General features: G+C 44.6%; 4 protein-coding genes and 1 long non-coding RNA gene across 12 annotated transcripts in view; 3 read left to right on the plus strand and 2 right to left on the minus strand.

Annotated features, from left to right (window-relative positions):
• The window catches only part of REL (REL proto-oncogene, NF-kB subunit), a 57,827-nt gene extending 39,232 nt beyond the window's left edge, over window positions 1–18,595 (plus strand). Inside the window, exons 5-10 of one of the 2 annotated variants that reach the window (XM_081000998.1) lie at window positions 2,679–2,819; window positions 5,625–5,729; window positions 8,737–8,949; window positions 10,165–10,233; window positions 11,785–11,853; window positions 13,216–18,595. In XM_081000998.1, coding sequence (XP_080857124.1) covers window positions 2,679–2,819; window positions 5,625–5,729; window positions 8,737–8,949; window positions 10,165–10,233; window positions 11,785–11,853; window positions 13,216–14,024 — 1,406 coding nt within the window. In that variant the 3' untranslated portion in view covers window positions 14,025–18,595. The remainder of the gene's footprint in view (window positions 1–2,678; window positions 2,820–5,624; window positions 5,730–8,736; window positions 8,950–10,164; window positions 10,234–11,784; window positions 11,854–13,215) is intronic. The other variant, XM_081000999.1, reaches the window with a different exon arrangement.
• A 10,582-nt stretch (window positions 18,596–29,177) lies between these two features.
• PUS10 (pseudouridine synthase 10) lies at window positions 29,178–55,469 on the minus strand. 4 transcript variants are annotated; one of them, XM_081001029.1, is made up of 18 exons: window positions 55,448–55,469; window positions 52,384–52,532; window positions 51,108–51,371; window positions 50,442–50,528; window positions 49,957–49,991; window positions 49,106–49,217; window positions 48,710–48,771; window positions 48,150–48,195; window positions 47,539–47,603; window positions 46,612–46,697; window positions 45,460–45,585; window positions 42,607–42,663; window positions 42,055–42,131; window positions 39,479–39,534; window positions 37,880–37,997; window positions 32,848–32,990; window positions 31,816–31,915; window positions 29,178–31,017 (listed from the first exon to the last, which is right to left on the minus strand). In XM_081001029.1, the coding sequence occupies exons 2-18, from the start codon at window positions 52,519–52,521 to the stop codon at window positions 30,976–30,978; spliced, it is 1,614 nt and encodes a 537-aa protein (XP_080857155.1). In that variant the 5' UTR covers window positions 52,522–52,532; window positions 55,448–55,469; the 3' UTR covers window positions 29,178–30,975. The 4 variants fall into 4 exon arrangements, with proteins under 4 accessions (XP_080857155.1, XP_080857153.1, XP_080857154.1 ...); XM_081001027.1 differs by lacking the exon at window positions 55,448–55,469 and adding an exon at window positions 54,162–54,301; XM_081001028.1 differs by lacking the exon at window positions 55,448–55,469 and adding an exon at window positions 53,998–54,086.
• Window positions 55,470–55,725: 256 nt separating this feature from the next.
• Window positions 55,726–72,738, plus strand: PEX13 (peroxisomal biogenesis factor 13). Of its 2 annotated transcripts, XR_013984782.1 has the most exons (5): window positions 55,726–55,885; window positions 64,935–65,632; window positions 68,710–68,835; window positions 69,417–69,796; window positions 69,836–72,738. XR_013984782.1 is itself a non-coding variant. In XM_081001122.1 (4 exons), exons 1-4 carry the CDS (start codon window positions 55,836–55,838, stop codon window positions 69,713–69,715), a joined length of 1,173 nt encoding a protein of 390 aa, XP_080857248.1. In that variant the 5' UTR covers window positions 55,726–55,835; the 3' UTR covers window positions 69,716–72,738. The 2 variants fall into 2 exon arrangements, 1 of the variants encoding a protein (XP_080857248.1); XM_081001122.1 differs by having other exon boundaries at window positions 69,417–72,738.
• Window positions 71,185–82,944, minus strand: LOC308474679. Its single transcript, XR_013984821.1, has 7 exons — window positions 82,501–82,944; window positions 81,634–81,857; window positions 79,520–79,651; window positions 74,408–74,566; window positions 74,106–74,221; window positions 73,340–73,445; window positions 71,185–71,626 (listed from the first exon to the last, which is right to left on the minus strand). It is a non-coding gene; the product is annotated as an uncharacterized lncRNA (long non-coding RNA).
• Window positions 82,945–82,986: 42 nt separating this feature from the next.
• On the plus strand, window positions 82,987–121,692 carry SANBR (SANT and BTB domain regulator of CSR). Of its 3 annotated transcripts, none has more exons than XM_081000975.1 (24): window positions 82,987–83,130; window positions 84,081–84,207; window positions 84,688–84,803; window positions 85,996–86,092; window positions 91,987–92,145; window positions 94,827–95,013; window positions 97,094–97,187; window positions 100,755–100,993; window positions 105,493–105,551; window positions 105,865–106,025; window positions 106,806–106,892; window positions 106,991–107,101; window positions 107,969–108,092; window positions 109,269–109,421; window positions 109,835–109,980; window positions 110,098–110,197; window positions 111,317–111,349; window positions 111,889–111,988; window positions 113,048–113,139; window positions 113,859–113,887; window positions 117,212–117,285; window positions 118,236–118,324; window positions 118,470–118,561; window positions 119,278–121,692. In XM_081000975.1, exons 5-24 carry the CDS (start codon window positions 91,996–91,998, stop codon window positions 119,312–119,314), a joined length of 2,157 nt encoding a protein of 718 aa, XP_080857101.1. In that variant the 5' UTR covers window positions 82,987–83,130; window positions 84,081–84,207; window positions 84,688–84,803; window positions 85,996–86,092; window positions 91,987–91,995; the 3' UTR covers window positions 119,315–121,692. The 3 variants fall into 3 exon arrangements, with proteins under 3 accessions (XP_080857101.1, XP_080857100.1, XP_080857102.1); XM_081000974.1 differs by having other exon boundaries at window positions 82,988–83,130; window positions 113,045–113,139; XM_081000976.1 differs by lacking the exons at window positions 82,987–83,130; window positions 84,081–84,207; window positions 84,688–84,803; ... (1 more) ...; window positions 91,987–92,145; window positions 97,094–97,187 and having other exon boundaries at window positions 94,878–95,013; window positions 113,045–113,139.
• Window positions 121,693–121,896: the final 204 nt, after the last annotated feature.

Genomic DNA, 121,896 nt, shown 5'->3' on the forward strand with positions numbered 1-121,896 from the left:
GGTGTGGTGTGTGTGTGTGTGTGTGTGTGTGAGAGAGAGAGAGAGAGAGAGAGAGCGCCTTGGCCACAGCAGACAGAAGTTTTTACTAGAGTAATGAGAGTGACCTTGTGTTGCATCTCGCTTGCTCGCGGTTGACCTCCTTAGACGCTGGAGTGGTTGGGCCATTGACAAACACAGAGTATGTACAGCCAAGAAACAGAAGCTCCCCCTCTTCTGTGAGCAATAGGCAATATAAATACTTCTCTCCTGCAGAGTATCTCTTGACAGATGAGATGACCCTGTCCCTCCTGAGAACCCAGCGTAGCACAGTGGCTGTGACTCTGAGCCAAACAATTTGCTGTTCAAATGTCACCTCCCTATGGCCAGCCCTACTGTTAATGCTGGCAACCAGCAAATTGCACAAAATATTCACTGAGTGATAGTTGCCGGAAATGGAGAGGTTGTTGTTGTCGAAGGTTACCGTATTTTTCGCTCTATTGGACACAGTTTTCCCCCTCCAAAAATTGAGGGGAAATGTGTGTGCGTCCTATGGAGTGAATGCAGGCTTGTTCCATAGCCGCGCGCAACCCCTCCAGCAGGGAGAGGTTGCGTGGGGCTAAAGAGGAAGCCAAAGCAGCGAGCGGGATCTGGCAGGGAGAGGTTGTGTGCAGCCTGTACGCTGCTCTTTGGGGCTGGGGGGGGAGGTTTTTTTTATTGATTTCCCCGTCTAAAAACTAGGTGCGCCCTATGGTCCGGTGTGCCCTATGGTGCGAAAAATACGGTAATTCATAACAGTAAGACTGGTTTGTGAAGGTCATCGGTCGTTCTTTGAGAGCATGCTTTGCCTGCACATCCATGGCGATTCCTTACAGTGCCCACATGCTCAGAATCTGGTCCTCTGCTACTTTCTGCTGATGGCCAACTGCTTCACTTACCCATAGGTTGGGCTGGCTCTTTCTTGTTCCAGGGTAGAATTTTCTGGTGGAGGTGGCAGTACAGGAACTGCTGTAGTGTTGAAAAAGATGATGTTGCAGTTTAGTGGTTAAGAAGTGTGAGCTGAGGCTCCGGAAACACCTGGTTCAAGTCTCACCTTTGGAGGAAGCACCTTTTAAAGGCAGGTGAAAGTGCAACTATCACCCCTGAGGAAGACATTGTGTGGAAACACAATGGGCGGTTTGGGGCAGGCTTCCGTTCCTCTTTACTTCACAGCTCACTGAGGAGGCCTTAAACCAGCCACATGCCTTGTCCACGCACACAGATATCCCTGTTTGCACCATGGCAGTGATAAGACTGGCCTATGTTACTGGTTCTTGTACAGATTACTGAGATCATGCACATATAGTGCTTCAGCAAAAGTTCTGCATGAACACTAGGTATTGTTATCATAGTACCTTTAAGGGGTGTGTGTGGGACACAGAAGTGTTTACCATGCTCTCTTTCATTCTTGCAGTAGGAAGTAGAATTTAAAAATAGCCCAAGAGAAACCTTCTTCCTCTTTTTCTCAGCTGCAAATTAGAGAAAGGCAAAAGAAAGAGTAATAATCGTAAGGATGTGATGAGTAGCAATCATAGATTTGTGGTGGTGTTGTTGTTGTTTAGCTGTTTAGTCATGTCCGACTCTTCGTGACCCCATGGACCAGAGCACGCCAGGCACTCCTGTCTTCCACTGCCTCCCGCAGTTTGGTCAAACTCATGTTAGTAGCTTCAAGAACAGTGTCCAACTATCTCGTCCTCTGTCGTCCCCTTCTCCTTGTGCCCTCCATCTTTCCCAACATCAGGGTCTTTTCCAGAGAGTCTTCTCTTCCCATGAGGTGGCCAAAGTATTGGAGCCTCAGCTTCAGGATCTGTCCTTCCAGTGAGCACTCAGGGCTGATTTCCTTCAGAATGGAGAGGTTTGATCTTCTTGCAGGCCATCTTCGGCAGCACATATACTAAAATTGGAACGGCAAGAGTCTCCTCCAGCACCATAATTCAAAAGCATCAATTTTTCGGCGATCAGCCTTCTTTATGGTCCAGCTCTCACTTCCATACATCACTACTGGGAAAACCATAGCTTTAACTATACAGACCTTTGTCGGCAAGGTGATGTCTCTGCTTTTTAAGATGCTGTCTAGGTCTGTCATTGCTTTTCTCCCAAGAAGCAGGCGTCTTTTAATTTCGTGACTGCTGTCACCATCTGCAGTGATCATGGAGCCCAAGAAAGTAAAATCTCTCACTGCCTCCATTTCTTCCCCTTCTATTTGCCAGGAGGTGATGGGCCCAGTGGCCACAGTCTTAGTTTTTTTGATGTTGAGCTTCAGACCATATTTTGCGCTCTCCTCTTTCACCCTCATTAAAAGGTTCTTTAATTCCTCCTCACTTTCTGCCATCAAGGTTGTGTCATCTGCTTATCTGAGGTTGTTGATATTTCTTCCGGCAATCTTGATTCCAGCTTGGGATCATCTAGCCCAGCCTTTTGCATGGTGAATTCTGCATATAAGTTAAATACAGCCTTGCATAGAGGACTGTAAAATCGACATGAAAATAGGTGATGTGAACTTATTAGAATTAAGATCTGCGGATGATAGGCTAGAATGTATGGACTGCAATGTGAAACATGACGAGCCAGCTCACCCAGACCCCTGGACCTCAGCAGGTGCCACTGTGATGCAATTGTCCTACAGCCCTGTCCTCACTTCTGGACTGTCTTTGTTTCCCCAGTATCTGAAGAGGAGCTGATGGCCATTGAAGAGTACAACCTCAACGTGGTGAGGCTCTGCTTCCAAGCTTTCCTCCCTGATGAACACGGCAACTGCACGCTACCCCTTGCCCCAGTCATCTCCAACCCGATTTATGACAACCGTAAGTATCTGCGAATCAGATTGCAATTCATCTCTCTGTCTCTCTTTTTGCTGCTGGGCTCCCTGCCTGATTGTTGGGATACTGCCGGGGAGACGGGGGCATCAGGCAGGGAAGAGGCAGACAGAGAAATGTGTAAGCATAACGTACAGCATTTTATTCAGCATAGTTCAGGAACAAGAAAACATGTCTGCTTCCCTTCGTCTCCAGCAAAACAGCAGCAACACAAAAGCTATATACAAACGGAAGTTCCCAGCAGACTGTGCTGGAAGTAAACAGGCATGTGACACAATACAATCATGCCCGTACCCTTTTAAGGTGGAATGGAACTATATCGTAACACTGATGACCCCTTGGCCCAAGCCATTCTCTCTGGGTTAGGGCTGATCCACACGTACATTGCTCAATATCTCTCGTGATTGGGTCACACACTCAGCCATTTCCTCATTCCCCATCTCCTCCAGAAGCCCACTTACCACAATATCCTGTAATTATCCAGCACAGCCCTAATGGAGAGGGAGGTTGAAAATGAAGGAACACAACCGGGAGGGGGCTGGTGCATTAGGGTGAATGAGGCCCCCCCCTCACCAACCTCAGCATGTCTTTGGCTAGTCTCCACTTGTCTGCCTTTTTTCTTTCAACCAGTCCAGGGATACCACCACATTTGCTTAATGTGTCATGTACCAGACAAAAATCAATATTTGCAGGTCTTGGTTAAAAATGGAATACGCTTATACGTGACCAAGACATGTTCAAACAATAGACTAGTGACAGGAAGTACTAGGTAAATTTCAGCTGAATAGGTTGATATAGCCAGTTCTGACAAACGCCGTGGTCTAATGTTGTCAGTGCCATTTTGATAGACTGAAAGAGTGTGAAGATACCCTCTTCTCCCTCAGTATCTGAAGATGAAATCACAAGACTCCTTCGGGTAGTGATAAAGCGGGATATCAAATCCAAACTCTTCTTCTTCAGTGTTTGGCAATAGACCTTTCTGCTACGAGTGGATTGGAGATCATCTATCATTTTACACACACACACACACACACACACACACACACAGACAATACTATACTTTTTATTCAATTTTAACATTATCACAGTCTTAACAGTGTAGAACATTTATACAGTTGTACCTCGGAAGTCAAACGGAATCTGTCCTGGAAGTCCATTTGACTTCCAAAAAGTTCAGAACCAAGGTGCGGCTTCCGATTGGCTGCCGGAAGCTCCTGCAGCCAATTGGAAGCCGCGGAAGCTGTGACAGATGTTCAGGTTCTGCGGAAGCCTCCATGGATGTTCAGTTTCGCAAACCGGTATGCTCATTTCCGGGATTACAGCATTCAGGAGCCAAAGTGTTCAACTGGCAAGGCGTTTGTCAACCAAGGTACGACTGTACACTCTTGAATCTATGGAATACAAAAACCAGTAATAAACATTTCTGAGACATCTTAATATTATAACTATTAAGAATCAGGTGTTGACTAAAGAAGAAAGCAAAGAGATTGCATGAGATGAAATCTATAAATAGAACATAATACAGTATTTATTAAGTGCATTCATCAGCATTATTTGAGTGGCAGTTGTCTAGTAATAGAAAATTAGATATTCCAGTGAGTCTGGAGCAGGATCTGTCATTGTTTTTCATTCTTCTTTTGTCTTCTTTAGAATATCTAATTTAGGTCTGAAATTTCCACCCTTTAGATGTCCATGCATGTGTCACTTGACCTTTAAGATACTTCTGAGGAAACATCTGCAGGGCCATGTTAGATCACTGGGGCTTCTTCCTGGTTACAAATATGTAGAGTAAGGAACTGCAGACTGTTAAGCTGAGTGGTGGTTTAGTCAGTGATGGCAGCTGTCCAACAGAATGGGTGGGGCAGATGACTGAGCAGTTCACAGTAGGTGCACCCAGAGTAGCTGGTCAACCCACAAGGTAGGTGTCATGGTTGCCATCCATAGGATTAACACAAAAAGTGCACGCCTTATTGAAGCAGTTGGTTTCCATCCATATTTTCTTGGAATTTGCTGCAAATATGTCTTTGATTTTGAGGGTGGGATTCAGTTCCATACTTTCAGTCATGTTATGTAATTGAAGTAAGTTTGGCACTTTTGTGCAACAAACTACTACTACTACTACTACTACTACTACTACTAATAATAATAATTTATTATTTCTACCCCACCCAGCTGGCTGGGTTTCCCCAGCCACTCTGGGTGGCTTCCAACAGAACACTAAAATACAATAATAATAATAATGATAATAATACAATAATAATAATAAAATACAATAATAATAATAATAATAATAATAATAATAATAAACAACTTTTTTGTAGCAAGGAAGATAGGAAAGCACACTGAAAAGTATGGGATGACAATTGCTTCACATAACATCATCTAACTTCCCTACACATCAGTCAGAAAGATTGCTCTGTAAATAGTAAATGTTGTTTAACCTTGGTACAAATATTATTCAAGCAAATCGGGTTGGATGCTCAATAAACAGGTGATCTGGAGGTGACCTGTGACTTTACATGGCTAACAGGGACATTTGGTGAATATGCATTTGGCGTGTTTGCAAACTGCCCTGGAGCTCTATTGCTCCAGAGGAGTGTTAAGTTTTTCCTCCCAATTGTATTTCAGCACAGTACTACGGCAGAGTTTTGTGGCAGATAGTTGCTCACCGAACAACACGCTTGCCTGCAGAGCTTCCTTTCCCACCTCTCTATTTTTAAGCACGAGTTACCGTAAACATCCTCACCGACTCTCCTTCTCTCCTCTAACGATTGTTTCCTTTTTTCTGCTTAGGGGCTCCCAATTCAGCAGAACTGAGAATCTGTCGTGTGAACAAAAATTGCGGAAGTGTGAAAGGAGGGGACGAAATCTTCCTACTGTGCGACAAAGTTCAGAAAGGTAACTGGCTTCCTCCAGACTTCCTCCTGTGTCTGCAGAGAAAGGGAAATGTGCAAGAGTCTTATGGTCCGTAAACTGGGTCTTCTGGAGTCAGGCAGGCTAGGATCCAGAGTCAGGCATGAAACAACAGGCAAACCGCTGGAAATCGTTGTTGGGCAGCCTCAGTGTGATCTCCTGATCAGCATCTGACCTGAGATCCTCTTCTGGAGGCTCAGAAGAAGAAGAAATTTGGCAAGAGCTGAAGTTGTTTTCTTGTTTGGAATCACCTGATCTTCAGGGCAGCTTCCAACATGACAACTTCCCTTTACAGATCAGCAATAACAGTGTTAGGGTTCGGTGTACAAGGTCAGCAGGTGATTCAGGGCTGGCAAAAGAATGCCTTTTCCACACACTGTGCGTCATTAATTTATTAAATTTGCTGGTTGGCTGCTGTCTTAGATGCCTTTCAAAGAGGAATAGACAAATTCATGGAGGGGAGAGTGAATCATGATTTGGCCATGATTTCATTTCACTTTTAATTAGTATACCGCCTTTCTATATTGCTATGCAGAAGGTGATGGACAAGCTGAAGAAACAACAAAATAGACAACAAAGGCCACACACATAATAGCAATCTGATCCAGTACAGATAAGGCACAATAACTTTAAAATAAACAACATATCAAATAAAGCAATGTTCGGCGACCCATTAGAATATAATAGTAATCAGTAAAATTAAGTATCAGCAAATAATAATTAAGCAGCTTACACTTACCAGTTACAATGAAGAATTACTAAACTACAGTCATACCTCGGGTTACAGACACTTCAGGTTGCGTTTTTTCAGGTTACAGACTGCCGAAACCCGGAAGTACTGGAACGGGTTACGTCTGGGTTTTGGCGGTCGCGCATGCACAGAAGCGCTAAATCGCAACCCGCGCGTGTGCAGATGCGCCACTGCAGGTTGCGAACGTTGCAGGTTGCGAACATGCATCCCGCTCGGATCACGTTCGCAACCCGAGCGTCCACTGTATAATCAATAAAAAATAATGGCACAGCACAATGCGTGAAATACCAGAAAACAAACAAAACCATGTAAAAGGATCAAAGTGAGAAACAAGGACACACAACCTATAAAATCATTTTTTTAAAATATCCCTGAACTCCTCTTCTCTCTTCCCAGCTGCTTCTGCTGTTCACAGAGAGTGTGGTGTAGTGGTTAAGAGCGGTGGACTCGTAATCTGGTGAACTGGGTTCGCGTCTCCGCTCCTCCACATGCAGCTGCTGGGTGACCTTGGGCCAGTCACACTTCTCTGAAGTCTCTCAGCTCCACTCACCTCACAGAGTGTTTGTTGTGGGGGAGGAAGGGAAAGGAGAATGTTAGCCGCTTTGAGACTCCTTAAGGGGAGTGATAAAGCGGGATATCAAATCCAAAATCTTTGCTTCTTCTTCAGAGTCATGGCCTGGGAAAGGCTTCTAGGGCTGGAAGGTGGGGCAAGGCAGGTGGGAAAAGCCATTGCCTGGTGGCCACAAGTTGATGGCTAAGTGGAACCTTGATAATAATCATAATTAATAATAATTTTTATTTATACCCCGCCCTCCCCAGCCAAGGCCGGGCTCAGGGCGGCTAACAAGCAATAATAAAAAGAAATTGAATGAATACAACTTTAAAACAAGATTAAAATACAACATTAAAATATTGAAACATTAAAATATTAAAATACAGCCTCATCACAGGAGGAGAAGGAAAAAGAAAGAGGGGGAGGGAATCAAATTGGCTCCAAGCCAAAGGCCAGGTGGAACAACTCTGTCTTACAGGCCCTGTGGAAAGAAATCAGATCCCGCAGGGCCCTGGTCTCATGAGACAGAGCGTTCCACCAAGCCGGAGCCAGTGTTGAAAAGGCCCTGGCTCTGGTTGAAGCTAATCTAACTCCCTTAGGGCCCGGGACCACTAGGGTGTTGCTATTTATGGACCTTAAGGTCCTCCGTGGGGCATATCAGGAGAGGTGGTCCCGTAGGTACGAGGGTCCTAGGCCAAGGGTGATAGGCAGTACCCCAGATATAAGGGCCATTGCCATCACTCCTTCCTTGTGGTTGGCATCCTAGAGGCATCTGGTTGGCCACTGTGTGAAGAAGGATGCTGAGCTTAATGGACCTTCTGACCTGAGCCTGCAAAAGGCTCCTCTCCTTTGCTCACCTAATCATTCAAAACTGATAATAGTGTGCGAGACCAGGGAGAAGGGTCGATGGAAGAAGATTGGAAAAAATTTAAAATATATCTTCAAAAATATTGTAATATAAAAGACTGTTAGAAAGTTGTTGGAAAAAGAAAATCAGGTCGTTTTGGTAGATATGATATAAAGGATTAAGCAAAAATGAGCTGATGAAATTGATGAAACAGAGGATGTTTAACTATACTATTTTAAATTAAAATACGTAAATGAAAACAAGGTTAGAAGGATTTGCTGGAAATACGATCTGAACTAGAATACAAAATTGGGAGGTGAGAGGAGGTCATGGAAATAAGTAAAGGAAAAAGGTTATGTAAAGGTTTAATCTGTTTTTGTTCTATTTCAACTCAATGGATTTTTATATCTTTTGTTTTGTTTTCTTTTTTACTCTATTTTATTGTTCACTTTTTTCTTGTTACTTTTTGCTTTGTTATGGTTAAATTTTTCTTTGTATTTTGTATTGTTTTTTTCCCTCTCTTTTTGTAATTTTAAACTTGGAATAAATATCATTTTTTAAAAAAACAAAAAAAACTGATAATAGTGTGATGCCACGGATTGAGTTTGGGATTAGGCATGGGGGGGTCCTTACTCCTTCACAGCGCTCGCTGGACAGCCTCGAGCAAAGCCAATTTCGCGTGACCTAAGTTAACCTCATAGGGTTGCCGTAAGATAAACGGCAAGAGCAGAAAGCAGAACTTGGGCGGCGATGCTAAGAAGTGCTTGACTCTCTTCCTCTTCTTTTTCTTCTTCAAATCGTTGCGCTAACTCCAACGCTTTGTTGTTTTTCTGGCAACCAGATGACATTGAAGTCCGATTCGTCATGAACGAATGGGAAGCCAAGGGGATTTTCTCGCAAGCTGACGTGCATCGGCAAGTGGCCATTGTCTTTAGGACACCTCCCTTTTACAAAGACATCGGCGAGCCCGTGACTGTGAAGATGCAGTTGCGCAGGCCTTCGGATCAAGAGGTCAGCGACCCCATGGACTTCAGATACCTGCCGGAGGAGAAAGGTACTGCACTGGCTGGAGGAAGCAAGCCCCCTTGGGGTTAATAGCAGAGCTTTCTGAACTTTTCATGCTGGTGAACACACTTTTTAGACATGAATCATTTCGTGGCACAGTAATTCAGTTTTACTAGCAAACCAGAGGTTAAACAAACGCCTTTCCATTCGCTTGAGCGTTCACACGACACACTGACACACTGCAGCCAACACACTAATGTTTCACATCACTCAGTTTGGAAAGCTCTGTGTTAATGAAATACACGGTGGGAGGCAAGTTTTCCTCCCCATGTCATCGTTCTCACCATCCTATACTTCATGGGGGGCAACTGGCCAAGGAGCCTTCTGTATTCACGATTGTATCCGCATGTGTCGGAAGTCTGATTTCCCAGGATTTTAAGACATGCAGGGACCCAAAGCTCTCCGATTCAGTCACCCTCCATGAGTTGTAGAACAACGAGAAGGTTGATGGGGTAGTGGAAGTAGCAAGCCATTATGTATGTCCTCACCTGACCTTCATGTACTTAGACAGTGTTAAATGTGTAATTCTGAAGAGGACTCATTTCGCACACATTGGATAACTAATGCAGGGTTTTCTAGTGCTGCTGAATCAAATCTCGGAAGAAGTTGCACAGGAACCAGATTGGTCACTGATCTTACAAGAACCTATTTTCAGAACCACTTCCTCTTCCGTTTCCACTACAGCGTTGCTGCCGCCAGTGAGATATTTTTAAGACTGAAGTCAAAGACTGCTTAACTTTTAATGCTGGGCAGCTTCCTCTTCTGCCCTAATAAAAAGTTACTCTCTCAAAGGAGGAGAAGGAGGAGCCACAACCTTTAAAACTCAACACATGAAAGTCCTTTCAGAACAGAGCCTTATATTTAGTCTTGCAGGAATGTTCTGACCCCTGCCCTCCCTATTTAAGTGTAAATAGGAAGGAGTGGTAGAACACTTGCTTGGCATGCAGAAGGTCCCAGGTTCAATCCCTAACATCTCCAGCTTATATATGGGGGGGGGGGGGCGGGTCAAGCAGCAAATGATGGGAAAGAGATAGGCCTAGGACTCTGCTGGTCCAGTTAGTGGCCTGGAAGACCAAATAGCCCAATTCTCCCATATAAGACAATTTCCTATATTCCACTAAAAATCTGAACAGAACTCAAAACTGGGCCTCTCTTCCTCTGGAAACATCGCTAACTGCAATCCCATTTTCTCCTCGACTTTTAGATCCTTACGGTCATAAGGCAAAAAAACAGAGATCACCGATTGCTTTGCAGAAGCTAATGCAAGACTATGGTAAGGATACTCCCCCCCCCCTCCAGGGATGTGGGTGGCGCTGTGGTCTAAACCATGGAGCCTCTTGGGCTTGCCGATCAGAAGGTTGGCAGTTCAGATCCTGGAATGGGGTGAGCTCCCGTTGCTCTGTCCCAGCTCCTGCCAACCTAGCAGTTCGAAAGCAGGCCAGTGCAAGTAGACAAATAGGTACCACTGTAGCGGGAAGGTAAACGGCGTTTCTGTGCGCTCTGGCTTCTGTCACAGTGTCCCGTTGCACCAGAAGCGGTTTAGTCCTGCTGGCTACGTGACCTGGAAAACTGTCTGTGGACAAACGCCGGCTCCCTCGGCCTGAAACCAGAGATTAGTGCTGCACCCTATAGTCAAATTTGACTGGACTTAACTGTCCAGGGGTCCTTTTTACATTTTCCTTTTACTCCCCGCTCCAATTCCCCTTGTTTTGATGTTCTGTAGTAACAGCCAAAATATTTTTTTAAGCTTCCATCACAAGATGCTTATCCTTTTGATGGATGGGCTGTGTTGGGAGGGGGGCCCTGTGCACCTCAAATACCTCTGTGGCATCGCATCCTACCCCCCCCCATTAGGGTCCCTACCAGTGAGAGTCAGGCTGCATGGACAATACCACGGGCAAAGGGGGTCAGGTTTTGCCTTCAGCGCAAACAAGTGCCTCTAGGTCGTATTTTTCCTACAGAGGAATAAATACCATGCACTCACTTCTGTAGGGGGGTGCAGAAAGGTTCCAGACTCCACTGGGCAGCGCCTGAAGGTTCTTTCAGATGTCCCTGATGATCCCAGTCATCAACAATTATTATTATTATTATTATTATTATTATTATTATTATTATTATTTACTTTTGCTACTTGCTTTCTGCAGAAGAAAAGTCTCAAAACGACTAAACGAAATGAAATACAAACAGATACATGTTTGGCTTATACTTTATTTTAACCAAGAATGTTCAGCGGAGAGTTCCTAAAATGATTGTCCAAAACACAATGGATGGATTAGGCCGCTCCCCCACTCTGCTAAAAGATTAGCACCACAATGGAGCCTAACTTACCGTATTTTTTGCACCATAACACTCACTTTTTTCCTCCTAGAAAGTAAGGGGAAATGTCTGTGCGTGTTATGGAGGGAATGCCTACGGGTGGCATGCCTACAGATTTTCCTCCTCTAAAACCTACGTAAGTGTTATGGTCGGGTGCGTGTTATAGAGCGAAAAATACGGTAATTACCAAAGGCCTGGGTAAATTGAATACCTTGGCCTGGTGTCGGCACAGGTGCTACCAGGTGTGCTTCCTTGGGGAGATCATTCCAGAAATAGGGACCCACCACTGAAAAGGCCTGTTATTGTGCAGCCAACCTCCATAACTCCCTCAGTATTAGGCACACAGAGAAGGGCCTCTCATGAAGTTTAATTTTGCCCTCAAGACCCCCTTCTTAACTGTCTTCCACCTTGCATCTGTTTGGCAGCACTCACCACCTAAGAGGGCTGATATATGATTATTATTTTTTAGAAGAAAATGCACAGCCTAACCACCTTTTCCCCCTGGCAGGTCCATACGAGAGGCCTAAACCTTCTGTGTTCCAGAATACTGCTGGTGAGGCAAAGATAATTAAGAAAGGTTGGTTACCCCATGTTCTTCCTTTGTCTTTCTTCCTTCCCATATCTGCTTTCATTTATTTAATTTGTTTGCTAAATTTGCATGCCGCCCTTCACCCGTAGATCTCTCGGTGCCTCACAACGTAATCTCTACCATGACCATGAACATTGTGTGAGGATGTAGTAGATCGCAATGGGGGCATCTGCCACACTATGCCTCTCCCAGTGAGGAGGTCCTGTACACTGTACAGCATTAATTTCCCCCTTTGTCTTCCCATATATGGGCAGTGACATCATCTTGAGGCAGGCAGCGAGAATGCATTGAGATTCCATTATGGATTAAGTTCCACAGCTGAGTTCAGGGGAATCCTGGGAGCATTCACTGGAATAATGGGACAACCCAAGTTACTTATGAACTGACATGCCTAAGGGGGCACCGGCTCTCCTGAGCAAAGGTTGGGGGTTCACAGGACGCTGCAGGTGGGCAAGGAGAGAAAAGAGAAGTTGAGTTGAGGAGTGGAAGTCCATTCCACATGCCAACAAACACTATTGAATTCAAGAATCGCTGCCTCTCCTGGTATGCCCCACGGAGGACGTTAAGGTCCACAAATGACAACATTTTGGAGGTCCCAGGTCGCAAGGTGGTTAGATTGGTCTCAACTGTCACAAGAGACTAGGGCCCTGCGGGACTTGACATCTTTCTGCAGGGCCTGCAAGACAGAGCTGTTCCGCCTGGCCTTTGGTTTGGACTCAGTCTGACCCTTTTGTTTCCCTCCCCTTATAGTTTTGATCTATGGGCTACTTTTAAAATGAGGCTGCATTTTAAATTGCATTTTCACCTGTATTTTAAATTGGGTTTTTTTCCTATTATGTTTTTACTGTAATTGTACTGGTGTTAGCCGCCCTGAGCCTGGCTCTGGCCAGGAAGGGTGGGGTATAAATAACTATTATTATTATTATTATTATTATTATTATTATTATTATTATAAATTTTATTTATATCCCGCCCTCCCCAGCCGAAGCCGGGCTCAGAGTGGCTAACAACAGTAAAATGATAAAACATTCTAAAATCATTTCATTATAAAATTAATTCCAATCAAATTAATGGCAACCATTGGGCTAGAAGTTCTGTGAGGATTGCCAAAGGAGGGAGTCAGGCTGTGTCCTGGCCAAAGGCCTGGTGGAACAGCTCTGTCTTGCAGGCCCTGCGGAAAGATGTCAAGTCCCGCAGGGCCCTAGTCTCTTGTGACAGAGCGTTCCACCAGATTGGAGCTACAGCTGAAAAACCCCTGGCTTTTTTATATCATCATCATCATCATCATCATCATCATCTATGGTTATACATGACTTGCACTATCTCACCTGTGTTGATTCTTTCTCACAGAACTGAATATGTATCACTCTCCAGGGGATGTCCTCCTCCCGCCGCAGAGAACACCTGCACAGACCTTTCCAATCCAGTCCTACTATTCCCCTCCGATGAGCAACCACAGTTCCAATGGATGCGCTGACCCATCTCTGCAGATGGCAGGGCCCGTTAAGCAGGACGGAGCTCCTCTGCCATGCTGGCGTTCCTCCGGTTCATCTCTCAGCTCTTTCCTGCAGCAAGGCAACTTTTCAGGAGAAGCGCCCCACACCAGCGCGCAGAACGGCGGCTCTCCGTCGCTGGGACAGGAAGGCAGCCTGCACTGGGCCAACGAAAAGGATGGGAACCTCTACAGAGCGCTCTTTGGAGCCACGAATGGCCAAACGTCATCAGCATCATCCATGTATCAGCAAGACATGTTGAGTGTCTCCAGCGCTTCCGGCAACCAGCCTCTTCGCCCTGTAAATGTTGCAACGCCCAATGGCAACGGCATGGAGATGGATGACGCCCGGTGCTCAAGCGTAATGTTGGAGAAGGCATCCTTCACCCAAGTTTTGAATCCGAGCGATCACAGGAGGCAAGTCCAGTCAGCGTCGCATCCTGGCATGTCAGTAGCAGTTTCAGGTAGCGCATCTTCAAGTACCATCTCCAGCACCTTTGAGACGATGCCCTTCGCTTACCTGGATAGCCTCAATGAATCAAGACCGCCCAGCAACCTTGCTGTGCAGAATCCGATGAATTTATCCAATAACCAGTACTTTCCATACAGCACCCAAGACGAAGAGTTCCTTAGCTCTTTTGGGGGCAATTTTGATGCCATTATTTAAAGCTCTGAATAGCGATCAGATCAAGTTGTTGCTCCGGTAGACAGGCAATGGTTTCTTTCAACAGGGTAATTAGATTTTACATGACTTTTGCGGGAAAGTAATCTTCCTTTTCAATGCACTAGTATATGCTGGAATTTAAACAATGCCATTTTAGGATTAGTGATGGAGGGGCAATCAGGTGAGGTTTGATAGTTTTGTTTTGTTGTTTTTACTTTGCTTTGTACAAAGCACTCTGTGGTTATATTCTTGTGCTGCTGAAAAAAGTTGATTGAGAGGGTTTATTTAATTTTTTTAAATTATATTTTGGTGCATTTGTTGTAGCCAGACTCTTGGTTAAACCATGTTCAGCTGAACCAATGAGTTCTGCAACTCCCAACCCCTTATTTTTGTATTCTGGCCTTGACGGGTCTTATCTAGGGGTGCTGTACAGGGTACAGTCACATTGTTGGTTGACTGGGCACTGATGTATTAAGTTTTCCAGCAATTCTTTTAAAATGTTAAAAAAAGAAAAAAGCTTTAATGCAACATTGACTATGCCAGTGTTGGTAGCTTCGCAAGTGGAGATGAAACTGCGCTATTTTTGTTTCATTTCTTCAGAGAATAGTTGAGTAGAGAGCCTTTGCCCAATGCCTCCCATAGCCAGTGCCCAGCCTGTAGCCTGGGTCTTCTACCCTTGTCCTCCCACGATGTTGTCTTTTGGAGGGGCAGCGCTTGCCACACCATGGCCCCTTCTCTGCCTTCAAATTGCAGTTGCGCAGGGCCTAGCTCAGTGGAAGATCACCTGCCAAGTTCAGTTCTAGGCGTCTCCAGATAGGGCTGGGGAACACTCCCAGGCTGAAACCAGAACTAGTGTGCAGGCCATGCGAAGCAAGATGGACCATTGGTCTGAGTTACTATAAAGCAGCTTCATGTGATCTTATGGCTCCCAATTCAGCTCTAGTTGCACACAACTATAGACACCCAAAAGGAATGAACCACACCCCCAGCAAAGATGTATCTAAAACAATCTGCGTGCAGATGCGAGTTTCCACCTGTCTCAGCTTGGTTTGAAGAGGCCTTCTGTGCTCAGATCTCCATTGCAGAATTTGGGCGGTACCCTTTGGCCTACACACAAACCGCTGAACGATGTTCCTGTGTACTGGCATTTGAGAGAAAAACAGCCAAGCTCTGCCTTGCCTCTCTTTCGTGGGATTGGAAATGCAATGCTTTCATTTGTTAAGAAGGAACATTTGACGTTCCTTTCACCCTCTCTTTTTAATGCAACTTGGACCTGTGTGTTTTCTGAAAAAAGAGGGGCGTGCGTTTCGTTTTGTGGAAAAACTAGCGCTCTGCAGCGATGCAGAGTTCTTTTTCGGACGAGAAGCATGCCGTGTGGAAATCTTGTTTCCACAACCCTTTCAAATGTTACTGCTGAAATCAACGTCTTCTTGACTTGCTGCCCATATGGTCTCTTCATTCAGAAGCCATTGTGTTGGCAAAGGTACTTTGACTAAGCTCTTCAAGGTGTGGATTCATCTCTGGCCCAAAAGAAACCTAGGGCTGTTAGATGTGCTACCTATGTCAATCTGCCATATACCTGGAATCTCATCAACTGCAGCAGGGGCCAGAGGCAAATTAGGACATACATGGAAGCAACGCAGGAAAGATGGGACTCTTCCTTCCCTTTCACTGAGGCCACCTCTGCACCTGAACAAATTTGATCTTGGACCTGTGCACCCATACTTGTGATAGAACACATCTATTTTTTTAATAAGATGGTCCAGTGTCCCATATGACACAGCCTTCAGTTCCAAAGTTCTTGTGGGATGGGGAGAAACATATTCTGAGCAGTAGCAAAGGGGAGGAGTGAGGTCAGTTGGGCTGGGCGATATATCGATCGGTATATCATCCCAAACCAGTTTGAAGTCCATATTGTGATACAGTGGTGCCTCGCAAGACGAAATTAATCCGTTCCGCGAGTCTCTTCGTCTTGCAGTTTTTTCGTCTTGCGAAGCACGGCTATTAGCGGCTTAGCGGATTAGCGGCTATTAACGGCTTAGTGGCTTTAAGAAAAAGGAAACAAACTCGCAAGAACTCGCAAGATGTTTCGTCTTGCGAAGCAAGCCCATAGGGAAATTCGTCTTGCGGAACAACTCAAAAAACGGAAAACTCTTTCGTCTAGCGGGTTTTTCGTCTTGTGAGGCATTCGTCTTGCGGGGCCCCACTGTATTGGTTTCATAATTTTTGACCTGGCAATATATTGCAAATTGTGTGTGTGTGCGCACACGCGCGCTATGCAAAAATCATGATACAGTGGTACCTCGGGTTACAGACGCTTCAGGTTACAGACACCGCTAACCCAGAAATAGTACCTCAGTTTAAGAACTTTGCTTCAGGATGAGAACACAAATCGTTCTCTGGTGGTGCGGCAGCAGCGGGAGGCCTCATAAGCTAAAGTGGTACCTCAGGTTAAAACAGTTTCAGGTTAAGAATGGATCTACAGAACAAATTAAGTTCTTAACCTGAGGTACCACTGTATGGGAAAAACCGTTAAGCCAGCCAGTGGCCTCCATCCTTATTTCAGACATGGTGATATATTGGTATATCACAATGTTTAGCTGGTGATATACTGCGATGTTGAAAACCAGATATCGCCCAGCTCTACTGTTCGCCTCTGCATACTTCCAGCCTTATTTCAGACATAGTGCTATATCGATATATCACAATGTTTAGCTGGTGATTTATCGTGATGTTGAAAATAAGGTATTTCCGAGTCCTGGAGGTCAGCATTCTGCAAATGCGGCAGCGGGAGCACTGAATTGGCTCGATGGCAGGTTTGCACTGTACTGACCTCACAATGCCTTGCCACTCCCCCTCTCTATCACGATATGTAGCCCAACTCTGCCAGAGGGAAGCCAGGTAAGCGGCGCAGCCCCAGCATGCCATTTACCATGGGTCGTGGATAGGTGCCAAGCTAGACTGTGTATTGAAACCCCAGCAACCCATCTGCAGTACAGATACGCTACTTGTGCTACGGGTACTTCTGCCTTATGGGTCCAGCCGCTTTATCCCATACGCACTGGTGTTTCTTCCATCGTCAGTCACCGGATAAGCAGGTTTTACAAAAGCAAGGACTCCCATTTGATAAGAATTGCAGGCAACTGAACTTTCGAATACTCTCGATTCCTAGCCTTTTCCTAGGCAGGGTAATGTGCTTTTACCATGTAAGGGCTGTTAACTGATATTGCAATCTTATTGGAGTTGAACATTTAGGCTGCGCTTCTCTGCACACTTAGTTTGGAGCAAGGCACTTTTAATTCACTGGGACGTCCTTAAAAATACAGTGGTACCTTGGGTTACAGACACCTCGGGTTACAGACACTTCAGGTTACAGACTCCGCTAACCCGGAGGTAGTACCTCAGGTTAAGTACTTTACCTCAGGATGAGAACAGAAATTGCATGCTGGCGGCACGGCGGCAGCTGGGGGCTCCATAAGCTAAATGGTACCTCAGGTTAAGAACAGTTTCAGGTTAAGAAAGGACCTCCGGAACGAATTAAGTTCTTAACCTGAGGTACCACTGTAGGTATGAATAGGATATTAGAGTTAACTTGGTTAATTAATTGGCCAGGATTTACTTAATTAGCTGACAACCCGACATGTAACCACGTGACTATTGAAAGAAATTGGTCACTCTTTTTGTGAACTGTCTCTGACTCAAAATAGCTACCCTTAATTTACTCCATATTAGCTCGTCAGGTTCCTTTTCAGCTCCCTGCTGTTCTTGAGATTGACACTGAGCACTGATATTTTTGTTTGTTTGCATTTAGGCAAATCTACATTTAGATGATAGTAATGACTGTGTCATTGTGAATTCTTTTTTGGGGGGAAAAAATCAAAAGATGCCTTTGAAACGTGTTGGCGTATATATATATATATATATATATATATATATATATATCTTTAACTGAAACTTCCAGAATTCTCACATTGAGGAGACCACTCTTGCACAGATATGAGGATGCTGTTGTTGTTGCTTTTCCTTTTTCGTTTCTGCTTGGTTTCTAAATGAGTGCAGTCAGTATTCAAAAAATACAGTGACGAAAAGGTTTTAACACTCCCTTTGGGTTTTCCTTGCACTGTGAAAAGTAATTTGTTTTTTCTGTCCTTGTGAATAGATTGTAAGGGTGGAGGGATGTTAGTTTGATCCTCAGCTTCTTAGGATACTATACCCCCCCCTCCATTTTTAGTGGTGCTTCCAAAGCAGCGAAAGTGTTAGTAAAACCTCTGAGGGTTGGGGTGTTTTTTTATGAACAAGTGGTATATAAATTTTATGATGTCAATATAAAAAATTCTATTTTTGTAATACTCAAAATGGGAGGGGGGGGAGAGTATTCCTTCTAGCCAGTAGCAATATTTGGCGCAAGAATTTCTGGCAGCTCAATGAGCATGTCAACATGAAAAAGTTTTATGTAGTTCGAAACGTAAAAGTTCTCAGGTTCTAACTTGCTGTTACTGTGGTATGACATTTTTATTTTGCATTTTCTTAACTGGTTGTGTGTGCGTAAATAAACCTTTTTTTGACAAAACCTGTTCAAGTGTACATTGTCGGCGTCATCATTAACCCTCCTGCATTGTTCTTTCTAAATACACAGTGAGTGTAAGCTAGAAAATCATATAATAAAATTCCCATTAAAAGCGTAAGATAAAAATCAAATAATGTCACAAATACATAAAACAATGGTGGGCTGGCAGGAGCCACCAATGGGGAGAGATGCCCTGTTGTTCTCGGGTTCTGGTTGGCCACTGTGAGAACAGGAAGTTGGGCTAGATGGGGTTCTGGCTTGATCCAGTAGGGCTCTTCTTGGTCGCAGCCAAAAGCCTCGCAGTGAAATGGTGAGCCCAACCCACACTGCTGGCCAGCTGGAGAATAATAATAATAATAATAATAATAATAATAATAATATCTTTATTGTCATTGCCCCCTTCGGGGACAACGAAATTACTTGACTGCTCCATAAAAACTCTAATTAATCAATACAGTATAATACAGCAAGGGAGATTAGATGACTTTCAAAGTCCGGGCTTCCCATTCAGGGCCGAGATCGCTCTGGAGAAGAAGCGGTTCTTAAGACGGCTCGTTCTTGTCTTCATCGTCCTGTATCTCCGTCCCGACGGCAAGAGCTCGAAGAGACAGTGACCAGGATGTGATGGATCTTTTACTATGTCCAGTGCCTTCCTATGGCACCTTGTGGCATAAATCTGCTCTAAGGTGGAGAGTGGGCAGCCAACAATGCTCTCTGCTGCCTTAACAACCCTGCACAACCCCATCCTGTCCTGGGTAGTACAGCTTCCGTACCACACACATAAGCCATATGTGAGCACGCTCTCAATGGCACAGTGATAGAAGGCAAGCAGCAGTTTCTGCGGAAGATGGTTTTCCCTTAGTATTCTCAAAAAGTACAGTCTCTGCTGCACCTTCTTCACAAGCCCCCTTGTGTTGACACTCCAGGACAGATCCTCTTGTAATTCAATGCCCAAAAATCTGAACGTTGTTACCCTCTCCACACAGACCCCATCAATCAAAAGTGGCTGGACGTTGCTCTTCTGTCTCCTGAAGTCCACCACAAGCTCCTTTGTCTTCCTTGTATTTATGAGCAAGTTGTTAGCTCTGTACCACTCTGTCAGCCGCTCCACCTCATCTCTATAATCCGTTTCACCCTCCCTTTCAGGGCTGAGCCCAATCAAGGTTGTGTCATCTGCAAATTTGACAACCCTATTACTAGGGTGAGTAAGGCAAGGCAAGTAGGGGCTACTATCCTTTCTTCATGGTCTGATTATTGCTCACTTGCTTGGGTGAGAAGAGGTGAGGTTGTTGTAAACAAAAATTGCTCTTTTCCCTTATGGGGTATCCAAGAGCCCATATAGAGTCCTTGCATATGTTCCCTATTGGTAGGAGAGAATAACAGAGGCCAACCAGAGAATATTGAGAAGCAAAGCAGCTAGTAAGCTTGATCTTTATTGATCTGTTGCAACAGGGTGCTCCCCTCACCCACAGGAGAGGAAGAGGAACCCAGAAAAATGGCACGCAGGGCCTTATAAAGACTTTTGAAATTGCCACCCTGTAGATCAAGACCACCCCCAGAAAGATCATACACACATCACAGAAGGGGTGTAACCTAAGACCACCCCTCAGATACATCACACTTACATCACAGAAAAGGCGGTCTAAAACAGAAATTTGAATATTGTTTCTCTCCTGTTGTTGTTTATCTCCTGTTTGGCAGGTTACTTGATTGGATTGCCTGGGGAGCCTGGCCATTCTATTGTAGTGATAAATACTTAGTTCCTGGGCCAGGTCACAGGCTCACACCCTATTTATATCTTAAATGTGTCCTTAAGAAAGGATTTGTGAGGAAAGAGATAATGGGGAGGTTTCCCACTTTGACCTTGCAGAGAAAATATTGGGTCAGTTTAGGAATCAAAATGGTTCCAGGTTGGCCTTCCTGTGCTGATCTATGTATGTGCTTGGTTGGTACACTTATGAACATTACCATATATCTAAGGCCATAAAATTCCTATCACAAGGTACAGGGCCAGGGGACTGGCAAGAGGATCAACTACTGGGAATTGGGCTTCAGCAGATGCTCAGCAGTGCCGATCTGATGTGCGCCAATCCAAAATTCACAATCTGCTTGAGCACCACACACAGAGAAGCTGCAGCAAAACTGTTGTCCAAAGCTAGGCACTTGCATCAGATAACAGCTCAGCAGTGACATCTGCAGGCTTCCTGATCAGACGCAATCTACAGCCAACCATGCAACGACATGACCTGCAGTCTAACTCTGGCATTGCTTTAATAATAAAAAATAATAAAATTTTTGTCAGGGGTTCAGGAGCAGAGGCAAGGGCAAGGGAGGAAACAGAGAGCGAGGGAGAGGAGGCAGAAGAAAAGATGAGTGATGACGACGACCCGAGATCTCCGAGTCTTTCCAGTGAATCAGAAGATTCACAGAAAGGAGCACCAGTGGCCAGGGCAAGGGGGGAGCCTAGGGGGACACCCCAGGAAGATAGAGCCAGAGGGGACTCAGAGGGGAGCAGTTGGAAATCAGGACCAGCGTCACCGCCAGAGAGCAGGGAAGAGGAAGGGCGCCAGGGATCAAGCGCTGGCAGCTCACAACAGGGGGGAGGGCACGAGTCAGGAGTGGCCACACCTCCATCGGGGAGCGAAGAAACGGTCAGACGGAAGGTGGAAGGTTGGGCGCGCGTGCCAAGTTCAAATGCACAGGAAGGTGGCGCAGTAGGCAGCCCGGAAAGGGAGCCAGGTCCTAAAGCCCGCCGAAAGGAGGGAGAAGAGTCAGGGGGGTCAGCGTCAGCGTCAGAGGAATCCCGGAAGGAAGAGACCCCGGGGGGCAGAGGGACCCAGAGAAGAACAGTCAGGCGGAAAAGGTGGAGCAAGGCTAGGATATTAAGTTGGTGTACAAGGGGCGGAGACTCAGATGGGGCTTCGCCGATCTAACCATTAGACGTAGGGTTGCACGCAGCAGCTTGAGAATGGAAACTGTAACTCAATAAAGACTTTTATTTAATGATCGCTGGCTAGCGTGATCCTCTGTGAGCTAGGATCTGGAAGCAACTCTGACAGTAAGCCCCATCTGCTAAATTGTGGGCATCTACAGCCTCGCGGAGAGGAGAGAAAGCGGGTGCCTACTAGCGAGCTCACGAACGGCAGACAACATGACGGCCGAACAGCAGATAGTGGAACTCAGAGAAGCAGTGACACGACTGAATGCCGAGGCTCTTGCATCCAGGAAGAGAGAGGAGGACGCAGCTGCCGCCTACAGGGATCTCCAGGTCAGGTTGGAAGTGCTTACGAAGCAAGGGCAACTGACACCCAAACCGGAGGGGATTGGGTTGGGGAGACGAACAGGCGGTTTGGTCTCTCACTTCGATGGGAATTTGCAACAGTACCCCAACTTTAGAGCAGATGTAATGTGTGCACTGCAACTGCTGAACAAAGACTTTAGAGATGAGCAAGAGAAGGTGGGATTCATCATGTCCCATTTGCATGGAGATGCTAAAGCATGGCTGCGCAATTTGTGGAGAGATAAGGATCCGGCGCTCCAAAACGCGGATGCCTTTATTAAAGCGATGGATGGGTGCTTTTTGTCAAGCATTGACGTGGATCTTGCTCGGCAGCAGATACATGGACTGAAGCAAGGGAGGGCCAGCGTAAGGCAGTACCATGCCCGCTTTTTCGCTTTGGTCAGTGCTCTGGAATGGGACAGAGATTCGGCTCCTGTAAGAGACCTGTTTTGGGAGGGATTGCACGGCTCGGTTAAAGATGAAATTGCGAGGGGGGAGAGACCCCGGACCACGCAGGAGATCGTTCAGAGGGCGCTGGCGGTGGGGGTGCGGCTGGAAGGACGTCCGTGGAGCAGTGGCGAAGGGCGTGGAGGGCGCGAACCAGCCAGGGGCTCCTCCTTCCTTCCCAGAGAAGCAGCGCGTGCGCAATCCACGCCTCCGCCAGGAGGAGGAGCGGAACCTATGGAGGTTGGAGGTGCAAGGGCTCAGTCAGCAGCCAGAGCCCTAGCACCGGCAGCAGTGAAAGCGAAGCCTCCTAGAGGGAACAGGAAGTGTTACATCTGCGATGATCCACAGCATATGGCGAAAGAGTGTCCCCAGAGGCTCCACAAGCACACTGCAGCCTCAGCAATGGTAACTGCAGCAACGCAGCAAGGACAACCACAGCAGGGAAACGACGGAGTCTGGTTGGAAGAGGCACTGGGGCCCAGCCAGACGTGTCAGTGAAGCAGTCCCCAGAGATTTTACAGCCCATGGACCCCCTCCCGCCCAAACCGGTAGTGAGGCTCACCGCGTCGCTCCAGCTGCCCAATGGAATCACCATGGACGTGCCAATCACCATTGACTCCGGAAGCAATGCGGACTTTATAGGGCAGGACTTTGTCGACCGGCACGCTATACAGTTGCTGCCTGCCACGCTGCCCCTGCAGGTTGTCACGGTGGATGGCAGGGAGCTGCTAGGGGGGCAAGTGGTGAAGCAGACGCCACCAATGGTGATGCGACTTGGGAATCACAGGGAAATCATCAGCTTCAATGTCACTCAACTATCGGACACGCCCATTGTATTGGGCATGAGTTGGCTGGACAAGCACAGCCCGACGCTGGCTTGGTACCAGAGGCAGCTGACCTTCGGCTCTTCCTTTTGCGCTGAACACTGCATCGTGCCCAGGCAGGAAGGAGAGGAAGAGGAGTCACAGCTGCAGCTAGGCACGCTGCAAGCGGTTCCCCACAAGTACGCAGAATTTTTGGAGGTTTTCTGCGAGAAGGAGGCAGACAGGCTACCCCCCCACAGACCATATGACTGCAAAATTGACCTGCTGCCGGGGGCGGCGCTGCCCAAAGGGAAGCTGTATTCCATGTCTGAGGACGAACTGCAGGAACTCAAAGAGTTCATAGATCATAATTTGGAGCGCGGTTTCATCCGAGAGTCCAAGGCAGTGGGGGGCAGTCCGGTATTCTTTGTTAAGAAGCGGGACACGCCCCAAAAAAGACTTGTAGTGGACTTTCGCATCTTGAACAGTGTGACCAAGCCATCGGACTTCCCCATGCCCCGAATCGACGACCTCCTCGCAAAGGTACGGAAGGGCAGAGTGTTCACCAAGTTGGACCTGCGAGGGGCATACAACCTCATTCGCATGCGGGAGGGAGATGAGTGGAAGACAGCCATGTTCACGCCCCTGGGCACCTACGAATATAGAGTTATGCCTTTTGGATTGCAAAATGGCTCCCACGTTTTTCAAGCTTTCATGCATCACGTGTTGGCGGGGCTCCTCTACAAGACGTGCGTCTGTTTCTTGGATGACATCCTGATCTTTTCGGAATCGCAGCAGGAGCATGACAGACACGTCAAGGAAGTGCTGAGCAGGCTACAGCAACATAGGCTTTACGCCAAGCTGGAGAAGTGCCAATTCGACGTGACGGAGGTGGATTTCCTGGGCTACAAGTTGTCTGATAAAGGGCTCGCCATGGACAGCGCCAAGGTCCGAGCAGTGTTGGATTGGAAAAGCCCACGCAACCGGAAGGAGGTCCAACGGTTTGTCGGCTTCGCGAACTTCTATCGCAAGTTTATCAAAGGCTTTGCGATGCAGACAGCGGCCATCACGGACACGCTCAGCTCCAAGAAAAAGAAGTTCATCTGGACAGAGCAGGCGGAGCAGTCCTTTCAGGCACTCAAGCGTCTCTTCGCGTCGGAAGAGCAGCTGCTTCATGTCAACCCCAGCAGGCCGATGAGGGTGGAGACAGACGCTTCAGACAGAGCCGTGGGAGCAGTCCTGCTGCAGAAAGACCCGCAGGGGGTTTGGAGGCCGGGAGCGTTTTACTCAAGGAAGCTCAGCAAGTCCGAACAGAACTACACCATCTGGGACAGGGAGTTGCTGGCCATTCATGCAGCGTTCAAAGCGTGGAGGCACTTCCTGATCGGCGCCAAGCACACGGTGCAGGTCTGCACGGACCACAAGAATCTAGAGCACTGGCGCACGGCACAGTTCCTGAACCAGAGGCAGATACGTTGGGCTGAGTTCTTTGCGAATTTCGACTTCCGAATAGAATATGTCCCGGGGGACACCAACATCATGGCGGATGCTCTCTCCCGTAAGCCACAGTATCTGGAGGAGGCAAAGCCAGCGGCCGCCATGCACATCTTCGCACCGACAGTGTGGGCGTGCGCGGCGGCGACAGTTGACCTGGATGCGGTGCGACGAGCGTTGCAGGATGACTCCTTCGCGCAAGCAAAGATGGCAGAGGTGCACAGGGGCACGGCAGCGACCGACGAGTTCCAGCTGCGAGATGGTTTGCTCATCCGTAAAGGGGCCATCTACGTGCCGGGAGACGAACTTCGCGCCAAGGTACTGCAGCAGCTGCACGACGCGCCCACTGCCGGGCACTTTGGCAAGGAGAAGACGGTGGAATTAGTAGCCAGAGACTTCTGGTGGCCCGGAATGAGAGGGGAAGTCGCGGACTACGTGGCGAGGTGCGACACCTGCCAGAGGTCCAAACCAGTGCACAGACCGCCGGCCGGACTGCTGGAACCGCTGCAAACTCCGTTCGAGCCATGGGAGAGAGTGGCCCTGGACTTTGTCACGGATCTGCCCAGCTCGAGGGGCAAGACGGCTGTGCTGGTGGTGGTGGATTTGTTCTCCAAGATGGCACATTTCATTCCGTGTGCGAAGGTGGCCACGGCGGAACAAACCGCCAAACTGTTCATAGACCACGTGTTCAAGGTTCACGGTCTGCCGCGGTCTATTCTGTCCGACCGAGGGCGACAGTTCATCTCGAACTTCTGGCAGAGGCTGATGGGCTTCCTGAACGTCAAGATCAACCTGGCGTCGGCTAGACACCCGCAGACCAACGGGCAAGCGGAGCGGGTCAATGCCATAATGCAGCAGTACCTGAGATGTTATGCGAATCAACAGCCTGCGACGTGGGTGGATTACCTGCCTCTCGCCGAGTTCGCCTACAACAACACGAAGCACGTGTCCACGGGGGTCACGCCGTTCTTCGCCAACAACGGGAGGCACCCTAGAACCTTCCCGGGACTGGAAAGAATGGGGGAGGGGGAGCCGCAGACAGCAGATGCGTTCGCGTCGGAGTTGCAGGAGGTCCACGATCAGCTGCGGCGGCACCTGGAGCTGGCTAAACACGCATACAAGGTACAAGCGGACAAACACAGAAGGGTTGGCGAAGAGATCCATGTGGGAGACTGGGTCTGGTTAGCAGCCCACGCAGTGCCGGCCAGGTCGTTGGCGAAGAAGAAACTAGGGCATAAACAACTGGGGCCCTACCAAGTCGACGAACAGGTCAACCCGGTGGCTTTCCGGCTGGCTCTTCCGGAGGGTTCCAGAATGCATCCGGTGTTCCACAGATCGGTGCTCACTCCCTACAAGGCACCTCACAGGTTTCAGGAACCAGGAACGGCACCGGGTCCGCTCCGAGAGAGAACCGGGCAAGGGGGAGTGGCACAGGAGGAGCGCATCAACGAAGTCACGGAGATTTTGGACTCCAGATGGGGGGAAGAGGGGGTAGAATACCTTCTCGCCAAGGAGGGCACCCCGGCCAGTGCCAACAGCTGGGTGCCGGGCTACGCTTTAGACGAACCTCTGCTCAAAGAAGAGTTTCATGCCCTCTTCCCACATAGGCCAATGCCAGCAGACTTTTTCGACGACTGGCTTTTCACGCCCACGCTTTCAGCCAGCACGTTCCGGGGGTTCGACTCGGACGAGGAACCGACACGAGACGCCCGTTCCCCAGAGGGGTCACCCTCGGGATCTGCTTCAGAACCCTCGTATTGGTGGGATGATCGACCAGAGGAGCAGTTCCGCAGAAGGTGGCTGGAGGGTCCAGGACGAGCAACGTCTCCAGAAGGCAACGAGGGAGAGACGGACATGGACGTTTTCGGGGACGACCCGGGTTTCGAGCACGGCGGCACAGAGATGGAAGCGGAGGTGACCGTCGTCAACGAGAGCAGGGAGGAAGAACCGGAAGACTTCGGATGGCGGCCCGCCACGGGAAGCGAACTGTATCCGACATTCGTCCCCCTGACACGGCAGCACCCAGATCCCGCACCGGAAGGAGGGGAGGGGGGAAGAGGGGGCTTCGAGGGGGGGATGGATGTCAGGGGTTCAGGAGCAGAGGCAAGGGCAAGGGAGGAAACAGAGAGCGAGGGAGAGGAGGCAGAAGAAAAGATGAGTGATGACGACGACCCGAGATCTCCGAGTCTTTCCAGTGAATCAGAAGATTCACAGAAAGGAGCACCAGTGGCCAGGGCAAGGGGGGAGCCTAGGGGGACACCCCAGGAAGATAGAGCCAGAGGGGACTCAGAGGGGAGCAGTTGGAAATCAGGACCAGCGTCACCGCCAGAGAGCAGGGAAGAGGAAGGGCGCCAGGGATCAAGCGCTGGCAGCTCACAACAGGGGGGAGGGCACGAGTCAGGAGTGGCCACACCTCCATCGGGGAGCGAAGAAACGGTCAGACGGAAGGTGGAAGGTTGGGCGCGCGTGCCAAGTTCAAATGCACAGGAAGGTGGCGCAGTAGGCAGCCCGGAAAGGGAGCCAGGTCCTAAAGCCCGCCGAAAGGAGGGAGAAGAGTCAGGGGGGTCAGCGTCAGCGTCAGAGGAATCCCGGAAGGAAGAGACCCCGGGGGGCAGAGGGACCCAGAGAAGAACAGTCAGGCGGAAAAGGTGGAGCAAGGCTAGGATATTAAGTTGGTGTACAAGGGGCGGAGACTCAGATGGGGCTTCGCCGATCTAACCATTAGACGTAGGGTTGCACGCAGCAGCTTGAGAATGGAAACTGTAACTCAATAAAGACTTTTATTTAATGATCGCTGGCTAGCGTGATCCTCTGTGAGCTAGGATCTGGAAGCAACTCTGACAATTTTATTTATATCCCACCCTCCCCAGCCGAAGCCGGGCTCAGAGCGGCTAACAACAGTAAAATAATACAGCATTCTAAAATCAATTCATTATAAAATCAGTTCATATCAAATTAATGGCAACCATTGGGCTAGAGTTCTGTGAGGATTGCCAAAGGAGGGGGTCAGGCTGTGCCTTGGCCAAAGGTCTGGTGGAACAGCTCTGTCTTGCAGGCCCTGCGGAAAGATGTCAAGTCCCGCAGGGCCCTAGTCTCTTGTGACAGAGCGTTCCACCAGATCGGAGCCATAGCCGAAAAACCCCTGGCTCTGGTTGAGGCCAGCCTAACCTCCCTGTGGCCCGGGACCTCCAAGATGTTTTTGTTTGAAGACCGTAAGGTCCTCCGTGGGACATACCAGGAGAGGCGGTCACGTAGGTATGAGGGTCCTAGGCCATATAGGGCTTTAAAAGTTAAAACCATCACATTAAACCTGATCCTGTACTCCACTGGGAGCCAGTACAGCTGGTACAGCACTGGGTGAATGTGATTTACTGGCAAAGATGAGGTGTTGTTCAGAGTTGACCCTACCATTCAGCAAAGCAAGGGGCAGCAGGGGCAGTTCCTCCTGATCACCTTTGTGTGCCAGAGCTGGGGATGGGTAAAACTGTCAGTTTTGGTTTCTGTGTTCCTGATTTTTACCCCCGTCTTAAATTCAGCTCTCTACATCTCTACATCATAGCACTGTAGAGCTGGAAAGAATCTCAACTAAAACTTCCTGGACAGATGGCCATCCAACTTCTGCTTATAAACCTCCAAGGAAGGAGAGTCCACCATCATCCGAGGGAATCAATCACTCTGTTGAACAGCTCTTACTGTTAGAGAGTTCTTCCTGATGTTTAGTCGGAATCTTCTTCCTTGTAAGTTGAAGCCATTGGTTTAGGTCCTACCCTCTGGAGCAAGAGAAAACAAGCTTGCTCCATCTTCCCTCTCGGCAATCTGAGAGAGCGCTGCCAGTCAATGTAGGCAATACTAAGTAGACAGATAAGGCAGACCCCAATGTTCCTTTTTTCTATGTGGAAGAGGAACCTTTCATCATGTGAGACTGTTGCCCAACACACATATTTCAGTCATTTTGAAGCTAGCGATGCAGCCATTTTGCTTTGGTGTGAGGAAATACAGTGGTACCTCAGGTTACAGACGCTTCAGGTTACAGACTCCGCTAACCCAGAAATAGTACCTCGGGTTAAGAACTTTGTTTCAGGATGAGAACAGAAATTGTGCGGCAGCGGAGGCGCAGTGGCAGCGGGAGGCCTCATTAGCTAAAGTGGTAACTCAGGTTAAGAACAGTTTCAGGTTAAGAACGGACCTCCAGAACAAATTAAGTTCTTAACCTGAGGTACCACTGTATCTAAGGTCTAAGAGAGTGGCTTGTCCAACGCTGGAAAGATTTATTCTTCGTGTACTTTCAGAAGACAAAATGGCTCTTCATCGGAGGAGAAACCATTTCAGATGTCAACCGAAGGTCCACATCCGGCTTACTGCCACATTGCCCAAAATTTGAGCGAAACTGATACTTCATTGGTGTTTGTGAAACACCAAGTGTGAGGCAGAAATGATGAGTTCTGCCAGAGGCGTCCATCTGAGAGGCAAAGTGATCCTTGCCCGCAGACCAGAAAAGAAGCAAAGCAAAATTTACCACCAGTTATGGAAACAGCTGCAAATTTCAACAAAGACTGGAACACTTGAGAGAGAGAATTTTTTTATAAAAGTTTATTTTCTTAGTAAAAATAAAACTCGGAACTTTTTGGGGGGTACAGTTGCCTCTCACATTAAAACATCATTCATTATTATGTCACACTATCCTTTCTTCCCCATTACACAATTCTGGCCAAATACCACTTTCTGAAGAGAAAGGGGTGGCTCTGGATTGATTTAGAATTATGGCATGTCCTTGCAAAAGAGTAAGCAAATCTTCCTCTACTATTAATAGGAGATGCAGTTATTCAGGGCTGCCTTTACATTGGTACAGATCCAAGACTGATGCTGCAATCCCATGCGTACTAAAATATCTGAACTCAGTGGGACTTACTTCCAAGTAAACATGCACAGGATTATCCCCTTGTGCAATCTGCGCTGAATGGCATCAGCTCACCCAGAAGTATCAGAATCCTGGCAATCATTGCACTCTGACTGGAATTGTATTGTGAACAAACACAAACCCCTGTGTTGCAAAATGTAACTATCTACAAAAATGCAAACGCAACACACTGGCTAATATCTGTTAGTGAATATATAACTGGTTATGATATCATTCAAAATAGACAAATAAGCCATTTCAAAATGATGTATGTATCATACAACACATCTCACAAAATACACAAGTAACTACAAGTTGCTAATTGCAGCAGAGTCAAAGAAAGAATCAATATAATCGGTTATGATCTCACAAAATATACAAGTAACTACAAGTTGTTAAGCAGCTACTCTATCCAGTGAGCACTGATCCAATAGCATAATCCCTACTAGTATGAATATTTCATTGATAATTATTCGCTGATGAAGACTTTATTCCGAAACAGTTGAACGATTCCGGCTATACTGTCCTTTTGAGACTTCGGACGTCTTCCTTTGAGATACAGCTTGGCATTCCTTGCCGTTCATTGATCTGTTTGATTCTTTGTTTGACTCTGATACAATTAACAACTTGTAGTTACTTGTATATTTTGTGAGATGTGTTGTATAATATATACAGTGGTACCTCGGGTTAAGTACTTAATTCGTTCCGGAGGTCTGTACTTAACCTGAAACTGTTCTTAACCTGAAGCACCACTTTAGCTAATGGGGCCTCCTGCTGCCGCCGCGCCACCGGAGCATGATTTCTGTTCTCATCCTGAACCAAACTTCTTAACCTGAAGCACTATTTCTGGGTTAGCGGAGTCTGTAACCTGAAGCGTATGTAACCTGAAGTGTCTGTAACCCGAGGTACCACTGTACATCATTTTGAAATGGCTTATTTGTATATTTTGAATGACATCATAACCAATTATATATTCACTAACAGTTATTAGCCAGCGTGTTGTGTTTGCATTTTTGCAATTATATTGTGACAGGCCTCAGATGATCAGAGGACAGATGGCAACTCATTTTTAGCTATTTAATAGAGAACCAAAGCCTGCAGAAAGAGCCAGAGGAACGCCATTTGGCAACCCAGTGAGACCAGAGTTCGCAGGCTGTGGGAACAGAGAACTCTGCTCTATTTTCAAAGATATGTTTTGAGAGACCATGTTATCTTAGAAGCGCAACCAATTCCGCTGGCTGGGCGTTGGATATATATGCATTTACAAAGTGGTTGAAGTACCAGATGTTCTTCATTATAACATAGGTTTTTTTTAGTTTTTTTTAAAAAAATAGATCAACATGATCTAAAAAAGGGTAACAATTTTTTTGGAAAGCCAACCAGCTTACAAAAAACCCTGGTGCTGTAACCAGTCACTGACAAGACTGTCGCCCCTTCATTCTCCACATCTTGAAAGTTAAAACTTCTCATTTATCATCCAGAGCTGGAGGCCAGTCAACATCCACCGACTGCAGAGGGAAGGAAACAAAATGCAAGCATTAAATCACAAATGGGAGACTCCCACTTGTTAATATAGCATATATGGATCTCTAGCCAGAAAACGGGTGGCGCTGTGGGTTAAACGAAAGAACCTAGGACTTGCCAATCAGAAGGTCGGCGGTTCGAATCCCCGTGACGGGGTGAGCTCCTGTTGCTCGGTCCCTGCTCCTGCCCACCTAGCAGTTCGAAAGCACGTCAAAGTGCAAGTAGACAAATAGGTACCGCTCCAGGCGGGAAGGTAAACGGCGTTTCCATGCGCTGCTCTGGTTCGCCAGAAGTGGCTTAGTCATGCTGGCCACATGACCCGGAAGTTGTACGCCGGCTCCCTCAGCCAATAAAGCGAGATGAGCGCCAGAGTCGGTCACGACTGGACCTAATGGTCAGGGGTCCCTTTACCTTTAGCCAGAAAATGGCTGAAATGGCATATGAAGAAGAGAAGAAGAAGAGTTTGGATTTGATATCCCGCTTTATCACTACCCGAAGGAGTCTCAAAGCGGCTAACATTCTCCTTTCCCTTCCTCCCCCACAACAAACACTCTGTGAGGTGAGTGAGGCTGAGAGTGTGACTAGCCCAAGGTCACCCAGCAGCTGCATGTGGAGGAGCAGAGACGCGAACCCGGTTCCCCAGATTACGAGACTACTGCTCTTAACCACTACACCACACTGGCTCTCTATGAGGGCATGGATGCGTCATAACTTTATACCTGGAAGTATCACGACAATTCTATGATTGTTACTACAAAGAGGAACAAGGAAGTAGCACTCACTTCTACATCCAGCTCCAAGATGTCAGCGGTTGTGCCCAAGAGCGTACCAATGTTCGGCTTGGTTCTTCCAAAGTCTCCATGAACAAACTCTTTAATGTAACTAGATTGCCATTAAGGACAAAATGAGAAGGGTCAGACGACCCCACAAATCTTGAACGGTGGGGGGCGGGCAAAGGAAGGGCTGACGCTCAGTGAGCATCTGCTTTGCACGCACAAGGCGCCAAGTTCATTCCCCAGCATCATCACACAGGGCTAGCAAAGGCTCCTGCTGGAGAGCGCCTGCCACTCTGTGTTGGCACTATTGGGCTGGAGAGTGGCTGCCAGTCAGTGTTGGCACTATTGAGCTGGATGGACCCATGGGATGACTTTGCATAAGGCAGCTTCCGAAAGGGCACAGTGTGTGGAGCCCAGAAAGGGAGTGTGGCTTGTTCATTAACATTCACCACTGGTCCTGCAGCATTAGACCAAGTGGGTGGGCTGTACCCCAAACTGGGGTTGTGTGTACGCTGTGTGTTTCACTAATCACTCTGCAAAATCTTGCCCCAAGAAACACTGGATTATGCAGCCTGCACACGTCATGGAAATTCAGAAAGCTTGTTATCCTGACCTTCCTCCAAGGAGTTCAGGGTGGTGTATATGGTGCGGGTTTTTTTTGGGGGGGCATTGTGATGTGGGTGGTGCTGTGGGTTAAACCGCTGAGCCTAGGACTTGCCGATCAGAAGGTCGACGGTTCGAATCCCCGCAACGGGGTGAGCTCCTGTTGCTCGGTCCCTGCTCCTGCCAACCTGGCAGTTCAAAAGCACGTCAAAGTGCAAGTAGATAAATAGGTACCGCTCCAGCGGGAAGGTAAACGGCGTTTCCGTGCACTGCCAGAAGCGGTTTAGTCATGCTGGCCACACAACCTGGAAGCTGCATGCCGGCTCCCTCGGCCAGTAAAACAAGATGAGTGCCGCAACCCCAGAGTCGGTCACGACTGGACCTAATGGTCAGGGGTCCCTTTACCTTTACCTTACTGTGGCTCAAAAAGGATACGTCCCGGCCTGCGTCTTCAGATGGAGACGGAAATGATGCTCATCTATGTACTCCGACTGCATGGTGTATATGACACGAACCCTGACGGCTAGCGGTCGCCGGTGGAGGACGCGCAGTGGAGTTTTTTGATCGAGCTTTAATTCCTGTCCAAGAAATAAAAAAACAAACAAGCAGAAATGCAGAGCATTAAGTACAGCAGATACACGAGGAAATATATAATTGTTTCTGTGCTGCAAAAACCCGCTGAGTTATAGGGCACATAGCTGCGCTATATAACTCTTACCAGTTATGACGGCAGACTTCTTGCCCTCGCCCTCCCAGTCCAAATACCAAACCGATGGAAGCGATAACTTCAGTGTTTGGAAGGTGATATTGCAATTAAGCACATCTCTGTATGCTAACGTAAGTGGATCAGGAATCCACAGACCTCACTCAGAAGCAACCGTGGGTGTCAACAGTAAGTCCAAATCTGCAAACACGAGCATGGCCGAAACTAGAGATGTCAGATAAATTCGATTCAGTTTGCCTTTACGGTTAACCTATCTAAATCACACTTCTGTAAACAGTAAGTTACCCGAAGCACCGCCAAATCTTCAAAATTCACACTTCTCTGAATTCTGCAGGGCAGTTCTCTAGCCAAAGCAATGCATACTTTGTGCACATAAACTAGGTATGTAAATGAAAGCAACATGCAAAAAAGTATTGCTTTTTCGGGGAACTGCTTCGCAAAAATGTCTGTATCAGGCAAAACTACATACGAATATGTGTATTTTAGGAGAAATTTGGACTAAAGCACTGGTGAATTTTCATTCATGGGGGGGGGGGGAAATGCAAACTGAACTTTAAATTGGAAAAAGAAGAAACTAAAATTGACAAATACATCCATCCCTAGCCAACAATGAACATACATCTTATTTTAATGAACTGACTTTTGCACAACTTTGGAAATCCACTTCCGAGCTAGGGAGGAGGTAGGGTTGCGGGCTTCACGCCCCTCCCCACACTCGCGGGGGCTGCCTCCAGCCCCACACGTTAGCAGGGAATCCTCGGACCTTGTCATACCCTGTGCCAGCCAATCGGCTGGTGCGGGGGGCGTGGCCTCGCCTATTTAGGTCTGGCTCAGCCGAGGACCACCCTCTTTCCAGCGCAGCAGCTGACCTGGTTTTCCCTCTCCTCCCACCCATTAGGCTAGGTTCTCTGACGCTGCTATGAACTTCGGTGGGTCGCCGTCAAGGGGCCTGGTAGGAATTTTTCCATCTGGCAGATTGGCTCCAGCCATTTGGTTTTCGCCTACCTTGTAGCAAACTGTCACAACTTCATGGTATGGGCGGTAGGCATTGGTCGGGGTACAGTCTATTGTTATGCAGATGAAGGGGAGAGAAGGAGCGCCATCACCTTCCCCCAAAGCGAAGGCTAGTCCGGTAAAGGATTCCGGGGGGCGTGGCCTTGTCCTAAGCCTATGGAGGTGTGGGCCCACGGCACGCCCCCAAAAGGTGACCCCAGGGGAGGGCCTAGTTGACGTGCCTCAGCAGGACTCCTCCCACTGGTGGTTAACCCTCACCGGCCAGGCCGGTTAGTGGTAGGACCAATGCCTAAGCCAATACTGCTCAATTCCTGTAATCAATAAAGTTGTGGCCTAATTCGACCCATTAACCTGAATTCTTGTGTCCTGTGTCTTTATTTCCATGGGGGGAGGCAGGAACTCGCCACACAAAGCTTTTACAGAGTTACAACTAAATACAATAAACTCTGCTTATAGAGATGGGAGACACAGAGGCATACCAACAAACGAACGTGTTTGCATTAGGGGATGTCCTGAAGTAGAGGACCTTATGCATTATATCTTGCACTGCCCCTTATATAATGAAGCAAGAGAAAGATTTTTAGCACCTATAATGACAAGCTCCCCTGGCCAGAACCCCTCTGGCATGATTTTATATCTCCCCGCAGACACAGATAAGTACGTGACCTGGCGTGTAGCACTCTTTGCAACTGCTGCTAGGAAAATTAGAGCAAATTATATAGCCAAGGTAGCCACCAACTGCAAAGGAGATGAATTTATTTGACCCTATCTACATCAAGCTATATTCTATCTTTATCACCAAACTCTGAATATAATTGAACACTGTATTAATTAACATCATTTTTTAATATATTAGTGGCCATTTATTAATTTTAGCTTATAAATTTTATTGTTTAATGTTTTAATTTGTATATTAAGATACTTTTATAGCTCTGTTTAGAGTAGGTAATGTCTTGATAACATAAATGTTTTAAGTTTTTTGTATCAATCCAGTATATTTTCTTTTAATTGTGGAATGATTCTGTGTGCATTGTGGCAGCGTCTGGCTATGTGCAATAAAACTGACTGGCCATCCCTAGCCAAGACACTAACAAATCCGTGCAGCAACCCTGAAAGGTGGGTTAAGCGGAAAGAGTGTGTGCCTAGACCACGGCCACCAAGGGAACTTCTTAAATCAGGCAGGTCTTTAATTGGGGAGTCCTATGGCCACCAAGAGGAACATGGGTGGCGCTGTGGGTTAAACCACAGAGCCTAGGGCTTGCTGATCAGAAGGTCGGCGGTTCGAATCCCCGCGACAGGGTGAGCTCCCGTCGCTCAGTCCCTGCTCCTGCCAACCTAGCAGTTCGAAAGCACAAAGTGCAAGTAGATAAATAGGTACCAATCCAGCGGGAAGGTAAACGATGTTTCCATGTGCTGCTCTAGTTCGCCAGAAGTGGCTTAGTCATGCTGGCCACATGACCCGGAAGCTGTACACTGGCTCCCTCGGCCAATAAAGCGAGATGAGCGCCGCAACCCCAGAGTCGGCCACGACTGGACCTAATGGTCAGGGGTCCTTTTACCTTTATGGCCACCAAGGGAACTTCTTAAGTTGGGCAGGTCTTTAACTGGGGAGTCCTAAATTCCAAGTGTATAGTTAAAGCTATGGTTTCCCCGGTAGTGATGGAAGTGAGAGCTGGACCATAAAGAAGGCTGATCGCCAAAGAATTGATGCTTTTGAATTATGGTGCTGGAGGAGACTCTTGAAAGTCCCATGGACTGCAAGAAGATCAAACCTATCCATTCTGAAGGAAATCAGCCCTGAGTGCTCACTGGAAGGACAGATCCTGAAGCTGAGGCTCCAATACTTTGGCCACTTCATGAGAAGAGACAACTCCCTAGAAAAGACCCTAGTGCTGGGAAAGATGGAGGGCAGAAGGAGAAGGGGACGACAGAGAATGAGATGGTTGGACAGTGTTCTCAAAGCTATGAACATGAGTTTGACCAAACTGCGGGAGGCAGTGGAAGACAGGAGTGCCTGGCGTGCTCTGGTCCACGGGGTCACGAAGAGTCGGACATGACTAAACGACTAAACAACAACAACAAATTCCAAGTCCAACATTTGGCCCACTATACTCTGTTGTCTCCCTTGCCACAATGTGCAGGCTGCAATGGCCTGGCTGCCTGTGTCTTCCTGTCAAATGGGAGGAATTTTGCCACATTAACAAGAGCACACAGGGAGCAAAACAGGCACCTTGCAGGAAGGAAGGCGCTTCTGTAGGCAGAACCCTCACAGAGATTGTACTCTGTTGTGCAACTGCAGCGTGAGTAAGACAGGGCCTGCACAGAGATGTGAGCCCAAGGGTCACGCAGAGGCCATGGAAAATCTGAGTGGGAGTAGAATTCAGTTTCCCTTCTTCTGAAGAATAAAAATACAGAGGAAAAAATGAGATTACTGTGTAGCCCTTACTGGTTGTGAAGCTATGCTTAAAACTGGGCTGGACAATTTCTAGTGAAATCTCAAAAAGGCTGGTTATGGGGGCCGAAGAAGAGGTTTCTCATGGCTGGGCCTGCGGCATAATTAGCAAAGCCAGAATAAGTTTTGAAAACTTAGAAGGCAAATCAAGACGTGTTCAATGTGCAACGTGAATTGATATGGGTTTTGCACTCCCTGGGTGCCTAGTTTGAAATTTAGACTTATTTATTCTCCTGAATCAGGAATGTATACGCCCGCAGAGCAACGAGAAGAATTGAGATAGTATACCGTATATTGCCGATACAGTCAACTCTGGTTTCCCCGTGTTATGATTTTAGATTCTGGAGAAACATGCAGATGGACATTCCCACCACACAATGCCCATCTTTCGCACATTAGCGGAGAATGGCATATCTCAGATATTACGGGCATTATAGTAAGATCTGTTAACAGCACACACAGTCAGAGCACGCAAAAATCTCATCCCTGGTTACTCCAAAGTTCTCTGTGTCTCAGCAAAAGGGCGTTTGTTTCTGCTACTGTTATACAACTGCCAGTCAAAGTCTTTGCTCATCTGTTGTTGTTGTTTAGTCGTTTAGTCGTGTCCGACTCTTCGTGACCCCATGGACCAGAGCATGCCAGGCTCATCTACTGGTAATTAACAAAGAAAGAAAGAAAGAAAGGAAGGAAGGAAGGAAGGAAGGAAGGAGGGAAGGAGGATCTCTGGCGTCTTTTAATTTCGTGACTGCTGTATGGAAGTGAGAGCTGGACCATAAACAAGGCTGATTGCCAAAGAATTGATGCTTTTGAATTATGGTGCTGGAGGAGACTCTTGAGAGTCCCATGGACTGCAAGAAGATCAAAGCTATCCATTCTGAAGGAAATCAGCCCTGAGCGCTCACTGGAAGGACAGATCCTGTAGCTGAGGCTCCAATACTTTCCTCATGATAAGAGAAGACTCCCTGAAAAACCCTGATGTTGGGAAAGATGGAGGGCACAAGGAGAAGGGGACAACAGAGGACAAGATGGTTGGACAGTGTTCTCGAAGCTACCAGCATGTGTTTGACCAAACTGCAGGAGGCAGTGGAGGACAGGAGTGCCTGGCGTGCTCTGGTCCATGGGGTCACGAAGAGTCGGACACGACTAAACGACTAAACAACAACAACAGATCTCTGGCTGATTTGCTGTAGAGCCTGATCTACTTTCTGCTGCCCACCCGGGTCGTGCACAATGAAAACAACAAACAAATGTGATAAGTACCACCCCAGACACGCAACCTTCATGTTGTCTAGAAGCTCAATGTCTTCATTCCGGATGGCTTTTTCTGTCCATATTAAGGCACTGTAAGTTTTGGTCTTTGCTTCCTCGCCTTCTTTCATGTGCCCAATGGCCTCTCTGAAAGACAAGCAAATAAATGGGCAACGGCCACAGGAATCTGAAAGGTGAAAGGACTCAACAGTTCCGGTATATCTTTATGAATGGCTTGGGGTGTGTGTGTGTGTGTGTGTGTGTGTGTGTGTGTGAACCTTCTCTCTTTCCCCCATCCTGCAGGGTACAGTGATACCTCGGGTTACGTACGCTTCAGGTTACAGACTCCGCTAACCCAGAAATAGTACCTCGGGTTAAGAACTTTGCTTCAGGATGAGAACAGAAATCATGTGGTGGCAGCGGGAGGCCCCATTAGCTAAAGTGGTGCTTTAGGTTAAGAACAGTTTCAGGTTAAGAACGGACCTCCAGAACGAATTAAGTTCTTAACCCGAGGTACCACTGTAGTGTAATGCCTGTAGGCAGGGCTGTGGCTACCTAGACATTCTGCACCCAGAGATTCCTGGTTCTGCAACCAGAATAAATTAGGGAAGTAAAGTAGGGCTGCACTGTTTAAAACAATTAATTGGTTCACAAAATGACTTTATAAACACACACACATTTTTTTATCAAAAAAAAAAGTGGCCAGGTTAATTGGTTAGTATACTTCCTTTTAAAAAGTAAAATAAAAATAAAAATACAAGTGCTAATAAAAACCGCAGGGTTTAAAAAGACAGAACAGAGGGGAATGCCTGTAAGACAATGCCTCCTACGGCATATGTTTATCTTTTTTGCTCATATGCACATTTGATTAATGAATTGCAGAATCCACTGAAATCATATAATTAATAATAATGAATGTTTTCTTTAATGGAGTGAGAGCCCTAAACCAAGGCAAATTCCCCTACACTTGTTTTTCTGTGTGCGTAATTTGAGTCTCACTCCACCCTCCACCAACAGGAGGACTGCTTAGCACCCTCCTCTTCTGGCTTCTGAAATTTCGCTAGGGGCTAGGAACTTGCTTTTTTTAATAAAAAAAAAAGATCTCCATAATGTGTGTGACTATGCAACACGTTCACAGCTATGAAAAAGCAGTATGCTGGACGTGCCTTGCTTTAATTAGGACAGCTGAGCTATACTAAGGGCTCAATTTCTGTTACAGATCACAAAGGCCCAGCTCTGGAATCCATTTACAATCTCGGCTTCGAAATATGTGAAATGAAATCCTGCAATGTAATGGAAGCTCTGCCTTCTGCCTCTTATCTCCCTCTAAGGGCAACTGTTGAGGGCAGAGAATTGAACTGCGATTGCATTATACCATTTCTGGACAGGTGACTAGAAGGATACTGTTGAAGGAAACAGTTTAGTTTGTTTTGCCTGTCCCAAAACCCTCCCAAATCAGAGCTTTCTTTGGGCGCGCTTCAAGGGCGGCAGAATCCCCCTGTTGTTGCTGCTGCTTCTTCTACTGCCATTTTGAAAGAGCTTCACAGAGATGGCACAAGGTTACGGCCTCAAATTCCCTGCTTTTCCACACACCAAAATAAGCTTTATTCAAGTACCAAAACACTGACCTGGTGACGAGCTGTAGATCACGAACTTGGACTTTGTCTGAAGAGTTATTTATTATCTATAAACAAACAAACAAAGATTACCTCAGCCTCATCTGACTGTTTAAAAATTTAAAAAGATTCCAGGGTTTTGCAGTTAAAAAACAGAAAGGCAATGGCAGTTCCCTCATACAATGGTTTGAGAAGAAACTGCCTTTTTCTCTGGGAGGAAGAAATAGCCAGAACCAGTGAAAGTGCCCAATTTTTGTTCTGCTTTTTAAAAAAAGCTCTAATCTAAATACAAAGTGCTGCTGGCCGCAGTGTGTAGAGCACAGCTTTCCAAACTTCTCATGTTGGTGACACACTTGTTAGACGTGCATCATTTCATGACACAGTAATTAATTTTTACTAGCTAACCAGAGGTTAAACTAACCCCTTTCTGGTTTTGGGAGGAGTGCGGGGAGCGTTCGCACGACACACCGACACACTAACATTTCGTGACACACAGTTTGGAAAGCCCTGGCGCAGAGTGTTGGGCTAGGAGTGAGAAGACTTGGGTTCAAATCGCCCACGTTCCACTACCTTCCGACCCAATCTACTTCACAGAGTTACGGCAAGGATAACACTTGCGGGAACTGTGCAAACTGCCTTGAGCTCCCTGACAGAAGACCTGACTTCTTTAACCAAAAATAAATCAGATGAAGTTATAAAATAGCAAACAGTAAGCATGAATCAAATCACAACACTGAACAGCTCTTACTCCTTAAAATATTTTGACTGCATCTTGATACAAGGCAGCCAACAGCTCAGTGTATTGTTTGCCATCTCTAACCTGTGCGTATCTGAAGCCAGCGCTGCTAACCTCTACCTTTCTCATTGATAACCCTTTCATTAATCGGCAGCCGTGGGAGTGTCTGAAGGAGCATTTCCACCCCCATCATTCAGCCTGAGGTCCAGCTCCAAGGGCCTTCTGGCAATTCCCTCCCTGTGAGAAGTGAGGTTGCAGGGAACCAGACAGAGGGCCTTCTTGGTGGTGGCACCAGCCCTGTGGAACGCCCTCCCATCAGATGTCAAGGAAATAAACAATTATCTGACTTTTAGAAGACATCTGAAGGCAGCCCTGTTTGGGGAAGTTTTTAATGTTTGATGTTTTATCGTGTTTTTAATATTCAGTTGGGAGCCACCCAGTATGGCTAGGGAAACCCAGCCAGATGGACAGGGTTTGTATGTACGTATAAATATTATGCCATTCATTCACTGGACATCTAGACGTTTAGCAAATTCTGTATCCTACCAACTTTTTCTCCCTTGAAACTATGCCATCGAAATGCCCACGTAATCCTTCATTATTAGGCTGGTTTTGTGTAGCATTTGTATATCCCTCTAACTTGCTATTGGACTCAGAACTTTCTCAGGAGGTCTCCCACCCAGGGACTGTTTAGCTTCAAAAAAGTGGTCGCATCCTATGCTTCCAGATCATGTCCTGGGAATCATTGGAAGGTGAACAAATGTTATCAAAGGAGAAAGGTTTTACTACAGAATTGTATTTTAAAAAAACTGCCTGGAAAAAAAACTTCAACGAATAATCCTCTAAATCCCAAAATAGTAAAAACAAAAAAAAAAAACCAGTTTGTATTAAGGGTAGTTTTGGGAAAACCTGTAGAGTAATGTACCGTATTGGCCTGAATATAAGCCGCATCTTTAAAATTGGAGGGGAAACAAGAAAAAATACCCAAATGTAAGCTGCTTCATTCCTTGCGGCTCCTGGTTGCATCCTGGGGGGGTGGGGGAGCCGCGCTGTGTTGCCAACGGCCTTCCCCCTTCCTCACTCTCTCCCTTCCTGGCCTTGGGGGAGAGGACGGGGGATTACGCACGGGGCGGACGCCACTTTGCCGCACTCCTGGCTGCATACCGTAAGGTTGCGAATATAAGCCACACTTTAACTTTTCACGGTCGGAATTTGGGGAAGAAGTGAGGTTTCAGGCCAATATGGTATTAAAAATTGTAATCCGATTCCCTGAGCGTGACTGGGTAAATTCCACAGAACCCTGAGTATAGTGGTACCTCAGGTTACAGACGCTTCAGGTTACAGACTCCGCTAACCCAGAAATAGCACCTTGGGTTAAGAACTTTGCTTCAGGATGAGAACAGAAATTGCATGGCGGCGGCGCACCAGGAGGCCCCATTAGCTAAAGTGGTACCTCAGGTTAAGAACGGACCTTTAGAATGAATTAAGTTATTAACCCGAGGTACCACTGTATCAGGGAGGCTAACTTTCCACTTTTCTTACTACTCTTTTATAAGAGGGGTTGGGATGTGCAAGGCACTGGTCTTAATGGATTGGCAGGATCCGTAAGAAGGGACAGCCCCTTAGGTATCCTGACCCCAAGGTGGTTAGGGCCTCAAAAGGAAACAGCCAGGACCTTGGGAGGAAAGGGTCAAGTCTTGTGTCTTGATGCCCTAAAAAAGGTTTCAATCACAGACGGGTAGCCGTGTTCGTTTCTTGCAACAAACACCACAAAGAGTTTTGTGGCAGCTTAAAGGTGGCTTTGCAGACCGCCTGCCAGTGTACCATTTCCAACACCTTGAAAGCCATTTACCTGTTGAAGCTCCTTCATTTCCTCTGCAGCCAAGTGGACTTTCCGAGGATTCACGAGCTCAATCGCGAAGGGCCTTCCTGTCAAGGTTGGAGCGACCATGAGGTGCAGTGGGGGGAAATGAGGACAGGGAGTTGCAAGTGACTGCATAATATGATATCCACAGATATTTTTGGTGGAGTAAAAGGGGGGGGGGAGTAAAGGAAAACACTCTATTCGCAGGGCCTTGAAATGCTTTTACTTTGTAAACAGCTCTGGGAGCCCATTTGGGGTGCAAAAGCCATAAATAATAAGGCATTTCTAAATCTGTGAATTTATGCTGCCAGCACAAAAACTGTATGAAACTTTTAGAACGTGAAATCTAATTGCTACACAGATATTTGAATGCAAGGTGCAGGCACTATTCTGACCCACCACCAGAGGGCACTGTCTGCTTAAGGGGCTCCAAACATACCAGCTTGTGCCATTGCCAGGACAATCCTTCTGAATCCAATGGGGCTTATTCCCGGGTAAGTGTGTTTAGGATTGCAGACTTAGGCTGCGAGCCAAGCTTACCGTTGCCCAGTGTTCTCACATCCACATCTTCTCTTCCGGAGGATGAAAAATTAAAACCTTCGAAACAGGAAGGAAAAGGTCGGCTGAGCTTGCTAACTCACCAATGCCAGTATCCTTTCCACACAACCCTGAGCCCGTTGCTGGACTCCACGGCTTGGGGTCAAACAGAAAAAGTGCTCTTAGCTCCATTCTATAGTTTCCAAGCACAAATCAAAGTGTTGGTGTTGACCTTTAAAGCCCTAAACGGCGTTGGCCCAGTATACCTGAAGGAGCGTCTCCACCCCCATCATTCTGCCCGGACGCTGAGGTCCAGTGCCGAGGGCCTTCTGGCAAGAAGCAAAGCTACAGGGAACCAGGCAGAGGGCCTTCTCGGTGGTGGCACCCGCCCTGTGGAATGCCCTCCCATCAGATGTCAAAGAGATAAACAACTACCTGACATTTAGAAAACATCTGAAGGCAGCCCAGTTCAGGGAAGTTTTTAATATGTGGCATTTTATTGTTATTTTTCATCTTTGTTGGAAGCAGCCCAGAGTGGCTGGGGAAACCCAGCCAGATGGGTGGGGTACAAATAATAAATAATAAATAATTAATTATTAATTATTAAGCCCCTGTAAGAGCAACACTAATGGGGAACCCATCTATGGTGCGGACAGGGAACAGTACGGATATGAAAAACACTGGACACATTTGGGGTCCGTGCTGAAGAAGCCCACAGGGCACCCCCCAGCCCCAGCCAGCAAGGCCACGAATTTCATAGGGGACCTTTCAGTCTGGAGTGAAGACAAGTAAGAGGGGGCCATGTATAAAAAATGCATGGTGTGGAGAAAGTGTGCAGGGTGACATTTCTCTCCCTCTCTCATAATAAAATAAAAACTTGGAGCCACCCAATAAGGCCGGATATTGGGAAGATTCAGTACTGAGAACAGGAAGGAGTTCTTCACAATGTCAGTTTGCATTTCTTAGTACAGAAAGTATTGATCTGGTGTGTAAAGATCTTTCCTATTCTACCAACTTCAAGAGGGTTCTGGAAGCTTCTCTGTGTGAAAGAAGCAAGCAGAAGGTTCATGATGTTTGGGTTATTCCTTCAGAGAAGCTGAGTAAAGCTGGTTTGAACTGGTTCTCTTATCTCTTCTGTCAAGAGGCCAAAAGGAGCCCGGGTTTCACTTTCTCTTTCTATCTCTTTTCCTTCCGTTGTGGTGTTCTGTACACAGTATGCTTAGTGTTAAGGTTTAGACTTATTGTAAGTTATTGTAAGTTTAAGTTAAGTCTGCTGCAGCTGGATTTCCTGACTATATTAGATTTGTGACCATTACAGTGGTACCGCAGGTTACATACGCTTTAGGTTACATACGCTTCAGGTTACAGATTCCGCTAACCCAGAAATAGTGCTTCAGGATGAGAACAGAAATTGTGCTCCGATGGCGTGGCAGCAACAGGAGGCCCCATTAGCTAAAGTGGTGCTTCAGGTTAAGAACAGTTTCAGGTTAAGAACGGACCTCCGGAACGAATTAAGTACTTAACCCGAGGTACCACTGTATGCTCATTTGCCTTCAGTAGCAGTAAAGCTCTGCTGGATGAAATAGAATTGCCTCTGGTCTATTTTTTGGAAATCCTGCAACATGTTTAAGTCTTTACTCTGCTGACTGTACGCTGGAATCTGCTCTGGATCAATATTGAGTGGAATTCCATGACAAGTTAAACTATGGAATGAATTCCCACAATGGGTAGTGATGGCCACCAGTCTGGCTGGCTTCAAAGGAAGATTGGAAGATAAAGTTATGAATGGCTCCTAGCCACAGTGGTTGCGATCTACCTTCAATGCCAGAGGCACTATGTCTCTGAATACCAGCTGCTAGGAAACAGATTCTGCTTGTGGACTTCCCACAAACCCCTCACTGGCTTCGTTGAGAGCGGGATGTTAGACCAGGTGGGCCTCTGCCCTGAACCAGCAGCCAGGCTCTGTTTATGTTGTTATGAGGGGAGCTGCAGCCCAGAAACACCCGGAGAGCAGCAGGTTCCCCACCCTTGCTGTGTGGGCAAATGCTTTTCCTCTGGAAGCAAGAAGAATTACCGATGAAAGAAGAATGGCGGATGAAATTAATGCACTATGCAGAATTAGATAAATTAACAGGAAGGATTCGAAACCTGCGGGACCAGAGATTCTTAGAAGACTGGAGTAAATATATGAACTATTTGAAAAGCAATTGTAATGAACAGATTACGCTAGTAGGACTGCAAGAAGTTCTGTAAGGAGGACTATTTGAAATATTACAAGAAAATGAAGAGAATTATTAGTTAATGACAATTAAGAATAAGAGAGAAAATAAGAAATGTAGAATAAGTGATAAAGAACAGAAAATCATCAGAGGTTGTTGACGGAAGTCTAAAATATTGTATAAGATAAGAAGTTATGTTAAATGATTGTTGAAAATGATATGTAAAAAAACCCAATAAAAATGTATTTTTAAAAATGCTTTTCCTCCACCACTGAGGTTTCATCGAGAGGACTAACGGCAAGGAGATGTTCTCTTGGGCAAGTGAGCCACCCTGTTGCATGGGGACAGGTGGTCCAAAAACGAGCCATTAGATTTTTCTACAGGTAGGTTTTTACCCAAAAAGAAAGGCTTCTCCAGAACAAAAATGGCACCCAACCTCTTGGCAAAAGTAGGTTAAGGTGGGAGTACAAACAGGTGATTCTAAGAAGGGTGTTCCAGGATGTGGGCACTACCACTAAAAAGGCCACGCCCTGAATGTAACTTTCCATCCAATAGATTTTGGGTGGCTTGATTAAGTTATGCATGGGAGACATGCAGGTATAGGGACGCACACTCAGTGCCTACAGAAAGCACTCACTGTCTGCTTTGAAGGCAGCCATGAGATGTTCTGAGATCAGTTCTTCGACGGAAGACTCCATCTTCCTCTCTCCATCTATAATCCAGGGAGTCTGGGGTAACGTTCTTGAATATTTGTTATATCTCCCTGTAAAGGAAACAGAGGGTATTTAGTACCCTGTAAGTTTCGCAAAAGTAGCAAAGATTTATTTATTTTTACTTGAAGCAGGTGAAACAAACAGCACAGCACTATTTATTAATTTATGCACCCACATAATGCCCAAATAGGCTTCTAGGTTTTTTACAAGTATATCAAGAGATGACTGCAAGGGGTGGGGGGAAGACCCACTATATATTTATGTACTGTATTTTTCGCTCCATAAGACGCACTTTTCCCGTCCTAAAAAGTAAGGGGAAATGTGTGTGCATCTTATGGAGCGAATGCAGGGGGGAGGCAGGCAGGAAAAGCCCCCAAGAGCCACACACAAGCTCCGGGCGGCTCTTGCGGGCTTTTCCCCAGGAGGAAGAAGGGACTAACGCGGCCAGTCAGTCCCTTCTCCCTCCTCGTAGAAAAGCCCGCAGGAGCCGCGTGCTCCTTAAAGGGTGCGCGGCTCCTGTGGGCATTTGCGGGAGGTGGGGGTATTGCCATAGCCGCGCGCAGCCTCTCCCTGCCAGAGAGGTTGCGCGTGGCTAAAGAGGAAGCCAAGACAGCGAGCGGGATGGAAAGGCTGCGCGCCTGTCCACTGCTCCCCGACCTGCTCTTTGGGGCTGGTGGCGGGCTTCCCCCCCACCAGCCCCAAAGAGCAGGTCGAAAGGAACCCGAAGCCTCTGGAGCGCAGCGGGAGTTCCCACTGTGCTCCAGAGGCTTCAGGTTCCCTTCACTGAAGCCTGGAGAGTGAGAGGGGTCGGTGCGCACCGACCCCTCTCACTCTCCAAAGTAGCTGCCTAAAGGCGACTGAACGCACCTTGAACTGCACCTTGTTTTAGAGGGGGAGAACAAGAAAAAAAAATCTCCCCCTCTCTGCGCAGCTCCTCCTGCCGCTTCGCTTAAGGGACGCTGGGCAGAGAGGGGGAGAGTTTCTTTTTCTTGTTCTCCCCCTCTAAAACAAGGTGCGTCCTATGGTCGGGTGCGTCCTATAGAGGTGCGTCCTATAGTGAAAAATACGGTATTTACCGGCAATGAAGATGGCCCCATTGGTACACTGAATGTCGACAGCTGTGCAAGGCTCCTTGGGTGAAGTCAGAGGGCATTGAAAGTTTCTGTATAGGAGAAAATAAAGGAGCGAGCCATTAAAAGCACACGACAAGACCCTGGCAGGTTGAAAGAGAGAGAAAATGGCCTCAGATGTATATTACAGTAAGCCATAAAGCTACCTCAGAGGTTAAAAGCCTAGGAAAACAGGAGAGATATTTGCCTGGTGCCTAACTGCCATGACTTAAGCACAGGTATGGGCCCCTGGGGTGAGAGTTGACAAGCAAGGTGTTGTAGCTGAAAAGGCCCTCACCCCCGTATGGTGGAGCCACTTGGAGGAAGAGGAACAAGACATTAGACCCCTTGGTTTTCTGAAATTCAGTATGTCCTGCATAAGATTCGACTGAATCAGTATCAGAGTGGCTTGTGCAGAACTTCAGAAAGCAGAAGGATCTAACGCCTTGTTTCTTCCAGTAATTTGATGTCCTTATCAGAGTTCAAGCTATTCCCATGTTGAAGAATTGGAAATGAAGTGTTAGCTGTTTTCCAAGACTACCTTTCTCTAAAGCCAGAGATTGAAATACTGAATTTGTTTCATTCTCAGTTGCCCCAGAATGCATTCAACTGCAATTACTGTCAGAGAGAGAGAGAGACCTGTCAGAAATCACACAACTGAGACACACAGTGGCCAAGAGAGACATACATGCAGATCTGAAATCACAGTGAATTTTGGGGTATGGGGAACCAAATGCAGACGCCACACCCATTTAGACTCAGAATGTATTAACCCATTTACTTATTACTTCCAGGTTTATATGACATTTTCACCTGTAACATTTCACTTTGCTCTTTGATTTTCCTGATAAATTCCCATACACCAAGGTTAAAATAGGTTCAGAGCTCACTTACTTAAGAAAATCTTCTTCGCTGATCATATCCAAAGCCTTAACCACAGCCATTCTGGTGAAGACAGACTGCAAATGAATAAAGTATCAGGTATTTCGAAAACAATTCCTCTGTTTAATTCACTTCAGCTGAGTCAATGAAATGTCGTTTCTCAGAAACTGTTTCTCTGATACTGTTATTTTAATTAATACTTAATTGTTATTTTGGGTTGCAACACTTAGCTGCCACAATGTCCCACTGAATCCCGCAGGACTTACTTCTGAACATATATTGGATTGCACTGTTAATCAGAATCTTGTACATCACCTTGGGAAGCTTTGTTACAGAAAGATGTTAATACATTTTGTTGTAATTTTTTTGGATTCTAACTGTAAGGTGCTTTGGAAACCAAACTTGGCTGGGGAATAAGTTTTAGAACTCACACACAGTAAGGATGTAATCCAAATCCAGGACGTAAATCCCACAAGAACAGAAAAAATGAAGAGTAACTTTACTACACAGTATAAGGAGGGAGGAAGGAAGAACAGTAACAAGTTTGTGATGGCTTGTGACCCTACTAAATTCTGATCTTGCAAAAAAATGGGAAAGAGAATAATTTCCCAGAAATTGCTTACCTGCTTGTTCTTTTCTTGTTTGAAGCAACTTGGACATGCTGAGGCTCTAAATGGAAAAACAAACAGCATTTAATTGTTTGAAAACTTTTTTTAGACATGGAGTCAGAACAGATTCAGTGAGGACAAGGTTGCAAAGGCCTATGCACCTGGTGTCTAAGTCAGAGAGCATCCACCAAGAAGATCTTTCCTCTCCTTCCTGACATCAAAACATTGGCTGCTTCTTGGGTACAGATACCCCTCTCTGGATATTGTGTCTAATGTTAATCGAAGGTGCTGCCTACTCTGGGTGGATGCCTGACAGTGTGTATGGAGGTCCTGGGCTACCCAGACGACAAGACCCAACCCCTTTGGCTTGGCTGATGTGGTCCAGAGGAAAGCAGAGCCATACATTTGGCACCAGCCTGGCTGCAGGAGTTGCCGAAAGGAGGCGTACAAGGCGCCATCCAACCGTCTTAGGGAATCCACTCTGGATTTGTGCAGGAGTTACTCCTTAGCCTGTTCTCCTCCCAAAGATGTCCCTGTGAATGTACAACGCCATTATTCATCACATCCCAACTTACAGGAAATGGCAGTCCTCGTCTGTTTCTGGATGAGCGAAGACCACACTGACTTCAAACAGGCTCTGAGTCGCAATTTAAAAGACAGTGGAAAGTTATTGTTTAATTCGGTAGTGGAAATGTAACATTCTCCCATTCCCTTCTGTAGCCTTGAACTCTGTTTGGGTACCTGCCTGAAACTCTCTCCCTCGTTTTAGCTCTGCACAAAGAAAACGAGCTTGTCAGGAGGAAAGGTTCTTCCCTCGCTCTGAAATTTTCCATGTGCAGGGATAATTAAACTTTTTTTTTATTATTTAGAGGAGGATTCAACCACCCATGCACCATTCTGAAGTGGCGCAGACCAGGCACAGAAGGCCCATGACAATAAAACACTGTTGAAGTTATATAGTTATACAATACCTTTCCATCAGCAGGGACCCCCAATTGCTCCAGGAACAGGGGGTGAATAATCCATTTGTATGCTTCCTTTAGCTGAACAAGGTCTTCTTTTTCTGCTAAAAAATCCTGTTTCCTAAATGATTTTTAAAAGTAAGACTCAGCATCTTAAATCAAGCGGGAGGAGTGGGAGGGGGAGAGAATTCAATCAATTCTGTTTAGTTTCAAAATACTCATTTCAATCGATAGTTTTGAAATTGTACCTCTACTCTCAAGAATTTTATAACCCAAAGTACTAACAGCAACTAGAATACATGTTGTAACATTTGCTAATGGAAGGACCTGCCAGCAAGAAAGAGGAAATGACTAATTAAAAAGGGCAGTTCAGTAATGCTGTGACTGGAGCAAAAAACCCACAACTGATTAGAAGTTTAAAAAGAAAGGGGCAAGGATGAAACGCCTAATTAAAGTATCAGCTGGTGTGAGAAGCAAGGCCTCTACTGAATGGGACTTGCTTTTCATTAAATATTATGTTAGGACCTTGCCTGCAAAGATGCGCTTTTGTGGGATTGTTGTGGGGGAATTTAGCACTATGTGAAACAACCGTGATGCTTCTCCTTCCAGCTCAGTGCAGGAACAACAATGGATCAGTGGTGCTAAGGGGCTTTAGTATTAAGACGATAAACTGAGTTGGGCAATCAGAGGAGTTAACTACCAAGGGAAGAGGGTGAGATATTGCACATTACACCCTCTCAATACGATTCCCCTCACACGTCCGCCAAGCACACACCAAAAGAGAACAATACAGTGCCAATGACATTTGAAAACCTAGCACACAAGGCAGGATGGAAAAAACCCCACCAGGAAGTACTCACTCCATTTCCTCTTTTACTAGCAACCATGCTGCATGCTTCAGGCATGGACCGAGAAAAAAACAGAAAAATGAAAGAGAAAGGGGGGGGGCAGAGAGAGAGAGAGAGAGAGAGAGAGAGAGAGAGAGAGAGAGAGAAGTGGTAAATTAAATGGCTTCATAACCTTCTCATCTAACTAGCTGAAAAAACCCAGACCAAGAATCGGCTACATTCACAGGAATCAAAGCCACACAGGATACACAACATCAGACGTGGCCAAGTCTCCCACACCAATTCAAAAAGCCAAGCTTCAGATCAGCCTAGCCCAATTTGCCCTCCCTCTCACTCACCCCTCGCCCAATTGCTACTGGCCATGTATTGCTGGATGCCACACATGGTGTATTTCCTAACAGGCGAAAACAAGTAAGTTTTTTAACCACCCCTGCCCCCTTTCCTTCTCAACGAAGGCCATACTCAGAGCACAAACAAAAGCACAAGCAAATACTCACCTCCCTTACAGATAACTGTGGGGGGAAAGAGACTGAAAACACAAAGCTGGTAAACTGGTATTCAGAAGAATTAATCTTGTGGCACACCTGAAAAACAATGAACTATGTTTATTATTGTTATTTAAATATAAATACACACACACACACACACACACACACACACCCGCTATGCAATTAAAAAAGTTCTCAAAGCAATTGCACCTTGTACAAGAAGGCTTGCAAACATGTTTGAATAAAATTGTTTTACATTCTCATCAAGGACAAGCTTCCCTATGTAGATGTGCTTGCTTCTACCAAAGGAATTCTTCTGTGTAGTCAGGACAGCTCACTAACAGTCCCACTGCCTGCATGCTTACTTGGAAGTTAAGTTCCACTGTGTTCGTTGGGGCTAGCTCCCAAGTAAGCATGTGTACAATTGCAGCCTAAATGAGATTTCAGCAAGGAAAGTTCAGTAAAACCCTTAGAGGTATACAACTAAGTTTTAATCGCAGTAGACCCATTGAAATTAATGAACATGATTAAGTTAGGTTCATCTATTTCAATGGGTCAACTCTGAATAAGACTTAGCTGAATGCCACCCACTACATGCATGCTGTATATGTGTACATCCATGGGAAATGCTGCAGTTTTTTTCAACAGTAAAACTACCAACCAGCCGACACTTACCGCTTTGACAAAATCCATCTCACAGAGCTCTTGCAGAATTCCCAGGCAGATGCTACACACAGATGGCCTTAAGTTCTCATCACCACCAGCAGTTCTATCATTCTCTGCATTAGGTACCTGGTGGCTTCCATTTGAGGTCTGTTCCTCCCCTTCTTTGACACTATCCAGTTTGATTCGCTTATAGGGAGGATTTGCTGTTTCACAAGGTAATTTGTTCTCCTCTGTAGTGTTCTCCAGAAACTCATGCAGTTTGCTAAGCAACTCCTGATCGATAAAGGAAGCAGAGTAAAACTTGGTAGGTAGAAGGGTGCCAGGGGTGGCTTCAGAATGTACTGTGAGCCCAACAGCCAGGTGTCCTGAAATCAACAGCTCCTGTAAATGCGCAACAGTCTTTCAACAGAGAATAATGTCAAATAATCTGTTGCCTTGCAAATTAATGTGGATCTGCTAAGCAATTAAAAAGGTCTTTGATATTGTAGTCCTGTGCATATTTAGGTAGGGGTTAGACTCACGAACTTTGTGGGACTTAGTTTTGAGTAAATGTTTATAGGATTCGTATCCTATGTACATTGGTATCATACGTGTTTTGAGTAAATGTGCTTAAAATTTTATATATGGATATTATATGATGGCCTACACTTGAAACACCTAATACAGGTTTGGCGAGGAAGAAGAGGAGGAGTAAATGTGCACAGGATAGTATCATAAAAGTGACACCAGAAGTGAGAAGAGGAAGTGCACTTGTTCTTAGGAACATAGGAAACTGCCTTATAATTAGTCAAGTCAATGGTCTATCTAGCTCAGTACTGTCTATGCGGAGTGGCAGTGGCTTTCCAGGGTTTCAGACAGGGGGCATTCCCAGTCCTAACTGGAGATGCTGGGGACTGAACCTTGGACCTACTGTGTGCAAGGCAGATGGTCTACCACTGTGTCATAGTCCTTCCTCAGAGCTGCAGGTCTTTCCTATACTTCTTAGACAGATAATGGGGAAGAATGTGGACTGGACTTCTGGGTAGGTGGAAGACACAGGGGAACTGGAGAAAGTATATGATAGAGGGAAAGGAGACAACAATGGATTTTAAATAGGTCGACAGCTGTTTGTTGTTCCTCATTTTGGGGTTCTGCAATTTTTGTCTCCCCACTCCAAATGCCCCAGCCTCCTTTCATTCCCCAAGAATATGCCTCTTGCTTTGAAAGGAAGACCTGGATCAGAGAGATCTGAAAATGAATTAAAACCACCCCATCATTATCATAATGTACTTCAATTTAATCAAACCTTATAGGGTCGCCTGTACAAATCCTGAGATCCTATCCGGCAAAACCTGAAAATACAACGCGGGCATGCTCCAAAATTCAGTAACTTCTGAGCAATAGACTTGTCCTTTTCAGACAGTGCAGTTGTGCTGGTGCTCATGCTGGTGAAGCCTGTATTTGAAGAGAAAAACCATCAGCAGAAACACTACCACAGCAGGCTGGATTGAGGGAATTGAGGGAACACTCATTAAAATAGCACAGCAGTCATTCAAAAGGGAGGACACAGAGATGCTGAGGACCATTCAGAAAAGAACAACAACGAGCATGGTCCCATGTATGAAATCATTTCCTTGTGAGAAAAGTCTGATTACTAGAAACCAAAGAACTAAATCTGGGCCACTGAAGTATGAATTGCCTTATACTGAAACTATTGGTGTATTTAGCTCAGTACAGTGGTACCTCGGGTTACATACGCTTCAGGTTACAGACTCCGCTAACCCAGAAAAATTACCTTGGGTTAAGAACTTTGCTTCAGGATGAGAACAGAAATCGTGTAGCGGCGGCACAGCAGCAGCAGCAGGAGGCCCCATTAGCTAAATTGGTGCTTCAGGTTAAGAACAGTTTCAGGTTAAGAACAGACCTCCAGAACGAATTAAGTTCTTAACCCGAGGTACCACTGTATTGTCTATGCTAAATGGCAAGGGGTATTCTCAGCCCTGCCTGGAAATCCCATTGAGGACCGAGACGGGGGCGTTCTGCATCCAAAGCAGCTGGTCTATGTGATAGGAATTTTATGGTCTTAGATATATGGTAATGTTCATAACTGCACATACATAGATCAGCACAGGAAAGCCAACCTGGAACCATTTTGATTCCTAAACTGACCAAATCCTTTCTCTGCAAGGTTACCCCATTGTCTCTTCACTCACAAATCCTGTCTCAAGGATATGTCTGTTTGAATAAGGTGTGAGCCTGTGACCTGGCCCAGGAAATAAGTATTTTACCACTACAAAAGAATGGCCAGGCTCCCCAGGCAATCCAATCAAGTAACTTGCCAGACAGGAGATAAACTGTGACAGGAGAAAAACAACATTTAAATTTCTGTGATGTAGGTGGGATGTATCTGAGGGGTGGTCTTAGGTTACACCCCTTCTGTGATGTATGCATAATGTTTCTGGGGGTGGTCCTGATCTAGAGAATGGGAATTTCAAAAGTCTTTATAAGGCCTTGCACGCCATTGTTCTGGGTCCTCTTCCTCTCCTGCGTGTGAGGGGAGCACCCTGTTGCAACAGATCAATAAAGATCAAGCTTACTAGCTGCTTTGCTTCTCAATATTCTCTGGTTGGCCTCTGTTATTTTCTCCTACCAATAGGGAACCTATGTAAGGACTCTATATGGGCTCTTGGATACCCCATAAGGGAAAAGGGCATATTTTTATTTACAACATCTACCACTGAGCTGTGGCCCTTCCCTTCTTCCTGCACTGTATTTTTCCTGCACTGAAGAATACCACTCCCGTCTCCTCTTTCCACTTCCACCGCCACTAGAGTTTCCGCTACTTAGGCCGTCATCACTATCTGATAACACAAGCCATACTATTCTAACGCTTAAATTCTAAGATGAAAACCACATTTACCTAAGAGCAAGCCTCGACTTGCTTTCGAGTAAATATGCGCATAGCGTTGCGCACTACCTCCCTCCTCTCTCAGATTTTGCTAAAAGCAACTCACTGCGCCCAAATAGCTTAAAGAACGCCCCACCCCTCCATTCCTAAGAACCCGAGGTTATTTTCCAGCTCACCTGCCTCTTTTCGCTTGCCAAACATAAAAAAAAACTATGGGGGAACCATTCACCCGTTGCACCCTCGGTCCGCTCATCAATGAGTTCCGCTCTCGTAGGGAGAGAAAGGGGGAGAGAAAAGGAAACAGCCTCCCAGAAACAAGAGTTCCGCCTCCAAGTTTGCGGCGGCCTGCAGTCAAGCCTATAGGGTACCCAAGCTTCTAAAGGCTTTCCGAGCTATACTTCCGGATCCCAACAGCCGTTCCGTCGTGAGTGACCGTGCTTTAGAAAACATCTTGTTGCTCCTTCCGCAATAAAAACGAAACAAAGCAGCTATAGGCTTTGTTGGAAGACCCTGTGCCATGTTGGCTGAGCTCCAGAACTCAGGCGTCGCACCCCATTAAATGGCAATAGCTAACAATATGAATAAACTTTGAATAATTCAAAAGATAAGAAACGGGGCATTTGATGGGCGGTGGAGGAAAAACATTAAAAACACACACATTAAAATCGGCTAAAAACATCGGGAAAACGCAGGGCAGGATTTAGGTTTGATGAGGCTCTAAGCTACTGAAGGTAACGGGGCCCTTTATATGCCCAGCTGTCCTTTGTCAACAACAAATTGTCACTGTTTTTGTTGTTGAATATACGCTATATGGTAATTTATGGATCTAATAGCAAATAAAGGTAAAGGTAAAGGGACCCCTGACCATTAGGTCCAGTCGTGGCCGACTCTGGGGTTGCGGCGCTCATCTCACTTTACTGGCCAAGGGAGCCGGCATACAGCTTCCGGGTCATGTGGCCAGTATGACTAAGCCGCTTCTGGCGAACCAGAGCAGTGCACGGAAACGCTGTTTACCTTCCCACCGGAGTGGTACTTATTTATCTACTTGCACTTTGACGTGCTTTTGAACTGCTAGGTTGGCAGGAGCTGGGACCGAGCAACGGGAGCTCGGTCGCGGGGATTCAAACCACTGACCTTCTGATCGGCAAGTCCTAGGCTCTGTTGTTTAACCCACAGATAACAAAATATGCATTTTAACAAAGTAATTGTTGAACTGAAATACAGTTAAGAAGAAGTATATTAATAATGAAATACAATTAAGAAGTAGTATATTAATAGTGAAATAATTAAGCTGTAAATTAAAATTCATAAACTTAATAATGCAAACACATTGGCATTTAGCAGTAACAAAAGTTAACTCTTTAGAAACACAATTTACAAAGACTCATAATCTAGTCTCTAGAAACTTGATATAACATGAAATAATAATTTTAGGTTTTATTTTATTAGTTTTTTATCTTACATTTTGGAACTGTACATCCAGGTGTTTTTTCCCCTTTAATTTTTTGGGGGGGCCCTCAAGAGAGTGGGGTCCTAAGCTATAGCTTGTTTAGCTTATACATTAATCCCTGGGAAAACGTGCAAAATATGTTTTCGTCGGTAGCCGAGCGGGGGCGATTGCGTTCCTTTGCTTTCGCCCGGCTTCCTTCCGCGCGCACCTCTTTGAGCTCGAGCCGCCGCCTGCGCGGCGCCACGCTACGCCGCAGCCAGAGACGGTCGATCCCCGAGCTCCACGCGTCGCTTGCGAGGGGCGGGGCCTCCTCCCTGGCGGGACCGACGGCTCGGCGCTCGCCTCGGGAGACGGCCGAGCCTGGGCGAAGGTCCGGCGAGGAGGAGGCGCCGCGAAGACGATGGCGGCCAACCAACCGCCGCCCCCGAAGCCCTGGGAGAACCGGAGGCTGTGAGTGCGGCTGGGGGCGCGGGGGGGGGGGAAGGGGGGGAGAACCCCGAGGCGGAGCCGCCGCCATTCCCTTCTCATCGGTTTATGGCTGTTAATAGGTTCCGGGGCTCACTTGCCGCCCCGAGGAGTGGGGGGGGGGGGGCGAATGCACTCTGTACATGCTCAGGGGCCACGCTCCTCCAAGGTCGTGGAGTGGCCAAGGGTGGGGGAGGAGGAAACACAAGCAGGTTCCGGGGCTCACTTGCCGCCCCGAGGGGGGGGGGCGAATGCACTCTGTACATGCTCAGGGGCCACGCTCCTCCAAGGCTGTGGAGTGGCTGGGGGGGGGAGGAGGGAACACAAAACAAACAGGTTCGGGGCACCAGGGAATCATTCCCCCCCCCTTCTTCCCTGAGCCCCCTGCTGGATTTCATCCTTCCAGGACCTTTCAGTGTTGGGTGGAGATGAGGGGTTTCTTTTTCACCCCACCAACACGGGATTCCTACATTGCAGGGGGTTGGACCATAGCTGTCAACTTTCCCTTTTTTTGCGGGAAATTCCCTTATTTCAGCGCCGTTTCCCCGCTGCTATCCCGGATTGTTAGATATCCTGTAGACAGGTGAGGCTGCTGATCCCTTATTTTCAAATCCAAAAGTTGACAGCTATGCTGCTGATCCCTTATTTTGGAGGCCCCTGATCCCTTATTTTCAAATCTGAAAGTTGACAGCTATAGGTTGGACTAGATGACCGCCAGGGTCCCTTCCAACTCTGTTGTTGTTGTTTAGTCGTGTCCGACTCTTCGTGACCCCATGGACCAGAGCACGCCAGGCACTTCTGTCTTCCACTGCCTCCCGCAGTTTGGTCAAACTCATGCTGGTAGCTTCGAGAACACTGTGCAACCATCTCATCCTCTGTCGTCCCCTTCTCCTTGTGCCCTCCATCTTTCCCAACATCAGGGAGTATTGGAGCCTCAGCTTCAGGATCTGTCCTTCCAGTGAGCACTCAGGGCTGATTTCCTTCAGAATTGATAGGTTTGATCATGGGTAGGCAAACTAAGGCCCAGGGGCCGGATCTGGCCCAATCGCCTTCTAAATCCGACCCACGGATAGTCCTGGAATCAGTGTGTTTTTACATGAGTAGAATGTGTCCTTTTACAGTGGTACCTCTGGATGCGAACGGGATCTATTCCGGAGCCCAGTTCGCATCCAGAAGCGAATGCAACTCACGTCTGCGTGCGTGGGTCGCGATTCACTACTTCTGCACATGCGCATGACGTCATTTTGAGTGTCTGCGCATGCGCGAGCAGCAAAACCCAGAAGTAACGCGTTCTGTTACTTCCGGGTTGCCACGGACCGTAACCTGAAAACGCTCAACATGAAGCATATTCACCCCGAGGTATGACTGTATTTAAAATGCATCTGCGTTATTTGTGGGGCATAAGAATTTGTTCATTCCCCCCCTTCAAAATACAGTCCCCCCCCCCAAGGTCTGAGGGACAGTGGACCAGCCCCCTGCTGAAAAAGTTGGCTGACCCCTGGGTTTGATCTTCTTGCAACCATGGGACTCTCAAGAGTCTCCTCCAGCACCATAATTCAAAAGCATCAGTTCTTTGGTGATCCTTCCAACCCTACGATTCTATTATTTCTCTTCCTCCCCCCTTCCATGGGGAAATATCACCCCCTCCCCCCATCTGATATGCCACTTTTCATTCAAATGAATCGCAAAGCGGCTTACAAACAATAAAGAATAACAACACAATAGAACATCACAAACGCAGCATAAATAGTGTAGAACAATTAACATCATCAGTGAGACAATTGCAGCCTATAAAACACTGCTAACGACATCTTAAAAACAGGCTGAACGTCACAATTGAAGCAAAAGTCGTGTTATAAGATTAATGAATCAATGCAGCATATATAATCTGTAAAACAATTTTAACAGCAACAAAATATCAGCCCCAAAATAAGCTAAGCACTGTTCTGTCCATAAGGGATGTCTTCAGCAAACTGGCCCCCTTTTCTTTTTTCTCACACACTTGGGGGGCAGGGAAGAGCAACAAGCCTCTTTCTTCTCCTCCTCCCCTTGATGGGGAGACATCCTCTCCCCACCCCCATAAAGGGGTGTATTCAGCCTTTCCCTTCTTGCTCCCACGCAACGCCCCACTTACTAAGGGGACGGGAGGTGGCAGGAGAGTTCTCTGTCTTCAAGGGGGAGGCAGATTCCCCCACCTCGCACTTATTTCATAAATAATTGCTTTATAAACTGCTAAGGAGGACTGTTTCCTCTCTCGTCTTCTTCCCCAGCCAGGCTCATCAAAGGGCCAGTGTCCTGCATAGGCACCCACAGTAATACAGACACACAAAAATAGGGAAGACATTGTCCTTCACCTGTCTGGTGCTGTCAGTGACGTTAATGACATGAAGGGGCTTGGGGAAAGGTCGCACGCTTGTTTTTCATTGCTGTTATTTTTGAAAGGTTTCACTTTATGCTGCTTTGGGGTGCCACCCAATGTTTTAGGAGCTATGTGAATAATGGTTGTTATTATGATGATGTTTGGATTCAGTTTCTGCTATCCTCACCTTGGACTCTGAATCGTGCACACATTTTACAAGAGAGAGATAAGTGTGTGTTTGGACAAATAATGGGATATGTGGGTTAAAGCTCCATATAGATTACCCCTTTGGAACTTCGAATTCTTCAAATCCTTTTCGGAAATCTTAGGACTCAGTGCTAGGATGTATACTATAAACTGGAACTGAAGAGTAAAAGGATAGTGTGTTTTGCAATGTGGTATTGTCCCACATCATACCCCTTTTATTATTTTGATTTTTCTTTCTTCATAGAATCATAGAATCTTTCAGTTGGAAGGGACGCAAGGGTCATCTAGACCAACCCCCTGCAATGTAGGAATCTCTGCTAAAGCATCCATGACAGATGGCCATCCAACCTCTGCTTAAAAACCTCCAAGGAAGGAGTCCATCACCTCTCGTAGGAGTCTGTTCCCCTGCCAAACAGCTCTTACTGTCAGAAAGCTTTTCCGAATGTTTAGTCAGAATCTCCTTTCTTGCAGCTTGAAGCCATTGATTCGAGTCCTACCCTCCAGAGCAGGAGAAAACAAGCATGCTCCCTCCTCCATGTGACAGCCCCTGTGATATTTGAAGATGGCTATCCTATCTCCTCTCAGTCTCCTCTTTTCCAGGCAAAACGTACCCAGCTCCTTCAAGCGCCCCTCATAAGGCTTAGTTTCCAGACCCTTGATCATCTTGGTTGCCCTCCTCTGCACACCTTCTAGCTTGTCAGCAGCCTTCTTAAATTGTGCTGTCCAGAACTGGACACCATATTCCAAGTGCGGTCTGACTAAGGCAGAATAGAATGGTACTATTACTTCCCTTGATCTGGACACCATACTTTTGTTGATGCAGCCTAAAATAGCATTAGTTTGTTTTGTTTTTTTGCTTCATCACACTGTTGACTCATGTTAACCTTGAGGTCCACTAAGACCCCTAAATCCTTTTCACATGTACACACCACAAGACCTTGGTGTTACTGGTAGCCTTGAATTTTGCTCCACCATCTGCACGCCGGCGCTCAGGATGGTCTACCTCCTTGTGGAAATTTTCTCGGTGAATCAGCAGCAAGTTGTTGCTTGTGTTCTGCTGCAATTTAGTGTGGGTCTGACATTCTTCCCCACCTCCCTCCCCTTTCCCAACAAAATGGGTGTGTTGGCACAGGAGTTCCAAAGTGGTTAGCATTACTCCCTACTCCCGGCAGATTAGGGTTGCATAACATGCCCACATATGTTGTGGTCCTGCCTACATGTAGGAGGAAGCTAAACACAGTAGGACTTGATTTCTGGGTAAGTGCATACATTTGATCCGGAAAGATATTTTCTAGCGGCATTACGAGATCTCAGGAGCCATGTAAAAGTAAACACAAGTCACATTGGGACTTCCTGTAAGCTTTTACTGCTTGATATGCTTCCTGTAAGCTTTGCTTCTTGTAAGCTTTTGCCGCTTGATATGCAGAAGCAGCTTCCTTATGATCATTTTGTAAAATAGGAAGTGGGTGCTGATTGGCTAGTGCATTGGCTGTCAAAACAGCTACTGAAGGAAAGTCCATGGAGTTCCAGACACCTAAAATTAAGCAAGAATGCTGTTGGGACTGTAAAGTTAATAACTATCCTGTGATGTAGTTAATGATTCCAGATTTGCAAATAGCTGTCTTCCTGCTGTGTCCGCTAGCAAGGAAACCTAAAGCTCTTTTAGGCTGTGTATCACTGACATAGTACGTCTGGGCAGTCTGGCTAGTTGTGAGAAATGTCGTGGACCTATTTACAGGGTGGTAAAGGTAAAGGTAAAGGTAGGGGAGGCGGCTGGCGCTGTGGGTTAAACCACAGAGCCTAGGACTTGCCGATCAGAAGGTTGGCGGTTCGAATCCCCGCAACGGGGTGAGCTCCCGTTGCTCGGTCCCTGCTCCTGCCCACCTAGCAGTTCGAAAGCACGTCAAAGTTCAAGTAGATAAATAGGTACCGCTCCAGCGGGAAGGTAAATGGCATTTCCGTGCGCTGCTCTGGTTCGCCAGCATGTGGTCATGCTGGCCACATGGACCAGAAGCTGTACGCCGGCTCCCTCGGCCAATAAAGTGAGATGAGCGCCGCAACCCCAGAGTCGGTCACAACTGGACCTAATGGTCAGGAGTCCCTTTACCTTTACTATCACTGACACAGTATGTCTGGGCAGGCTGGCTACTTGTGAGCAAGGAAATGTCATGGACCTATTTACAGGGTGGTAAAGGTAAAGATATCCCTCACTGTTAGGTCCAGTCGCGGACGACTCTGGGGTTGCTCGCTCATCTCGCTCTATAGGCCGAGGGAGCCAGCGTTTGTCCAAAGACAGCTTCCGGTTCATGTCACCAGCATGACTAAGCTGCTTCTGGCGAACCAGAGCAGCACACAGAAACGCCGTTTACCTTCCCGCCAGAGTGGTACCTATTTATCTACTTGCACTTCCCATTTTATACAGTGAGCAATTTGGATTAAGAGCAATCCAGTGGATCAGCTGAGACCTCAGTTTTGAACCCAGGTCCAAGGCTGTCCAATCAGTCTGTCCCTGCTGATATTAGTTGTGTCAACAGAATGTCTTCCGCCTCTTCCAGGCCATTCGGGAGTTGCAGCCTGGATTTGTTTCTGGTTTCAGCCACGTGCTGTGTAATCTGCATGGGCAGAGACGGCAGAGGAGATTGGCAGTTTCGCAATTAACCTTTGACACGAACCTGCAGCTCTAGCCTTCGACTTGAAATGGTTGCGTTGTATAAAGTCACTCAAAGGACCTGAACCTGCGCCTGTTTACTAGAGAAAGAAGTCCCACAGGGTTCAGTGAAACCTGCTCCCAAGTGAAAAGCAGAAAAGAGTATTGTGGCACTTTGAATCAGTCCCTGAAGATCAAGAGTCAGCATTAAATCTCCTCCCATCTCCACCAGTATGGGGGTGGGAGGGAAACAGCTCTGTCTTGATCTTCAGGTATCGTTCAAGGGAGGAGAGGAAACACATTTCCTGTCCTCCCCATTGCAGCACAGGGCTAGTAGGAAGGGGACTTCTGCCCCCAGCCGAGGGATGTGATGGAGAGGAAAGCCCCTGACAGTTTGCAAAGGTATATCACCTTCCTCTGGTGTGGTGCCATGCTAGACAGTCTTGGCATGCAGGAAATGGGAAGTTGCATTCCCATATTTTTCACTCTATAAGACACACTTTTTCCCTCCTAAAAAGTAAGGGGAAATGTGTGTGCGTCTTATGGAGCGAATGCAGGCTGCGCAGCTATCGCTGAAGCCAGAACAGCAAGAGGGATCGCTGCGCAGCGATCCTTCTTCCTGTTCTGGCTTCTAGGATTCAGAATATTTTTTCCCCCTTGTTTTCATCCTCCAAAAACTAGGTGCGTCTTATGGTTTGGTGCATCTTATAGAGCGAAAAATACGGTAATTTGCGATGCAGGAAGTGGTGTCTGATTTTGGGAGAGGGCTGGCAGACCACTGGGAATGGCTTCATGGGTCACAGGTTTTTTTTACCACCCTTGTTTTAAAAGACTAGCAGATTTTTAAAGTGTTCATGGGCTAAATCTCGCCGCATGAGATGCATTATCTTTGGCAGAGAGAATGCGAGAGATGTACACAGCGGGGGGAAATGTAAACAAAGGGGCCTAAAGCTTGTGAAGTGTAAGCGTAATAACAGTCTTATGAATAGGCTGCTGCTCTTATCTTGCACACATTTGAGTTTTGTGTAGAAATGTCACCGAGCTATTGTACAGCTTGCATTCCATGGTCTTTTACACTCACTGTTTACAATCTCCCTCTTCTCTCTGTGTGTTTATATCTGCAGATTGAGAATGATGTAGGTTCTGGTCCACGAAGCTTACACCATGAATAAAACTTTGCATTTTTAAAGCGCCACGAGTTCCTCTTCTTAACAGCAGACTTAACAGTGTTCCCGCTCTGGAATTTGTCTTCTTGCCTCCAAGCATGGTCACATCTACACAGTGGGCAGGATTCACAAGGACTTTCCCGTGTGCAATGGGGCTTTCTCCCATCTCCTCCCTCTCTGTGCCCTTTGGAACCCCTGAAATGGGCTTAGGGGTGGTCAGGATTGCTCCATCTGACAAGCTGCAATGCTTGAGCAGATGGAAAGTTTGTAATAGCACAATGTGGAATTCCACCCCATACGTTTAAAGTGCAGGGCTTCCCCCCAATAATTCTGGGGATTGTAGCTTATGCCTCACAGGGTTATAATTCCCAGCCTCCTTAGCAAACTACAATTTCAAAGATTCTTTGGAGGAAGCTGTGTGCTTTAAATGTATGTTGTGGAATGTGACCTAAGTGTTCCCAAGATTACAGCCCAAATTTAGGAAACCTTGCAGCTTCAGATTTCAGTTCATACCTTCCGGGCACTCACAGCAGCCAAGATTTTCTAAAGGCTGTTGCCATTCAATAAACGATTTGAACACATAAAATATGGGGTTCATCATCCCCATAACTTAAGCTCCTTTTCTGTGCCGGTGAAATGTCTTTGGGTTTCATTGCTAATTAAAACAAGATGCACTATTGCAATATTCCGTTGCCTTAATTGAAACCTCTCTCTTGAAAACATTATGGCTTCATGTTTGCAAAGTAAGCCATTTTATTCCCTTGAAGAGCCTGATATGCAACATGTTTTCATTAGTATTTTGCAAGTTCAGATTCCTTTGAAAATTCGGATTCCCAAATTCTTACATTGGACAAACTTCCATATATGAAGTTGCAAATAACCTGTATTTTGATCAGAACAGATGCACACACATTGTATTTTAAGAGATGTGTATTGATCTGCATGTTATGTGCCATTTTTAAAATTTTGTTGCATGTAGAGTAACCTGCTTTGTGTTAGAATGCCACAAGATATGTTTATGGCCATTAGCTTGGCATATTTATTACATTTAAAACAAAGTGCCTTAGTTTGTACAAGCAAAATTGCAAATAGACCCAGTTGTAGTCCACTTCCTTCTTAAAAGCTCAGTTTTCACCCAGACTTTCAGATCTTTCCCCAGGAGTGTTGGCACCCACAACAGGTTCTTTGCCATTTCTGCCACACCTTCCTCTGACCTTTTGAATCCTCCAGTGAGGCAATAAGTTGCCTGTTTCCAAATCGGTAAGCAGTTGTCTGTGTCACAGACATTTGAGGGGAAAGGTTGATAACAAGGGAGAGGACAAGTCTAAAAAGGCAGCAGAATTGGCATACTTCTAGTTTCTCCAAATAGACCAAAGGTCGCCAAAAGAAGGAAAGCAGCAATACACAAGCAATAAAGGACCTGAATGTCCCTCTTTGGTTGATGGCAGCATCCTGAAGGTAGCACATCATCTGCAGGGGCCCACATAGGCTATCCCTGCTGCAAGTGCAGAAATGCATTTTAGGATTTATTCCTTTGTGTGTCGTGTATATCCTTTTAGGCTTACCACTGGTGTTTCATGTGCGGGCTTGGGTGTGGGGGTTCCACAATGAATGTTGATTCTCTACAGGTAGAGATGCTTTCGTTCTCCCCAGGGCTGTTGCAGGATGCGTTGATTGAAGGCATGCATTTGTGACGGCTGTTCGCGAAAGGATTTGAGTGCAGGGCAGGGCACCTGCCTACATTCAGAGTCCTTAAACCTCATAGGCAACGAGGCTAAGCACAATTCCAATAGAAATAGACCACTGTGGAGCACAGCTGCTTGATTCCTTTGTCACATTTGCATAAGCCTCTAGCTTTGCACAACCATATGCAGAGCGAAGCTTTAGGAGTCATGGGGCGAAAGGAGTATGCCCAGATAACAGCAAGGCAGAGCCTATCGGTAACATGCCCCACCGGGTGACTAAAGACAATTTCTGTTCCAAATTCATACCTAAATCCCAGTTGGAATGGATAAAGGAAACCATCTTCACCCAAGACCACCCGGAACTGACCAACAACCACTTTTTCAAGCACTTTGCCTCGGAAGGGGATGTTTGCCACAGGCTTGCTGTTTTCAGAAGTGGCCTTGTTACAGCTTCCTTTAAAAGAGCTGGAACCTCTTCCTCTCTTAAGGAGGCATTTTCTACCCAGCAGACATCCTCTCCCTGCCTCACAGGAGCTCATGCACATTCAGCTGAGACGTATTCATCCCCAAACAACTGTTAGGTAATGCCTTTATTAGGACAGACTAATGAAACTTTATGAATTGGTCCTAATAAAGATGTTGCCATTCTGCTTCTGTTGAATGTCCATCCCTACCAACATTGGTTCAGCACAGCTGAACCGCAGTCTTTGTTCAATATGAACTGTCTATTGAGATTCAACATTTTTCATGTGTCAAAAACCAGAGCAGAGGATCAGTGTGTGGGGTTGTTGTTTTATAAGTCTAGTGTTTTAGTGATGCCTGAACCTGGGTCCAAAGAGCATAATTATAACATAGGCATAATTAATGTCAACTTCTAAGTGTACACACTGTTTGGAAGGAGTGTGGGATGAGGGATTATTTTTTAGCATAAAACCGTCCCGTGTGCTAACATTGAACTTGTGCATTTTAGATCTGCAGATGTGGGAGTTAGTCAGCTGACACGGCCCGGGCAGCCCACCCTCACCCGCGTGCCCCCTCCCATTGTGCCAAGGCCATCTCAACAGACTGGGAGCACGGCCCTGAGCTCTTTCAGGCCTTCGTACAGCAGCCCCTTCAGCTCAGGCTACGGCACGTACGGGAACTCCTTCTACGGAAGCTACAGCCCTTACAGCTACGGATATGGCGGCATGGGCTACAACCGGTTTCGGATGGACGACGTTCCCGCCAGCCGGTTTGTGCAGCAGGCCGAGGAGAGCAGCCGCGGCGCGTTCCAGTCCATCGAAAGCATCGTGCACGCCTTCGCCTCGGTCAGCATGATGATGGACGCTACCTTTTCGGCGGTCTACAACAGCTTCCGAGCCGTCTTGGATGTAGCCAACCACTTCTCCCGGCTCAAGATCCACTTCACCAAGGTGTTTTCGGCTTTTGCCTTGGTCAGAACTATACGGTACCTTTACAGGCGGCTGCAGCGGTTGCTGGGTCTGAGAAAGAATTCCGAAAACGATGATTTGTGGGCAGAAAGCGAAGGGACTGTGGCCTGTGCTGGCCCCGAGGAAAGGGCGGCCAACTCTGCAAAATCCTGGCCCATTTTCCTATTCTTTGCCGTTGTTCTCGGGGGTCCCTACCTCATTTGGAAGCTGCTGTCCACCTACACTGAGGACGAAACAGGTAAAGGAGTTGTTTGGGTTGTGGGGATCCAAGCACTTTTACAAATATTTCCCGGTCTATGCTGCTGGGCTGTGGGTAAAGCGAGCAAGTGGCAACACAGAATCAGGTTTCAATGAATGACTATGAAGGCAACCTGAAGGTGGTACCTCCGGTTGCAAACGGGATCCGTTCCGGAGGTCTGGCCGTATCCCGAAGTTTTCGCAACTGGAGAGACTGCTTCTGTGCATGCGCGCACGGCGGTAGACCGCTTCTGTGCATGCGCGAGCAGCGAAACACTTCCGGGTTTGCAGCTTTCGCAACCCGAAGTTTATGTTACCCGAGGGTAACGTAACCCGAGGTTCCACTGTATAACAATATGGACTTCAAACCGGTTTTGGACGATATACAGTATTGATTTATCCCTCGGCCCTAGTGTACATGACAGTGTTACAAGCAAGTCCACAGTACAGTGGTACCTTGGGTTACATACGCTTCAGGTTACAGACTCCGCTAACCCAGAAATAGTACCTCAGGTTAAGAACTTAGCTTCAGGATAAGAACAGAAATCATGCTCCGGCAGCGCAGCGGCAGCAGGAGGCCCCATTAGCTAAAGTGGTGCTTCAGGTTAAGAACAGTTTCAGGTTAAGAACGGACCTCCAGAACTAATTAAGTACTTAACCCGAGGTACCACTGTAGTTACTAGCAGCCTTCCAGATGGGTCCACAAAAGTTAGTGGCTTGCCTGGCTACAGACCTTTGCGGCCCAGTAAAGAATTTTCTCTCTTGCTGATCTGTCTCTTCACCTGGGATACTCCTTTGCCACAGGAGACCAGGCAAGCAGCAAGTTAAGAGCCAACCAAGTTTCAAACACCCCCTTCTGCCCTCTTCAGCCTGGATTTTACCCTCCCCTCCCTTTTCTGCCTTATCCATAGGTCAGTGTTGTATTTGCAGTGAGGCGACCTTGGTTTAGCATACATTCACTTAATTTTAAAACATCTAAGCTGCTTCATATTTAAGCATCTCTTTAAGCAGTGTGCAAATATACAGCAGGGGAAAAACGAAGCAGCATAAGAAAAACAGAGATACAACCTAACAACCAGTATTATAAAAGCATGCTAATAATAATAATAATCAGGAATTCAGTAATAACACGGTCTGATCTTCATGTTGTGTGGGAGAAGGGGATTTTTTGTGTGATTGTAGGTAGGATTAAGGGACGCGGGTGGCGCTGTGGGTTAAAGCCTCAGTGCCTAGGACTTGCCAATCGAAAGGTCGGCGGTTCGAATCCCCATGGCGGGGTGCGCTCCCGTCACGCGGTCCCAGCGCCTGCCAACCTAGCAGTTCGAAAGCACCTTCGGGTGCAAGTAGATAAATAGGGACCGCTTACCAGCGGGAAGGTAAACAGCGTTCCGTGTGCTGCGTTGGCTCGCCAGAAGCAGCTTGCCACGCTGGCCACGTGACCCGGAAGTGTCTGCGGACAGCGCTGGCTCCCGGCCTATAGAGTGAGATGAGCGCACAACCCTAGAGTCTGTCAAGACTGGCCCGTACGGGCGGGGGTACACCTTTACCTTTAGGTAGGATTAATAATGGTTAATGTGGGAGGCAGATGGGGAAAATGATAGCAAGCTGAGGTTCTGAAGGCGTCTGACACATATATTACTGCAGAGCTCTACAGCCTTGGACAGTAGCCAAAAGGAAAGTGAAATAACAATAAAATAAAGAGAAATAGGGCCTTTTGCTGCAAACCAAATGGCAGGCATGTTAAGTGTTAAGCTCGTCTTTTACCTGGTGCTTAGATGCTCTTTACACCCCACCCCAAGGGTAGAATTGATTTCTCTCAGAACAGGAATGCACTATAACATGACAGGCCTCTCTGGTTTTCTGCAGTGAGTGTGAGTTAACCATATGCTCTTACCACCACCCTGAAACAAAAGCTCTGCCCCTTCCAACCAGCCATGCAAACAGTGTTCATCAACAAATATTCTCCATCAACAATCCTGCCTATTGCAAACACTAACTGCAATTTATTTTAAAAGCAACACTTTATTTAGGCTTTGTATTCTTGCTTGCTTTTGTGTTTGTCTTGTTTAAAGTTTGAAATAAGCTGTCTACAGCCAGCAATACGCTTGAGTTGATAGAAACCAAAAACATTTGATGTCCCCCTCTCTTAATACCCGTGGCATTTCTCGTAATTTAGGAAGGCACCGTTTTCAACCTGATCTCATAACAGGAGATGTCATTGCATTGCACTTTGCTCAGCGATGGCAAAGACTGGACTGGGAATTTGTAGTTCAGCTGTCAGCTACTTTCATGGCTGAACAGAGAATCTAACCTCAGGTCTCGCATGTCCCACTCTGTTCCAAGGCCACAGCGCTATGCTTGGTGTTATATGCGGGTCCTGCCAAGAGATTCTAAAGGAGGGTGAGAAGAGCAGGTTTAGATACTGTGCTTCCCTAATTTCAGCTTCGAGGTGGGAGGGAGGGAGGAACAAATCTTGCTTTTATGTACCAGTATAATGAAAAGGGAATTTAGAACACGTTCCAATACCTAGTGAATGTTCAGTGTTCACCCTGGAATTTGAAATGCTTTGCTGGAAAAAGGCTTTGAAGGCGTAAAACACTTAAGTATAACACATACGTATCATGGGCTGACTTTAACCGAACAAGTTAAGCACTTTAATTTGTGTGCACCCTGGCCTTCTGCTAAGGGGTTCAGTCAGGTTTGGAAATCACTTCTTGGTTGGTTGCCTCTGGCAAATTGAGATTGTCTCCAAACAACCACTTACAAAAAATTCTCTCTTTCTTTGTAGCTCACAAATGACATACATCAGTTGTGTGTGTACATTTGAGCTTTCCTGTTAGCTTTTGAACTTATTTATGAGTCTGAGAGGTTTCAGCCTTGGCACAACAACTAAGGGACTTGAATTAGGGCAGCCTGAAAGTTGATAGCTTGGCTCATGAGCTGTGTAGCAGAGTACGGAATTGAACTGGATTTCCTGTACCCCTTGCACCATACTGACTCTCAAAGATTGTTTTCTAAGAGACTGTACTGATCCAGCAGAGTTATGTTGACTTATTTATCCCTTGTTCTGTGGAACAGTTTCCAGCAATTGGGCAAGTGGAGAGGACGATCATGTTGTTGGGAGAGCAGAATATGATTTCAATGCTGTTTCGGAAGAAGAAATATCTTTCCGTGCTGGCGAAATGCTAAAATTGGCACCCAAAGGTAAGATGGTTTTGATTCATTGTGATTTCCCACCCCCAGATATGTCAGTGCAGTATCTAGGAAAACAGAAGAACATTTACGCTCTTGACCTAACTGTATGTTAAGGGACAGTTTGAGAACTTTAGGGGCAATTTGTTTGTCTAACAGGAAGCAGTGGCATTTCTTGCAGATGGTTACTTGTTCCATAGAAATACCTACATCTGCAGTCTTTAGATTTGTTGTATAACTTGTGTCAATGTACTCAAACTAGAGGTATGCAACTAGAGTTGACTGGTTTAATATATTGTATGAAGTTTCTGAAAGCTAGGCTTCACTGTTTCTGTTAATGACATTTGCTAGTTCTTTTTGAAATCTTGACATTTCAAAGTCATTGATTTGGTCATTGAACTGTTTTATTAATCATTACGTCTCAAGTGTGCTCTTCAGATTGGTTTTCACTCAAGTCTCAAGGTTTGAGAAGGTCACACAAAATCTAAACGAACTGGTCTTTGCAGAATTCTCCAAATACTTTCAACAACTCAGTTATCTGTTCATGGGCTCCTCTGCGAACCACTCACGTCTGTCTTTCTTTTTCTTGCCAGAACGACAACCCAAAATACGTGGCTGGCTCTTGGCCAGCCGTGATGGCCAGACTACAGGACTTGTTCCAGCTAATTATGTCCGAATACTCGGCAAAAGGAAAGGAAAGCGAGCCGTAGAGCTGGAGAAGGTTACTGAGCATGAGCCGGCACTCAGCAACGCCACTTTGATCCCAGGAGCCACAGCTTCCGACACCCTGGAAGAGCAAGAAGCTGCCTTTGAGTCTGTTTTTGTAGAAAATAATAAAGTCCCTGTCACATCCAGCTCTGCTGTGCTTGGTGGAGACAAACAGGACCTTTGATGCATTTATCAGAGTAAGCCTGTGGTGGTCACAGTAATTCTGTAGGGTAGGCATTCAGTAGTGATGTAGCGGAACACTGTTGTTGACGGTATCCAGGTACTTGCTGTTCACACCTGGTAGAGTCATTGGGAGGGATGTTTTCAGTCTAAGCCTGTGCTTGGTTCTTTTGGCATTGAACAGTTGTGTTAAGCAGGCTAGCATCCATTTCATTATCTCAGGCGCGGGTGAGTTTTGGAGTGCAGGAGACTTGGCACCTTGTCCTGTTCAACGGAAGGAGCTGGGCTGAGAGGTTCCCCAGGCAGCTATCTGCTTTGAAGTCCTCCTCAGGAACTGAATACAGCGTCATTGTGGCCGGTTCCAAGAAAGAACATGTTTTCACCAAGTCTTCACGCATAGTGCAAGATTGGTTTTCTTTCCCTCCTTACACCCAGTTTTTGTGAGATGAAGAATCTCTGGCTCATGGGGATATCAGGAAACCTTTTGGGGGAGGTGAATTAATATTTCCCTAAGTTAGTAGTTCCGTATGGAAGGCACTTTAGAACTGACAGCAAGCCTAGTTAATTGTAGTTCCAAGATGTGAGGCGACATGTGCTTGGTCCTCTTTTCATAGATAAGCTTTCTACTCTGAGCTTTGAAAGTTGCTCCTTTGTGCTGCCTTAGACACCTGTGCTTGAAGCTTCATTCATTCTTCATGTCATTCTTTGCCCGGACTAGTAGGCAATTGCTCTTTAACTAGAAATACTGCATTACTTTTTCTTCCAGTTCAGGTTTGCGACATCTGTGGCTCTGCTTTTTTCCTGTCAACTGCAAGCTGATTTATCAAGAATACCTCATTGAGGCTCAAACTGCACGTGACAGCAGATCTGTATGTTTTAAATCCAAATCTGCCACTATTACATGCAGTCTCAGCTTCAGTGTTTAGTAAATGTAATATATAAATCTGATTTTCTCATCCCTTACAATTGCAGGTATGAGCTGATAGTCATCCTTTGACATCGCTCTACTAAGGATGCTAAACTTTGCTCCTATAAAGGTTGAGGTGTTACTTTACAAAGCTGGACTGACATGAAAATGAAACTTGTTTTCTGAAATCATGTTTGCTACTGTATTGATGCCACACTATTCTGAATAGTGAGATAAAAATCCAGGTTGATTCTGGGAAGATGTGATAATTGATAAAACTAATTTCATGCTGCAGATTCTTAAAGTGGTAAACCAGAGCTCTACAATTTCTGTAGCAGCTATGAACTTCCAGTGTGACACAACTCATATTCATCTTTGTAGACTGTTTTAAAATAAAATACTGAGACTGACACAAGTGCATCTTGGATTCTGTCAATCTTAAATCACAATCCTTCTATGGAGTACCTGAAGCCATTAACTCACATGGTCCTCTGGTAACCATGTGATGTTATAGCTGCTCTGGGTTAGGGAAAATCAGGATGAGATTTCTGGATGGACCAACTGCATTTTTGTTATTTTACTTTAATTTAAAAAGAAAAAAACCCCTTACATCCTGCCAGTTTTCAAAAAGGAATCCAAGGTGGCTTACAGCCACAAAAACAACAAGCAATATAAAAATGAAAACCACAAGATACATTAAATTGCCATCATCATAAAACAGCAATTAGCACAGGAAGCGAAAAATCCCTGTATGTAACAACCCATAAACAAGATTAGGTAAATAGAGACACCACTTGTGCCCCCCATACAAGACAGATTACACAACATGGAAATCCAAGGGCACTTCAGATTCTTCTCTGGTTGAGTGCAAATACGGCACCTCTCAAGATCCTGCCTCATAGCTCCTAGGAGTGGCCATCCTGGGAAATAATCCTTGGAAGAAGCAGACACACCTGACCCGAGTTGCTCGCATGACTATGGACTGATCTCTTTCGATTTGCAGTCTCTCTGCACAGAAAAAGAAGGGAAAAAATGGGGCGGCTGAAATGTACTAGGAAAGTTATCTTCACATGTAAAACTTCAAGATTTTAACTAAATATTTGCTTCCCTCCCCTCCCCTCAAAAAAACCCAAGCCTATTGAAAAATAAAAGTGGCTAGGGTGGGTAGTGGGAAAATGTTCCACATTTTCATTAGACTTACACTTTGTGAGATCTAAATGTTACAGATTATTTTTTTCAGGTAATACTGTAGTAAAATCAGCAGGTTGAAAAGTGTTTTGCTTAAAAAGGATTCATTATTGATTTACTAAATTTCCAGACAGGTCCTAAATGTATTCACTTAGAAGGAGGTCCTACTGAATTCGATGGGGCTTGTCCTAGGACAGGGGTGTCAAACTCAAATTCATCGGGGGCCGCATCAGCAGTTTGGTCACCCTCAAAGGGCCGGTTGTATATTTATGTTTGTGTACACAAAAACACAAACACCCCACACTCTTCCCCACCGGGCGACCCACCACTCACCTTAGCTGCCATTGAAAACAACGCCGCCGCAAGCGCCCTGTCACGTCATCACCACGCGCCGCCGGCCGCGCTCGCGTCCTTCCCCCACCACCACCACAGAGCGGAGGCTTCCGCTGGCCTAGAGCGGACCGGAAGGGCAGGCGGGGCGGGGCGTCGCCATGGCGGCCGAGGGCCGAGCCGGCCAGCCGGCAGCGCCGACAGGGACCAAGATGCATGCGCTGAAGAGGCGGGAATAAAAAAAAAGTGAGAATAAAAGGTGAAGGCTGGCGGCGTCTACACAGGCCACATGACGAGGTCTGGTGGGCCGGATTCGGCCCGCGGGCCTTGTGTTTGACACCCGTGTCCTAGGAAGTACCCTTGGATTGCAGTCTTTACTTTATACTTGCTTGAACTATACTTAACAAACTGTCATATCTATGCATATTGAACTTCAATAGATAAGTATGTATAGCGGACCTTGACTCTGACACTTTGACTCTGCTTGTTTTATTGGTGCCAGAATGAAAATTGATGTAAACAACCTACTGTAGATATACTAAAGGTTTTATCATGCGGTTGGATTAACCTTGATGAATCTATTAAATGCCGTTGAAACTTGATTGCAGCACTGATTTTTTTTTAATTCACACTGAAATCACAATACAATTGAGTGAAACTGGGGCTATGGGAACATTTCAGGTAGAAAAGTGGCTTTTGATGTTTCCCTTCTGCTCTGTAATCTTATAAATTGAGGAAATGACTGTATGGGTGGGTGGGCTTCTTGGGGGGATTTTATTTTAATCACACCTGTGGAACAGATAAGGGAATGTGTCTTGTTGTGTGTGGGGCATCAGAATGCAGCTATATTGAGAAATAGCAGGAAAGGTGTACAAAGGTGATGGTGGTTTTGGAGTCGCAGAGTACAAAGGCCACTTAAGATTAAGCTGTTCTCGACTCTGAAGTTAATAATGCAACTTGAGGGAATCACAAAATGCTGTTTTATACATGCCTAATAAAACACAAATTTCAAGATGGATTGTTTGCTTTTTGGTAAAAAAAAAAATTGTTTTATCAGTTCCATAAATGCATAGGAGAAACCTAGCCAAACAACACGCAAATTGCTGCCGCAAAACAAGGTACAGAACATACAAATGTTTTATGGAAGGTTGTTTTTTTAAATAATGTTCCAGTAGACGCCGAAGCACGTTTTCCTTCTCTCACCTTTTTTGCATTGAGTTCTTTTTCAAGTTTTGTTTTGAGAATGTGTGATTTCTCCATGAATTTATTTATTTCTCTCCTGAGTTCATCTGTCTGTTGTTGACGTTCCCTGCAAGAAGGAAAACAAATTCCATGAGGCAGTTTCAGTACAGTTAGGACAAGTCATTTATTGTTGTAATAGAGTTATTTATTAAGAAAAGCCCTTCTTGACCAAAGATCCACCTAGCCCAGCATCCTTTTTTTCTACAGTAACCAAGCAGATAATAGAATCATACCCTCCGGAGCGGGAGAAAACAAGCTTGCTCCATCCTCTATGTGATACCCATTAGATCAGGGTTTCCCAAACTTGGGTCTACAGCTGCTTTAAATAAGTGAAGATGGCTATATCTCCTCTCAGTCTCCTCTTATGAAGAAGCACCTTAATTTTACGATTCATGAAGCGCCTCCCTATGTAACAGCTGATGTGTGATCTTATGATACTTTGAACCGTATATAGTTTTGATTCTACCATATAAATAGTCTGCAGGTTTGAGGATCCATAAGCAGTAAATACATTACTATTTCACAGTCTCATGCCCCATATTACAAATGAATGAGCAGTAAACTTAACCTGCTGCCCTGCACAGAAAGAAGCTGCTTGAATAATCCATTGATTTCAATGGGATTAAAGACAGTCTGTTAGTATGGATGGCAGCCTTAGTTAAAAGTTACATCTTCAAGATTAGAATCATTTGAGGAGATCCTGCTTTCAGACATTTGAACACCGTACCAGGATTTTTCTTGGAAGGTACCAGAAATATATTGCTTTATCTTGAGAATATTTTCTTCTCTGCGCCTTATATCAGCCTCACTCTGCTTTTTCATTTCGAGCACCAGCTCTGCATGCTACAAAAGGAAGCGACATCACAGTGTGATTACTAAAGACTGAGGGATTACTAAATACTGAGGGATAAGTTTAGTGTGAAAAATGTTTACTTTCCAGATAAGGTTTTAATGTGCATTAGAATGAAATAATAGTAACCTAAATAAAGCAAGAGCAACAAATTATGCCTGTTTTCCTTTGTGACAAACCTGTGTTTCTTGCTCCTGAATTATTTTTCTGTAACGTGCTACAGTTTCATCAAGCAACTGGCTCTGCTCCTTGACTAAATGTTCTGATTCTTCCAGTCGCCTTTCAGTCTCCTTCTGGTGTTCTTTTTCTAATTCTATTGCTGTTCTATACTCAGTAGCCTGTTAAAATAATAATAGTAATAATAATAATATTCAACCCAATTATACTATAATCCTATATTTGCTTATTCAGAAGGAAGTCCTTCAAATCCTTCCTCAAAACAACGTCCTAGTTTCATTCCTGCTTCCTAGTTTCATTCCTAATCCTAGGTACAATAATAGAATCATAGAGTTGGAAGGTACCTGAGGGTCATCTAGTCCAACCCCCTGCAATGCAGGAATCTCAACTAAAGTGGCCAGTAAATACATATTGTTATAGGTTGAGGAGGGTGAGGAGCCTCGTGATTCTCCACCTGTGAAGTTAGAATCTACATTATGAAACCTGGTGTACCGGTCAAACAAGTTCCTTGGGTGGCTTCACCAGTGTCTTAAAGAGTTCTAAGAAGAGAGGTTTTGCAATAGTGGCAACTGCTGATGCTTCCAGGAGGGGAGAAGGCACCTGGGTAAATGCCCGAAGGAGAACAAAAAGCCAAGATAGTTAGTTTTTTGATTTGGCTGTGTTGAATCCAAAGCTAAATCCCCTTGCAGGTCATCTCTAGGAAGTTAGTGAAGAGGAAAGATCTATTAGAGTGTTAATGCTGTGGTCCCTTCCGTCCTATGCTTAGGTTGTATACAGGTAAAAGTAAAGGGACCCCTGATAATTAGGTCCAGTCACGGACGACTCTTGGGTTGTGGCGCTCATCTTACTTTACTGGCCGAGAGAGCTGGTGTACAGCTTCCAGGTGATGTGGCCAGCATGACTAAGCCGCTTTTGGCGAACCAGAGCAGCTCACGGAAACGCCGTTTACCTTCCCATAGTACCTATTTATCTACTTGCACTTTGACATGCTTTCGAACTGCTAGGTTGGCAGGAGAAGGGATCGAGCAACGGGAGCTCACCCCGTCACGGGGATTCTAACCGCCGACCTTCTGATCGGCAAGCCGTAGGCTCTGTGGTTTAACCCACAGCGTATATAGTTGTATATAGAAGTCTACAAAACCATATATCCTAAAGGCACCACAGTCTTCATTGACTTTTGTTCCAAGGAAACGGAACCCTGGGTCCCCCAGGAGTCTCTCACTGCTCAGAGAATAGGATGCATGCAACAATATTCTTTTCCTGCAGGCTCTGGCTTGCACGTGGATCTCCTTTACCTGAAAAAGCTGCTGTAGAAAAGTAAATGCAATGAAAACTCCTCTGCACACACAGATTTGTTCTCCTGAAGCAAATGGAGTAGTCTGTGTTAGGGCTATGCACAGATCCCTGCCCCCGCCCACACACTAACCTGGGTACCACCTGCCCTGCCCCGGATTCAGCCCCAAATCAATTCAGGGGTGGGGCTAATGGTTTAGTTAGTGTTTCCTTCCCCCCACCTCACCCCAAGAGCAGGAGGGTGCAATCCTGCAGAGTGTTGCTTACAGGTGCCTTCTCTGCACACAAGGGGCTCCAGAACACAACACGTTTTTAATTACAGTGGTACCTCGGGTTAAGAACTTAATTCGTTCTGTGGGTAAATCTCCAGGACCGGACGGTTTGACTTCAAGATATTATAGATCTTTGAAAGAATGGTTAGTACAGCCATTAAAAGAAGTTTGTAATGAAATATTGGAAGGGAAAAGGGCACCAGAGTCGTGGAAGGAAGCATACATCACACTTATACCGAAAACAGAGTCCGAAAAGACACAGCTCAAGAATTACCGCCCCATATCTTTGCTTAATGTGGATTATAAAATTTTTGCAGACATTTTGGCTAAAAGATTAAAAAAGGTACTAGTAGAAGAAATTCATAAAGATCAAGCGGGCTTCCTCCCGGGCAGACATTTGTCTGACAATACGAGGAATATAATCAATATTTTAGAAAAACTACAAGTGAATATTAACACTAAAGCAGTTTTGATATTTGTGGACGCGGAGAAAGCCTTTGACAATATTTCCTGGAGTTTTATGATGAAGAATTTACAGGGGATGGGGGTAGGCCAAGGTTTTGGAAATGGTATAGGTGCAATTTACTCAGAACAAAAGGCTAAATTAATTGTAAATAATGTAGTGACGGAAGAATTTAAGATAGAGAAAGGAACACGACAAGGTTGTCCAATTTCCCCATTGCTTTTTATATCCGTCTTGGAGGTTCTCTTAAACATGATTAGAAGGGACCAAATGGTTAAAGGTATACAAGTCGGAGCTAAACAGTACAAATTGAAAGCATTTGCCGATGATTTGGTACTGACATTACAGGAGCCAGAATCTAGTACCAAAAGAGTATTGGAATTGATTCAAGAATTTGGTCAGGTTGCGGGTTTTAAGCTGAATAAGATGAAAACTAAGGCTTTAGAGAAAAATCTGACAGGGATTGAAAGAGAGAGGTTTCAGAAGGAGACAGGATTAACATTGGTTAAGAAAGTAAAATACCTAGGGGTCAACATGACTGCTAAAAATGTGAATTTATTTAAGGATAACTATGAAAAATGCTGGTCGGAAGTGAAAAAGGATTTTGAAATATGGTCAAATCTGAAGTTATCATTGCTAGGCCGAATTGCTGCGATAAAAATGAATGTATTGCCAAGGATGCTGTTTCTGTTCCAAACATTGCAAATTTTGGATAAAATGGATTGTTTCAAGAAGTGGCAGAGAGATATTTCTAGATTTGTCTGGCAGGGCAAGAAGCCCTGAATAAAATTTAAGATATTAACCGATGCTAAAGAAAGAGGTGGATTTGCCCTGCCAGACCTTAAACTTTACTATGAATCGACCGCGTTTTGTTGGCTGAGAGAATGGCTGCTTCTTGAAAATACTGACGTGTTGGACCTAGAAGGTTTTAACAATGTATTTGGGTGGCATGCATATCTGTGGTATGATAAGATTAAAGCACATAAAGCGTTTAAAAACCATATTGTCAGAAAAGCACTGTTTAATGTCTGGATAAGATACAAGGACTTGCTTGAAAATAAAACCCCTAGGTGGCTGTCACCAATGGAAGCGAAGGCTCAGAAAAAGCTCAGTATGGAGGCCAATTGGCCGAAATATTGGGAAATTTTGGTACAAGAGGGAGACAGATTAAAATTGCAGAGTTTTGAAAAACTAAAAAACAGAGTGCGAGATTGGCTCCATTATTACCAAATATTACAATTTGGATAAAAAAATTGGCTTCCAGGTGGAAAAATCAAAATTGGAAACAGAACTGTTAGACCCCAAAACTAAGAACTTATCAAGAATGTATAACTTGCTGTTGAAATGGAATACTCAGGATGAAACGGTGAAATCAACTATGATTAAATGGGCACAAGATGTAGGACATAATATTATGATGGCTGACTGGGAACAGTTATGGACCACAGGTATGAAGTTTACGGCATGTAATGCCCTAAGAGAGAATATAATGAAAATGATCTACAGGTGGTACATGACACCAGTCAAGCTTGCAAAAATATATCACTTGCCCGATAATAAATGTTGGAAATGTAAAGAGACTGAGGGCACATTTTTCCCCCTTTGGTGGACATGCCCAAGGATTAAGACATTCTGGGAGATGATTTATAATGAAATGAAAAAGGTATTTAAATATACCTTTCTGAAGAAACCAGAGGCCTTTCTCCTGGGCATGGTCGGCCAATTGGTGCCAAAAAAGGATAGAACTTTTTTTATGTATGCCACAACAGCAGCAAGAATACTTATCGCGAAGCATTGGAAGACACAAGATCTACCCACCTGGGAAGAATGGCAGATGAAGGTGATGGACTACATGGAATTGGCGGAAATGACTGGCAGAATCTGAGACCAGGGAGAGGAGTTGGTGGAAGAAGATTGGAAGAAATTTAAAGTTTATTTACAGAAACATTGTAAAATTAAGGAATGATAGAAGGATGTTGGAATGAAATAATGTGGTTTTAGCAAAAATGCTATAAAGGATTAAGGGAAAATAGATTGCTAAATGGTGAAGGAGGGGAAAGTAAAGTTACATTATATTAAGATAGAATAGAGGACAAAAACTGGAAAAGATGGAAAGGATTTGCTGAAATAGTTAATTGAACTAGAATACAAAAAAGGGAGGTGTGAGGAGGTCAAGGAAATAAGCAAATGAAAGATAAGTTATGGGAAGATGTATTCTATTTTTTCTTTTTTCTTTTTTTCTTTTCTTTTCCCCCCCCTTGTTTCTTTCTTTCTTTCTTTTTTGATACTATCGTGATGTGATGTTTTGTATTTCCTAAATATGCTGTTTTTTTTACTTTTTCTTTTTGTAACCCTTTAAAATGCAATAAATATTAATTTTTTAAAAAAGAAAGAACTTAATTCATTCTGGAGGTCTGTTCTTAATCTGAAACTGTTCTTAACCTGAAACACCACTTTAGCTAATGGGGCCTCCCACTGCCGCCGCACAATTTCTGTTCTTATCCTGAAGCAAAGTTCTTAACCCGAGGTACTATTTCTGGGTTAGCGGAGTCTGTAACCTGAAGCGTATGTAACCCAAGGTACCACTGTACAGCATTTCCACATTTATCAAACGAGGTTCCATATTTTCAACAAAATCATTATTGGAAGCTAAGTCTTCACTCCACATCTAAAGATCAACAGAGTAGAGTCTAGGCAGTACTTGTCATTGAGGAAGTCCTTCCTATTAACAGTCCAGTTCTATGCATGTCTACACAATTAAGTCCAAACAACTTCAAATGGAAATTACTCCTAGGGAAGTGTGCACAGCATTTCAGAGTATGAAATCTGAGAACCCAAGATGTTTTAGATGTACAGCAAAACTGCAACATGTGAATGTTACAAACAAGTATTTGAAAATACATTATTTAGATATAATCCTCAGATTTGCTGTGTCTTCTCAAGGAAAAGTGGATTATTGAGCCTCTGGTGAACTGCCTGCCATACATGATGGTTAGGCTAAATTTGGCTTGATGGGGTCACATGTTGTACGGGTTTGATTTAACGCTTCAGTGTCTCATAAATCAGTGAATCTGAATTTACAATACCTGGTCTTTTATTATTTTAGTTAATCTTGATATTGATGACTCCTTTTCTTTTAGAATACCTTTGAGCTGCAGGTGTTTCTTTTGCAGAGCTTTAAACTTTTCCAGAGAATTGTTCTCTTCGCCTAAGGATGCCTGTTTGATAATAAAGATGCTTGTTGAATTATGGTTAATACAAATGCAAAATGAACTAGAAATTGTTTTCATGCCCCCTAGTGGTTACAACTAAATTAAGAGCACAAATGTGGTTGCATGGCAGATTTGTATAACAGCATTATGAAATTGGCAGTTTTATTTTCAGTTTCTTTCCTAGTGATCTCTAGCATGAAATTTGGCCTTTTCATGGTTGCTGCACACCGTTTACAGTTTTAATCAAGCTATCTACTATGACCCCAAGGTACAGTGCATGCGCATGAAATTAAAGATTTTTTTGCTCCAACATGCATCACTTTACACTTGTTTACACTGAATTGCATCTGCCATTTTATTGCCCATTCTCTCAGTTTGGAGAGATCTTTCCGGAGATCTTCGTAATCTCTTTTTGTTTTAACAACCACGAACACGAATTTACGGTCATCAGCAAACCTGGCCACATCACTGCTCATTCATAACTCTACATCATTTATGAACAAGTTAAAAAGCACAGGTCCCAGTACAGATCCTTGGGGGATTCCACTTTCTATTTCTCTCCATTTGGAGAAATGTCCATTTATTCCTGCTCTTTGCTTCCTGCAACTTAAACGATTCCTGATCCACAACAGGACCTCTCCTTTTACTCCTTGACTGCTAAGCTTACTTAGGAGCTTTTGGTGAGCTACTTTGTCAAAGGCTTTTTGAAAGTCCAAGTACACTGTGTCAACCAGATCACCTCTATCTAAATGCTTGTTGTCACTCTCAAAGAATTCTAATAGGTTTGTGAGACAGAACTTTTCCTTGCAGAAGCCATACTAGCTCTGCTTCAGTAAGGCTTGTTCTTCTATGTGCTTGTTTATTTTATCTTTAACAATACTTTCCACTAGTTTTCTGGTGACAGACATTCAGCTAACTGGCTTGTAATTTCCAGGATTCCCCCAGATCCTTTCTTAAGAATTGGTGTTACATTGGCCACTTTCCAGTTCTCTGGTATGGAGGCTGATCCAAGGGGTAATTTACATATTTTTGTTAGATCAGCAATTTCACATTTTAGTTACTTGAGAATTCTCAGGTGGATGCCGTCCAGACCTGGTGATTTGTAGGTTTTTATTCTGTCTATTATTTTGGCTGGAACTTCATCTTTTGTCATCTCTGTTCTGTAACAATCCCTTCCTGTGTTCTCTGAAATCATGACTTTGTTCATTCATTTTTTATCAAACAGCCAGATAATGTAATTTCCATATAGCTATCTTCTGATGTTTTCTGTGCACTCTTTCCGTGTTTCCCAGACATGATTTGTGGCAATTATGCTGGTAGCAAAATGTAATTGCAGCTTCAGCTAACCCAGGGTGGACAGAGAAAAGCACTGCTAAGGCTTTTCAGGGCTTCTATGCCCTTAAACACCTCCTTTCTTCAGATTCAATCTATTTTATTGCTCCCTGTTGATTATAGCCTGTGTTTGGTCATCTTGACATTACTGGCTTCCATTTTTAAATTCTACGTATACCACCAAACATGCACAATGTCACCTCTTGCTGTTGTTTTTTATGTGCCAGAATATTCTAATAAAGAACAGTCACTATTTCAAAATATATCACCCTGTGTTGATTTCAGCTTTAATCTATTCTATCTCATCTGTTCTTGTGAATTATACAGTGGTACCTCGGGTTAAGAACTTAATTTGTTCTGGAGGTCCGTTCTTAACCTGACACTGTTCTCAACCTGAAGCACCACTTTAGCTAATGAGGCCTCCCGCTGCCGCTGCACCACCGGAGCATGATTTCTGTTCTCATCCTGAAGCAAAGTTCTTAACCCGAGGTACTATTTCTGGGTTAGCGGAGTCTGTAACCTGAAGCGTCTGTAACCTGAAGCATATGTAACCCGAGGTACCACTGTATAGGGGACCTATAGGGGTGAGTTTATGTTGTTGTTGTTGTTGTGTTCTAAGTGGAAAAGGGAAATCTCGCATGCACTTTTTGTCTTACCATAGGGTCACTCCCAACTTTCCTGCTTCTTGTTTCTTGATTTCCAGTTGCCGCACCAACTGTGCCAGGTGTAACTCTTGGTTTGATAGCCCTGTCTGTAAGAAGTGACCCAGGACTGCATTGTCTGAATGGTTCGTGGTCTTTAAAGGCACGTCCTCTAACTTTCAAAGCTTGGGATTTCATATGGGTCATTTTCTCTGGTGTCTGCTCTCAGGTTGGCTTACCTATATGTAGAAAGGTAAACAGATGTTGAAAGGTGCAGTATAAATGGATAAAACAAATACATTCACAACATTCTGTCGGTTACACTGTAGTGTGCACAGATGGAGAATCTGTGGCCCTCCAGATGTTATTGGATTCCAACTCTGATCAGCCTGAGGGATGATGGGATCTGTTCTCTGGTGGGCCAAAGGGTCCCCATCCCTGCTCTAGGGTGACCAAAAAACAGAAGCTACCTAATGTCAACTATGTCGCTTGCTTTTTGAGGGGATGTAGGGGGTAGGGAGAAGCAACATTAGTTAGTAAGGAAAATGTAATACAGTCATACCTCGGGTTACAGATGCTTTAGGTTGCGTTTTTTCGGGTTACGGACCGCCGAAAGCCAGAAGTACTGGAATGGGTTACTTCCGGGTTTCGGCGGTCGTGCATGTGCAGAAGTGCTAAATTGAGCTTTGTGCATGCACAGAAGCGCCAAATTGCAACCTGCGTGTGTGCAGACGCGACACTGCGGGTTGCGGACGTGCATCCCGCACGGATCACGTTTGCAACCCGAGCGTCCACTGTAAATAAATAAATATTATGTATAACATATATATTATTTATATATTATATCTGATTAGATTTTATATATATATAATGAAATCATACATATAATTATATGAAATAACTTGACGTCAACAGACGGAGGTTGTCCTGCGAGTGACGTCACGTCGCAGATAAGGTGGGCCCGGGTGACGTCACGACCAAGCACACGTGGGGGGTTTCGCGGGAGAGCCCGTCCCGTTACGCTCTCTTTTCCCTTCCCCAAACAGCTCTCGCCTTCCTCCCTTCTTCCCCCTCAGAGAGAGAGAGAGAGAGAGAGAGAGAAAGACGCCTCCCCTGAGAGGCTCCGCCAGCGCCGCAGCCGCCGCAGTAGGCCCGATGCCGCCGGTTGCTAGGCGACGGGACGCTGAGGGGGCGGGGCTGCCCGCCGCGGGAGAAGCGAGACGGAGAGAAAGAGAGAGAGAGAGAGAGAGAGAGCAGAAGGGCGGCAGGGGAAGGGAAGGGACGGGGCCGCTGCACTGCGGCAAAGCCAAGCCGCGGGCGGGCGCTCACGCCCCTCCCCTCCCCGGCCCCTCTCATTGGCCCGTTTGGAGAGAGCGGGTGGCGGGGAAGGGCCGGGCGCGGCGAGAGGATTGGCCGGCGCGGCGTGACTGACAGGGCCGCCTCTCCCGCCCGCCACAACAACCAACCTTTCCTTTTCATGAGGAGAAAAGGGCGGTATAGCGAGTGGGAGAGGTGGGTTGCCAAAGGGAGGGAGAGAAAGAGAGAGAAAGAAAAAGAGAGAGGGAGAGAGAGAGGCAGGCAGGAGGAGGAGGAGGAGGTGGGCGAAAGCGCGCGGAGGGGGGGGGGCTCACTTTAGCCTATGAGAGTGCAACCCCCCTCCGAAAATAAACCCTTTTTATTCTATCAAATAAAAGTTAGCTTGCACTGAAGGTCAGGAGATTCCCTCAGTCGGTGGTTAATTTAATTATAATTTTTTAAATTAATGCTGCTGTGTGGTAATTAGGTTTGCTTGGGTAGTTCGTATGTGTGTGTGAGAGAGGGATAGTGTAGTATTAACTAATTTTATTGAGTGTGGGGTTGTTGCTTTTTGGTCCCAAGAGCCAAGAAGTTAGGAACATGGGGAGCCTGCCTTGGACCATCCAGTTCAGTATTGCCTACACGGACTGGCAGCAGCAGCAGCTCCCCCCAGGGTTTCAGGCAGGAGATGGAGTTCTGCATCTTAGCCTGGGGGGTGGGGGGGTTTGAAGTCAGGTAGTTCCCTGGAATAATAATAATAATTTATTATTTATACCCCGCCCATCTGGCTGGGTTTCCCAGGTTGCCAGGTCTTCTTCCAGCTTCCCAACCAGCCTCTTGACATAACAGGAGTAAGGGGGCAACCCTTCGGAGGGGCGGGTGCCTGCATTGCTCTGGGCAAAGCTCTGGAGGGAAGGAGCCCGGGGGGTGATGGTCGCAATGGATATTTCCCTTCCTCCAGCACCCAGGGAGGTGGGGTGGTGCAGGGTGGGGAATGCAGGGAAGAGGGAGATAGGGAAAAGATCCGGTCAGAGGAGCAGGGTGGTGCCACTGATCAGTTTTGTATGCAAACCTGCCTTAATTATTTCCTTTTTGGAGGCAGAGCTGAATCCATGCGACAGGCGAAGTGATACTCTCTGGCTCTTTGTCTCTCTTTCTCTCCTCAGGATATAATATCTGTCTGGTCCCTTTGGCCCTGCCCTGCCTGCCACTGTGTTTTCCTGAGAGGCGCTTTCATTGCATTTTGGATCCCATCAGTTGGCAGCACCTCGCTTGCGTTGGAGCATCCTTCAGGTAACTAGTGCTAGTTGAGGGGTTTCGTGTTTTTTTGGTCTGCTTTCTGGATAACCTCCATCCCTTCTTGTCTGTTGTTTATGCAACAAAGAGTTTAGACTCTACAGAAATTTATGAAGCGGTCGTAACTCCGAGACCTTTTCAGGATAGGAAAAACACTTATCACTTACCTGTTCTGGGAAAACTTCAATGTTGGTAAGGCTACTGTATTATATTGTAAACTGCCCTGTGATCCTCAGTTGAAGGGCAGTATAGAAATTTAATAGACGATGATGATATCACAGCCACATGGATGCTTTGGGTTGTTTTTTCTTTTTTGTTTTGTATTTGATCAAAAGCTTTGTATCTCAATTGTCATTTTGGATAATGTTCATTATTATTATTTTGTCTAATAATATATTTGATAATGTGCTATCCACATGCTCTTTGTTGGGTCATGTATGCAAGATAATTGAACATTTTTGTTTATTTTGTTTATAGTGAAATAGAATTTTTTCAAAGAAAGAAATTTATGAAGGATGTGAGATTTCAAGGGCCCTTTCTACATTCCAAAGATGCTATTTTCAGCTAGACTGTTGCATTTATAAGAGCTGCAGGTGAGCCGAACAATGTCTGCAGTGAAGTGACGATGTATGGTGGGAAGGAACATTCAAAAAAATCTTTTCAGTTTTTGTCCTGAGGCAGTGCCTTTTGTTTCAAGCATGATGGTTTCCTCAGATCGGTTAATATGATTAACCTCGTTTCTGAAAGATACTAACTAAATCTGACACATTACAGATAGGTGACATTAAAGTACATTTAAATAATTTTAATTTTCTTTTATAATCATTTTATTAGGATTTATCTGTATAAAACACAAACAAAATGCATACAATAATATATATGCTATTCACTAAATAAGCTTAGAGTTTATAGCTAAATAATTGCACTACTTCATCTTTACAATTTACAAAGTATAGTGAGGGGAGGGGAAGATGATGCGTGCAACAAAAACCAGCAATTAAATTATAAGGATAGATCAGATAAATTTTATTTTCCCAGGAAGGTTCTTGCTGTTGTGTTACAGGATATTATTTTCTGTCTCTCTTCCTGTGGCTCGTTGGTCTGAGGTGTTTGCTTTTCTAATACTAAATTCAGCTCCAAAACTTTTTGGAACCAGTAATTGGTTTCAGAGCAGTTCTGGCTTGCTGGGATTTTCTTCCATATAGAAGTGAATTACTTCATTCTGAAGAATCATCTAGCAGCTAGTTTTCTGTTTAGGACACAATAACAAATAACTGTCATGTGTGTCTTCATTCCTTCTAGCATGCTCCTTGGGCTGTAGCTACAGTAACAAATTTGATACCTTAGATTTAGGAGAATCTGTTTGTTCTCTGTTTCTGATCCTTTGGCTACAAAGCATCTTTTTAAATTCCTATGCCAACTTTTCTAAAATAAAATAAAAGGTTGCTGATTTGGAAGGAGTAACACAGGCTCAAAAATGTGCAAATTTTAAAGTCATTTTTTATTTGAGGATGTATTGAATAATTGGCTTATTTTGGAAATACTGGATGAAGGGAACTTTTATCATTTGTTAAGGGCAGTATTTTATCCAGCTGTATGATTCCTAGGTATTAGAATTCCGTACTGCTAAACAAATTATGTAGGTGTATTAAAGGTAATGGATATGGACTTCATTTTTCACCCTATGATAGGTCATACATTTTTTTGTTGTATGGATCATTATATGATGAGTTGGAGAATTTACAATAATATCACTTACTATTATTTTTATTTCTCTTTCTTTAGCTTGCCTTTAGGCCCAGACTGAATGAGTTGCTTTATTTCGGACTATACATATATCAATGATTTCCTCTACAAATAAAGTTCATCTTACGTAAGAAAGGTATCTGACTAAACTGCATTCCAGTTTTCTTCTCCTTTAAAAATGTTGCATACTGTTAGGTAAATGTTGTGCAACTGATGTTTGCCTTAGCTATTCAAACATCAGTTTAAAGGCCTCTCTTTTTTAAAAAAATATTTTTCTTCTAATAACTCACACCCATATATAGCTTACTTTCCTTTCAGAGCTTTTTAAACAAAGGGTGCAAATGAGCTCTATGAGACATAACCCAGTTAAGTCACAGAGTTTAGAATGTATTCCTGAAATCAGTGAGTCTTATGGAATCTAAATCTATTTAATTGGAATAGCCCCATTGATATGTACTTCTCTTACTTAGAGTTGAATTCAAGTCAACTTCAATAATTGGCCACTCAAAGGGCCACAGCTTAGGAGGAGAGCATCTCCTTTGCATCTTAAAGGTCCTAGGGTCAATTCCTAGCATCTTCTGGTATGGCTGGGAGAGATCCCCATTTCAAATCCTGGAAAGACACTACTAGTCAGTATTACTGAATTAGGTGGCCAGATGGCTTAACTTGGCATAAGACTGCTTCTTATCTTCCATGTCAGTCATATTTCCATGATCAATTTGGGTCTGCCTATTCTATGTGTAGAGTGCTCCATGCTCATGCTGGAAATTGATGTGAATTTGCATGCCTTTATAATGGGCAAGATTGGACGTAATTCTAAAGCAAAGTTTAGCATTACAGGAAATGAACCTTAATGATCTTTTGGTTCATGCATTCTCTCTCCCACCCCCCTTTCCACAGCCAAAAAATAGGGGTTTGGAAGTTTTTACTTGTGTCCTAAATGAATAGTTTGCTGTGATCTCTGAACCCAGACAAAATGTGAGTCTTTACTACCCTTAGTGAAAACAAGCCATCTTCAAACAATGGGTTTTGAAGCTGGCTTGTTTCCACTCGTTCTTGTTAAGATTAACCACAGCTTTAGGATTTTGACATAATGATAACCTCTAGTTAAATCTGAAGTGGAAGCATCCAGTCTCCTTCTGATGGCCCTGGTGATGGAAGGAACTCAGGAGCCTGAGGCTGACTGTCGCTCATCCTCATAACTAATCTTGGTTTGCTGAGCAGTAAACTGATGTGTTCTACATTATGTGCTGCAAACAGCAGTGTATGTTGGGAGTGGCTCTTGAAAGAGGAGCAGGCTATCCCACAGAAATATAAATGGTCGTTGTTTGAAACGGCTATAAAGGAGTGCTTGAGTGGATGAAACTGTGTTTCTGTCAGTAAAACTTCCCCACCCCCCGACACACCTATTTATTCATCTTTTTAATAAGGAGCCAAATCTAGGTTGCATTTTACAAAGCATGTTGCTGCTAGACAAAAGCTTCATGCCTGTCTGGAACTATCATCGTGTGTCAGAGCACCTGTCAACTTCGCACAGCTAAGATGCCTGATAGTTTGAGAGATGCTGAGGTATTGGGTTTGCTCTGTGTTGACGCTATGTTAACTGATGTATTTTTAATAACTGTCTACAAAGGCTTTTTCATATCATGGTAATAACTATAGTAAGGAAGCCATGGGATGATAAGATGCATGCTTTTGGGAAAACTTGAAGGGTAGGGTATTTTAGCTGGCTTTAGTTTGCATATTGTCCCAACACTGTTGTTTTTGCTGTTGGCATTCATTTAGACCAGGGGTCGGCAAGGTTTACCAGCCATGGGCCGGATCACTCCCATGGAGATAGTCCATGGGCCAGACTGGTGCAGCACGGTGCTGGAGATCGTGTCTGCGCATGCCCAGGTGCCAAAAATCGCGCCTGCGCAGAAACAATTTTCGGCGTGGACATGCGCAGATGCGATTTCCGGTATCTGTGCGTGCGCAGACATGATTTCTGGCGCCACTCGGCGAGTCTCCACGCTGCGCTGTGCTGGTTTAGCGCAGCATGCAGGGGAATCACCGGGCGGGCGGCTCGGTTCGGGGGCCGGTAAAATAGTCTTTGTGGGCTGCACATTGTCGACCCCAGATCTAGACATCTGGGGATTTGAAAGCCAAGAGGTATGGTTTTATGGAGTAATGGCTGACATTGTGGCAACATTTTTGTTAATCACTAATAAGGAAACCAAACAGTACAAATGGATTCAAGATGGCTCCTATTCTACTAATGTCTCCTTAGTATTTGTACAAAACTAGGGAACTTTCAGCACCATAGAAAGCATTCTCTGACTACACTCTCTCAGGGTACATTGTAAGAAAGGAACCACATCTTCTCCCTCAGTTAAGTGATTGGGCCTGTCCCCTCTATGAAAATTTTATTTGTGATGAAATGGATATGGGCGGGGTCTAATCCTTGCACAAAGAGTCAAAGCTGTGCTGCTGCTTCATTCTTTCTGAGCTGTTGATGCTGTGAGCATTGCAGAAGATGTGGGGGGGGGGGTGTGAATCCTCACGTTATATGAAGATGTCCTGTCTTCTGAGTAACTGAGCAAGGCAAGGTAGTTATTTCAGCAGAGTGCTTTATTACACCTGGAGAAGGAGGTGGTAGCAGGTGTTGGGTGTGGTTGTGTTACAGATTAGGCTGGATTAAAAAAAAACAACGATCGAGGGGAAGTCTCAGGTCTGGTTTTGTGAACTTTTCAAAGCTCACTGCTGCTGTCCTGACAGAATTAGTTTGTGTCAAGTTAGGAACAACTATTTTATTTGTAGATGCAGCTTCCTCTGAGCTGGAAATGAGTGTTTGTTTATAGCCCTACTGCATACATGTCCTATTCCTACTACAAACAAGATGCACTCTTCTTTTGTTACTTGGCTGTCTACCTGGAGAACCTATATGAATTAATTATATGCTACTAGCAGAGGGGTTTTTTGACCCCTTTTATGCCCTCGGAGCACATGTGGACAGAGATCCAGAAAACTACTTCAGGAAGCAGATTTGCTTTATGCCCAAGACCAAAAATTCCCCTTGAAAACCCATTGTTTTTAAAGAGGACTCCTATTTCAAAAGTTTAGAGTCTCTTTGATTTTACAAAACTAGTTGTGTGGGTCTTCAGGCAGTGACCACTGCCTTTCTTTAAACTCCCTTTTGCACTGAAATTTTTGGTGAGGGCTGGCCTCTGATTCAAATTGCAGCATCTCTGTACCCCTTGCTTTTCTGAATTCTCTGAAGCCTCACCTTGTCTGTAATATAGGGAAGAACCATGCTGTGCGTGTTTGCTTTAAGGATTAATGTGATAATGCACATGAAGTGCTCTGAGTATTTTTTTTCTTTTTGGGGGGTGAGGGAGTAATCTTCATTATTGAAATCAGTTGAGGACCAAGCTGTGTGGTCTGTAAATGCAATCCCATTATATTTAATGCTACTGCACTGCAGAAGTTTCAGTGGCAATGTAATATACTGTTTTTTCTGATCCTTCACCAGTAATCAGGCCCTGCCCTCCTCTAAATGAGAGACTGGATTACTTCTGTATGAGGAAGTAAGCCTTATGTATGTATCAGTGCTGCCCAGTATATAGAGGATTGAATTTTATTTGTTTTATTTCTAGTTATTTTCGTTCCTTATTTAAGTTATTTATATGGTGACATCAGTATTCATGGCACTGTAAAAGAGTATAAAAATATAATTTGTAATCTAAAATGTCACATGTGGAAAAACAGAGGAAAATGAGAAAGTGGAGACTCGGATGAATAGGAAAGCAGTATCAACTGCACTTGCTTAGGCTTTGTTATAAACTGAACTAAAAGCCTATGATGTTTACAAGTCATTCAATCTTCTAAGTTCAGCTGCTCACTAAGTTATGGTTAGCAGGGTCAGACTTTTTTTTTTTACCAGCTGCAAAATTACAGAAACAATTCAAAAGCTTGATGTAACCCACAAAAAAAACCATGTCTGTCTCATTTAGTCTTCTGTAATTCTGATACCTGAGCAATGGGTATGCTCCAGGAGAAACTCTTCTAGCTGCTTTGCAACTTTCATTGGATAATGTGCTGCTGGATGAGAGAGACAAATTTTCTGGTGGCTTAAAGTTAAAGTAAAAAAGAGAAAGAAACTTTGCTTATTTTTCTAGGATGATATGTCTCCCTGGACGGAATAAATGTACTAGAGCTGCCAATGGATAGAAGTTGGCAACTTCGGTTTTACACTGAATACTTGAGATAAAATAAAATCCAAACTGTGCATTTGAATTTGCTGTATCATGGAACTGGAATTAATGTTTCTCTCCCCCACTCCTGGCTGTTTTTCTCCTTCCTGAATTTTCACATGGTTGCTTTCTGCTGTGATTCATTATTTAAGAAATGGGAGACTATAAATAGCAGCACATAGCAGTTTCCTACTGAGAAGCATTTTTCTCCCCTTCCATTGTAGGTGTCAAAATGGAAGACTTGCACTGTGCTTGCGCAGGGTAAATCTTAACATATGAAGAAATTATATTCTTAGTTTTATTTTTTTAATATTGGTATAGGATAGCAGTTGTCAAACTGTTGGGGAAATACCTTGAGTTTCTCAGAAGCTCATCAGGCTTCCATCAGTGACAAAGTTAGCAATGTTGCTTGCTCAACATTATTAGTCTTCCCATGTGCAAACCATAGCATTGTGGTGGGTCAGAGTATTCTGCAGCGTGCTCTCAATTCCAGTGGATTGATGGTGGTGCCTAGCAGAACTGAGTGTGTTTCCTGAACATTTGTCTGGATTAAGCACGGATACGTGTTAGCCATGAAGGAAATTCTTGGCAGACAAGCTGATGTGGGAAAGGTTCTGTCAATGATAAAAGTTTGAAAACCACAGCTGTAGGATGCTGCTTTTTTAAACTATGTGATAAAATAGGGTTCTTTTGGTTCAAATGTAGTTTTATTTCCTGTATTATTTTTATTGGAATCTGGATTTTAATATCAATAACAGTGTTTAACCTTACTGCTGTTTGGATAACTTTCACTAGTTTAATCCAACTGTCTGAGAAGCTGAAGTCACCTCAAAGATTGTATAGCTGTATTTTATCTATGTGTGTGTAGTTAATGAACCAATTTAGGCCCAAATATAGCTAGAGTGCTGGAAGCCAAAAATGCTCCCTGTGGGCTGGACTTACAGAAGCTCTTAATTGCTTAGCAGACTCTTCATTACATTAGCATTTCTCATGCCAGTGCTGCCTAGCTTTTGGGAACAGGCAGAGGAAGTAACTATGTGATGAGAGTTGTCATGAAACACTGGAAATTACTACATGCTCATAGGAAAAGTATTGAATGCTCAAGGAGGTGGAACTGGCAGCAGAACAGATATGGTAATGCTGCCTCATTCAAGATCTCCCTGTTTCTTGAGTGCTGGTGATGTTTAGACCTCCGTTTGACTCTATATGGAGAATCCCAAAGCTGTTCATGTTTTTGGTGTTTACTGCTGCCAAATTCTTGGAAGGCTCCAGAAAACCACTCACAGGATCAGGCAAACAGGCTGGTGATTCACCATCTCTGACCTTAAAGAAACAGAAGTTAGCATTTCTTATGACTGTGGGCGTTTTTCTGAATAAATGATATGCTTATGGGGGTGTACTGTTTGAGACGTCTGCAGGTGCATGTGTATAGAGCTAGATGAAAGACAGAGCAACAGCTTGAAGTCTGAATTTATGGAAGATCCTACAGAGAGCCATGAATTGGCTGAAACATCCCCAAGGTGCAGACTCTCTCTTTGAGAACCTGCTTAACGGTGATGATACTTTCTTTTGTAGAACGTAAATGCTTACATACCTCTATTGGTATATTTGTTGAAAGTCTGTTCATGAGTAAGGCAAAACATACACAGCTAAATTCGGGTGCTGGCCATATAATTACTCTGCCTAAGAAGTGTGAAACAAATTGAACTGATGGCAGCTAATGTACATTTAAGACAACCAAAGTTGTTAAAGGAAAGTGCAATTATGTGTTTTTCTTTTTTCATGTCTTTCTTTCTAGTGCCAAAAAATGAGCCGTGGATATTCAGAAAACAATAACTTCCCATACGACAATAATCAAATGGTTTTGGATATGATCCTCTGCTCTTTATTCAGTGTCCCTCAGCCTATCAATTGGGACAACGTGGCAAGGCTGGTTCCTGGCTATTCATCTCGAGAGGTACGTTTCCCCTTATTTTGTAATGTAGTTTTAATTCATTTTGATCTTTGAACTGTTTAACATAGTTGCGTTGAGATGGTGATGATGTTGTTGTTGATGTTGTTGTTGTTGATGATGATTTATTATTTATACCTTGCCCATCTGGCTGGGTTTCCCCAGCCGCTCTGGGCGGCTCCCAACAAAATATTAAAAGCACAAAAAAATCCAAACATTGAAAACTTCCCTAAACAGGGCCGCCTCCAGATGTCTTCTAAAAGTCAGGTAGTTGTTTATTTCCTTGACAAAGCTTTATTTACATTAGAGCGTATGACATGCAACAATCACATAAAATTAAAAATAAAACTAAAAGCACAGTAAACACTCAGATAAACATAAATGGTATTTTGTATCAATAACAATTGGAATTATTTATAGGAAGGGGGAGGGAGGGGAAGGGAAAAAATTAAAATATTTACTTCATGTACTTCAGACTGTGCTGCAAACTATGGGTGCTGTTCTACCACATGCCTCATTATTTGTGTAATCAATAAAGTCACACAAGAATGTGTAATAATAGTTGTTTCTTTTGGCCTTAAAGAGGACTAAAGAGCAGAGGATCATTGAACTGATGGCAGCTAATGTACAGTTAAACACAACCAAAGTTGTTAAAGGAATCACACCTAAAGTCAAATCCAACATTTGTGCTCAGTCATAAACCAGCTGAGAGAAAATCCTTTTGCTCCCTTAGCAGTGTTTTCACGCTTGACAGTCTTCCAGGCACTTAAACCTCACATTTATTTTATGTTGCACATGGACGCTGTGAAGAATCACATGTATATTACAGCCAGTGTGGATTTGTTTCTGTGGTAGAAGCCTATTTTTAAAATCATAACGCAAGGCAAACAAACCTGCCCTGAAACCCCCAACAGCAACAAAAACCCAGACCCAACAGGTGCAAAGTAAAAGAGATAAGACAGTAGGAGGCTGAACAGAAGGTTGATTTAAGAAACTATACAAAGAATAAACTTTGAAGAAATTTTGGCTTAAAGAGCTCTAAGGTATTCAGATCAGATACCATTTAATTTACTATTGTTATCATGTCTATTAAATATCACTTTGACTGCCAGGTCTAGAAGCTCCTTTGTGCTCATTCTTGATGTCTGATGGCTTCTATACCTTCCAGTGTTGAATGGTGAGGCATAAAACAAAGCTGATTTTAAGTATTGTATGGGAGGAACACTTTCCATTGACCCTTCTGCTGCACAGACTTCCACTCCTACAAAGCTTCTATCAATCTAACAAAGAGTCAGTACTAGTTATCCACTGTGACATCACTTGTTTGCTCTGCTGCTTCTGAAAAGAATGTTTGTTTATGGAGTTCTGGAAAGTTGTGGTGCTCTTTAAGGATGATCCAAGTTCTGAATACTTCTCAAGCTCCTTTCCTACTCATGTGACTGGCTAGCAATATTAGGGGAAGGTTTCAGTTGGATTAGGCTTACTCTTCTAACTATACTTTCACTGAAGGTGGGTACAGTGGTACCTTGGTTTATGAACTTAATCCATTCCGGAAGTCCATTCTTAAACCAAAGCTTTCCTAAACCAAGGTGTGCTTTCCCATAGCAGCGGGGGACTCAATTTACAAATCGAACACACTCAACAGGATGCGGAACATGTTCTGCTTCCAAGGCAAAGTTCACAAACCAAAACACCTGCTTCCAGGTTTGCAGCACTCTTAATCCAAGTTGTTCATAAACTAAGCTGTTCTTAAACCAAGGTACAACTGTACCTAATGCAGAAGGCAAGTGTTCTCAGCTTGTGAATGTATTGAGATCATGGTAGCAGCACTGCTCAGGCAGCGGAGGTCCTAGTTTATCCAGCTGCCATCATAGATCTGGGCCTTAGTTTTTCTATCACTGTTGCCTTTTCCTTCTGAGAGAGAAGAGATGCATTTATGTCTCATAGAATCTTCTTACTTGATAAAAATTCTATACCTATGGAAGATCATGTATATGTTTGCTGGGAAGGACCCTTTCCTCTTTGTACTCTTTGACAAGTCCTCAAGTGCCCACAGGGGATGCTGCTATCCTTGTCTGAGAGAATAACTGATTGTTATATTGAGTTAGCAGTACTATAAAGTAGTTAAACGTCAATTTGCAACCTAACAGTTAGTCCTCTAAGACCAACAAAAAAAATGGCTTCATTATGCTGTCTGAACACAGCATCTCAAATTATGATGTTACACCATGGGCTATGAAATGGGGCTTTAGCTCAGAGGAAGGACATGTCCTTCACACATAAAAATGATCCCAAGTTGAATCCCGTGCATCTCATGTTGATGGCGGGTTTAGGGAAATAATTCTTGCCTGCTATCTTGGAGAGCCACTGCCAGTCAGAGATGGTTTAAGGCAGCTCCTTTTTATATAGCCTTTGATGCAGACAGATATGCCTGTTTCAGAAAAACAAAACAGCTTTTCAAAATCTGCCCTTACAGGCAAGCACTGAAAAAGCTGCCAGATTCTTGGATGCCAACAAAAAAACATAGAAACCAGGCTTAAAGGCTTAGTCACTAGCTCTGCACAAGGTTAATATCAGTTGTTGTTTATTTAGATACCCGGAGATGAGCATCTATGTCCTAGGCATACCTGGGATTTCTTCCATCAAGTACTAAAACTGAAAATCCCTCCTCTTTTATCTTCTGACAGTGTGCAAAAAGGTTTGACGAACTGAAAAGCAGTGGGAGTTCTCCAGTTGATAACCAGTACAGTCCACTAATGGCCAGTGGTGGGAGCCCTATGGAAACATTGGCTGGTTATATCAAATCATCGCTTCTTGATTCCCAGGAAGAGTTACAAGAACCTCCTAGTGAAAAAGATGCAATTTCTGTAAATGGTAGGCTTTCAGGCAGTTCTGCTACTGCATTCAAGACATTGTGCATGCTAGGTTTCATCCATTTGAAATCCTTAACCTGTTCTGAGCAGAGTCAGCTGGTAACTCTTAAAGTGCTGGTGCTCGTCATAAGTATTGGTCTCTAAATTACAATCCCTCCTGTAGTTTACCTATTTACTTTTCAAAGTCTCAATTAACTGGTGGTTTAATATAATTAATTTTTATTTCATTGTCACTTTGCCTTGAACTGTACAGTGGCCTTTTTAAAAGCTAATACACTTGTCTAAAAGAACCAAAGGTGAAATTGCTTATTGTGGGTTGAGCTTTTATCAGTTATCTAATGTGCCTGCAAAAACTCAGGTTGCAACAAGCCACATATAATAAAACCATATGATAAACCAGCTAACTCCCTAAGCTGTCTTTGAACTGTGTTACTACAGTGGACAATAGGAAGATCCCAGGTTTGTGCTCTAGTTTGGGGTGAAAGGTCTTGAAGAGTCCATCAGTCCGGTGCAGCGTGGCAGATGGTCAGCAATGATAGGAGTTCCCCTGTTCTAGTTAAGCAGGTCTGTGAGCTGTCTCTGCCGGAGACCATGCCACTTCCACATAGGAGTAGACTAGTGACTCAGCAGAAACCGCATACAAAGTGTTGGATGTGTTTTGCGGCTGAAAAGGAGGAGAAGGAAAAGAGCCAGAAATGCACAGCAGTGAAATCGTGGTGGGGTTGAGTGGTAGAAATGCAGGTGGTGCAAGGGAGAGAAGCAGAAGCATAGTGAGCATGTGATAGTACATAGAACGTGAGAGAAGAGAAAAGAGCTGAATGAAACCAAGAGCCACACCCGAGGAAGGGCATGAAGTTGTGCTGTGGAAGGGACAGTCTCCCAGTGAAAAGTAGATTCTTAATTTGTCTCAATGGATTAGGTGGCAGGAGGGTTCTGTGCATTGGAATTTACCATTGGTTGCAAGCCTCCAGTTAGTATATTAATGCCCCAGGGCAATTCTTAATCTGCCTTGTTCAGCACTTACTGCTCTTGGGTTTTGTTTCTCTTGAATGCTCTCTGAGACTTAGCATTAAGTATATTCCTAATGGGAAAGTGAATAGTAATGGATACTCCTGCAGTGGGCTTGTTCATGAACCTTTTAAAGAGAAAATCCAGATAACAGGAACCTTCTGTCTCCATGTTTGGTACTTTAACAAGGAACCTTCAATGTAGGAAGTTGTTTTGGGGGTGGATGAAAGGCAAGATACCAGGCTCCACTGTGTTGTGTTGTGTTGTGTTGTGTTGTGTTGTGTTGTGAGTGTGTTTAAAAAAGCTATACTTTTCCTTTTGGCTGTATGGACATCAGGCAGAGGAATCCCAGTATTAATGACATTATGATGTCTGTTACTGCTCTCCAAAAGAGAAGTGTAAAAGAGAAGGTCAAACGCATAGCCATGACAGTTTTGTTATTGTTTGTAATACCATTGATTTATTGATTGCCTTCTAAACAACTGCCTCAAGGTGATTTACACATAATTAAAATACAAAAACAGCAAATACTTTTAAAACGAGACCGAAACTTTAACGAAGTAAACACTTGTGCTAAAGACCTACTTATTCAACTGGGAAAGCCTGTTGAAACAAAATTGTCTTTGATTGTTTCTGGAAGGTGCAGTTAGTTGGTGACTGTTGTCTCTTGACAGGAATGCATTATTCTGTGGAACTGGGGCAGCCACCCTAAAAGCCCTGCTCCACGTTACTGTGGAGCAGGCTTCTGAGGTCCTTGGGAACTGACAGGAGAAACCCTCCCACAGATTTAAGCGATTTTACATCCTCCTTTTTTGTATGTGTGGACATGCACATGGTGACTGAAAGGATTAATCCCTCAATTCCTCTATATGTTTCCACCTGGACTGGATTGATTTTAAAAGCCAGCCTTCCTTTAAAGGAGTGTGTGTGAAAAGGATCCATCTAGTAAGTAAGTGGACAGCTCCCTTAGATCGCACTTTATTCTAGGCATAGGACTACCACTTACCAGGCGAAAATGAGAAGACCATCTCAACACTATGTCTTAATGCTTTTTCTCCCCGCTTGCATTTAAGGAAGGCCAAGTGTAGCTTCCTCAAGGAATTGCTCTGCAGAAAGTGAGAAGGGCCCTGCACATAAAGGTGGAGAAAATGCTGATGAAACACAAGGGTAGGAAGATGGTTGTTTGATTTTGGGAAAGCTAGATAAACCTGAATCTTCGACATTCGTTTGTTCTCTTCTACGCTTGGATTATATCTCTGTGTATTTGTGGGATTTCTATTGGGTGGGTGAAGGATTGTGGGGGGCGGGAGAGTTACGCTGGCCTCATTTTTTAACAAAAATTTAGACAAACAGTAACTGAGGAGAAGCTCTTGTGAAAGAGTACCTTCAGGGACTGGCAGGCATTAAAACGCTGGTAGCTTCTCCTCTCTAGAACTGACTCTCCTTTCAGGTTTGGAATCTGTGGTATCCTGGAACCTCTAAGCTTCCCATAGGGTGTTTTCTTTGCCTTCTATTCAGTAGAAATGGCTGTTAAGTGCAGCTTGGAGAAGTAAATGTTTAGCCGTGGCTGGGTGGGACAATGCTCCCTTGTGTGCTAACTTGACATGTGGAAGCAGTCAGTGGGATGTGTTTCTGTATCCCCTCTTCCGGTTAAATGTAGGCAAGCTTTCACTCCCTTTGTCATGAATAATAAATCATCTGTTGGGGTTGTAGATGGTATGAAATATGAATGCCTGTTTCCCCACCCCCTGCCCTCCATTCAGCCATCTTGCAAAGCTTCTCCATCACCTTCGTAAAAAGGCTTGAGTAGTGATGTTGTCTTCATCCTGCTGTCGTTTCCGCTGTGAACCCTGAAAATATATGTCGTGTGTTCACAGGCGTGTTGTAGAGCAGCTGTTTTCAAAACTGGTCCAGGTACTTTTCTACTGTGACTGATGCTCACTTTGAGGAACACCTGGCAGCTTTCCTTGCAAGGCAGCTGCTCTCCTAACCTTTCTACATTCTTGGTTCCCCTGGGGAGACAGCGAGGGGGTCAACAGACCTCAGACCTGGCCTAACACCCTCCTTGCTTTTAATAAGCACAGATTGCCAGATAGGAGATGGCAGAGAATCCTCTGCCAGTAGAGGTTAATATATGGATGGCTCTTTGCTTGGAAATCACTTTTGCAAAGCTTGCAGGAAGACACCAGTCTTTCTCTTTTTTAAAAAAAATAATATTTATTACTTTTCCAACAATTTAAACACCACAAAAACAATACAATACAATACAAAAACACTACATAACACTAACACATTAAACACATTAAACTAACAAAACAAAACAAAAACAGTTTAAAATAAATCAAACAATTTCAATATCTTATCTTTCATTCACTTATTTCCACGACCTCCTCACACCTCCCTTTTTGTATTCCACTTCTGATAATTGTTTCAGCAATTCCTTTCCATCTTCCTCTGTTTTCTATCCTATAATTATCTTAACACATTCTAACCTTATTTTTTCCTTTAATACTCTATTAATCTATTTATACTTAATTCCTTATAACATTTCTACTAAAGCCATATAACTTCATTCCAACATTTTTCTAACGTTCATTAATTTTACAGTATTTCTGTAAATAGTCTTTAAACTTTTTCCAGTCTTCTTCCACCAACTCTTCTCCCTGGTCTCGGATTCTGCCAGTCATTTCCGCCAGTTCCATATAGTCCATCAACTTCATCTGCCATTCTTCCCGGGTGGGTAAATCTTGTGTCTTCCAGTCTTTCTCGCCCTAATCAAGCAAGTTCTGCCATGTACGAAGGTTCCATTTCATAAGTATACACTTATTTTTGTTGTCAGTGAGACCTTCCCTGTTCATTTCAATTGTGGTTTGGGGACCTCTGGCCTAAGGGTCAGATGCAGCTCCCTGTTTAATTTCATTGGATGTTTCCAGAGACTTTACAAAGCAGCACAGATTGGGGCTGAGGATGGCGTAGAAGGAAGGAGCTTGGCAGCAGCCCAGTACTATCTTCCTAGGTGTTGTAACATTTATATTTATCATAATAAAATTATCTGTAATAGCCTGTGATACATTTCATTAATATTTGTGTGTGGCACCTGATTGCCCACTTGTGTGGGACATAAGCCCCTGGTAGAAAAAGGGTTCTCCACTCCTGAATTTAGCAGAAGAAATACCTTTCTGCTTTTGTGGAATGCTGTTTTTTCTTTCTCTTTGCCCCTGTCTGCGACTAGAAAGGCAACTTGCATCCACTGAAAATACATGTATGAATAATGGTAGATATGGGGCCATCTCTTAGGAATAATGAACAGGGTAGCTTTATCTTGACATAGGTGTTCACTATACCCCTTCACTAGAACTTTCTTAAGAGCTGAATGTTGGAGTAGCCTGAGGATATATCTGGTACTGGAGAACCAAAACCCCAGAATTTGCATACATTTCCATTCTTCCTAATGTGGAGAGGCTTTATTTATAGTAACTCCTTGATGATTTTGTTGACTGCAGTTCAGTGAACAGTTCACACCACAAATGTAATTGGGGCTGGGTAGTAACTAGAACAAGACCTATTTTGGGTATTATTTTTCTTAAATATGCTGCATGCTTGTGTGTGTTCTGTGTTGCCGCCACTCCCCCAGGTTCTGTGATGTGTATAACATAAGCCAATTAAACATACTTGTGAGACTTCTCATTTTTCATCATTTATTCCGGTTCCGCTAGTCCTTGACTGGAGCTGGAAGGTTATGAAGAGCAGTAAGCTCCAACTCCAACCAGTCTTATTTAGCCACCCCTCTGGCCTTCGAGAGGTCAGCCAGCATAATCTACACATTTGAGTTTTAAGGTTTATGTTGTGCCTTATCACACGGCAGCCTTAATGGCTTACAATAACGGTTTAAAACAAACAACAATAACGTCAAATCATATGTGCTAAAATCATTTAATAAATAAATAAAATAAATGACAACTTAGGGCCAAACTACTGCCAGACAGTAGATATTTGTGAGTGTCTTCCAGCCATTTTTTAAATGAAATGTAGCTGGAGGAGGCTGTGAGTTTAAGTTGGTTACTTAACCCTTCCCCTGTGACATTTTTCTGCTCAGAATCATGCCTCTTCAGCAGCTTTTCTACAGTGATGTTAAGAATAAAGAGTAGAATAAAGTCAGAGGCTGCTTCCTCTGACCAGATCTACACCTGGTTTTCAATTAAAAACAGGAGAGATCGGAGATAGCTGCATATATCTAGTTTGGCCTTGGCATTTTCTGGAAGCTTTAATTTAGTGGCCAGTGCCATATTTTGCATTTTTCCTTTCTGCTGCAGAATTTGTGCACGCACATAACATCAGTATTCCCATTTTGCAACTAGAGGTGTGAAAGTTGACAGCTAGCTGCCAGGTTTCTTCTTTGAGTTTAGAAATGATCTAAGTCGTGAAGTGGGTTTTGCAGATTCACCTAGCTCACCATCCATGAGGCCAAACTTGCTCCAATGTGTAGCTTACATTTCCCCATACCTTTTAATTTTCTTTCTAAACAATTTTTTAAACAAAATCATAGATACAGCTTAAAATCCCTATTATTATATTGTAAAAATATGCTCCTAACCATGCATGTGTTCATGTGCATTAAAAACTATGTCTAAACTTAGAATTGAGGTAAAATATCTTTGTAAATCATTCTGACATTCCTGTTTGACGAGCTATAATAATTTTCCTCCCTGTGATTTTTTTTCTTCTCAAATAAAGGCCAAATATGGTGATCCATGTGTGTGATGAAGCAAAAAATCTGAAAGAAGATTTTGTTTGTCCGCGAGATCTGTTGATTTCTGAAATGAAGTACTTTGCTGAATATCTGTCAGTGGATGCCCAGCGCTGGGAAGAAGTGGACATTTCAGTTCACTGTGACGTTCACATCTTTAACTGGTTGATAAGATATGTTAAAAGGAACACTAAGGAGTATGAGGTGCATGAAATACCTGCCTTAGGTAAAAGGAAAATCTATTAATGTTTCCTGCAGACTCATTTATTGAAAAGCCTGACTTCTACTTCAGACCAAAATTCTGTGTGCAAATTTGTTTTGCGAGGTAATTTCCTTGCCATTTTCTGCCTTAACCGATAAAAACCTAATCTGTAATAGCTGGAAAAACTGAAGCTGGCTGGAAAGTTAATAAAACTAATTATATTGCCTTTGACATTAGGGAATGTTACCCTGCACTCTTAGTCTCTTAATACCCTATTCCCCCTCTCACACATGAATTCCCACCCATCCCTTTTCTAGGTTAACCATTGTTGGCTGTGATTTGCAGATTGCCATTGTGGTTAGAACTGGATTTGCATAGTTGCAAATTCTAGTTTGCTGCTAACCATGGTTAGCTCTGAAGAAGGGGGAAAGAGCATGTGAGCAGATGAGATGGTCCTGACCTCCCAACAGGGCATGTTTATGCCTGTACCTGGACTTTATGGGGGGGGGGGGAGGAAGCTCTGGTTTAAACTGCAAATTTAAAAAATAATAATCAGAGGAGAGGAGCAAAGATTATGTTGTGAACCACCCTGTGATCTTTGGATGGAGGGTGATATATAAATTTAATTAATAATAATAATACAACGAGAGTCAAAAATGGTCTTCAGAGAAAAGAACGTTGGTTATCATCTAAAAGGTCTTGGAAGGTTTGACAGAAAATATTAATAAGAGTTTGGGTATCTTCCATTTAAGTGAGTACCTAAATAAGCTAGCAGTTTGAAGGGAAATAATTTTAGTCATCACTCTGGTGTGATCCAGAGAAGAAATCAAAGCAAGAGTTAAGTGCACACTCAACCTCTTCCTCCCCTCTCCCTTAAAATCACTGAGAGTTCACTCTGGATCACTCTTGTAAGCTTCACATACTTGACAAATTTCTTGATGAAGAACTCCTTTAGAGGATTTTGTTCCGACACTTAATTGTTAGTTCTGACCTTTGACTGTTGAAATCTTTGGTCCAAATTGGATGTGATGCTGGCAGACTGGCTTGGCTGGAGCTGGATCTTCCCTAGTCACACACAAAGAGGAAAGAGGGAGGCAATTCTTAGAGCAAAAGGATTACATAGGTGGGATGGGGTGCTAAACTGATCCTCTTACCCCCACCACAATCTATCACTTGCAAATGCTACTCTCCTCATCTGTGGTCCACTAACAGTTGTGAGCTTGGCTAGAAAAAAAATCAGCTGGGGGGAACAGGCTAAAGGGAAGTATGGTAGGTGTCACGTGTATGGGGAGCAGTTTGGTTGCCCTCACTCATATGCCTGTTTTGCTTTCAAACCTGACCTTAAACCCTCAGTGTTTGGAGCAGACCCTTTTTTCTTTTTAGAAAAGGTCTTCTTGAATAGTGTCTAGTTTGCATGTGTCTGAGGTTGAATGTTTCAAACTTTGAATGACATTTAACTCAGCAAAATAAAAAAAATTCCTTCCAGTAGCACCTTAAAGGTAAAGGGACCCCTGACCATTAGATCCAGTTGTGGCCGACTCTGGGATTGCGGCGCTCATCTCGCTTTATTGGCCAAGGGAGCCGGCGTCCAGGTCATGTGGCCAGCATGACTAAGCTGCTTCTGGCGAACCAGAGCAGCTCACGGAAACGCTGTTTACCTTCCCGCCGGAGCGGTACCTATTTATCTACTTGCACTTTGACATGCTTTCGAACTGCTAGGTTGGCAGGAGCAGGGACCGAGCAACGGGAGCTCACCCTGTCGCAGGGATTCAAACCGCCGACCTTCTGATCAGCAAGTCCTAGACTCTGTGGTTTAACCCACAGAGCCACCACGAGTAGCACCTTAGAGACCAACTAAGTTGGTTATTGGTATGAGCTTTCGTGTGCATGCACGCTTCTTCATGCACTTCTGAAGAAGTGTGCATGCACACAAAAGCTCATACCAATAACAAACTTAGTTGGTCTCTAAGGCGCTACTGGAAGGAATTTTTTTATTTTGTTTCGACTACGGCAGACCAACACATCTACCTACCTGTAATTTAACTCAGCAGTTTTGAGGAACAGGTTTTTGCTTTGGATGTTTGGAGTGTTTGCAGTGTGATGTTTGGATGTTTGGAGTGTGAGGCATTTGCGAGCTTTTTTGCGGAGAAGGTCCTGTCGCTCCGCCATGACCTCCCTGCCAATTTGGATACAATAAAGGAACTGGAGGCCCCTCGACTGTCCTCGGGTCCAGTATTGGACCACTTTGACCGGATATCCCCAGCCGATGTGGACAGACTCCTCCGAGCTGGAAAGCCCACCACTTGTCCTCTCGACCCGTGCCCGTCTTGGCTGATTAGAGCGTGTCCAGACGAGGTGCGGGCCCCCCTGGGGGATATCATCAATCTGTCCCTTGGCACCGGGACATTCCCAGGGGAACTGAAGGAGGCAGTGGTGCGTCCGCTCTTAAAGAAAACATCATTAGATCCCTTAGATCTATCCAATTACCGCCCAGTTTCGAATCTTCCATTCCTGGGTAAGGTGATTGAGAGAGCGGTTGCTGAACAGCTTGGTAGGTTTCTGGATGAAACATCGGCTCTGGATCCATTCCAGTCCGGCTTCCGCGCTGGTCATGGGACCGAGACGGCTCTGGTCGCCCTAACAGATGATCTCCGCAGGCAGCTGGATCGAGGCGGGTCGGGGCTGCTGATTCTTCTAGACCTGTCAGCAGCCTTCGACATGGTCGATCACGAACTCCTGGACCACCGCCTTGCCGACGTGGGGATCCAGGGCACAGTCCTTCAATGGCTGCGCTCGTTTCTCTCTGGTCGGGGACAGAGGGTGGCGCTTGGGGGGGAACTGTCATCCCGCCACTCCTTGGTGTGTGGAGTGCCCCAGGGTGCGATACTCTCCCCGATGCTTTTTAACATCTTTATGCGCCCCCTCGCCCAGCTTGTCCGGAGTTTTGGGCTGGGCTGCCATCAGTATGCTGATGACACCCAACTCTATCTGCTGATGGATGGCCATCCTGACTCGGCCCCAGACACACTGATCAGATGCTTGGAGGCTGTGGCTGGATGGTTACGTGGGAGCCGGTTGAAGTTAAATCCTTCGAAGACAGAGGTCCTCTGGCTGGGACGGGACGATATGGGATTGAGGGGGCAACTCCCATCTCTTGCGGGGGTGCAATTAGTGCCAGCACCGTCCGTTAAGAGTTTGGGTGTAATCTTCGATACCTCCCTCTCCATGGAGGCGCAGATTGCAGCTATAACAAAGGCGGCATTTTTTCATCTCCGCCAAGCTAAGCAGTTGGCTCCTTACCTCTCTCGCCCTGACCTAGCCACTGTGATCCACGCGACGGTCACCTCCAGACTGGATTATTGTAACTCGCTCTACGTGGGGCTGCCCCTGAGACTGACCCAGAAACTCCAGCGGGTGCAGAATGCCGCAGCGAGACTCCTTACGGGGTCTTCGCTGCGGGATCACATTCATCCGGTGCTATACCAGCTGCACTGGCTCCCGGTGGAGTACAGGATCAGGTTTAAGGTGCTGGTTTTAACCTTCAAAGCCCTATACGGCATAGGACCCTCGTATCTACGGGACCGCCTCTCCTGGTATGCCCCACAGAGGAACTTACGGTCTTCAAATAAAAACATCTTGAAGGTCCCAGGCCTCAGAGAGGTTAGGCTGGCCTCAACTAGAGCCAGGGCTTTTTCGGCTGCGGCTCCAACCTGGTGGAACGCTCTGTCACAAGAGACAAGGGCCCTCCAGGACTTGACATCTTTCCGCAGGGCCTGCAAGACAGAGCTGTTCCACCAGGCCTTTGGTCAGGGCGCAGCCTGACTCCCTCCTTTGGCAATCTTTACAATACTTTAGTTTATGGTTGCCATCAATTTTGATTTTAATTAATTCTTTGATGTTTTTATAATGTTACACTATTTTAGTGTTGTTAGCCGCCCTGAGCCCGGCTTCGGCTGGGGAGGGCGGGATACAAATAAAATTTATTATTATTATTATTATTATTATTTTTCTATCAAAACCCTCAAACCTCCCTTCAAATAAGAGAACAACCCCCCCCCCCCAAAAGTTGGAAACTTCATACTCAAATGCCATAGTTTTATGGAACGTATTTGTAAATATGTGAATCCAGGCTCTTAACTTTTCATTTCAGCTTTAGGTACAATATTATTTTTCTCCAGCTTCTTAATCTAATTTGGCTTGCTTTGCCTTCAAAATGTGAATAGCTAGTTTTAGGCTAACACATTCTTTCTGGTGCGGGTGGTGGGAATGGAAAGGAGAGAGGCAGCTATTTGGGCCTCATTTCAGAAGAATTACAAGGCCCAGTCATGCTATGTCATTAGATCTCCCTCCCGAAGAAGGGACTGAACCAAGTTCCCAAACTCTTCCCATTCCTCTTTAATGGAATGTGGATTTTGTGATGCAAATAATCTCTTGTAGTGTTTCCTTTTACAAGCAATGTGCAAGGTTAACTGTAATTAATCCTAATAATGCTTTTCGCTTTGTTCTCTTGCTTCTTTCTTTAGAACCAAGCAATGTCATTTCGATTCTTATTTCCTCTGAGTTTCTGAAGATGGATTCTTTAGTGAGTATATAACAGATGTGGGGTTCTGAGCTGTTGGAGCTGTTTCTGGAGCTCCTCTCACAAAAAAACCCTTCCTAAATACAGACAATGCCCCACTCACATGTGATCAGCGACCGCTGACATGCATACTGTTTTTGGCGCCAAAAGAGGGTGAGGTGGCCGAAATGTACATTCATGCAGTCTTCCCACTGACGCATGGAGCAGTCAGAAATGGCACCTGCACATGAATGGGGTGTTGCCTGTACAGTGTTAAGATATTTCATTATCACTATTGAGTGTGCTACATCCACATTTTATCTTCCTGTTTTCCTAGGTGGAGAAATGTATTAATTATTGCCACAAGAATATGAGTGCCATCGTAGCCACGCCGTGCAATATGAACTGCATCAATTCTAATCTCCTAACGCGCATAGCGGATCTTTTCACACATAATGAAATAGAGGAGGTGAAGGACAAGAAAGATAAATTTAAGAGGTACTTTTTAAAAATCCTGCTGCCTCGTAATGTAAGAATTAGCCGTTCTTTTCGTCTTCCTGCAGCGTTATCCAGATGTTTGCAGTGCATTTTACGTTGGGCTGCCGTTTGGGGTTGGTTCAGCAGCTGGTGCAAACTGCTAAGTGTGGCAACTTTCCATGCACGTAGAACACCTCTACTGAAGCGTTTACATTGGTGGTCAGTTGGCTACTAAGCCAAGTTTAAGGTGTTGCTGTATAAAAGCCTGGTCTGAGATGCTTAGGGCATCTAAGAGCACCTTCCACCATATAGATCAGCCCAACAACTTTGATGACCAGAGGAGACCCTCCTGGTTGCGCCACATCCACTGGATATGCACCTCATGACCCAGAGGAGGGAATTACCAGTCGTGGCACCATATTGTGCTATTGTTTTCTTTCAGAGACCCAGCAGGTGCCACCTGCATTGGCATTTAGTTGTTAACTCATTTTTAATTATTTATTTTTTAAAACATCTTTATTGAAAATTCAAAAAGCACATAACTATATGTGCACCAGACATGGCGAGACGCAAAGAGGGGAAAGAAAAAAAAGGAACCTGTGCAGAAGGGAAAACAAAAAAAGGTGGGGAGAATCCCAAAACTGTATATTTTACAAGGTTGGTTGTGTACTTCACCAGATCTTAACCTATTACAGTATCTGTAAGAATGGATTCCAAATTTCATTGAATTTGTCCATGGCAAGTCTGCGTTTTTATGCAGATAACTCATTTTTATAATGAGCGTCTTTTTATTACCGACAGCAAACTTTTCTGTAAGAAGATAGAGAGATTGTTTGACCTAGATTACCAGAACCCAGATTCTCAGGGAAGCGCAGCAACCCTGTACAGGTAGACAACTGTCCGCTTACTGATCTTATTTCAGCATATTCTTCCTTGTTCTCATTGCAAATCTCTCATGCTATAACTTTCCTTTTTTTAAAAAATAGGTGCTGCTTATGTAAGAAACTCCTAATTAAGGACACTGAAAGAAGAATCCCATGTGTTCCTGGAAAGATCAATGTAGATCAGCATGGAAACATTATCTATGTACACATAAGGTGCTTCATAAATCATATTGTAACAACATTTTTACAGGGTGTGTTCACAGATTCTATTTAATCTGCATCATAACAGACTTTTTAATTATAATCTGAGTTCTTCCAGGGCTTCAGTCCCAGAACAGAGGTCAGTCCACTAGGGCAATGGTGGCCTGTATATGATAGCTAAGTGTCACGATCAAGTTATTAATACTAGGGCAGCACGAGGGTCAGGAATGAAAGGTTAGAAAGACTTGCTCCCCTTCATTCCCAGACTTCTTTCTCGCAGCAGCGATGGCGGGTTAAGGGGGCTGGGGAAAGCTCCTCAGCTGCAGGGTGGTCTTTCCCCCTGTGTTCCTCTACTTCCCGCCAGTGGCAGCAGCAGTGACAAAAGTATGGGAAGGCTGAACAGGTAGCCTGCCTGCCTGCCTGCCTGTCCTTTCACTCCTCCTTGTCATCACTGTGATGATGGCTGAGTGCAAATACAGTATGTTTTAACAAGGGCTGTCACCAAATTGATGAATTCTTAGTCAATTATTGAATTGATCAAATTGACATAATTTTTTCTAAAGAGCAAAAATACACTTTGATTTTAGATGATGCACACCTGTGTTGTTGTGGCCAGAGACGTGGAGCGTGTCTCATTTAATCCGGAAAGGAATGCCTATTCGCTAAGTGAGCACTTAAAAAGTCTTGTCCCTCCGTAATTAAAAAAACAAGCAGCAGCACCCTAAGAAATTGGTTAACGTTGTAGCCCTTGTTTTAATTCTTCTGTGCAATTTAACTTTGTCACTGAGGGGGAAAGGGTACAAAACTTACCAGTGGGAATTGAGAACTATTCTATTCACGCTGATCTGCCTGACCCCTTGCTCCTCTTTGTATATACAGAGATAAATCTTGGGATGTGCATGAGTATTTGCTGAGTCTTTTTGAAGAATTAAAATCTTGGCGAGATGTATATTGGCGCCTTTGGGGAACTATCAATTGGCTGATCTGTTCAAGATGTAATCAAGTGAGTGTTTTCGGTTACCTCTGCACACTCCTGACTGTCTCTCCTGGAACTTACAAAGTTAGGTTTTCAAATTCTGTAGAACGAAGGGTGAGGTTCAACTGTTGAACTAGTGGAAGCCAGCACAAAGACCTCTGCCTGCACAATGCCCTCCCTTCACTCCTGTGACACAGGGGGCATGCTCAGAAGAGCCTCTCACCCCCTTTCCTTGCCCAACCACCGCCAGTTGAGTCTTAGGTAAAGGTAAAGGGACCCCCTGACCATTAGGTCCAGTCGTGGCCAACTCTGGGGTTGTGGCACTCATCTCACTTTATTGGCCGAGGGAGCCGGCGTACAGCTTCCGGGTCATGTGGCCAGCATGACTAAGTTGCTTCTGGCAAACCAGAGCAGCACACGGAAACGCCGTTTACCTTCCCGCCAGAGCGGTACCTATTTATCTACTTGCACTTTGATGTGCTTTCGAACTGCTAGGTTGGCAGGAGCAGGGACCGAGCAACAGGAGCTCACCCCGTTGTGGGGATTCGAACCACTGACCTTCTGATCGGCAAATCCTAGGTTATTGTTGTTACCACCAACTCACTCTTGGAGCACAGATGGTAGGGGGCTTCGAATGCAACAAAGCAATTATTTTCTTACAAAGAAAGGCTCTTAGCCAGTCCAGTGTACCCTGTACACTGGCCAACCTGCACACAACTCACTAGCTGCCAGTTTTCTTATGCTACTCCAAGATCAAAGCAGCTTGGTTGTTTCCCTGGTAGGCCCCTGTAACTTCCTAAAACACAGGAACTCTGAGACCAACACACCCTGCATCTTCCAGATAGTTCTTATAAGTTATTAAGAGTGCAAAGCTTGCACTGATGGACTAATTGCCATAGCCGTACATTGAATTCCTTCCCATGTTTTTGTACATTGAGGATGAATAATGGATAGATAGTTTGTGCTGAACTAATTTGGTCAAGTCTTTTGAGAATGCCAAGAATGGGCCACCCAGCACTTCATTTAATCAGTGCTGTTTTCAAAGGATAAGAGCAGCAGCAGCTAGCGTGTACATCCTAGTATACAGCCATTTGTTAGAAGACACCTCTGTGTTCTGCTGTAAACCCTTTCTGCACCTTAAACTTGGGAATACTTGCTCTTGAGAGTAGTGATTTTGTTGTCGTTGTTGCATCTCCCTTGCAGACTTTCCTGTGTACTGAATTCTCCCATTGCCAATACCACCCTCAGCCGGTTGTCTACCCTGGCGTGGTAGGTGCTCTTGGTTCCAATGGTACTGGAGTGTATCCCTGCTGTAACCAGAAGGTTCTGAGATTTGATCCTGCTCCTCTTCCAAAAGTATGTATTTGGGGGAAAGACTCTTTAAAACCTCTTTGCTCCTTCCACAAGCCACATTCTCTTGAACCGTGTTTTATACACAACAAAAGTATGGGGTGATTCCTGCCACCCCCTAGCCTGGTGCGTTAGGGCCCACTGTATAATTGCCTGAGCTGGAGTCATTATTTAAAACGATATGTTATCTATCTAACATGCAAGCTAACTGTACTCTATCCATGAGCATATCTAATGCTTCATCATGGTTAGGCTTTGAATCCTAATATCCAAACTAGGATTGGCCACAAATTAGAATGTGAAACCCTGATTTGAAGCAATCTTTCAAACCACGGCCAGCACTATCCATGATTTGCAATTACGTCTGCGTTAAGGAAGTACCTTAGCTAACGTGTTTCTCTCTCTCTTTTTAATGGAAGGGATGCAAAGTAAGGGACCATGTGATTGGCTTGCCTGCTGGAGGAGAAGGTGTGGATGCTGTTCCCTACCAGACTGCTAAAATACTGAACGATCTGACTCAGCACAGAAATGTCATTGTTGTGCCTTTTGAAAAAGACCAAAACAGGTAAGAAAAGAGGTATGTCTTCATCTTTCCTGGGCAAGCACCCCACCATTCGGGTAGGCTTCTTTCGAATCAGTAACAACCCAGTCCATAATATTCCTAAATACTTATTTTTTCAAGTGATTCTGGAATTGGACTGAGTGATGAAAAGAGCATTGAATGTGATGTGCTATTGGAGCCAAATGCACCGTGGGGCCCCAGAACAGGAGAAATTAATGCTGTGAGTATCCTTCCCCACGTCTCTCTGCTTTTCCTTTCCACATTGTTCATATTGCTTGACTATAGTCTGGCTCAATAACTCAGTAGCTTTGAGTATACTTCTAGGATGAAGCTCCAGTCATTAGGTGTTGATATATGTGTGGCCATCACACAGGGTCCCCGGACGTTTCACCGTCTATTGATCCCTGTGCCACCACTTTATTTCTCGCTGCCACCACCCAGGCCCTACCTGGTACAATACTGAGTCCAGTCAGGGTTAAATTGAAACATAAACTTCTGTTTATTTATTGCAATTTAACAAGCATGGGGTTTCATAAACAGTATCGGTCAATTACAATCATGGGGTGCCTATCCAAACCTATAACTTCTGCTACCTGCTCCCACTCACTAAACCACCTCTCAGATATTTACTTGTCTTCCCAGCTCCTAACTGTTCCTGACTCAGCTTGTTCGCTACACTAACTCAACCTACCCACAGACTCTATCCCAATTCACTCCCACTCCAACCAACTCCCAAGGAACTCCCCCTTTTGCCCCTCCCAGAGCTGGTTTTATAGTCCCTCTGACTCCACCCCCTGGGTTCTGATTGGGTAACCTGTTTAACTATTTCACCTCCAGCACTCTCATATGTTAACGTCACAGTATGTACTGGCCGTGCTCTGCAGCTGATGTGCAATTTGCATCCATCTAAAGGGGTCCCCCCAAGTGGGTGTGAACTTGGATCGATCCAGGGAATCTTACAAGGGATTGGGGCGGCATGCTGTAGAGAGCTCCTTCACATGCTTGGTACCCGTGTGTCCATATTATGGAATGGAACATTGTGTGGAATCTATGTGGAATCCTTTCAGAGTAGTGTTTTGAAATAGTGTCCATGGGGGAATGAATATAAATAGGAAATACTGTTATCTTAATGGAGGGGAAAGCACTTGAGTTAGAATGCAATCATTCCTTTGTCGGTCACGTGGGCGCTAGTTGGAAATACACACAGAGGGAGGACCATTCTTATCTGAAAGATGTTTTGGAGTGTCCTTTCATGCACAAATAGGTAGCATGAAAGGTGCTGCCGATAACCCTACCACTGCCAGTTTTAATTTTCCTTCCCCCCACCTTCCTTCTCTAGTTCCTTTCTCTGAAAAACTGGACTCTCCAGCTGGTACGTTTGCCCGAGTTATTCCTATTCTATGTGCTGATTCTTTGTGTGTTTTAAATATTCTGTATGTGCTGCACTAGCTGTCATATCTAAACCACTGAGCAGCGTGATCATTAAAAAGAAGAAAAAGGTAATTAAAATGCATTGGGGTGGGATACCTATTTAAATGCATCTCTTTTTCAAAAACCACAAATGGTCTTATCAGCCTGCAGCACTGATTCCTAGCACAGTTGTTTGAGTTTTGACTCAAATTTGGCCTGGAAGCCGTGATGTAACATAATTGAGTATTGCAAAATTTGAGACTGAAGTTGTTTCTAGTTAGACTTTTTTAGAGTAAGGTAGGGTAGTCTGTTTTGGTCTCTACCTTTACAGATCAGGAGGAGATGAAGGCTCTTCAGCAAAAGCAGTTAGAGGATGTCAGCTGTCATTCTTCCTTACCTGTCAGGCCTTAATTTTTTTACTGGTTTGCAGAGAAGGGGGAACCTGTGGTATTTTGGTGAGAAAAAGTGATAGTTGTTATGCTTTTTCCTTGACAACGATAGAAACAACAGTTGTTGCTTTCAGAAGATGATGAATACACCACTGGCTCTGAGGTCACAGAGGATGAAGTGGGCGATGAGGAAGAAGTATACAAGAAACCAGGTATATATTCGCTGCCTGTGACCTTGCAGGTGTTCTCTGCTAGCAGTTAGGGATTCGCCCCCCCCCCATGTGTGTGTATGTGTGTGTGTGTGTGTGTGTGTGAGAGAGAGAGAGAGAGAGAGAGAGAAGATTGCCTGTTGGAAAAGCAAACCTTGTCACAAGTAGCTCTATCATTTTTAATTACAATACTAAATTAAAAATTAAGTGAGTATTGTAATTTAAAATCTGTGTGTGATGCAGGTGAGCATAAACCTCCATAGAGGTACACACAGCTCAACATCTTGAGAGCAAGTGTGGTATAGTGGTTAAGAGCGGTAGACTCGTAATCTGGTGAACGGGGTTCGCTTCCCCGCTCCTCCACATGCAGCTGCTGAGTGACCTTGGGCTGGTCACACTTCTCTGAAGTATCTCAGCCTCACTCACCTCACAGAGTGTTTGTTGTGGGGGAGGAAGAGAAAGGAGATTGTTAGCCGCTTTGAGACACCTTAGGGTAGGGATAATGCGGGATATCAAATCCAAACTCCTCCTCCTCCTCCCTTTAAAGGATATAATCCATGCACTCTTAAGTGCAGTGCTGGCCCACCTATTTCACCTTTTATGCATTTTGGTGTACTGGCCCAGGAAGGTTTTTAAAAACAACAAACAAACAAACAAATTGTGGAATGTTATGGAATTGTGGGTTGGAACAGGTTTGAAGTGGAATTATAAGTATGTGGTGGGGGTGGAATAAATTCATTGAAGACATTAAGATCAGCAAAGGGAACACAGTTACTCTTACCACTTCCTAATCTTGCACAGAATATTGCTGCTCCAGTCCTTTTGTTACCGAGTGAAATTAGACAAGCCATTTTAAGAAATATGAATTGTAAAACCCATTGCAGAAATGGTTTTATCATTCTCAGTCTTTTGTATTTTATCTCATTTCTCATTGCTTCAGTAGCTTTTGGCTGTGAAGATGTTAATCAATCTGTTAAATAGAATAACTAATGATTATTGGCTTGTGGTGATGTGATAAATGGGAGGGGCGACTTATAATTGACTTACGCATACTATTAGCAGGAAGAAAAGAGAGGTCAAAGAAATCCCACAGACATCCAAAGAAACAAGTGTCTTCACCCAGCGTTCAAAAGAAGGAAAAGAATCTGGAGAAGGTAATCCTGAGAGATCTTATCAACTATTATGCAACCTTTGTGAGGACATAAGTCTGGCTATTTCTCTGTGTATTCATCTTATACCTTTGTTACTTTACCGAGGACAGCATGAACTTCACTTTGATTTAGTTTTTTAACCTGGTCCTGAAGATCAATCTGCATCCCGTGAGAGTTGCTGAAATCTTTTACACCTGGGGATGATCTCCACTGAACTCAGTGGGACTTCCTTCTGAGTAGACATGGATAGAATCACACTGTTTCTCAGGCTGTAATCCTATGGTGAGGTAGGGAGATTGCATGGTGGTTGCTCTGCTGCATCCAAAGTCTTGTCAGCTTGCTGTGGGTCCGGGAGAGGGGAAGTAATGCCTGCTGTCACAACACAGCTGGCAGTATATCTGTTCCTGTGGAGCTTTCCACTTGTATACTGAGGGCTCTTTCAGGTGAATAAGTACTGTTATGTCAGTGGTTTAGCACTTAGTCTGCTTCCAGTGGCCTCTCTAGCCACTTTTAGGATTGCTCTGTCTACCCATATATATCTATCTGCCTCCAGAAACTGTTGCAATATGCTAAATTTGACTTTAAAACATTATTTTTTAAAAATGCTTTTATTTTTGCTATGAACAACTGTGCCTTGAGTAGAATCCTATGCAGCTTGGCAGCTTGAAATTCTAAAGAAGTAACATTGATCTAAGGAATTTATTCTGACTTTCTTTCGACAGACTAATTCCAGAGATGCATCTCCTTTTATGTAAGTATTTCGGCTGATTTTTTTAAAAAATATTTTTATTAAACAATTTCAGCATAACAAAATATCAATCCAAATAATCACATTATTTTTTCTTCCCCCCACCCCTCCCTCTCCCCCCCACCAAGGATTTCCCTCAGCTCCCCTCTCTGATTTCTTTGCACATATTGTTCTCTGCATATTATAAAATTGTACATATCCTTGCTTTATCTATCATGTGTTCAACTAATATTTCGGCTGATTTTTAAAGGAAATGCAATTAGAATGCTTATGCAAATCCATGAAGCGTAGGTGTCTCAGTGGCTATTAACTATGATGGTTAAGCTGAGCCTTCAGATGCAATTTAGGTTCTTCATTCTCCTGAAGACTAAACGGGAATCCAGTGCAGTCAATTCAGCAATGATAAAGAATGCTTTTAGGAAAAGATAATCCCCACTCATTGGACTGATTCACACACAGTGCCAAAGCATAGTTCTTGTGCTACTTTCACTCATGTGCTTCTTCCTTCCTTCACATTCTCAGTTAGGTTTTCTCTTGAACAAGGAATAAACTAAGTCCTGTTTGGGCATTCAGTCTCCTTAGGTGAAAACAAACATGCGGCCGTGAACAAGGATGCACTGCCAAGCCCTGCGCACCCAAGCATGACTTTTACACTGTTTAGCACTCCCCATGCATTTGAGGGTGAAAGTGGGAGAGAGCCCTTCTACCTACAGAGGCTCCCCATGCAGTTTAGAACAGCACACAAGGAGTTTGAATGCCCAGTCTACACCTGAACTGACAAAATGTGTTCAGTTACAGATGGGTAGCCGTGTTGGTCTGCCATAGTCGAAGTAAAAAATTCTTTCCTGTAGCACCTTAAAGACCAACTAAGTTAGTTCTTGGTATAAGCTTTCGTGTGCATGCACACTTCTTCAGATACACTGAAACAGAAGTTACCAGATCCTTCTATATATTGAGAAGGTGGGGAGGGGTATTACTTAGAAGGGTGGTGGGAATCGGAGATTGGCAGATAGCTGAGATGAGCCTGTTGACGACTCTTAACGACTGTAATAGGTCTTACAGGAAAAGGCAAGGGGTGAGAAGGTGAGAAATGGCTTAGTCATGTATAATGAGATAAGAATCCGATGTCTCTGTTCAGACCAGGTTTCTCTATTGTTTTAAGTTTGGTAATGAGTTGTAATTCAGCAGCTTCTCTTTCCAGTCTATTTCTGAAATTCCTTTGTAGTAAAACAGCTACTTTGAGATCTTGTATAGAATGTCCTGGGAGATTGAAGTGTTCTCCTACTGGTTTCTCTGTTTTGTGATTCTTGATGTCAGATTTATGTCCGTTTATTCTTTGGCGTAAGGTTTGGCCTGTTTGTCCAATATAGAGAGCTGAAGGACACTGTTGGCATTTGATGGCATACACAATGTTAGACGATGAGCAATTAAATAGTCCCGAGATGGTATGTGTGATGTTGTTGGGGCCAGTAATGGTGTTGTCCGGGTGTATGTGGCAGCAAAGTTGGCATCTGGGTTTATTGCAGGCTCTGGTGCCAGTGTCCGTGTTAAGTCTGGTTGTAGTATTATTGTGGGTTAGGAGTTGTTTAAGATTGGGTGGCTGTCTGTAGGCAATGAAAGGTCTTCCTCCCAGAGCTTGAGAAAGAGAACTGTCATTGTCCAGGAGAGGTTGTAGATCTCTGATGATGCGTTGAACTGTTTTAACTTGGGAGCTGTATGTGATGACTAGTGGAGTTCTGTTATTTTCTTTTTTGGGTCTGTCTTGCAGCAAGTTCTCTCTGGGTATCAGTCTGGCTCTGTTGATCTGTTGTCTAACTTCATCTGCTGGGTATTTTAGTTCTGAGAAGGTTTGCTGTAGATCTCTTAGGTGAGAGTCTCTGTCTGTAGAATTGGAACAGATGCGGCTGTAACGTAGTGCCTGGCTATATACAATGGACTGTTTGGTATGTTTGGGATGGTAGCTAGAGGCATGTAGATATGTTTGTCGGTCAGTTGGTTTACGGTATAAGGTGGTGTCTATGCGTCCATCCTGTATTTTTATAGTAGTGTCCAAAAAATGTATTTCTTGCATAGATTGATTCATTGTAAGGTTGATTGTGGGGTGAAAATCATTGAATTTCTGGTGAAAGGTGTCCAGGGTCTGTTGACCATGTGTCCAGATGATAAAAATATCGTCAATGTATCGTAGGTACAAGAGAGGTTTGAGTGGGTAGGAGTTTAGGAAACGTTGTTCTAAATCTGCCATGAAGATGTTGGCATACTGTGGGGCCATGCGGGTGCCCATTGCTGTGCCGCTGATCTGAAGGAACAGGTCATCACCGAATTTGAAGTTGTTGTGGGTAAGGACAAATTGGCAGAGTTTGGTGGCAAGGTCCGCTGTGGTTTTATCTGAAATGGTGTTCCTTATAGCTTGTAAACCATCGTTGTGTGGGATGTTGGTATACAGAGATTCCACGTCCATAGTAGCTAGTATAGTATTGTTGGGAAGATTATTTAAAGATTGTATTTTCCTCAGAAAATCTGTGGTGTCACGTACATAGCTGGGAGCACTGATGGCATATGGTTTCAGAACAGAGTCCATATAACCGGAGACACCCACTGTAATAGTAAAAGTAAAAGTAGCTGTTTTACTACAAAGGAATTTCAGAAATAGACTGGAAAGAGAAGCTGCTGAATTACAACTCATTACCAAACTTAAAACAATAGAGAAACCTGGTCTGAACAGAGACATCGGATTCTTATCTCATTATACATGACTAAGCCATTTCTCACCTTCTCACCCCTTGCCTTTTCCTGTAAGACCTATTACAGTCGTTAAGAGTCGTCAACAGGCTCATCTCAGCTATCTGCCAATCTCCGATTCCCACCACCCTTCTAAGTAATACCCCTCCCCACCTTCTCAATATATAGAAGGATCTGGTAACTTCTGTTTCAGTGTATCTGAAGAAGTGTGCATGCACACGAAAGCTTATACCAAGAACTGACAAAATGTGGCTGGTGTATCATCTCCAAACCAGAACTACAAGCCAGCTTTCAAACAGTAGTTTGCATTTCTGGCTTGGATGCAATGGCAAACTAACTGAACATGTGAGGAGGAAGAGGAGGAGGACGAGTATCTGAGCACAAGGCGTATTTCTGGCGTGCCAAGTCGTGGTTTTGGCATGACGACTTTGCCCCACATTCCAGAGGTCCCTGCAGAAAGCAAGATGTGGTTTCAAGTGAGAGCAGTAAACAATGGTGGCCCTATGAACAGTGCTTGACTTTTGAACAAAATACTGCTGATTGCTTTGGTTTTTGTTTCTCATGGCTTCTCTGCTGTTTAATTAGTGTGAGCATGCAGCAGAATAAGTGGGACGCTTCCAGATCACTTAGATTCAACCAGGATGCTCAGAGAGAGGAAGGTAAGATATACATTTGTCAAAACATTTGCCTGACTTACGTGGTGTAGCAACAGGAAATAAATAAAAGCTTCATTCCACAGCTGTGTGAATATGGATATGGCAGGGTTCCATGAGAGAGAAATTGTGCCTGTACAGTCATACTTCATGTTACGTTTGCTTCATGTTACGTTCTTTCAGGTTACGTCCCGCGGTGACCCGGAAGTACCAGAAAGGGTTATTTCCGGGTTTCGCCACTCGAGCATGCACTGAAACGCTAAATTGCGCTTCATGCATGCGCACAAGCGCCAGATCGCGCCACGCGCCTGCGCAGATACGGCGCTTCAGGTTGTGCTCTTTTCGTGTTGTGAATGGGCCTCTGGAACGGATCCCGTTCACAACCAGAGGTACCACTGTACTTCCTTTTCTAATTGTGCCTGTACTTCCTTTTGTAATGCCAGTGGAGCCCTATAGGCCTCATAAAAAGTAACTCTAGGGATATAAACTTGACAAGCTGAACTGAACTGCCTCTTGTGCTTTCTCTGATGTGCACAGAATGAGCTCATATGAAAGGAAGCTTCTCAGGTTATGTCACTTCACCCACCTTAACAGAAGAACTTGCTAAATGAGGAACTTCTGAAATTATGGAATGAAGGGCACCTTGTGTATGTAGCACATGTGCAACAAACACGCAAACTGCTCTATGGCGCCAGGAAATTGTAGCTTTGTAGTGTTGGGGCAGGGAGTATCTTCCAGCAGCAAAACCCCAGCACCTTACCAGTCTGCATTCCCCAGTGTTGTTGGGGAGGGGCATGATTGTTAAACTGATACAAAGGTAGATGTAGGAGTGACATCTTTGCAAGCGTGATTGGCAGAAGCACTTGTACCTCTTCCCCTTGCTTTGCAACAGTGGTGTCGGCAGGCACAAGAACAGCACTTTCTGATCCTCTGTTGCTATTTCATGTTGCTTGCAGATCAGCGGAGGATGGTGGAAATAACCGGACACCTAATAAAAATGAGGCTGGGGGAGCTTGACCGGACAAAATCGAAAGAGAACAAAGAAGTGAGTCTGGGGTTGGTGCTGGTGGGAACTCTATCCCACTTCACCCTTGGTTAGCAAGACTCTACCTCCTAACTTGCCTTTTGGTGCACGCAGTAAAAAATAAAGTTGGTTAACACTTTTTTGATTTGTCTATTGCGACTTTCAGTCTGCAGCTGGAATTTATGCAAGACTTGAGGCTCAGATCAGGGCAGCGGCACAGGTTAACACCCGCCAGAACGTCCCAGAAAAAAATATGAGGTAAACCCTTTAATTCAAATGGGGTGGGGAGGAAGAGACAAGAGAAGCAAGGCATCTTGACAAAATCTTATCAAAATGTTCCTCTGCCAAACCCTTTTTATGAAACAGCAAGCAAGACTTTCCCCTACAATTAGGGTATCTCCACTCTGACACAATATCTTCCAGAATGTTCTGTGAACTGCTGCTGCGACTTCATTTAATTTGCAAGACTTGTACCTGATTTAGGGATTTTACTTGGGGGTTCTCTTAGTACCAATATATTCCTTTTGCTAATTATGCATTACTTGCTTGCTTTGGTCAGTTCTAAACTTAAAAAGCATACCACCCTAACTGGCAGTTATTTTTATTTTTTTGGTGCTGGTGTTATAATGTTCTAGTCTAGTTAATATCAATACTAAATCACTGATGACAATGTGCAGGTGACCAGAAGTCACTGAAGTATCAAACCAGGCATAGGCAAACTCAGCCTTCCAGATGTTTTGAGACTACAATTCCCATCATCCCTGACCACTGGTCCTGGTAGCTAAGGATGATGGGAGTTGTAGTCCCAAAACCTCTGGAAGGCCAAGTTTGCCTATGCTTGTATCAAACAAACTGTTCTATAGTTGGCAATTAATGACCACTCAGCCGGTTACAATCATTGCTGTGAATAACTTTCAGTGGTACCTTTTGTCTCTCTGTGTGTAAAAAACCCCATGTATTTCTCTTAAATCTAGGATTAAAAGTCGCTTTGGCCAAGGCCGTCCCACGTAGAAACAATTGCACACAAAGCCGTCAAACAGAAGCCAAAGCACTTTTCTGCCTCCTTGGACCGCACTGGACTCCGGAACCTGGGCATGCCTCTTCCTAAAGCTTTCAAGTGACTGAATGCCATGTAAATTATTCTCTTTTTAATGAGTTGTAAATACGCCATTTCTTATATTAAACCAAGTGCATTCCCCCCTGCCCCCCACCAAGCAATGGTGCACTTATAAACCTACAAAATGAATTTAACACCCTCATTTTGTTGAGGGTCGGAAAGAGTGGTGCTAACAAATTGGGGTTATTTCATATTCACGTGCTACTGAAATTTTGGGAGTGAATCAAGCCTTGGCCTTTTATCGGCGTTCTGTCTGGATACTGTGTGGCTCTCGCTTTTTCTTGCACTCCACTGGAATGGCTGAGGCGAATCTTGCTTGTGCTGACTTGGCTGTGGGGTGGCTCCAAAGAGGTTGACACCTCTTGCCTTTTTAATGTAGCTTAAGTTTACACTGAATAAAGATGGCTAGCTGCTCCTTTCCCTCTGGCAGGAAGCTTCCTGGCATCCAGGGAAGCTGGGCATGTTGGGAGGTGGTTCACACCGAGTGTTAAAGGACATAGCCATTCCTGGAAAAGGAAGAGCAATTGAGGATGGGAGAGTATCATGCTCTCTGCAATCCGTAATCCTTAGTGGGTACAGGTGACTCTTGCTGAGCTTGTGTTTGGCTGCAGGGCAGTGCGGATGAACAGAGCAGGGCCAAATATATTTCATGCTATACCTCTGCTTGGGCCATTTTCAGGAGTTGCACCTAACCTCATAGGTAGTCTACATCTGATAAGAGAGCCCATCCAATATTTGGAAGCACATACGATTGTGCACATCTGATGGATTGGGAAAAGGCTGTTTGCAGGCTGCTTGTTTCACCTGCTGTGGCCCCAGTTGAGTGGGCAGCAGTTCGTATGCCAAATAGTCAAGTGCCACTACTTTTTGTTGGATGTAGACTTACTTTGCATTCTGAGCATGATGCATTCTTTATACCATTTTTATTCCACTTTGTGCTCATCCAAGAGGGTCCTTTACCTGCATTTTGGCACAAGGGGGTTTCCTTCTGTTGTTGCCTGTGTTGTACATTTTGTATGCATACACCTCTTTATGCAAATATTTTTTTCAGAGGCATTTCTGCACAAAGGTCTTGCATTGTCGGTCTGTTTCTGAACCTGCATTGATCATTCTAGCTGAGTTAAAGAAATGGAATCCACCTTGTAGCAATTCTTGCAGAGAGTAGAGGGAAATCCTTTGTTTTCAGTGACAATTCCTTTAAAAAAAAAAACTGGCAGGAGGCAAGAACAAGAACTGGATATTTCAAACTGTGGTCATGGATCATACTTCCCTTTGCCCCTACAGAGATATATCTCTCCCACAGCTCAATACCCTTTCAAAATGAACAGTCTTGATTTTTAAGCCACCTTGCCCACTTACTGAATTTGATTATTAAAGCAGTGGTCTGGTTTGCATGTCACATTAAACTGAAGTTAAAATAAACTATGTTTAAATGTGAACAAAAAATGTGGAATTGTGAATGTTTTGTTCCTCTTAGCCATGTTATGGAGAATCAAGCCTTGGCCTGGCTTGTCATGTCATGTCATTCAAAACTGGGCTATGGTTTGTTTCTTCAAAAACCACAAGTAGAAGCCCTGGTTTGTTCTTACTAATGGTGGTTTATTTAGGTGAAAGAAACCACGGAACCTGATTCGAATGACACAACAAGGCAGGCCAAGGCTTGTTTCCTGGCAGGAATAATCCACCCATAATTTTGACAGCATGTGCTAGTGCACTGCTCAGTCACATTAAAGCCACCATTTATTTTAACATGGGAACCAGGCGAATGTATGAAAGGAGCCTGAAAGGGTATCTTCTGAACTGGAGCATTAATTCTGTTTTTCCTTGTCATCTGCAATGATGTCTGCTATGCCAACAGTGAAAAAGTACCCAGTGACTCTTAGCTGGCTTCATCTTAAATGCATCCAAATATGACTAAGCAAAGCCATGGACAGGAATCTTGGTTTGTGTGTTATGCCACAGAGAGAGAATCTGGTTTCTAGGGTCTGGAGTCCTCACAGTGTATCCATTAAATTATGACAACAATAATAATGGAGTGAGTGTCTAGTTCTCATGACTGAGACTTGGAAAGTAAGCTGCTGTCTGTAAACAAGTTGTAGACTAAGTATGATGAATGGTATATTATAGTAATGAACTCAAGGGATTCTTTTCTTCTCAAAGCTGTGTAAAGAGATGCGCCAAATGTTTGTGCTTAAAGCAACACTTTGCCAGATGTTTAGTGCACACACACAAAAATCCAAATATGAGTTAATAAAGTTGAAGTAGCATACCATTTTCATCTGATTTATTGTGGGTTCTGTGTGTTCAGTATTTTTCTCCACCCTCTCCTGCCAGCTTCCAGATCATTTGGGCCCAATGCCAGAGGAGCCCCTGCAAAAGTCACAGGTCGATAGCAGGGCACATGGCTTTGCATAGAAAAGGTTCCAGATTCAATTCCAGCAGCAGTTCTGGGGAAGACTTCTGCTTTAGATCCCAG

The sequence above is a fragment of the Podarcis pityusensis genome (assembly GCF_964106645.2).
Source record: "Podarcis pityusensis genome assembly, chromosome: 3".
Taxonomy (NCBI): Eukaryota; Metazoa; Chordata; class Lepidosauria; order Squamata; family Lacertidae; genus Podarcis; species Podarcis pityusensis.

Excerpts from the sequence above, each read along its gene's own strand:
- SANBR (XM_081000974.1), top strand. The coding sequence starts at position 91,996 with ATGAGCCGTGGATATTCAGAAAACAATAACTTCCCATACGACAATAAT. Across the intron at positions 100,994-105,492 it reads GCATGAAATACCTGCCTTAG|AACCAAGCAATGTCATTTCG; the intron begins GTAAAAGGAAAA and ends TTCTTTCTTTAG. Across the intron at positions 118,562-119,277 it reads GTCCCAGAAAAAAATATGAG|GATTAAAAGTCGCTTTGGCC; the intron begins GTAAACCCTTTA and ends TCTTAAATCTAG.
- PUS10 (XM_081001027.1), bottom strand. The coding sequence starts at position 54,186 with ATGTTTGGCAAGCGAAAAGAGGCAG. Across the intron at positions 42,664-45,459 it reads GGCTGCCTTCAAAGCAGACA|GTTTTAATTTTTCATCCTCC; the intron begins GTGAGTGCTTTC and ends CCTGTTTCGAAG. Across the intron at positions 31,018-31,815 it reads TCTTGGAGCTGGATGTAGAA|TCGGTGGATGTTGACTGGCC; the intron begins GTGAGTGCTACT and ends TTCCCTCTGCAG.
- PEX13 (XM_081001122.1), top strand. The coding sequence starts at position 55,836 with ATGGCGGCCAACCAACCGCCGCCCCCGAAGCCCTGGGAGAACCGGAGG. Across the intron at positions 65,633-68,709 it reads CTACACTGAGGACGAAACAG|TTTCCAGCAATTGGGCAAGT; the intron begins GTAAAGGAGTTG and ends TCTGTGGAACAG. Across the intron at positions 68,836-69,416 it reads GCTAAAATTGGCACCCAAAG|AACGACAACCCAAAATACGT; the intron begins GTAAGATGGTTT and ends TTTTCTTGCCAG.